This window comes from Girardinichthys multiradiatus, chromosome 7 (assembly GCF_021462225.1).
Source record: "Girardinichthys multiradiatus isolate DD_20200921_A chromosome 7, DD_fGirMul_XY1, whole genome shotgun sequence".
Taxonomy (NCBI): Eukaryota; Metazoa; Chordata; class Actinopteri; order Cyprinodontiformes; family Goodeidae; genus Girardinichthys; species Girardinichthys multiradiatus.
In genome coordinates, this window is record NC_061800.1 from 21,660,871 (window position 1) to 21,797,007 (window position 136,137).

Consider the following 136,137-nt stretch of genomic DNA (forward strand, 5'->3'; position numbering starts at 1 on the left):
AGATAGATAGATAGATAGATAGATAGATAGATAGATAGATAGATAGATAGATAGATAGATAGATAGATAGATAGATAGATGCTTTACTGAGGGATAAACCACCTAAACATGTAGATGCTGAGCCATGCTGAGAAATGTAAAAATGGTTAGCAACAGCTGAGGCCATTTCCAGGCGGGAACCATTGTTATTTACACCTCTTTGTTCCATAATCCACATGTTCGTTACGTCTTGTGATCAACTTAAAGGTCCCAACACAGAATGAGGGAATTGAAGTTGACTCACCAATATTACTCCCCAGACCAGGGTGGGAAGTAGTCAAAAGCCCATTACCACTATGATTGTAAAGGATAATGATACAAAGGACAGTGGCAGCGGCAGATCTGTCTGTGGATGCACACAAAGCGAAGAAACAGCATGATCATCCAGTGTCTGTCTAATCTGAAAAATACATTGAATAATAGAGTGTGATCCAGATGATAGCATCTTAAGGACGGTACACAACAACTTCCCATTACACATTAAATGTATTTGAACTACATGCATGACACAGAGCTCAGAGCTGTGGGTCCCAACACACGTCTTATGTAAAGTGTTCAGCTGAAGGTTGCAAGTTGTAAGCCAAGTTGGGGTTGCTTATTTATTGTTGACCTATGATCTGAAAGGGGCTATAGATGCTATAGGCCAAAAACTGCAAAATAAAAAAGCATAAATGGAGAGTAGTAGAAAGTAGCAGAGTGAGGAGAAGTGGTCAGTATGTTCTCCACCAACCTAAACCTGAAGCAACATCTAAAAGAGATACTTCAGGATGACCTGACACGCACTAACTGGAAGGTTTATCAAAAAGGAAAGTTGAAACCGATTATGTTGGTGCATCATTTTACAATATCAACTTTTAAAATGTCTGTCTCTATCAGAAACTTGGATATTGCAACATTTAATAAAGGACAAATGACTGTAATGATAATATAGATTTCATTTAATTAGGTGGTAATTTGTTCAGATTCATAAGTAAGTATCCAGAACTACCACCTATGTTATAAAGCAATCCTAATATGTTGAGATCGGAAAATAATTTTTTTTTTCCAATTTAAGACCAATTCAACTCAAAAAAGAAAAATATGGTAGTCTGCTGAACCCTGAAACACACAAGCAGCGCACTTATGCTTCAGTCCAGTAGGTGGCGCTAGCACTCGGCGTAAACTGAATAAAAAAGGAGGAAGAAGAACTTCAGCAGGAAGAGTAACAGCAGTCATCAGTGACCACAAAGGGAAGAGACAGGCGTTGTCTTGTGTGTTTACAGGGATGGAGGAGTACACCTCTGGTGATGATGTAAAGCTATGTTTTTATTCTTATACGATCAGGTCTACGGTCCGCCTTTTAAATCCGTATTGGTTAGTTAAACCAGTTAGCTGTTAGCGCAGGTAGTTAGCTGATGGGTGTGGTTGCTCTCAGCATCATTATCTCTTTGTTTACAGGTTGTTTATCAATTGTTATGTGAAAAACCAGCCTCTGTGACAGCTGATCTAACTCGGGGGACATATTTGTGCCGCAAAATGATTTAAGTCAATAAAACAAACAGGCTAAAATTTCATTAAAATGAGAAATCAGCTGATGTTGCACCTACCAGTCAGGCCAAAACAAATGCACACTTCTTAGAAGATAAAAAGGGTTGTTTCACTGCTTTTTTTGGCCTCCTAACCCTCTCAGATAAGGGTTTTAAGGTTAATCTGTGGTTAAATCTTTAAAACCCTCCTTTTCAGTTTGGCAAATTAAGTAAAAATATCATAGATAAGAAAATTGTATCTTAAATTATTTTTTGTTATTACTGTAGAATAAGATTTAGGTTTGAAGAGTTTAGGTAATATATATTTTTAATTTGAGCTGATCTAAGTTGGTGCAGATGCCCGAAAAAGCCCTTTACTACTCTGCTAAATCAGGGGGAATTAAAACAGAAACACATTTTGTTGCATCTGAATTAAACATTTAATGCAAGACACTTATGAAAGTACATTACTGTTTGTCTTTCAGGAACATTTCAGAATCGTTCTTACTATTACTGGTATTTATGCCAAGCAAACATTACCATATTTTCTTTGCAGAGCACATTTACACAAGCAACATTTGTAATGCATTGCTTCAGTACCCAAAAAACATAGATTATATGCTTAATAAAGTACTCAGTATAAACAAGGCCTGAACACTGTTAAAAAAAGATTGTATAAATCTGCAAATATTATTTAAAATTCTTTTTAGTTTTTATGTATTCATTTTTATATAAAGTATATTGTTTATACCTTGTTGCAGTGATGCAGTCCTTGTTGTTGATATGACATTAAACCAATACTACTACCACTCTTCTGAATATGCTGTAAGAGAATATCAGAGACTGCCAAAATAAAATTAGAAAGAGAAAAAAGAGTGGTCAACTGTACTGTAACCGTTGTTGTGCTTTTTCTCCTTTAAAATAATCCTGCAGGGCAACTTCAATACTGATGAGACAAGTGTCTTGGTGAAGGAGGTAAATTACCCCCCCCCCCCTAAATAATGAGTAGTAAACTCCATTCTTTTGGAAAACATGAGAAAAACGTCCTGATTGTTGATTTGTCTCAGTGTATTGAAGGAGTCATCGGTGGAACAGACTATAACCAAAACAAAGTGAACCTATGGACGGCCAACATCGTGGAGCATTCACTGACTCACCTGGTGAAGCAAGGTCGCCCTTTCAAATACATCGGTGAGCCATTATTTACATTATTCACATGTGACGATGTAAAGAGCTTGTATTTAGGGGTGCACTGATCGATCGGCCGAGACTAAAGGAACCTCAATGCTCTAAACATTTAACTTATATTTGTGAGCACTGCCTCCTATGCAGTTAAAACAAGTTTGTATTGTTACATGGGTATTGTTCAATGTTTTTGAATATAATAAGACTGGAACTTTGAAGGTGTATTGTGACCTAATAACACCTGACAGTGTCAGTAAAAAAAATAATAAAATCGGTATCGGCAGGTCAGGCTTTTTAAAGATTAGTAATCAGCCAGAAAACTACAATCAGTGCACCCAAACTTGTATTTGATTGAATATCTGAGGTATAATAGGTATGTGTGTAATACCAGTGTCTGTTTTGATTCAGTAAACTGTACCATCATGCAGAAGAGTGGTGCAGGTCTCCACACAGCCAATTCCTGCTACTGGGACACCACTACAGACGGTAAGAGACAGTAGAGCTGGTCTATGTGGAATTTAATGCCTTAATTCACCTGCTAAGTTGTGTCCAATGTCATCATCAGTGAATGTTTAAAATTTTAGACTAAAACTAATATTCGTATCATGTGAAAATAATTCCAAAGCATTAAACTTAAGTTATTTTAATAGAAAGGTGTGCCATGAGAAAGAATGCTAAATCTGTATGGTTTGTAATTCTGGATCAATCGATCGTGTTCAAACAAACTGCTCTTTTTTTCGATTTTGTTCGATGAATTCATCTCAAACTGTATCATTTGAAACAAAACACATCAAAGGAGGGGATAATTTCCCAGACTGCTTGTAAAGATGCATTGTTTGCAGTTAGACTGGTCAATTCCAGTTGCCAGTTTCTGTAGCCATCTTAGCTGCAGATACTGGATTCTGTCTAAAAGCTAAAATTGACAGAATAACCTTTTCTACTAAATACTACATTAATGAAAAAATATATATTACAAGGCCTCCGTTTAGACCTGGCATCAATATGCTTTCTGTCTGATTCAGATAAAGTTTAATTGTGCTAAGAATGACCATTCAAACCTTGCAGTAAAATCCTTCCTAAGCGACCAGATCTTAGTTACCCGCAATAAACATGTAGCCCTGACACAGAGTGGGTGGTAACTGAGAAACAAACAGGGCATCAACAGGTCAGCAGATGTTTCTTAACATCTTGGAAACTTTCAATCACCTGATTTGTTGTTATTAAGATGTTAAGGTGGTTGAATGTCACTTGAGTAGCATTTCTGTGGAGCTATTTTGACTGAAACACTCGATAATGCAGTTTGAGAGACATAAAGGAGAACATATGTGTGAATTTACAAAGCCTAGCATCAGCACAGAGACAATAAAGATTTGAACCCATTAAAGCATCTGCCAGCTGCTCTACACACCTTTATGACACACTGAGCATTGAGTAATTATATAATTCCTCCAGGTACCGACAGACGCAAGTGGTTTTCTTAACTGATGAATTTATTGAATCCATCTTGGTATAGATTCAAAACACACCGTTAAAACTAAAACACAGACAAGACAATAATTAGCTTGATTAAAATAAAGACAATTAGCAAATAAACTACTTACAGCATAAAAACAGACAAAATACCTCAGTGGCTGAGTACCAAGTAAGAAATTAGGATAAAAACTATTTTCTTCTTGGTTTTGCTTCCTTTCTTAAACCTTTCTGTCCATGCTCTTTTCTTTCTGCGTTCTTTCTCCTCTTCTTCCTGAGATCGCTTTTCTTGACATATCTCTATACAACACACGTCTATTCTGACACCACAGCGCCCTCTAGTGACGCTTCACAAAATTAACTTAAAAATACACAGAAACTTGTAGAAATAGAGATGTGGCAGTTACACTCCCACCAAATCTCACGCTCTTAACTAGTTTACCATTTTTGTTAGATGTCCTCTCGCTAACTAAGAGTCTAACCTTTCTCTCTTTATTATCTGCTCCAGGATAGACATCTGTGACTTTAGCGAACTTCCATTCGTTACGTGGTGCAAGCTCTTCTTGTAGAAGCACTATATCAGTTATCTGCAGATCTCTTCTGTGTGCAGTACACTTCTGTCTTGGTTGCAAGTTGAGTAAATATTCTTTCCTCCAACGGATCCAAAACTCGTTGGCCAAAAATTGTACTCTTCTCCATCTTTTTTGAAGATACAAATCTTCTTTAATGAACTTTCCCGGTGGAGGTTGAACAATGGTTGACTTCATAGTTAGGATGTGGTTAGGTGTCAGCGGTTCGGGGCCTGTAGGATCATTCAAATATTCCACAGAGAGTGGCCTGCTGTTGATAATCGCCATAACTTCGTTCAACAAAGTTCTCAAAGATGTAGTGTCGAGTCTCTTCATTGAATGGTCGAGAACAGCTGAAAGAATACTATGGATTGTCCTTATCTGCCATTCCCACACTCCACCCATGTGGCTAGCTGATGAGGGGTTCATGAGAAATTCACATCTAAGTACTTTCACTTTTTCCTGATCCATATCCTTTAAGAGATTAGGAAACTCTCTCTGGGCACCAACAAAATTGGTTCCTCTGTCACATCTTAGTTGCCGAACATTACCTCTGATAGCAATAAACGCTCGCAAAGCATTGAGGAATGCGTCTGTGCTTTGGTCGTCTACTACTTCAATATGTATGGCTCGTGAACATAAACACATAAGTATGAGCCCATACCTCTTGAGCTCTTTCCGTCCATCTTTGATGAAAATCGGACCAAAACAATCCATGCCTACATAGGTGAAGGGTGGTGTAGGTTCTGTCCGGTCTACTGGTAAATCTCCCATGCTTTGAGACTCTGTTTTCCGTCTGTACTTGCGACACTTGAAGATGTATGATGAAACTGCACGGCTGCTTCCAAGTATCCACCAACCGTTAGCTCGCAGTTCATTCATAGTTATTCCACGACCTTGGTGCTGAACCTTAGGGTGAAAATGTCTTATCAATAAAGTTTAAATATAACTGTCCTTTGGAAGTACTGCTGGATGCTTCACGTGTGGATGTAACACTGCTTGACTCAAGCTCTGAGTACGCCTTCGCCTTCCTCATCTAAAAATGGACTTAGCTTGTACAGTTCATGATTTTTGGTCTTGGAAACTGTTTTCTTTGATTTCAGACTGTTTACTGCTTCAGCAAAAGCTTTCCGTTGAACAAGTTTAATGACGAACGGTTTTGCTTTTCTTCTCTCTTCTAAACCTGTTCCCTTTTCACTCTTCAGTATTTCACCCTTAAATTCCTTGACCTTTTTCCTCAAAACTGCAAGTGCTCTGATCAATCTGGACCATTCCAAGAACTTCTCAAATCTATCAAGAATAGTTAACTCTTCTTTAGCCTCTGTAGTACACAAAGACTTTGCGAAGTTCCGGTTAATTTCCTTTGGTCTCTCCCACCTTGACATCTCTATCAGGTAGGTTCCTTTCCCAGAGAAAGGCTGGTCCTGTGAACCAATCAGAGGACTTTAGTTGTTCTGCTGTTAAATCTCTAGAGGCATAGTCTGCAGGGTTATGTTCTGATGTAACATATGCCCATTGCTCTGGTTGTGTGCTTGATTTTATTCTTTGAATGTGATTAGCTACAAACACTTGAAATTTTCTGGCGTCATTATTAATGTAGCTAAGAACGACGGTTGAGTCTGTCCAGAAGAACTCTTGCATGTCTGGGATTTCAAGCTCTGTTTTGAGTAGATCACTAACTCTAACAGCAACAACTGCTGCTGAAAGCTCAAGTCGAGGGATAGTTGCGACACTAGAAGGTGACTCTTGACTTGGCCATTACTAAACAACAATGGACTTGATCTGTTTGGCTAATGACTCGCAGGTACGTACATGCACCATATCCATTGACGCTGGCGTCTGCAAAGTGATGTAACTCATAGCTTTTGACTTGTCCAAAATCACATGGAACAAAACATCTTTGGACCTGTATGTCAGCTAAACCAGAAAGATCTTTGATCCAAGACTCCCACTGGAATCTTAAATGTTTGGGAAGCTCTTGATCCCAACCGACCTTATTCCGACACATTTGCTGGAGAATCTGCTTGCCTACGAGGACAAACGGTGCAATAAAACCAAGGGGATCATAAATAGAGGCTACAATAGAAAGTACTCCTCTCCTTGTCAATGGGTTTGACTTGACTTGAACTCTGAATTTGAAAGTGTCTGATGTGATGCACCAATCCACTCCCAAAGCTCTTTCAATGCGTGGCAAACTAAGAGACATATCCAGGTCCTTAACTGTGACACGCTCTTCAACTGGAATAGTGGACATAACACCCTCACTATTGGACACAAACTTGTGAAGTCTTAACTTCCCTGTAGAGCACAGCTCTCTTGAGTTTTTGATAAGTTGAATGACTTCACTCTCAGTAGAAACGCTTGCTAAACCATCATCAACATAAACGTCTCTCTGTATGAAGCGTATTGCGTTCTCTGGAAAGCTATCTTCACCTTGGGCCACAAGGTGTCAAACTGAAGTTGGCACCGCCTGGAGAAGACGCTGCTCCAAAAAGATGAACTTTCATTCGGTAGACTGATGGTGTCACTTCCAAGTCTCCCTTGTCCCACCAATGAAACCTTAAATAATCCTGATCTTCCTTTGTGATGTGGAATTGGTGAAACATTTGTTCTATATCACACATGAATGCGACAGAACTTTTACGAAAACGACAAAGAATACCCATCAAAGTATTCGTCAGGTCAGGACCGGTTAACAGATGGTCGTTGAGAGAGGTATCTTGGTATTTGGCAGAGGCATCAAATACAATTCTGATCTTCCCTGGTTTATGTGGGTGATAGACCCCATGGTGTGGAATATACCAGGCAGGGCTGTTGTCTGTTTCTTTGCCAGGGACCTTTCCTGCGTCACCTCTCGAGAATATGTTGTTCATAAAATTTGTGTAGTCAATGTAGTATGTTTTGTCTTTCTTAAGTCTCTTTTTCAGACACTTCAGACGATGAAATGCACATATTTTGTTGTCAGGTAACTTGGGTCTGCCATCTCGAAATGGTAATGGCACCTCTTTCATTTCTCTTGATGTTCCCTTTAAGTTTGGTTAGAAACTTCAAATATTCTAGCAAGATAGGGTTATCATCAACTGCCTTTTCAGAGAAATCTGCCTCTAGCGCCTTGACAATATCTGAAGGAGTAACATCTCTTACCTTTGTTCTGTTCACATAATGGAAACTTTCCTGAAGCATAACAGAAGGCTTGAGTTCTGGAATGACGCTCTTGACGATAATGCGGTGACTGATTCCAATTGCATCTCCGTAGTTCAAACAGGGGTTACTTTGTCCGACGATACTCCAACCAAGATCTATGCGCTGAGCATATGGTTCATCTTCTTTCCATGATACAATCTCCCTTGGAAGTAGAGCTTGTCAGCAGTTGTATCCGATCAGCAATCCTACTTTCCAATCTTGCAAAGGTGCGATTTCTGATTCCAAATGCGACCAAGCTTTGGCTGTTTCGTTAGTTGGAATGTGAGCTTTGTTAGCCGGAATAAACTCTTGTGTATAAGTTGGAGGTAAAGTTATCTTCTTACTCAAGTTAAACCCACATAGTAGACAACTCTAATCTGACAGGTTCTTGGTTTATTCCATGTGAATCTGCAACTTCACTTAGTACAAAGGTAGTGTCACTTTGTGAGTCCAGTAAGGCATATACAAGGACTTCTTTAGGCTTTGCTGAAGATGGCAGCCACACAGGAATGATTGCAGCTGTTTGTGTGTTGTTTTATTTGCTTACAACTCTGTTTGTCGTAGCCGAGGCTATAACTTTCTCTTGAACTTCACTGTTCTGACTTGGTTCAGTATTTGTGTTCGACTTATCTGGTTGTTTATTTCCTTCCTTAGTTTTGACTCAATCTTCATGAAGACAAGTAGGATGCCTTTTGCTGCACTCCTCACAAATGTTGCGGTTGGTACGGTTCTTCGAATAGTGACCTAATTTCAGACAACCAAAACACAACTTTTCTGACTGAATGAACTTAACTCTGTCTGCGACAACTTTCTCCAGAAAACTTCTGCATTTGTGTAGACTGTGTTTGGGCTTTTTACAGAATAAGCATGTTAGTGATATCCTTTCTTGGGAAATTGTCATCAGTGTTTTAGCTCCAATTTGTCTCTGTCTTGTTGGCTTCGGTTTTTCTGCTTTATCAGACTCACCTTGCTTCAGTGACTGCAGTGATGTAACAGGGTTACATGCAATCTTAGCTTCTCTTGTTAGAAATGCAACAAATTGGCTAAAAGTGGGAAACTGACTTGTTTGTTCTTCTATTTCCATGACCTTACGGTTCCAGCTAGCGGTGAGCCAATCTGGAAGCTTGGAAAGAATCTTTCTGTTCTCATTGCAGTCATTAAGAATCTCCAAGGACTTCAGATGAACCCTTGCCGCTTCACAACTACGCAAGAAATCTGCAAAGTCTCGGAGCTCAAAACTGTCCTTTGAGGTCATCTTTGGCCATGCTTGTAACTTATCTCTGTAAGCCTTTGCAAGAATCTTCCATGCTGCAGGATATGTGGATTCTGTTCCTAGCAGGAAGTATCCTTCAAGTACGTTCTTAACTTGTTCACTCACATATCTCCTAAGGTAGAATATCTTCTCCTTATCCAGGATGTTCTTTTGATCAATCAGGGTTTCAAATGAATGTTTCCAGTCGCTGTATCTTATGGGATCCCCACTAAATACTGCAGGCTCAGGAACGGGATTGCGGCTTCGCTTAGTGCACTTGCTAGCACTTTAACAAGAGATGATGTACCATCACTTAACGGTGTGGCCATAGCTTGTGGTTCAACTTGTTCAAGCAGAGATGGGAAACCTACATGTGTATCACCTATAACTTCTGTGTTGATTTTTGTTACATCTACCCTGTGTTCTTCTTTAACAGTTCTTTGGTCAAACACCTGCATTCTCGCTTGTGCTGCTTTAAGATCTTTAACCGTTTCCAAGTGCTGAATCTTTCTTTTCTTTTCTTCTAAAGCTCTCTGCAGCTCTGCATACTCTTCTTCTTGCTGAGCCTTTAACTTAACTTCATCTGCTTCTCGTTGCATCCTCAGTATAACTTCTTCTGCTTCTCTCTCTAAGCGCATTTGTTTGACCAGTGCTTCTCGTTCTACGGCCTTTTTCCTAACCTCTGCTTCAAGTTTAGCAATTTCTTGCTGTTCCCTTTCTTGTTCTTGTAACACTGTAAGAACAGCTTGACTTGCAGCTGCTTCTGCTGCTGCTTCTTGAAGTTTAACAGAGGATCTGCTTGATTGCTCAGACTGTTTCCTACTTGTGTTAAAGATGCTCAACTTGCTGTTTGTTGTCTGAAAGAAGGAGCCTGCATCTGGCCAATCTTGATCCTCTTCCTTTTTCCCATCTAATCTATCGGTCGCTTTCTTGACAATGAGGTTTGAGATCTCCACACACAGGTCTACTCTGCGGCATGTTGCTTGATCTGGTGGTGTAAACTTACGTAATTCTTCATATACCTTTTTAACATCTGCACGAAGACCTGTAACATCACCAATAATGTCCTTAAGTAAGTCTTCACTTAATGTGTCTGAGAGAGGGGTTTCTTGGATGATTTGGCACGTGTTCTCCACTTTTCATAGTTATAGTTAAATCTTTGCTGGAGTCCTTGAACCCTCTCCTCCTGCATTTCTCTTCCTTTCTCTGTGAGCGTTTTCACTCTCTGACTTCTTCTTAGTTGTCTTTGCTCTTGCTGTTCATTAGGAACAGTAGCTTGTTCTTTTTCAGACTGCAACTGAAGGTCTGCACTAACTTCAGGCTCAACGGAGAAGTCACCTGGCTCAGTCATAGTTTTGGCTTGTAACTTAACTTGTCAATAAAGTGAATTACGTCTAATGTAAACTGAAAGTTATCTTCAAACTACAAATAAGGTAAATATCTTATAAAGGGTTGTAATAGAAGTAGAATATAAACTACAATACCTTATTAGCTTAATAAAGAGTAAACTTTAAGAGTAGCTTAGTAGAGTAACTTAAATAACTATTATGTCAACTAAAATATTCCCAAAATATTTCCAAATGTTACTTAATCAGATTTCAAAACATTCTAACAGTATACAGCATTAATTCGACTCTTAGCAAAGTCTAAATATGAAATAAAATAATATTAGTACATAAACGTACAGTATGTGCCTTTAAACTGAAAACTTGGGATTAGCTTGAAGGCAGAAAACAGGTACCTTCTTTATTTACTGTTCAATTAGTCAACCTTTAAACTCGTACCCTTTACTTAGACAAACTCTTAACTTCTGAGTGTCCAAGTTACTTATGGCCTTATCTTAAATGTTGCTCCTCAACCGCATGCCGTCGATCCCATGCGCTCCTGGTTTTCTTTACTAATGAATTTATTGAATCCATCTTGGTATAGATTCAAAACACACCGTGAAAACTAAAACACAGACAAGACAATAATTAGCTTGAGGTATTTTGTCTGTTTTTATGCTTTAAACAGACTTTACAGCATAAAAACAGACAAAATACCTTGTTGGCTGAGTACCAAGTAAGAAATGAGGAAAAAACCTCTTTTCTTCTTGGTTTTGCTTCCTTTCTTAAACCTTTCTGTCCATGCTCTTTTCTTTCTGCGTTCTTTCTCCTCTTCTTCCTGAGATCGCTTTTTCTTGACATATCTCTATACAACACACGTCTATTCTGACACCACAGCGCCCTCTAGTGACGCTTCACAAAATTAACTTAAAAATACACAGAAACTTGTAGAAATAGAGATGTGGCAGTTACAAATTAACTGGGTGAACATGGGACACACTGCTGTAGAGCTCATATTTTTATTACATGACTGACAGCAGATATTCTACAAAATAACGGCCTACGATCTGTTCCAAATACAATCATATTTAATGTCACGCTACAGAGAAAACTCATCCTCATCAGTTTTCTCCAGAGTTGTGACTCACCGTGTTCTTTCACTGAAGAGAATTCAAACCAGTTTATGAAAACTTTCTACCTAACAAAAATATTCCCTGCGGCAGTGCCAGATTTGGAAAACACTGTTTATAAAGTGCATATTTTTAAGCAGATAATAACTCTGCTGCTCTAAATCTAAAATGTTTTCCTCAAAAAACAAAAATGCACCTGACAGACAGCTTGCAAATCTAAAATATATAAGATTGTTTTTGTCCACAGGTCTCTGTCTCCATCTTTATAGAGGAAAACTTCTTCCCACAGTGGAGTTAAGACCTGTTGACTCCCTTGTTTTTGTTTGCCAGGTTTTTGTCCTGGAGAAAAGGACTCCATGATAAATTATGTTTCATACTTGTGTCACCGTTAATGTGACAAACATCAAACAATGTAGCTGAAAACAACCAAATCTCTTTGGGGCAAAGAAAGTATAAATAAAAATAGCTGCAATAACCTGATTACAGAGGTGTGGACACACCTAAACTCATCATTCATCGGAGAACGTTTCGATCCAGTTTCAGCAGTCAATCTTCTTTGGTAGGAGTCTCTCATCAGCCACATCTTGGTAATGTTTGCCCACTTTACTTTGAAAATATCTATCAGATTGTAAGGACATCTCTTGTCCAAAGCCCTCTTCAGGTGGCCTTACAGATTTAGTTCTGGACTTTAGCTGGGACATTTCTAAACTTTAATTCTCTTCTGGTGATGCCATTCTTTTGTTGAATTGGGAGGTTTGCTCGGGCTTGCAGACTCCTGCAGGTTTAGGACCGAAACTGACTGGTTGTCACTATTCAACCACCCTGACAACTAAATCCCCGCTTCACCAGAATAAAATGACCCCAGATCATGATGCTACCTCCCACTGCAATGATGCACGGTGTTTTTGTGCCTAACAAACCTTTTGAGAATGATGTCCCAATAGTTCACGTTTGCTTTCATTAGACCATAACCCATCCTCCAGCAAAGATTTGGGAGATTTTAGTCTGGCCTAAATGTTTTGTTTGGAGGAAAAAGCCTTTTCTTACAACCATACTCCTTATACCAAGCATGTAGAGAATATTGGAGATAAATGTCACATGTGGGACACAATCAGCACTTGTTGGTTGAGCTTTTGGCAGCCTTCCTGTCCAGTTTACATTTCCTTTTCTTATCAGAAATGGGGAAGTGAAAATATTTTGACTGATGCCTTTAAACAATATTATCCTGATCCTTTGTAACCTCCCTGCCTTAGCTAAAGTCCAGAAATGAGCAAATGTCAGGAAAGGCCTACAAGGACAGCCGAACTTTGTTTCTGGTTAATTAGATTCACTATAACTGATGACAGGCGTGAACTTAAGCAGACCAGATGCTAAACTTGACATTTTCCCAGGGATCTGTACTGTAGGGATTCACCGTACACAACTTTAAAATGAACAGCCGGTTGTCTGCAGATAGCTTACAGATATACTGAACAGCTCATTTTGAGCAATTCTGAGGCACACAGAAGAATGTGAACTTACTTATACTGATTAGCCCCTTTGATGTGATTAGGTTACTGAGCCAATTGTACAGTACTTATAGATTAATCAGAATATAGGATTTGCATGTGCTTATCACAGTTTAAAATACCTCACATTCCTTTTTAAAGTCAATATATATTTTTAATTGTTCAGTAAAATCGTTTTCAATGTTATTAATCTTTCCAAATAAATGTATTTTTATAGTTGAAACTTGATAAGATGCATTAAGCAGCTGGTTTATGCATTTTCAGGAAGCTGCACTGTCCGGTGGGAGAACCGCACCATGTACTGTGTGGTCAGTGTGTTCGCTGTGTCGATGTGACAGCGACACCGAGCTGCAGCCGCTCTCCCTCCAAGCGCCGTCAGCTCTGATGCTGTGCTCAAAGTGACACCGGGTCCTGAGACGAAATCCCCCCAGGACAACATTTCTCCCCTCAGACAGTTCTGCATATGTACACTGGTGTCTGTATGGATGAAGGCTATGTTCAGAAAACCAGGCTGGTAGAAGCTTTTGTCAACCGACCTTAATGACAGCCTGAAACACTAATTAGTCCCAATCCTTTTTGCAATACTTGTACTTTGCTCCTATTTATACTTGGCTAATGCTAAATTCCTGCATCATAATACCTCAAAACATTCAGCTCAAAGCTTAGACTCCATTTCCTGATTTAGCACAATGCAGGAAAGCGTGTGAGAAAGTTCATTGTTTTAGTAATTAACTTCTATAAAGTGTTTTCTATTAGTGTATATTGACATTTTAATAATATGTTCTGTACATGTATTTGAGAGGTATTTTCTGATTTTCTGGGTGAATTTCATTGAAAGCAGCTTCAAAACTACGGATGTTCAATAAATAAATGTCATTGTCCGTATTTTATGAGTGTACAGCTTTTTTCTAACTTAAAAAAATACTCGCAGTTTGCATGATTGGCCACTAGATGTCACCACAACACATGAAATAAATTAAAGAATGCAGTTTTCACATATAAATATAGATTTATTTTTAACTAGACGTTTTACTTTTTATGCTTTAATGTGTCAGAATGTTTGTATTTTTTATTTTTTGGTATTAATTGCTGTGTATATGAACAAACAGAAGCATTCTGGCGATTCCTCTGCAAAGACGTTGCAAAAAGGAGTTGGTGCAAAAACAAGCACACTGACATTCCTTCTGTCAATCGTAAAGTTACATTTAAGATTAGAAACAAGTACATATATTTGGTGATTTCGTTCAGTTAAATATAGTCCCTTTTGTGTGTTTTAAATATTCTAAGTGATAAAACATACAAACATAGCATTTCACATCACTATGGCTGCTGCTTGACTGTACAGAAAAAAGACAATCAAATATTTTCTTTTGTAAACATGCAAAATACATACTACGCTTCTTGGTGATGTCTTTGCTTTACAGTATCATGTGGAGTGGTTCTTTATCTGTTACGTGGATCAAACGTCTCATCATCAAGCATGAGCACCTCACAGAAGCACTGCATGATAACATAAAGCTCTTACTGGAGGACTAAAAAAAGCTAATTGTATGCAGCCATAAAACTGGCGAGGATGGGTTCTTCATAATAGCTTTTATATCTCACCTGAGGTTAGACATCTGCATGCATCCATGCCAAAAATGGGTACTAATACAATCAGATTAAATGTATGGGCTCCAGGTGATCCTTATACATACAGCACGTTATGAAGGCTGCAGGAAGGATACTGTTGGCTGAAAATATGGGCGATCATCACCTCTGCGTCATTGCAGTCAGAATGAATCCATTTAAAAGCAGAGACTGATATACGAGATCAGAGGTCTGTAAAACCAACAAAGGGACACGTGGCACTTTAAAGGTTATGAAAAGTCTGCTGAATGGCACATTGGGACAGTTGTGATGCTTTAGACGTTGCAGGACGCACTGTGTCTTACATCCCTGCTGACTCCACCTATGCTGCTGTTTTCCACATTAGGAATGTCATAGATTGTGTCATTAAGCACATCATATGTTGTGTCATTTGGAACGTCGTCTGCGCTGTCGCTGGCTGTGTCGGGGACTTGGTTGTTGGATGGCTCTTGGCGTGAAGATTGCTCCGTTGCTGCCCTTCCCATGGGCGTGTTCTGGGGGGAAGCAGAGGTACACAGGACATGGAGGAAGGAGGAGCAATCCCAAAGGCCCTGTGTCATGCTGGAGGAGAAGAGCCTCCGGCATGGATGGCAGAACTGGTAGAAGACCAGCATGAAGAAGATGGCGATGATGTAGGCAAGCAGCAGCTGCAGCACCAGCAGCGGGGCAAAGATGAACTCGTAGAAGTCCGTTTTGTAGATGTACCACAGCAAGAGCAGCGAGGCGTTCTCCACAAAGCGGACCATGTAGTACACAGCCATGCGATACCGGTTCTGGGACTTGTTGATGAGGTCCGGGTCGCTCAGCTTCACCTGCACGGCCGACCAGCAGAACATGTTGATGCCGGCGTAGAGGAAGGTGAGCATGCAGAGCACGATGGTGGTTCCCACCCTGGTGAGGGTCTTCTCTATGTTCTCGGGGAACGGCGAGTGGCTCTGCCAGAACAGGATCCATGGGTAGAAGAAGAAAACCAAGAAGTTCAGGAAAACCATGGGCAGGACCCAGAGCTGCAGCACGGAGCTGAAAAGAACCAGGACCACCACACGTGTGGCGATCTCGAAGCTTCTCCACAGGAAGATGCAGAGGTAAGCCATTGGTCGGATGTCCACCTCATAGTCATCGTATTTAATCTTAATGGCCAGGATGTTGCAGCGCAGTGCTCCGTACACAATGGACAGAAGCGAGATCACCATCAGTGTGGCTAACAGAAAAAAAAAAAAACCACAAATATAAGGAGACATTATTTAAAGGGCAGGTTCACATTTTTTTTTACTGGACTTCAGACACTTTTCCTCATATTTTCATCACACTATCACTATCAACAGGCCAGGCCTTACAGCGCCTTGTAACAGGAATTATATCCAATGAACTTTTAACATTTTGTCACATTACAACCACAAACAGATGTTTTTTTATTCAGATTTCAAGTGATAGACCAACACACAAGATCCAGTTCAAGCAGTTCCCTTCAGAATTCAAATAATTAGTAAACAGAGTCGACCAGTGTGTAATTCACTCTGTTTTAATCCAGCTGTACTGTGAAGGTTTATTAGTGGAGAAACATTATAAACACCAAGGAACACAACAGACAAGTAGAAAGAGGTGGAGAAGTTAGAAGTAGGGTTAGATTCTAAAACTATATTCCAAGCACTGAAGGTCTCACAGAGCTCTGTTCAATCCATCATCCAGAGAAAATGTTGACACAGAGCAAGACCTAGCATAATATTCTCTGGACAGATTAGTCTAAATTATTTGGACACCAGAACAGAGAACATGTTTGGCATAAACCAATCACAGTATCCCAGAACAAGAACCTGATGCTAACTGTGAAGCCTGGAGGTAGAAGTGCCATGGTTTGGTGATGCTTATTTAGACAAGCTTTTAGTTATATGTTCTGCTAATTTAATCAACTTTTCTTACGGTCTTTGTTTTATATTAAGCCTATTTCTGTATACATTTTATTTGCACTCTGTATAGCACTTTGTGATTTTATCTGTGAAATGTGCTATATGAATGAAGTTTACTTACTAGAAAACACATTTTTGTTCAATGAATGAACCAAGGTTAATTTTTACTGTACTGCGAAATCACTTTATCTTCTGGAGATTAAAAAAAACGAGATTAGAACATTTCTTCTGAAAGAGCGGGTTGTCCTAATTTTTTTACCACTAACAATTATGTATAACTATTTCTTAACGTTAGGTAATTTTAAGAATTAAGACGGATAAAGAATCAAAAAATTGTTACATGTCACTTGTTATTTATTGTAACTTTATAATGTTTTATGATGATTTTATCTCTATATCATACAGCTCATTTCCACATATTGTGGTTCGGATCCCCATTTAGACCAGTCAACTCTTATTTAACATGACAGATTATGATCAAACAAAAATAAATCTGACTGAAGGCCCTGTCACATTTTTTTCTTCATTAGACTATAATGGTAGAACATTACTTTCAAAGGGCTGGCTTGGTAAGCAAATGTTCCCAAGGTGGGTGCTAACTGACACATAGTCGGTACGAAATATCTCAAGAAAGATGGCTCCTTTTTGTACCCCAAAACTACGAAAGATGAAAAGCTGAAGGGGCAAAATGACTTGGAACCTTGTAGAATATCTAAGGAGCAACACGAAAATGCACACAAATGTCTCCACATTGGAACAATTTATACAGCTTCCAAAGAAAATGTGTGCAAAGTAGGTGGGATCTTTCCAAAAACACTTAAAAATCAATTAATTGCAAACTTTAAGCAACATCAGTAGATCACGCAGAAGCAACTTCTGTTATTCTTCTGTTATTTATGTCTAATAAATAAAAAATGCTAAAACAATATTAACGATGGTACATTCTTCTGTGGCGAACCATGTAAAATCATGCGATCCTAAAACATTGCATACATAAATATTCTGAAATTTTCCCTTTTTGAATTAATGGGACTAAGATGTCTTCGAGAACATGAAGATATTTAGTTATAATATAACAGTTTGGGATTAGTTTTTGTTTTTTATTTGAGTTTTTTGTGAGCAAATTTAGTTAATGAGTTTTGTGCATTTTTAAAGTCAGTTTTGCTCTTTTAAAAGAGTTGAATAACAGTTATACAATGACTTGGTGACTTGATGTTCAGAATATTAACTTTCTGGCATGTCTACTTTTTATTCAATAATGATTTTTCTTTTACAGGTTTCAGAGGGAAAAACCAGCTTATTTTCTAAATAAAATTGCCTTTCTAATTGACAAAATCATCATATGCATTAAAGACAAGCCTTGAAAAGTCCCATAAAAGAAAGAATACATTTTGTTTCTTTGAGTTTTGTCAGGCTTTGTATTCCCATAGAATTAAAGTAGAAACTGCATTTTGTCTTTCTATTTTCTGCTTGGATTTCATTGGCTGGCATTAATGTAAATGATAATAGTAGAAGGTAAAAGCTGAACAGAAATAAAAAGCATAACAGCAGAAGAGACAAAGTACCATAAGATCCTACAGTTTACCTCAGTCTGAACAACATGTATTATAGTTTGAATCTGTAAACGCTTTACCTGAGAGGCATTTAGAGACAAAAGCAGGAATTTCAACATCAGTACCAGTGGGTTGTTGCATAAGTCCACTTGGACTCAACATCCAGCTCAGCCCACACTGTAGCACACTTGTGACAGACTAACCATAATCCTCCCCCACATATTTCCAGCACACATCGTCCTCCTCCTCACCTCTCCCAATGGATACCCCCCGCTGCAACACACAGATGTAGAGCTGAAGGGTGAGCTGTGGAGCTGATCCCAGGAAGGCCTGGATCACAGAAGTGCGGGAGAACGCTGCTCGGTGTGTGAACAGTTTCCCCTCTGCCTGCCCCACCTGCCGCTCCACCTCCTCGGACTGACCCTCGTGGGGCATCTGCTTCTTCCTTGTGATGCTGACATAAGGCTCTTCCACTTGGCCCACACTGCCGTAGATGCAGAACGCCTCCAGACACCTGAAAGAGCAGAGAGCAGAGACAAGGAAGAACTGCCGCTGCATCATTCAGTCTGTTGCAAATCATTACTGGCTCTATTTCAGACAAATCAAAACTGCTTGGTTTCTGCCCCGATACATCATGTGACTTGTGACGCCTCTTATAAAAAAGTGGGTTCCTTTAGAAATTATGTTCCTGATATCACCAGACTTTACTACTAAAGTCTGCAGTGAGGTTATAGAAACATCTGCAGGATGATCAGTGTAAAGAGCTCCGTCAGTCAGTGTCCAGGCAAAATAAATGAATACTTATGTCAATTTCTTTTTGTGTTTTATTTTAAATAATTTTGTTAAAAACTCAAACTATTTTCATACTCATATTTGTCGTCATACGTTTTGTCCGGGACTGGGTCCCAAGGGCAGCAGACTCTGTAAACACCCAGAGATACCCAGATGTCGCTCTCCCAAGACACCTCTTCCAGCTCCTCCTGGCGTTCCCAGGCCAGCCGAGAGACATAGTCCCTCCTGCGTGTCCTGGGCCGTCCCCTGGGCTTACTCCCGGTGAGACGTGCCTGGAACACCTCCCGAGGAAGGCGTCCAGGAGGCATTCAATACAGATGCCTAAGCCACCTCAACTAACTCCTCTCAATGTGGAGGAGCAGCGGCTCTACTCTGAGCCCCTCCCGGATGGCCGAGCTCCTCGCCCTATCTCTGATGGAGAGCCCTGCCACCCTACGGAGGAAGCTCATTTCAGCCATTAGTATCTGGGATCTTGTTCTTTTGGTCATAATCCAAAGTTCAAGCCCATAGGTGAGGGTAGGAAACTATTTTTTTCGTTTTACTAAATCTATTTTCATTTTGTCACAATATATTGTGTGCAGAAAATAATCAGTTTAATCGATTTTAGAATAAAGCTGCAACACCACAAAATGTGGAAAAAGTGAAGCTGAGAATCATTTTCAGATGCAATGTACAGTATGAGCAAGTACAAACTACAATTATCCATGACGTAAAGCTTCATTTACTGGCCGAACAGGATTGGTCACAAGATTGAATTAGAAAAGGACTATATAAATTCAAACATTCACACATTCATACACCACTACAGTACATCAGTATTCACCATGGAGTTGCCTGGTCTCCTTAGGATAGACCACAACTCTTTCTGCCTCAGGAATGCAGCCTCCTTTCCAGATGAAGAGGCTTAATGAAATCCAAATGACAAATTGTTAATAAACCGGTAGGTAATTAAGCTGTAAACTCTTTATAGACCATTAATAGACTGGGGCCATGATCATGTTGCCTTATGCTGAAGAGGAAATGCCCCTGAAATGGATGTTTCATATGACAGTGGCCCATAACACACCAGTCAGCAAGTAGCATCTTGGTTCCATACCAATAAGATTAATGTTATGGAGTGGCCTGTCCAGTCTCTGGATATAATAGGAAACCTGTGGAGTTCTGTGTTGGAATACCTGTTAATAGGTGCCACAAGCGGTTTGACTTCATACAACACAGAACTGAAGCAGTTCTGAGAAACAGTTTTATACAATGAATATTAGTTCAGAGATCAATGGGAAACTGAATCTTCAAGCAGTTCATACAGTAAATGTTTGAAAAAAAAAAAAAAAAACATTTTATAAACAGCTTGATATTATTTTTCCTCACTCTTACTTTTGACAACTCACCTTAGATGGAATATATATCATTTTTAGCTTGCATGTATATTTATTTCTGCAGCACTGGGGCCCCGCAGGGTACTGCGATGTCACCATTTCTCTTCACCCTTTACACCGCAAACTTCACCTACAACAAGGACAGTTGTCATCTCCAGAAGTTCTCTGACAACTCAGCCATTGTGGGCTGCGTGTCTGAGGGGAACGACTAGAGTACTGGTCATGGACTGTGTGGACTGGTGTGAGCGCAACCACCTGTGCTTGAACACCAGAAAGAAGGAGGAGATGGTGATAGACCTCAGGAGAAGGACACCACCTCACTCACCAGTGAACATCCAGGGGGAGGATATTGAGTCAGTGGACAGTTTTAAGTACCTGGGTGTTCATCTCAACAATTAACTGGACTGGTCCCGTAACACCAACGCCCTGTACAAGAAGGGCCAGAGTCACCTCCACCTTCTGAGGAGACTGAGGTCCTCTGGAGTGTGCAGGCCTTTGCTCGGGACTTTTTATGACTCTGTGGTAGCCTCTGCCATCATGCACGCTGTCGTCTGCTGGTCCCCAGGCAGCACAGAGCGGGACAGGAAGAGAGTAACAAGCTGGTTAGGAGGGCCAGTTCTGTCCTGGGCTGCCCACTTGACCCTGTGGAGGTCATGGGTAAGAGGAGGATGTTAGCTGAGCTCACATCCATCATGGAGATAACCTCTCACCCACTGCACTGAGATCAATACTTATTACAAATCAATCCAAAATAGTAACATTAGCCAGAGCCAAAGGTTGAAAAAAATGTTGTATGTTGGTATAATAATTAATCAAGTAAGTTATGTTTTTTTTATTATTAATATATTCATTGCAGCTTTTACTCTTATCTTACGTATACTATCAGTGTTGATTTTTTTTTCACCACAACAGTGAAAGGCTGCAGTACTTAGATGCTGCAGAAACTCGTAGCCTGAGGTAATTTTACCACCAGGGTCATTTGCAGCACCATTTATGCGTTTGTCCTTATGGAGGTCAAAAGAGCCATCAGTGTCAGTGAGAGTCAGTATTTTTCCAATTCAATACTAAAGACTCTGAAGAGTAGGGTCGAGTGGCGCTGATCCACAGCCAATTAAACACGACGGCAGGATTTAAGCCAGACATTTGCTGAGAGACCAATTGTTTATCTGTTCAAAAACACTGAGCGGCATGCAAATAAAACACATAACTGAAGTAACTTAAAGCATTCATACCAGAAGAGGGTTTCTGCAGTTTGTATTAAGTAAAAGGTAAAAGTTATACAAAGGTTCTACAAATTCATTTAAAAATTACACACATTTCCAGAATCAACATTACAAGAAATTCTCAGTCCTCTACGTTCATTATAAAATACAAAAGTTCCCAATGACTCTAAGGCAGTTGGTTATAAAGCAGGTGGGTTTTAAACATCCCTGAAATATCAGAAACTGGACTGAAAGAAGGAACAGAAAGAAGAAAGGTACAGGAAGAAAACAACAGAAGGAAGGAGAAATTAAGCAAAAGAAGCAAGGAAGGCAGGTAGGGAACAAGGAAGAAGGGACAAGGAAAAATTGAATAAAAGATGGATACAAGGAAGTAATGAATCAAAGAATGCATTCACGAAGGAAGGAATGAAGAACACAAGAAAGGAAAAAAGTACACAAGTAAAAATGGGAGAAAGAAAGGGCACAGGTAAAGAGGGAAGAAAGGACAAGGAAAGAAAGTAAACAAAGGAAGGAAGGGAAATGCAAGAAAGGAAGAAAGGACACAAAAAGGAAAAACTGAACTGTTGAAGAAACAAAAGACAAAAAGAGGGGGGAGATTAAACTAATAAGAAAGGCACTAAAGCTTGAAAATACAAATATTTTTCAACATCCCTTCCTTGTTCTGTACATATCCAAACCACCAAATACTGAAATCATCTCCTGGACTGCTCAGGAAACCCAGTTCTATATTTAGACAGGCTTATTATAGGACTTAATTTCACCAAACAATCGGCACGTTCTACCCAGGCAGGAGAAACCAATATTGAAAAGCTTTCAGTGAGTGGAACATGTCAATAATGACACACATCAAGGTTAAAAATTCAATAATTGGTTTTTACAACTCTGGAGCAGAAATGTCACTCAGCCATGCCATGTCCAGAATTGATGCTGCTGAGATACAGCAAAATAATGATGTATCAAACCTGCTTGGCATTAACAGTGCATGGTTGTTTAATAAAGATGAGGGTAGTGTAGTCCTGGCCTTGAATGTTACAGCTTAAGTAATATTACTGATGTGATGTTCATCTACAGCTATTGCTAAAAGGTGGAGACACCAGGTTAGCAACAGACTTTCCAATCTAGCAGTGCAAAGGCATGTGCGGTGCATAGTGTCAGTGATTTGGAAAGCCATTTTGGACATTAATTGTATGCTTTCCAGTGCAACCTGGCATCAGATAAAGGCCATTATAATTTAAAACAATTGCTAAAACCCTAAACCTAATCCTCTAGCCATTTGCTAATGATATTTAGCACTTTTCTTTTTTTTTTTTTTACACACATGACACTGTCTGACAGTATCGTGTTTATTATAGGTTTTTAACTGTGTGTGTGGATGTGCATGTGGACCTTCTTTGAAGCTTTGTTTTATTGAGCACGATGATCCTTGGAGAACGGTATCTCGCTTCTGTATATGCTGAAGGTGTATGATAGAAGCGTCGATAAATAAACGGAACTGAATCAAATTCCCTAATGCCTGAACACATTTATTAAATGAATTACTCCCATCACAGACCACATTCACCTAGAGATGATGATAAATTAAAGTACCAGTGGAAACATGAAAAGGCTGGCAATTGTGTAAGTGTGTGACTGATGCACTTTCAATAAAGATTTTATTCCTCGGTTATTGAGAACTGCAACTGTTAGATGTACCATTGCACCAACACACCTGAATCAAAAGTGACTGACTGACTGACCCTTATCAGTATGACATTCAGCTTTGTGGAGTCCTGGTAATGAGTCATTCATTTGATATATCAGATTGCAATTGTCATTGTAACATCAATGTATGAAATATTGCGAAAGAATGTTTGGATGTAATATTTGGTAGGATATAATAATTCATGTTTTCTGAATTCATACACTGTATAACTAGAATATATTTGAATGGTTGAATGGACTCTTTGCTTTAATGCCTTCAACAGGATATGTCTTCAGTTGAAGATATGCTGGAGCTCATGGAGAGGGGTCTAATGGTAAAGAAGAAAAGGTATCTGGTAAATGAGGTAAATCATAATCAATATTGTTGTTATAATGTCCAGCAACAGCTTGGGAGTTAAATATTTTCCTGAAATCGTGCAGCTTCAGTTTAAAGAACAATTACATTGGGTTCTGGTTCCGTTTTTTTTTTTGCCTACATACACACGTGGACAAAATTGTTGGTACCCCCTCGGTTAATGAAAGAAAAACCCACAATGGTCACAGAAATAACTTGAATCTGACAAAGGTAATAATGAATAAAAATTCTATGAAAATGAACAAATGAAAGTCAGACATTGCTTTTCAAACATGCTTCAACAGAATTATTTAAAAAAAATGAACTCATGAAACAGGCCTGGACAAAAATGATGAATCCTTAACTCAATATTTTGTTACACAACCTTTTGACTAATCACTGCAATCAAACGATTCCTATAACTGTCAATGAGACTTCTGCACCTCTCAGCAGGTATTCTGGCCCACTTCTCATGAGCAAACGGCTCCAGTTGTCTCAGGTTTGAAGGTGCCTTTTCCAGACAGCATGTTTCAGCTCCTTCCAAAGATGCTCAGTAGGATTTAGGTCAGGGGTCATAGAAGACCACTTCAGAATAGTCCAGTGTTTTCCTCTTAGCCATTCTTGGGTGTTTTTAGCTGTGTGTTTTGGGTCATTATCCTGTTGCAAGACCCATGACCTGCAACTGAGACCAAGCTTTCTGACACTGGGCAGCACATTTCTCTCTAGAATCCCTTGATAGTCTTGAGATTTCATTATACCTGTACAGATTTAAGACACCCTGTACCAGATGCAGCAAAGCAGCCCCAGAACATAACAGAACCTCCTCCATGTTTCACAGTAGGGACGGTTTTCTTTTCTTCATATGCTTCATTTTTCCGTCTGTGAACATAGAGCTGATGTGCCTTGTCAAAAAGTTTAATTTTTGTCTCATCTGTCTATAGGACATTCTCCCAGAAGCTTTGTGGTTTGTCAACATGTAGTTTGGTAAATTCCAGTCTGGCTTTTTTATGATTTGTTTTCAACAATGGTCTCCTTGGTCGTCTCCCATTAAGTCCACTTTGACTCAAACGTTGGATGGTGCGATCTGACACTGATGTTCCTTGAGCTTGAAGTTAAACTTTAATCTCTTTAGAAGTTTTTCTGGGCTCTTTTGTTACCGTTCATATTATCCGTCTCTTTGTTTTGACATCAATTTTCCTCCTGCGGCGACGTCCAGGGAGGTTGGCTACAGTCCCATGGATCTTACATTTCTGAATAATATGTGCAACTGTAGTCACAGGAACATGAAGCTGCTTGGAGATGGTCTTATAACCTTTACCTTTAACATGCTTGTCTATAATTTTATTTCTAATCTCCTGAGACAATTCTTTCCTATGCTTCCTCTGGTCCATGTTGAGTGTGAAACACACCATGTCACCAAACAGCACAGTGATTACCTGTAGCCCTATATGTTGGACCACTTGTTTGCTGAGTATTGGACTATCTGCACGTTGTTGGACGTCACTGTGCCCCTCCAATGGCATCGGCCATTTTGTACCCAGGACAGCCCGCTCCTACATATCCCATCGAGCATTGCGACTGATATGACTGGGCGTCCCAAGTCTGACGTCACAGGACGCTATATAGGAAGGCGCTCATGTTTGAAAACTTGCCTTCTGCTAGAAACTGGACTGGTGACTGAAGCGCGTCACTTCAAGAGAAGAGCTCTTTGCAGAGTTCATTCATTCTCTCTCGTTGAACAACGAACAATTCATAACTGAGGTTTTTGGACTAAGAAGGCCAGAGATTTCACTTTGCCGATCGAAGACGTGAGTTAAACACGTAACTGAGAACACGGAGTTTCGGAGAGACGAACCGCTACCGTGTTTCATTTCATTTCATGATATGTGCATGTAACCTAGCTTATTGAAACTTTTATGTGTTATGTTGATATCGGGATCCGCCGCGGTCCTAGAGCTGCTTGTGTTTACTATCGCGGGTGCGTTGCAAGACTGGACTGTTAAAACGACCTCATGGTAAAATTCTCCATTTCCCCCTTTGTCTTCAATCTCACTGTGCTAGCTTGCCGCCAAAAGTTAGAATCCTTTGTGCTCAGGAGTTAGGGGGAAGTTTTATGATCAGAAGATCATAAAGGACAGTCGAAGCTGCGCTCCAACCCCCCACCACTCGCCACCACACTACCACTCATATCCTCATTGTCCTTCGTCTGTAGTGCCATAAACTGCTGGTTGACTCAATACATACCCACTACCGTTTGTTTGATTTTTCTTATTTAGATGTGTTACCCCTGTGTTTGTAGAATTTTGCATGTTGAGTAGGTGAAAATTAATAAATATTCACATAGATAAAGAGAGAGCGTTTTGTGTTTCATTGTGTGCAAAAAGTGATGTGTCAGTCAAAATAAGTTTCAAGTTCCACACGTTTCGGCAGAAACGGTCGATTAAACAGTGACATCTCCGGCAATAGTTATTAATTATTACGGAGTATTTAACGGTTGTAATTGTCAGAGGCGTTGAGCCACAATTACAACACCAGAAACATCTCTGGTCTCGATTCATAAATGAGGATTTTTGGTTAAGAAATTGATTTTGTCAAATTATTATTTGTAATTATAATTATTGATCAAGATTAATCAATCAATAATCATAAACCCAACATATGGCGTCCCTTTGACGGGCCTTAAAAAGACAGACATCAAATCACTGTTGCACAGAATGAACAGTTGTGATCTCCGTTAACTAGACCGTTTGTGAATTAGGGGATTTTGATTAGGTTGTGCTCAGTTCTACTGCAAAGGATAACATTAGCTTTCAGAGGTGTTTGTTGTGGATGTAAGGTGAAAGTTGGTTTAACTTGTGGAAAAGTTAAAGTTAATTTCCAGTCGCCAGCCTGCTGCTGCAGCTGTAAAAAGCAGCGCTGATAAGCAGCAGACCTGCCCCAATGTCGGCTGGGCGTAATTACAGTTGTGACCAACATTCTCCCAGTCAGGTAGAGAACAACACATCTGGTGGCCATTTAATAGATTACAGATTGCAGCTGGATTTCCCAAACCGCAGACCTGCACTCAGTACCATCTGGTGGTCACTAGTGCGAATTGCATTTCCTACTTTGATATTTTTTTTAAATCACTCAGTTCATTAACACAGGCAGATAATTCCATCACCTATGATCAAAAGGGCATAACTTAAAGTTGAAAGTTGAAGTTACAGATCATTCATTACCACTTTTGGATAAAATTTAAGCATTTTTGCTGGGTTTTATTGTGTGAAGCATGTTTTGATCTGACTCATAAAACTAACTTAGTTGTCTAACAGGAAGGTAGGTGATTCATATTAGAGAACACTAACATTTATTTGAAGCTAAGAACAGCATTGAATGTTTAGTTTGGTTTTCCCATTTTTAAAATTTTATTTTGAACTTGGTTTCTGGGTTATTTCAAAATTATTTCCCTTCTTCCCCTTTTTTGCGTGTTTGCTTGATTAACCCCATTAAAGCATAGACTTGGATAAGCCACAGTTTGAACGGTCAAACCTTTGTGCCCATTTTAAGCAAACCCATACATTTTAAGCAAACCCATACACCTGGAAGATACAGGTATGAATCAGACAGCGAGCTGAACAGCTTAGCCTGTTGTGTGCAGCTAATTAATTTAGCAATCGTTAATCACTGAATAGCCTAGCCTGTTGAATTGCTGCTAATTTCTTTAGTGGTGGTTCATAAATAAACAGTTTGTGTGCGTGCATTGTGCATTTTGGGCCAAAGATGGAGGGAACATCCCAGACTGCAGCTGGAGATGTGTGTATGGTGGAGGACCCCATAGGAATGCAGGAACAAGAGGTGATTGGGTCATTGATTCTGTTGTCCCCCGAGGAGCATAAAGGCCTCAATGATTATGGCATTGAGCAACGTGAAGCCAGGATTCAGGAGTTGCTCCAAGTCATTAAAAACCCACCAAAGGACAGACGGGTCTTAGATGTGTTAGGACAGCTCACTCTGTTATATCAGCGAAGGTTAATGTTGGAAGTTGACCAGCGCGTTAAACTGCAGTTCGAGCTGAATGATACTTTGCAGACAGTGGATGTCCTTAGAGGTGAAATAACAGAAGTTGGAAATAGATTGGAAGCAATAGAAGGTAGCCATGCCACCCCGCCCCCCCTGGAAGAATGGGGGGACGAACCGAAACCCACCTCACAGGTTGAAACCTTTGGAGGTGAGCCACACCTGCGAAACCCTGAGAGAACCTGCAGGTCAGACCTGGAGGATGTAGAAGCTGCACTCCAGAGATTACCTTTCCAGGCTCATAGGGTTCCCCATACATCCACCGAGGCAAGAACAGGTGTAAGTAGTCAGAATAGGTTCAGTGGTGCGGTGCCCCACCCCACTGCAATCAGCAGCCACGAACGGTACCTAGCTGGGGACCCAGCAGGTGTAAATAGTTCATGGTTCAGATGCGAGCAGCCGTCAAACGTGACTCGCAGTACGGTCCTCTACGATCCCTCACCTCCGCCAAGGCGACAGGAGTGCCGCCCCTGGGATTCAGGGGGTTCCTACCGCCCTCAACCGCTGCCCAGGACCCGAGTCCGGGAAGCACAGGGCCCACAGTTATACCGGGAGCAGCCTCCACTGCCTCCTCCGAGGATGAGGCGTGATGCACTGATACACCCTGAGTGCAGCCGGAGTGAACTCTCCGATGATGACTCAGATGGGCCGGCACCAATCCCTGAGAGTGGATTGCGCACCCGCCAGCTTGAGTCCCTGGCCAAAGACATAGAGCGTTTCGACCCTAATAATGCAGAATCAAGCATTGATGATTACCTTAGGGAAGTTGAACGCTGTCTTCTAGATCTGTATTGCCCATCAGCACGGGAAAAACTGAAGCTCATCTGGAAGACAACATCCAGGAGCGTCCATGTTTTCATGGAGAGCTTGACACCAGCAGTCCGAGACCGTTATTCAACCCTTTGCGAAGCTTTAAGGGAAGAATATTCTGTGTACACGGACCGGGCCTCCGCTACACTTGGTGCTTTCACGATCCAGCAAAAGAAAAGCGAAGCACCCAGGGAGTATTACCGGCGCTTGAGAGCCGTTTACTTCCAAGGACGCAATGCGCCCGGCATTGAGGAGGAACATGCTTTTAAATCCCTGTTCCTCCGCAACCTTCATGAAAGTGTGCGATACGATGTTACTATGTATTGCAGAACCAAGGCCATGAGCATGCAAGAGATCCGCAAATATGCTCAGATGGCGTGGGAAACACGTGCTCGCCCGACTAAGGGATCGGAGAGCGAGGCTAGAGTTTTACAGGTCCAGACTGAAAGAACCAGCCATGCGTTAGAAGGTCAGGAAAGGCCTTCAACCAGAACCCATGCGAAGAACAGGTTCAGGGAACAACGTAGGTTTGGTCAGCTGGACTGGGGGGGTGGTACTGAATACCAACCACAGTCAAAATTGCCGGACCACTTCCGGTCGAACAGACGACCTGACCATCACGTGAAGCCTAAAGGTAAACCTGATGGAAAAGGGTGGAACCGACACGCAGAAGGGATTATGGGGAAAGAGATGGAGGAGGCCTTGCATAAGATGGTGACGGAAGCGGTGCGTCAGGCCACCATGCCCCCACAACCCTTGAAACAGGAAGCCGACCCTCCAGTTAAACCGGACCCAAACTTCCCGTCAGCATGACTAGGCGTGGACCCAGTCTCCACATCCATCAGAGTCTACATGATCGGATGGGGAGACAAACCTGGGAAACTCCAAGAACCCCTTGGTACTTCTCCAGGAGAAACACCACAAACCATTGCTCCAAGGTTCTTAGGTAAACTGAACCATAATGAACATATAGGTTACCTATACTATCTCACCAGTATAGGAGGACAGGTCAAACTGAGGTTCCATTTTAAAACAGGATCAGAGATCAGCCTGATGTTCTCGGTCTCGTTTGAGGAGGTGAGTAGAGCCATGCTCTCCCTCGGTAAACCACTTCAGGCTGAGGTTCGTGATGTAAGTATCACCAGCCGCACCCAAAACCGATCATGCATCACTAATTGGGTGGAGCTGGACATTACACCCGAAGAACCTCTCAGGCCCTCATCAGAGCCGGTCATGTGCACCTCTGAGACACAGCTGCACCCAGCCATCCAGGAAACTCCTGCCCGATGCAGTCATGCATTGCTTGGCTCTTTAAAGAACCCAGGTGTGGACACTTACAACCCCAAAGAGGTGGAAGGTGTACACCTGGAAACCATGTTCATACCAGAAGTGCTACTAGCATTCTGGCTGGGACATTCATCAACCATTAGAGAGCGGTATGACCATTTGTGCCAAAAAGACCCCTTTGTAACTGAGGCACAACACAGCCACACACTCCTTTTAGTAGACGGGCTCCGCCCTCTCCTCAAGACAGCCAGTGTGCAGATTGGCATCAAACAGCTCTCCCATGCTGTGGACATTGTTCCAACAGACCAAAGGGGGGTCACGTTATCCGACGCCCATTACTCTCCTGTAGGGTGCCATAGGAGCTACAAAGCCACACTCCACACCCTCCAGCAGATGGCACACTGGCCTCCAAGGTCTCACGACACCCAGGTCTACATCAAAGGATGTTTAACCTGCCGCCAGTTTCAGCCATCCCAGCCAACCAGTCAACCTCCGCTTCAGCGAAGGGGGGTTACGTTACCTTGGTTCCACCTTCAGACCAACTGGGTTGAATCAGCTCCAAAATTAACAGGAGGTAACAAATTCCTCCTAACTGTGACATGCAGCTTCATTAAGTGGGTTGGATGCTTGTCAGGAAAGGTTGACACCATCATCCCAGCTGCTGCGTTTTTGCTGAACCAGATGAAGTCCTACATCGAACTCTCCTCCCCAAGAACAGAGCTTGTCTCCATGTCCGGGAAAGGAGAGACCAGTGCGTAGGACCCGTTAAATAGGTGCATGTTTCATGAACTCACACTAACATGCACTAATCACTAACAACTTTCTTCAACAGAAACAGTTAAACATATAACTACCTACTAGGACACAGTCTTAAACTGTAAGTTGGCACGATAATTTCCCATAACACTCTGCATGCACAACAGACCTCACAAAAGTGTTTAAGAATGATGTAATGGACACACCCATGCTGCCCGAGATTTCATGCAAAATCTTGTTAAAGGAGGTTGGTTCATCTGTAGACAGTCCCACCCATTGACCTAGTTCTGCTGAACTTAGTAGAGAAATCCTAAGTCCACCTCAGCAGACACCTTGCAACCTCCACAAACACACCTGGCTTATAGCCTAAGTACTGCAATTAATTTATTCTTTTCTCCCTCTTTCCACATCTAGATAGTTTAGAGACAGGAGTCAAATTAAAACCAATCATCATCCGGAAGAGCTAATGGTTTAAGCCTAAACCTGTTTTAACCATTCGTTTTTTTTAGATTACACACCGCATACAGGCAGTTAAGCGTTTACAGGTCAGGATCGATTCCCTCACAATCATTCCCTCACGGTTCATAGCACTGCCCTTGCCAATGACACAGCCAGGGTCCAGTGCCTAGTAGAAGTTGGACGAATAAGCTATGAACCATGATTTTGTTTTCTTTTATATATATACATATATATGTACGGTATCTTTTATTGTCGTTCCATTTGTCTCAGGGTTACCAAAGCTGATGACTAAGGAATGTAATGATGACATGAATGTATTGTCCTGTATTTTTCTCATTGAACAATGTAGAAAGGTATGAGTTTAGTCAGAGTTTAGTCCTGCCCAGGCTAACCTTTATCCTGCCCAGTCGTAGGTTTTGAGGAACACAGAGACAGTTTTGTTTTGTTCTGCTTCGCCACAGATCACTGATTGTTCAGCAAAGGACAGAATGGTCCCAGTAGCTTCAAAGACTGCGATTCATCTCACCCTTTGAACCTAGGGGGGAATGTTGGACCACTTGTTGTTGAATATTGGACTATCTGCACGTTGTTGGACGTCACTGTGCCTCTCCAATGTCATTGGCCATTTTGTATCCAGGACAGCCCGCTCCTACATATCCCATCGAGCATTGCGACTGATATGACTGGGCGTCCCAAGTCTGACGTCACAGGGCGCTATATAGGAGGCGCTCATGTTTGAAAACTTGCCTTCTGCTAGAAACCGGACTAGTGACTGAAGTGCGCCACTTCAAGAGAAGAGCTCTTTGCAGAGTTCATTCATTCTCTCTCGTTGGACAACGAACAATTCATAACTGAGGTTTTTGGACTAAGAAGGCCAGAGATTTCACTTTGCCGATCGAAGACGTGAGTTAAACACGTAACTGAAGACACGGAGTTTCGGAGAGACGAACCGCTACCGTGTTTCATTTCCAAGTCGACTTTGATGGTCAGATCATATTTCTCCTTTTTGTCAAGAAGACCAAAGGACGAAGACTGACCGTTTTCCCTGAAGTTGATTGTGGACGCACAATTAACTTACCCCCACTTTTCCTCGCTCGAATTCCCTCGCTCAGAAAGAAGACGACACCAAGTAAAACCCATTTGTTTTAATTTAATCTTTTATTTCTTTATTAGAAGGCCTGGGCAGGGTCAGAGGTTGTAGAAGCGATCAAAATCGCTGGTTAGGATCTCATGTGTTCTGAATAATATGTGCATGTAACCTTGCTTATTGAAACTTTGATGTGTTATGTTGATATCGGGATCCACCGCAGTCCCAGAGCTGCTTGTGTTTACTATCTGAGAGTCAACGCGGGTGCGTTGCAAGACTGGACTGTTAAAACGACCTCATGGTAAAATTCTCCATTTCCCCCTTTGTCTTCAATCTCACTGTGCTAGCTTGCCGCCAAAAGTTAGAATCCTTTGTGCTCAGGAGTTAGGGGGACGTTTTATGATCAGAAGATCATAAAGGACAATCGAAGCTGCGCTCCAACCCCCCACCAGTCGCCACCACACTACCACTCATATTCTCATTTTCCTTCGTCTGTTTTGCCATAAACTGCTGGTTGATTCAATACATACCCACTACCGTTTGTTTGATTTTTGCTTATTTAGATGTGTTACCCCTGTGTTTGTAGAATTTTGCATGTTGAGTAGGTGAAAATTAATAAATATTCACATAGATAAAGAGAGAGCGTTTTGTGTTTCATTGTGTGCAAAAAGTGATGTCAGTCAAAATAAGGTTCAAGTTCCACACGTTTCGGCAGAAATGGTCGATTAAACAGTGACATCTCCGGCAATAGTTATTAATTATTACGGAGTATTTAACGGTTGTAATTGTCAGAGGCGTTGAGCCACAATTACAACACCAGAAACATCTCTGGTCTCGATTCATAAATGAGGATTTTTGGTTAAGAAATTGATTTTGTCAGATTATGATTTGTAATTATAATTATTGTTCAAGATGAATCAATCAATAATCATAAACCCCAACATATATATAGACTGATTACAAGAATGTAGACACCTGTGATGCTAATTAATGGACACACCTTGATTTAACATGTCTCTTTGGTCACATTATTCTCAGGGGTACCATCATGTTTGTCCAGGCCTGTTTCATGAGTTTATTTTTCAAAATAATTCTGTTGAAGCATGTTTGAAAACCAATGTCTGACTTTCATTTGTTCATTTTAATAAAAATTTTATTCATTATTACCATAGTATTACATTGAAGGATATTACATCCTTATGTCCCTAGTAGATCCTTGAGGTCCTGTTATCAGGCCCTGTTGGCTGTGAATCATACCAGGGTAAAGACAAAAGACTCCCCACTCCTGCGCTTCACATCTGTGGATGAAATGATCTCATTTAAATGCAGCTCAAAACTCATCTCTTTAAAATTGCTTTAATATAATTTCCTTGTGCGTTATATTTGCTTTGTTATATAAGGCAGGTTGAAACTTTAATCTTTAGTGGTGCTAAAGAAAGAGCCTTTGCTGAATTTTACTTACACGCATAAAACATATGATGAAAATGGTGTGTTGGTGGGTAATTTATTTTCTAGTGTAATCACCATTTACAACAAAATAGTAAAACAAATTTTGAAAACAGACTCAGGTTTGGTTTTACAGTGGGTAAACTAGATGTTGCATGATTTAATATCTGTACTGAAAACATGTACTACTACACCTCCAAAAAGATGTGCATGAAGGCAATCTAATGACCTGAATTTGACTATATATTTTGGTCAGGATCATGATTACAGCTGACTGTCGACACAATGTCACAGTCACTTTGCTATATATATTGCAGTTCAGCCTCTATGATAGGTTTGTGAAAGTGATCTGATCCAACTTTTATCCCTTAGTTCACGTTCCATTCTAGCTTTATTTAAATGTGGACTCTGTGCTCCAGAGGGCTTAAAACCAGATTAAATCTGCAGGACAAAGCACCTAATGCAATCCTTGAACTGAAATGATTTTGTCTAACTTCTGCTCAGCTGCACTACCATGATGAACCAACAGACTGGAGTTCACTGTTGCATAAAGTAGCTAAAAAAAAGGAATGAGGATATGTGAGGAAAATAAGTTGGGTAGAAATGATTCACAAAACAGAAAATGTTTTGTGAGTTCAGCACAACAACTGTCGTTTTCACAGCTGCAGTGACAGAAAATGATAAAGATTATTTCAGTGTCGTGTGCGGATAAGACAAGGAAGTGCAGCTTGGCTGTTTGCAGCAGAGTTAGACATTCCCTCTCTGTGCTTGTGCTGTCAGTGATAAGCAGCCTGCAGTGACATGCACTATTCTTAGAACCACGGTTCACCCAGGGAAGATGTAGATGTCTGAACAGTAATCATTCAGGGAACACAGGAGGGAACACAGATCGCTACAGGTCAAAATGGCTGAGGCTGCTGCTGGGAAACAATGTGAGAGCAAAACAGGGTGTCACAGAGTCATAAACAGAACCCGCTTTACTGAGGAATTATCTCACAGTCATTATTCACATGCTGGGTCATAAACTCCACATTTACATCAGTGGTATGGCTGCAAATAGTGTCAATTTCCCTTTTAATAGCGGTTATTTTTCTGTAATTTCATTTAAAAACCTACAACACTCACTTACAGGTTTACAAAACTTAGTTTTAAGATAACACCTCAATTATTTGGAAATACTGAAAACTTACAAACTAATATTTTTCTTCAATCTGTACAGTGCTGCAGCACTTGCTGTTTGAAATGCTCAATACTAGAGCCTGTGTCTTTAAGGCGTTGTCTAGACAAAAACAGATACTTGATAAAATTAACATTTTCTGCCATATCTGCACCTTTGATAAAGAGGAAAGTTTTCTGTGCAGAATATTTCTAGACAGGAGTGAAAAATTTTAAAAGGCATTTTAGGACATGTATATGTTAAAGATCCTACTCTGGGCATCCAAAATATCTCCATCTATTCTCCAATAATAGGCAACCACCTTCATCAGCCATCTTTGCTGAACACAGACCTGACAAATTAGAGATATATGTAGCATAAAAGCATACATTAAAAATACCTTTGCCAGCTTTGAACAATTATCTATAAAATGCGGACTATCAAATAAATACACTTTTTTTACGCTACCTACTATTAGACTTTTTATTTATGAAATGTGTCCATTTTCCAGATATCCCACACAGATAATGGACAAAGTCAATTCTTCTTTTACTGAAATAAGGAAAGAATGGACTAACGATATGGGGGTTCCATTCTCTAATTAAAAAAAGGGAGAAAGCTCTCCATAAAGTGCATACGTCATCCATCTGCTTAAGCATGCGCTAATACAGTTACCGTCTACATTATTCAAATGCGAAACTTGCCAGAATATTTCCAAATATTAACCTACATGCCACAGATGCAACCAGGCTCCAGCTACTACATATCATATGTTATGTTCTTGCTCAAGGCTCGTGGTGTTCTGGAAATTTTTCTTTAAAACGTTCCCCCAGGTATTTAATTATAATATCCAGCCTTCCCCCATAACTGCCATCTTTCGTATTACACCATGCCCAGATAAAATGAATAATCCCCCAATATAGACCTACAACATGTCATCAACTTCTACCTGCTGGCTAGGTGGGTTATTCTTTTTAATTGGAAAGACACAAAACCTAAACTCATAGTCATTGGATAACAGATATGATGCAAAATATAAAACTGGGGAAAAAAAAAAACCAATGTGAATATGCTGCCAGGTCTGAAGCTATAGTTATGCATGCCATTTCTTATGTGCCGTTTGTTTTTTGAAAATCAACAAAGTGTTCAAAAAAAAAAAAAAAGAAGAGAACTTACTCCATCAAGTACAGTTTTTTTTTTTTTTTAGATTATCCTTTATACATATTCAGTTTTGTTTTGTGTACTGCACATGTCTACAATCTATGACAACAATGGCTTCTATTTAACCTGTTCTTTTGCAACTTTGTAATGTTCCTTAATTTATTCCAACATATTCACTATTAAGTGTTCGTTGTAAGAAACACACCATAGATAGGGATCACAAGTCAGGAGTGGATTTGTGTGAGATTCTCACAGTAACATAACCATGAGTAAAAATACCTTGTTTCCATGGTATTTACAAAAAAATCTAAAAGCAAAACAAAATAAAAATGTATCTTACTAAGAATTATGAGTACAGCTTTTCCAGTTTACTGAACACACCGTGATTGTCTAACATCTCAAAACTGGCACTTTTTATAGCTTGAAATAAAAAATACTTTGAACTGTAGTAACATCATAGAAAATTTTAGTTTTGGTATACCCTGATATCAGTAACCAGACGAGTCTTATAGCTAAATTCTGTTGTAATTCAAACACTATACTTCTCAAGTTTTCGCAGATATGTCACATAAATTAACACCAGCAGAATACACTGAAATCCAGGCTTTAATTTTAGATTATGAAGCTACTGTCACAATTTCCTATCTTGTCATGTATGCCGAGTCATCAAAAAACATGTTCTAAATGTGAGCAAATCAAGGCGATTTTGTAGAACATCAGGTCCATTTATGTCAAGTATGTGAGTCTCTTGATCTGCCAACAACTTCAGTAGTGCATGTAGTATTGGAATCAGTGCTGTGGCATTCACAGACGTAGTATGTAACCTTTGCTGTGATGTCACCGTCTTTTTCGAATATATATTTAAGGATGGACTCACTGTCAAAAGTTTGAATTCTCTATGAGCGACCCCAAGCCATCAAATAATTTTCAGTCCAATTACCTAGACAGCAGGTCATGGTGTCAGTTCTACTTTCAGTTTCAAGCATTCAGCATTCTGAGGTGAGTAAATAGTTGTCAATGCAGACAGGGCGTTTGTACAGAGTTGCATGACATTAACTGATGTTATTGAATTTTTAGACATTTCCAAACAATAAATGGCAGTCAGAATTAGTTGCTGAACAAATTGTGTATGGTATGGTGTTATTTACCTAAGGCAGTGTGTTTTCCTGCACCATTAAAGCTCGAGGGAGATAATACTATGTGATGGGTCTGCAAAACATTTACTATCCCAGCTTTGTTTATATTTTGCATTTTTACAAATTAATAAGTTTAACATCTTGGTTAAATCAACTCTGACAAGTTAAGTCTATATTTTTTTATTGTTTATGAACTTACCTTACATACCTGTGCTCCAGGAGCAATGCCTCACTTACTATATTTACAGCTTCCTGTATAGTGCTGATGTCATTTTGTTTGCCTTTATTTTGGTATATCTTATTGTCTACAGTAATGACTACACTCTAAAAGTTGTTTGATTGTTGCTGCTATGAAGTAGCATCAATACTTTGATTGTAATGTTTAGTCTTAACTGTTGTAAGGAATATTCTATGAGAGACAATTTTGTTGGAATACTTTGATAGCAGGGCTGCACGGTGGCGCAGTTGGTAGCACTGTTGCCTTGCAGCAAGAAGGTCCTGGGTTCGATTCCCGGCCTGGGGTCTTTCTGCATGGAGTTTGCATGTTCTCCCCGTGCATGCGTGGTTTCTCACCGGGTACTCCGGCTTCCTCCCACAGTCCAAAGACATGCCTGTTAGGTTAATTGGTCACTCTAAATTAACCTTAGGTGTATGAATGAGTGTGTGCATGGTTATTTGTGTGTTGCCCTGCGATGGACTGGCGATCTGTCCAGGGTGTACCCTGCCTCTCGCCCATAGACTGCTGGAGATAGGCACCAGCTCCCCTGTGACCCACTATGGAATAAGCGGTAGAAAATGACTGACTGACTTTGATAGCATTTAAATGGAAGAATTCAGTTTCTGAGGGGGAGAGAAACAGGTCAGTGCACTTTAGGTCATTTTTGGTTGCTTTAAGTTCAGTTATGTTCTTTTGTCCATATGTCCATGTTAACTTTTTAAGTTAATCTTTGTAAATAAAACCAGTGCTACACTGGACAATAACTGTTTACTGCCCATCTTCAGCCACTTAGCCAGGCTATTCCACAATCAGGTTTGATAAGAAATTGCAGCAGGAGTAGGTCTCATTGACCAAGTAGATTTTTAGCATGCAAAGCATCAGTGCGCTGAAAAAGAACAGATTTCCAAGTATTACATCCATGCAATCTTTTGCTATTTTGATTTTGGACATATCCAACCTTTCAAATTAAGGAAAATATATCCGATAAAAAAAAAATCTACGTTCCTTGTTGTCTGAATGTCCCACCATGCTCTAAATGGTAAAAACAAAATAAGGGATGTGTTGGGAAATAAACACGTAGCAGTAAACTCCCAGAGGAGTCAAGCAACTTTCATACAAAAATAAACAAAGTGAAAATTCACAAAAAACAATGACATTTGGCTTCATATGTCCTCTGACAATTTATGGTAAATTCATTACCAAAGTGTTGTCTTTCTCTGTACTTTTAGACCTTGTGCTAACTTTTCTCCACAGCCTTTTTAAAAACGCAAAAGCTATTTAACAAACTGACAGAGGGCAAAAACAACAACATACTTCTTTACTTTAAACCATTGAAAAGTTATTTTAGTTAAAATAGCATCCAACGATGGAGTTTAAAAAGGCATAAGAAGAGTTGTAAAGCTGGAATACTCATCAAATGAACAGGTTACTTTTCAGACTAACTGCAATAAGAAGTAATCTCTGAAATTGGTACATGTTCGTTTTACTGAAATAATTCAGGCTGTTACAGTGCTTGCAAAAGTGTTCAACTCTTCCACTTTTTGTCACATTACATTACAAACGTTAACGTTTTTATGAGTGACAAAAAGTCCCCCATTAATTGTGAAGTAGAGGGAAAATTATGTACAATTTTAAAATGTTTTTACAAATATAAATCTAAGTGTGGTCTGCATTTGTGTCCAACCCCTTTATTCTGATAACCTTAGATAAAATTCAGACCAATTGTCTTCCGAAGTCACCTAATTATAGAACACGCTTGTTTCAATCTAGCTGTCCCGTGAAGGCCTCAGTGGTGTGTTAGAATATAAGTGAACAAACAGCATGATGAAGGAACACTGCAGACAGGTCAGGGATGAAGATGTGGAGATGTTTAAAGCAGTGGTAGGTTATAAAAACATACCCCAAGCTTGGAACATCTCCCAGAGCTCTGTTCAATCCATCACATGACAATGGAAAGAGTATAGCACAACTGCAAACCTACAAAGACATGGTCATGCACCTAAACGAATAGGCTGTACAAGGACAGCATTAATCAGAGAAACAGCCAGGAGACTCATGATTACTGTGCAGGAGCTGCAGAACTCCACAGCTCAGGGGGAGAATCTACTGACAGGACAACCCTTAATCATACACCCCACAATCTGATCTACGGGGAACAGTGGTAAGAAGAAATCCATGTTTGAAAGAAATTCAAGTCATGTTTAAAGTTTGAAGCAAGGTATGTAGGGGACATAACAGATGTGTTACAGAAACATTTGGAAGAAGGTGCTCGGATCAGAGGAGACAAAAATGTCACTTTGCATGCCAATAAGCATGAGCGAAAGCAACATTTTGATGTGGGGATGGTTTTCAGCAGGGACAGGGAACAGAATAATCCAGGAGAAAATGGTGGTGACTGAGGTGGAGGTTTGTCTTCCAACAGGACAACACTAAACATACAGTAGACAGAGCTATGTGCAATGACTTAGGTCAAACTGTACTCATGTGTTAGCATAGCCCAGCTCTCCACCCAATCTGATGGAGCGTAAGCCATTTATAAAAAAATGAGAGAATTTTTGTAGATATGAAAATCTAGTAGAGGCATCTAATTGCAGCAAAATGTGGTTCTACAATGTATAAACTCATTAGAGGGCTAAATACAAATGCATGAAACACTTCAGAATTTAATTGTAAAAATGAAATAATTTAATACCATATATCTTTTTCTTTGAAAGATTCTGGTAGCACAATGAAAAAAATGTCAAAAGGTCCAAGAGGTATGAGTGCTTTTACAAGCCACAGTAAACGGACACAAAGACAACCTCATAAAAGATGCTCAGATCCAGATTACCAAAACAGATGCAAATTACTTTTGATCTGTTTCTGCAAAATCACTCACTGTTAACTGTCATGTGCTTCATAAATATCAGAGTGGTGAGAAGGTTTTACACCAAAGTGGATCTGTTGCTATTTGCACATTTGACTACAGTGTTGGTGTGGGGGTGTGCACAACAGGGAGGTTTTTTTCTAAGAACAGGATTAGTCTCATGTTCCAGTAAGCAGATGGTCCAGTCAGACCACAAAGGGACAGTACACGCATGTTAGATGACAGACCATGCAGGTTTGGCTTAATGGTTCCTACATCACTGTGGAGCAGTCTTCAGCTTCATGGTGCTGAATTTATGTCTTTTCAGACGTGGACCAGACAATAAATGGCAACAAAATGGGCGATTAGGACTCAGCTGTCTGTCAAATATCATGAATGTGGAACTTATCAATGGCTTTATTGATCAGATTTTTAATTCCAATACTAAATGACACTAACATCCATCACAATGCATCAATATGACAACCCGACAAAAGCCTAGAGAGGATGCCAACATGTGCGCAGAGCATTCCCATCAACAACATCCAAGCTGAAGCAGGTTAGAGACGTTTTAAACACACACACACAAACACACACACACCACATAGGGAGACATGTACCCTTCTGTCAGCATACAGCTGAAGGAAACAACTGCATCTCCAGAGACAAACATGCCAGCTCTGACCTGACAACGGGACCGAGCTGCAGGATGTGCAGCAGCAGGATGAGCGGTCTGTCCCTGCTCAGGTCCCGGTGGATGAAGGTGAGGGTGAGCTGGACGAGCACGGACGGAACCAGCGTGAAGAGCAGCGTGAGCGCCTGCCACATCCGGTCTCCGGCGGAGCTGTACGTGGAGCTGAGGTACAGCGCTGCCGTGGTCTCGGCCGTGAACAGAGACACCGACACAAAGATGGAGCTGGGGAAGCGCATCCTCACTCACTCCACTCCGCCATCTGGGGGGATGCGGCGCACTGCTTCGCCCCGGGTCCTCGCGTCCATAACGGGAACCACCGAGCCGTGCGGACGGCGTTGAGGAACCATAAAGGCTCGCCGCCTCAGCAGCTGTTAATCAGCGAACTGAGGAAGACGTTTCCTCAGCCGAGGGCAGTTCCGAGGAGAGACGGCAGGGGGCGCTGCACTTCTTCAAAGTGCAACGAGGTGGTTGAGCTGATGCACACTGCAGTGATGTACAGGTCCTTCTCAAAATATTAGCATATTGTGATAAAGTTCATTATTTTCCATAATGTCATGATGAAAATTTAACATTCATATATTTTAGATTCATTGCACACTAACTGAAATATTTCAGGTCTTTTATTGTCTTAATACGAATGATTTTGGCATACAGCTCATGAAAACCCAAAATTCCTATCTCACAAAATTAGCATATTTCATCCAAAAGGGTCTCTAAACCAGAAGTTCAAAAGTCCAGTGTCAAGTACCCACAGTCAGTGATGGTCTGGGGTGCCGTGTCAGCTGCTGGTGTTGGTCCACTGTGTTTTATCAAGGGCAGGGTCAATGCAGCTAGCTATCAGGAGATTTTGGAGCACTTCATGCTTCCATCTGCTGAAAACCTTTATGGAGATGAAGATTTCATTTTTCAGCACGACCTGGCACCTGCTCACAGTGCCAAAACCACTGGTAAATGGTTTACTGACCATGGTATCACTGTGCTCAATTGGCCTGCCAACTCTCCTGACCTGAACCCCATAGAGAATCTGTGGGATATTGTGAAGAGAACGTTGAGAGACTCAAGACCCAACACTCTGGATGAGCTAAAGGCCGCTATCGAAGCATCCTGGGCCTCCATAAGATCTCATCAGTGCCACAGGCTGATTGCCTCCATGCCACGCCGCATTGAAGCAGTCATTTCTGCAAAAGGATTCCCAACCAAGTATTGAGTGCATAACTGTACATGATTATTTGAAGGTTGACGTTTTTGTATTAAAAACACTTTTCTTTTATTGGTCGGATGAAATATGCTAATTTTGTGAGATAGGAACTTTGGGTTTTCATGAGCTGTATGCCAAAATCATCCGTATTAAGACAATAAAAGACCTGAAATATTTCAGTTAGTGTGCAATGAATCTAAAATATATGAATGTTAAATTTTCATCATGACATTATGGAAAATAATGAACTTTATCACAATATGCTAATATTTTGAGAAGGACCTGTAGTCTGCTTTTCATCATGAGAATGTAAATATTCATGTAGTTAATTTTAAAAAGTTAAGTTTGTTTATTAGATGCAGTACTCAGAGAGCAATACGTAATTTTAATGATTATAGTTTACAGTTAATAAAAACCTATAATTAAAATTCTCAAAATAATATAATAACACACAACACCAGCAAAAAAGGAGTTATATTACAGATATGTTTACTGAATGCCTACTGAAAAGTGTGTTCACATCAGGGTGTGGAGGCAGGATCAGCCTGTGAAATTGTGCTGGTGATATGGAACTTGGCCCCATTCACACTGCAAGCAAATGTGGCCCAAATCTGATTTTGGGGTCAAGTAACCAGGTCAGACTTTTTAGAACAAATGTGAACACTCAGACCTGGCCCATATTTGATTTTTTTCAAGTCAGATTGGAGCCACCTCTATATGTGGTCCTGAATCTGATTCATATCTAATCTTTTTTAATGTGACTCCAGTGGGAACAACCAAGGCGGGTTTGATGTGACTTTGACGTCACTTTCCTTTGAAATTTGTCACAACTTTACACCAGCAAGAAGTGATAGCAGTTAGCGAGATAGATGAGAGCTGCAACAATACTGGACAGTGAAGGGACAGCAAGATCTTAGACCTTATTAATGGACTGACACCTTTTTTCAAGCCAAATTAGGATTTGGATCGTCTCCGCATCCAAACAGAGGTTTCTGATAAATTGGCAGCAAAAGTTCAGGAAAATGCCAGAATGCCAGGGTTTCATTTATGCTTTATTCATGCATTTCCTCCTCAGCACCTGCTGACACATTAAAGGGCTTCCGTCGGACAGGTACTTTTCAAAAGCAATAACACCTATGTCTTGCGTGTTTGCTTAACCAAAGTGTCAGTTTGGAACCACAAACAGTTCACATTGGAGTCAGATACAGGAAACATTTTAAAAATAATGTGAACGCTGAAGCAAAAAAATCAGATTTCCGAAAACATCAGAATTAAGCATCAGTACCTGCAGTGTGAACTTAGTTGCTTTAATGAGTTCAGCTCATCTGAATTGATGGGTCTGGTTTCTCCCATGATCCATCCATCCATCCATCCATCCATCCATCCATCCATCCATCCATCCATCCATCCATCCATTGTCTTCAGCTTATCCAAAATTGGATTGCAGGAGCAACAAGGAACCCCAGACATCCTTCTTCCCAGCAACATCCTCCAGCTCATTTTGGGGGATCCCAGGCCTGTGTCCAGCCACAAAACACATGTAGACTAGAGAAGCATACTCCCATGACACCTTCACCAATTCCTCAGTTGCTGCTTGATCTAACATCTGAAAGGAGATATTAACTCCTCAATATTCTCCAGACAAGATCATATTATTTATTTTTATTTTTATGAAATTCCAAATACTGTTGCTTACTTGTTGCATGAGGGGTAAAGAAATCTCCACGCTAAAGAAAATAGACAGTAGACATTTAGAAAAGGTATCAGCTGGTGTTTTGTTTGAATGACTGTGAATAAGATGGGAGCATAATACTATTTTACTCCACCTAAAGTTGAGAAAGACAAGAACAAAACAGTGAGCTTGCTTAAAATGACAAATTTTCATATTCAACTTCACTTTTAAAGACACATTTATTTTTTTATTCAATGAACTGTACAGAGACATATTTTGACAATGAGACCCCCTAAGCATTATATGCCTTAGCACATATACAATATGTCATTGTTTTCAAGATTATACAGTAAGTTTTTTCAAAATAAAGCAAATCATCAAATTTCTTTTATTGATTTATTTTCTGATCTGGACACTTAATAATAATCATGACAATAATCGTGTGGATGTTTCATACAGCTTGGACTGCAAACACAAAAATATCCACTCACTCATAAAGCCTATAAATATTTAGCAACAGGCACAGGTAGCATCAGAAATTGCTTTTGTTTACAGGCATTTTTTGTTTGTTTTTTAAAGTTATTTTTTAAACAAAGTGAGCCACATGTTCATACAGAAAATGCTGGCCAAAGCATCTTCTATTTTTATTTTAGACAGTGATCATCTGAAAATGCTGTTTTTGTAAGGCCACATTATAGCAGTTAAAGAAAATACATTGATCATTGACTGTTACGCACATAGTAATTTGCCTTTGTAGTGGCTAGGTGTATAGTACTTTAATGGTATTTGTACGCAAGAAGCAGCCACAAAAATGTTTTATCATTGGCAGAGATGCCATAAAAATAAAAAAATACCAACAGTTGAGACTGATTCTCCTTTTGTTGTTTCTGTTTATATATAGACTTGCATTAGCAGTGCAGCACAGCTACTCGTTAGCTACCGCTCATTCCTTCGGCAATTACAGGTCCTTCTCAAAATATTAGCATATTGTGATAAAGTTCATTATTTTCCATAATGTCATGATGAAAATTTAACATTCATATATTTTAGATTCATTGCACACTAACTGAAATATTTCAGGTCTTTTATTGTCTTAATACAGATGATTTTGGCATACAGCTCATGAAAACCCACAATTCCTATCTCACAAAATTAGCATATCATTAAAACGGTCTCTAAACGAGCTATGAACCTAATCATCTGAATCAACGAGTTAACTCTAAACACCTGCAAAAGATTCCTGAGGCCTTTAAAACTCCCAGCCTGGTTCATCACTCAAAACCCCAATCATGGGTAAGACTGCCGACCTGACTGCTGTCCAGAAGGCCACTATTGACACCCTCAAGCAAGAGGGTAAGACACAAAAAGAAATTTCTGAACGAATAAGCTGTTCCCTGAGTGCTGTATCAAGGCACCTCAGTGGGAAGTCTGTGGGAAGGAAAAAGTGTGGCAGAAAACGCTGCACAACGAGAAGAGGTGACCGGACCCTGAGGAAGATTGTGGAGAAGGGCTGATTCCAGACCTTGGGGGATCTGCGGAAGCAGTGGACTGAGTCTGGAGTAGAGACATCCAGAGCCACCGTGCACAGGCGTGTGCAGGAAATGGGCTACAGGTGCCGCATTCCCCAGATCTGGGCTACAGAGAAGCAGCACTGGACTGTTGCTCAGTGGTCCAAAGTACTTTTTTTGGATGAAAGCAAATTCTGCATGTCATTCGGAAATCAAGGTGCCAGAGTCTGGAGGAAGACTGGGGAGAAGGAAATGCTAAAATGCCAGAAGTCCAGTGTCAAGTACCCACAGTCAGTGATGGTCTGGGGTGCCGTGTCAGCTGCTGGTGTTGGTCCACTGTGTTTTATCAAGGGCAGGGTCAATGCAGCTAGCTATCAGGAGATTTTGGTTCACTTCATGCTTTCATCTGCTGAAAACCTTTATGGAGATGAAGATTTCATTTTTCAGCACGACCTGGCACCTGCTCACAGTGCCAAAACCACTGGTAAATGGTTTACTGACCATGGTATCACTGTGCTCAATTGGCCTGCCAACTCTCCTGACCTGAACCCCATAGAGAATCTGTGGGATATTGTGAAGAGAACGTTGAGAGACTCAAGACCCAACACTCTGGATGAGCTAAAGGCCGCTATCGAAGCATCCTGGGCCTCCATAAGACCTCAGCAGTGCCACAGGCTGATTGCCTCCATGCCACGCCGCATTGAAGCAGTCATTTCTGCAAAAGGATTCCCGACCAAGTATTGAGTGCATAACTGTACATGATTATTTGAAGGTTGACGTTTTTTGTATTAAAAACACTTTTCTTTTATTGGTCGGATGAAATATGCTAATTTTGTGAGATAGGAATTTTGGGTTTTCATGAGCTGTATGCCACAATCATCCGTATTAAGACAATAAAAGACCTGAAATATTTCAGTTAGTGTGCAATGAATCTAAAATATATGAATGTTAAATTTTCATCATGACATTATGGAAAATAATGAACTTTATCACAATATGCTAATATTTTGAGAAGGACCTGTATTTACATGCAGCAAGTGTTTGTAGATTGGTTTCATTCTACGTTTGACATATGCAAATACATTTATTAAGACACTTCGCTGTTATACATTTTTGCTGAACATTAGTGCTAAATTTAACCACAGACCACCCTGAGAAATTTGGCTTCCTTTGCGCATGTTAGCTGCTGTTATTTTAATGCTGAAGCAAACGTGATGAGTTTCTATTATGCTTTGAAGTTATAAGAAATCCAGAGCAGATTTAAAAATAAGTAGCTTAGGTTTAAGTCGCTAATAACACTCATTCACTCTTGCTAAACTGAAACGGATCATGTTCCAGGAGATACAGTGATAAACCCTGGACGGTGTACATCCACACAAAACAAGACCATTCTTTTCTACTGCCACTGACTTCAAATTTGATAATTGTTTAAGCCCTAATTGAAACCAATTCATCTAGTGTAACAATCCCAGCATCTGTCCCGGTTTTACAGTGGTTATCAGTCTATCTCTTTAAGGATTACAGGGTAAAAATTATAACCTCTGTTCAGGGTAGGTAACAGGACTAAGCTGGTTCACACAAAGATGCTGAAGAGAGGGAACTCTGACTGGTCCGGCTGCAGGAGGTCAACCAGGAAACAAATGGTCCCAGAAAGGCCCTCAAACAGACTGTAGATGCTGGTGACCGAGAGAGAGCCTGCCTTAAACTCCTCGGTGAAGATAAACTCTGCAAACCTATGACAGAAAGAGAAAAACAGAAACAGACGAATGATGAAATGAATGAACTGCAAATGATTACTGATGCAGATCATATTGGTTAGTGTACATTTGACTAAGTATGTAATTGTCTTTCAGATTTGCAGCGGCAGGGAAAATAAGTGATGAACATGTGAATGTTTTTCTTTGGAAAAATATTTCAAACGGTCCTACTGATATGGAATTTACACCAGATGTCGGTAAAAAAAGTAATTCACACATAAAGAAATCAACATATATTAGTTCTTAAATTAAGTTATGTGTAAAAAGCAGAATGGTATGGGGAGAAATTAATGACCACATGAACCACATGACATTGACCACAATGTCATCACCATGCTCAACCCCAGTTTCTGCCTGCCATTTGGTCTAGCTCCAAACTCACAAAACGGAGGTGCAAAAAAACAAAGAAAGCAAAGAAAATCAATAGAATCTGTCTGTTTAGAAAGCAATGCGGCTGCCTATCAGTGCAAATACTATCATATACTAGCTGATTTAGTTCTGATTTCCCATTACAGTGTTTTTCCTTACCAAGTTATAACACAAAAAGCATCTCAACATGGGTAAATGCAAAGAGCTCTTTCAAGACCTTTGCAACCTTACTGAAAAGATTGTAATGGCATTGGTTACAGAAAAATTGCTAGACTTCCAGATTTAGTTATAAAAGTCATAATCAAGAACTGGAAATTGTATACTTTCACATCAAACAGTTCAAGATAAGGTGCTCTTTGAAAGATGAGTTAAAGAAATAATCAGAAGAGTTTTCCATCAACCAAGAACCAATAACATAGAGCCTCAGGAAGACCTGGACTTAGCAGGTAACGTTGTTGATTAATATTAATGCACTCAACCCCAATTGCCTCTATGACTCCATTGCGGAAGTAAAAGCATGTTTAATGTCATTTATAATTTGCTGTAGAGTATTTGGACAAGACAAATATTGTGAGAATATAGTCTGATGAGAGCAGAATGGATCTCTTTAGATGTACTTGCACACAGCATGTTTGGACAAACAATGGCAATGCACATTATCCCAAAAATATCAACAGCGAAATTTGAAAGCGGATGCATCATGGTGTGGGGCTGTTATTCAGCATTTCCTACTGGCAGACCTCATGTACTGTAACTGAAAGAAGGATGTATGGAGATTTGTCAGCAAAAAGAATCACAGCCAAAGAATCTCTCAGCTGGTTTCAGGGATAGAAAACAAAGCTGCTAGAATGGCTCAGTCAATCACCAGATGGCATAGAAGAGGCTACCAGATTCTTTAAGATCAGAAGACAGTTTGTATGGAATAATGGGTCAAACCCACACCTGAACAATGAATTCAGTACAGGAAACGTCTTGGAGCTGTCATTACCAAAATGGAGTGGGGGGATGGGGTGAGGTTCTGGTGCCTTTACTCAGCCATCATTGGGCGAGTAAAGGCAGCAGTGACTGTCCACTGTCTCTACATGCTCATCCGGGAGGAGGGAATGCTGCAAATCTCACTGGATGCAATCTGCTGGGTTTCCTTAGATAGAAAAACTTTTTATCCAATTTGAAAAAATAACTAACTTTGACTGCACTGTTCAATGGTTAGGATTAATTGAAATGTATGTACCTGACTGTTGTGAAGTGCCTTGAGACAACATGTGTTGTGAATTGGCGCTATATAAATAAACTGAATTGAATTAGGTGGGGTAGGCCCAGGACAAGTATGCAGATTAGAAATATCTTAATAAATATCTAACTAAGAAAAATGTGTTTTATTCTTAATTCTCCAAAGTACCAGTGACACGGCACTATCTTTAGAGCAAATGGCTCCAACTTGTCAGCACACAAAAACATCACAACTGTAAGACCTTCTAATTAGTTTTCTGTTTTAGCATTCCTTGTTATGCTTTTATTAGCCCAAGACTACAGAATCCATATAGCTTCACATGTGAGATTATATGATGGCACTACTCCTAACCTTAAGCATCAATATGATACAAGTAACTTAAAGTCTTCTATGGCAAGTTTTAAACCACATGTTCATTTTGAGTTTAATACAAAAAACATTTTGATCCTGATATATCAGGAAACAATAACCACTCATTCACAAACCTAATAAATCATCTGATGATTGGCAGGTAAAGTTAGGCATAAATTGTGGTGATAGATGGAGGTTTTAAAGTTGCACAACACCCTCACAAAACCACATACAGGTCCTTCTCAAAATATTAGCATATTGTGATAAAGTTCATTATTTTCCATAATGTAATGATGAAAATTTAACATTCATATATTTTAGATTCATTGCACACTAACTGAAATATTTCAGGTCTTTTATTGTCTTAATACGGATGATTTTGGCATACAGCTCATGAAAACCCAAAATTCCTATCTCATAAAATTAGCATATCATTAAAAGGGTCTCTAAACGAGCTATGAACCTAATCATCTGAATCAACTAGTTAACTCTAAACACCTGCAAAAGATTCCTGAGGCCTTTAAAACTCCCAGCCTGGTTCATCACTCAAAACCCCAATCATGGGTAAGACTGCCGACCTGACTGCTGTCCAGAAGGCCACTATTGACACCCTCAAGCAAGAGGGTAAGACACAGAAAGAAATTTCTGAACGAATAGGCTGTTCCCAGAGTGCTGTATCAAGGCACCTCAGTGGGAAGTCTGTGGGAAGGAAAAGGTGTGGCAGAAAACGCTGCACAACGAGAAGAGGTGACCGGACCCTGAGGGAGATTGTGGAGAAGGGCCGATTCCAGACCTTGGGGGACCTGCGGAAGCAGTGGACTGAGTCTGGAGTAGAAACATCCAGAGCTACCGTGCACAGGCGTGTGCAGGAAATGGGCTACAGGTGCCGCATTCCCCAGGTCAAGCCACTTTTGAACCAGAAACAGCGGCAGAAGCGCCTGACCTGGGCTACAGAGAAGCAGCACTGGACTGTTGCTCAGTGGTCCAAAGTACTTTTTTCGGATGAAAGCAAATTCTGCATGTCATTCGGAAATCAAGGTGCCAGAGTCTGGAGGAAGACTGGGGAGAAGGAAATGCCAAAATGCCAGAAGTCCAGTGTCAAGTACCCACAGTCAGTGATGGTCTGGGGTGCCGTGTCAGCTGCTGGTGTTTGTCCACTGTGTTTTATCAAGGGCAGGGTCAATGCAGCTAGCTATCAGGAGATTTTGGAGCACTTCATGCTTCCATCTGCTGAAAAGCTTTATGGAGATGAAGATTTCATTTTTCAGCACGACCTGGCACCTGCTCACAGTGCCAAAACCACTGGTAAATGGTTTACTGACCATGGTATCACTGTGCTCAATTGGCCTGCCAACTCTCCTGACCTGAACCCCATAGAGAATCTGTGGGATATTGTGAAGAGAACGTTGAGAGACTCAAGACCCAACACTCTGGATGAGCTAAAGGCCGCTATCGAAGCATCCTGGGCCTCCATAAGACCTCAGCAGTGCCACAGGCTGATTGCCTCCATGCCACGCCGCATGGAAGCAATCATTTCTGCAAAAGGATTCCCGACCAAGTATTGAGTGCATAACTGTACATGATTATTTGAAGGTTGACGTTTTTTGTATTAAAAACACTTTTCTTTTATTGGTCGGATGAAATATGCTAATTTTGTGAGATAGGAATTTTGGGTTTTCATGAGCTGTATGCCAAAATCATCCGTATTAAGACAATAAAAGACCTGAAATATTTCAGTTAGTGTGCAATGAATCTAAAATATATGAATGTTAAATTTTAATCATGACATTATGGAAAATATTGAACTTTATCACAATATGCTAATATTTTGAGAAGGACCTGTACTATCATATCAGAAAGCAGAATTGTGGTCTAAAATGTACACAAAGTCAACAGTTGTAGCTTATGCATCATCATTGGCTGTTGTAGCTCAGTTTTAATATGCATGTTCTATTTCCTGTAAATTTGAAATGTAAATGGTGTTTTGTTTAATTTGGTTCATTAAATTGTGGTGTTTGAAAACAATAAACTGAAATAAAATGAAAGTCAGAAAAAAAGTTTATTTATCTTACAGCATGAGCTGATATGTTGAGCAATCAGTCCCTAACATATTGAGGAAATCAATTTTACAGACAGTTTGGGACACGACTCATGAATTTTTGATCATGCAGGCGGTTTATGGCCTATGGACTTCAGAGCAGTGGGAAGAAGGAAAAATGATTGCTTGCCTTTGGGCACGGTAGAGGTATTTCGAATTGCTTGTGAGGCGATAAAGCAGGAGGAAGACATAAGCGCTGCCAGCCACTCCATGACAAATGCCAGGTCCTTTCTTCAGCAGGCCCTTCTGCCAGACAAGCTCCCCACTGCGGATACACGTGTCCAGATACTGTGGCTTCTTATTGATCAGATAGGCTTTCGCGAAAAGATATGCCACACCTGCCGGATGAGATGGAAACATTGTAGTAACTGTGATATGCAGCAGGGAATGTGATAATGTGCTTCAACAACAGTGGTTGTACCTGGGGCACCGTGGCACCAGTGCACCAGCTCATTTTCCCTCTCGATGATAGCTCCCAGTTCTGCCGGCCAGTTGCAGTTCTGCTCCTGACTCATGAGGAAATCCACGCTCTGCCACACCAGGTCCTTCTCCGCCCTGCTGAGCATGTCCTGGTAACTCAGCAGCATCTGCAGCACTGAAGAGAGGCCGTGGGCTGCACCTGACAGGAGGCAGGGCGAGGAGTGGGTCACACATGTAGCAGCCAAACCAGCCATGCAGGCCAGCACCATGCCAGGCACACAAACAGACACAATCCAGAAGGTTACAAGCCCAAAACTTCTTCTTGCCTCTTGTAGCTAACTGACCACTGACCGGTTCAACCTGACAGCAATGAGACAGTTTTGGAGAAAATCTGCAAGCGAATCAAGCACCTTTGGTATCAAAACCAGGAACAATAGTTACCACATACAAATTGACTGACAGTTGTTTCTTATCTGATTTAAAACATTAGGCCAAGCAAAGTATTTTAGCTTCAATAAAAATTAAGTTGTGTCACACTTTATATAATCTCAGCATACACAGACATGCATCCACTTGCAAATGACATGAGACATAAAGGACAAAACATTTTGTAAAATATTTATTTTAAAGTCAAATGGTAAAGGCACACAATTTCAGACGAATTGTTCTTTGAAACATCTTCAGCAGTTTATGTGTATTATTTTGATATTTCAAGTTCCTGTTCATAAGATAGACATACAGTTAAGCCCAGAATTATTCATACCCCCGGACGAAATAGGCTTAACGTCATTCACATTAAAATTGACCATGTTTTTTCTGACTGGAAGCAGTTTTAATGTTTAGGAGTGGCCCAGCAAGAGTCCTGACTTGAGTCTAATAGAGAATCTGTGGAGGGACGTAAAGATTGAGGGATGGCAAGGAGGCCTGCCAACCTCAAAGACTTGGAGCTCATCACCAAAGAGAAATAATTACCAGTGAAAACATGCAAAAGCTAAAAAAAAAAGCATCATTAGAAAGGTTTGAAGGCTGTAATGCCAATGAAGGTTTTTTCCACTGATAATGAGAAAGGGATAAACAATGTTCAACAAGCAATTTGTTAGTAAATTTGTTAGCTATATTATTTGTTTTTCAAAATTGATAATCATTTTCCATTGTTTTATTATTGTTTGAGATGTGCCTGTCTTGTTTCCACAAAACAAAAGCTTATTTAAATTTTGCATTTTTGTGGCTCCAAATGGTCTCAAAAACAGTTTGATTGAGAAATTTGCCACATTTAGCTTTGCAAGTACACTCTTATTACTGTCTTACTTTAATCATTGACCAAAATAAAAGAATTGTTTTTTGTTTTTTCAGATTTGAGCAGCTCCACTATACCTTACTTGTTTTTTTACTTTAGTCCATAGAGTCAGAGTTATGTATGAAAATGTACTGCTTATTTACTGAAAGTAACCCTTTGCCCCTAAACAGATCCTCTGTTTCTGCCACTGGGTTTAAATCAGACAGGGGACAGGTGGAGTTAATTCACGTGAATCCTAAACAGAGATAAACACTGCTGAACACATGCAAGGCAACCATAGCTCTTCTTCTTTCAGATCTGAGACCTAAACGCAGTAAATGATGAGAAAATATTTCAGAGCAGGCATAGTTTGATACATGCAGATCCAGACAAGCGTCTTCATCAAACTAGAACTCTAAGGGAGCCAACCCTTTTCACCCCTTAATCACCCATTGATTTTGAAAACATGCAGAGTTGACCAGCAGGGCTATGCTTACTATGAACTCTGTGCTTGTCTGAAAGTAACTGAGGATCTCCAGCCCTGATGCTTCTCTTCATCCGATGCAGCCAAGAAAAGCACAGTTAGCTTTACACATGTTAACACAACTCTACAGCCAGAGGTAGATACAGTCATGTGTAAAAATTGCGACACCCTATGAAACCCAATGTGTTTTTATTGCACATTTGGATGTTTGATAGCAATTTTAACAATGGCAAAACCTTTTATTCAATAATTTAATTTAAGATAAGCAATGTCTGTTTGCCTGTTTAAAACACACAGATTAGGTTTGGGGTGGTCCTGACTGTTGCAGTGAGAGTGAACACCATGCTGAGATCTAAAACGCTGTCTGAGGCTATCACAGAAAAACTGTAGTTGCTGATAAGTCTGGTGAGGGATTTAAAGAGGTCTCAAAAGACTTTGAAATCAGAGGTTCTGCTTTACAGAAAAAGGTCTTCAGCTAGGGGGACATTCAAAATAACTGCCATGGTGTCCAAGTCTGGCTGTCCATGCAAGTTCACCCCAAACGCAGACTGCAAGATGATAAAATAAATCTCAAAGCACTCTAAAATGTTATCATGGCACTTACAATAGGCTATTGCTACTATTGATATGAAAATGCAGGCCAGTACAATCAGAAAGAGACCAGACATGTTTAACTTTCATGGGAAATATTTGCTCTCTAATGAAGATATATAGGCCAGACTAAAGTTTGCAGAGGATAATTCAGACAAATTTTGTTTGTCTAAAAATGAATTATTTGGACACCAGAACAGAGGACAGTTAAAATAAACGAAACACTGCTTTCCAAATAAAGAATGTCACACCAAACAATGGAGCGTGGGAGTGGCAGCATCATGGTTTGCTGCAGCAGGACCTGGCCAGCTCACCATCATACAGTCCACCATGAACTCTACCGTGTATCAGAAGAAGCTTGAGGAACATGTAAGACCATCTATAAAAAATTAAGGTAATTACTACCCTCTATTATTAATAATAGAGGGAAGGGTGTCCTAACTTTTTTCTCTGCTAGAAATTTTTTTTTATATGTTTTGTATAATAATTAAAAGAAGGTTAATTTTTATGAAAACCTGTAAGTTTCCCATAGATAAATAAATAAGATTAATATCTAAAGATTTCTTGATGAAGAACTGAATATTTAATGGGTGTTCTAACCTTTTCATATGACTGAAAATAAACAGTAGTTCACTTTGAGTTATACCAAGGTTACAATGACAAAGAAGAACTTTTCAAAGTTTTTAAACAACCATTACTTTCTTTATTGTGCTCCTGATCAATAGATCATCTGAAGGTTTTCCAAAGAACTTTAAAAGATTACAAGACCTGACTCCTTGGGTGGAAAACATAAGACTTTTGCACAGGACTGTTCATGAGTGAATTAACTAAGTTAATGTTCTTACCAATGTATTCAGTTCCATAGTATGAATACATCAGCGGGAAAGGCTTTCTCTTCCTCCTGGCGTACTGTTTTCCTGACTCGATGATGGCCTGACAGACAGATTTGATCTGATCTTTGCTCAGTATCTGCAGAATGAAGAACACACAGATGTTATCTGCAACGGAGCCCTCCGTCTTAATAAAGACATCTTTGATCATTTTACAAGATTCATCTGCGGTGAAAAACTGAAATGCATCACAAATGACTTGCTTTATTTCTGCTAGTAAACCACAGAAGGCAATCTGACGTTCTGAGACACAAGAGAGATTAATTTAACAAACTGATGGCAACATTCATCTCGATAAGTTAAATCCGGGAATTGGTCCAGGAGAGAGCTATCATTATTGACTCACAGTTTCCTTGTAAGACCAGAAATCAAAGAGAATAAAAGCGTTTGAGGTCACCTTAGGTAGCAAACTAACAAGAAAGTCAAAGGTATACTATGTCTTGTTGAGTCAGGCTAGAGGGGGAGTAAAAGAGATGACACTGAAGCTCCTGCCAACACAATCACAAATAGAACATTTAAAGAAAGGAAAGCTGTGTAAAAGATGCTTTATCAGAAACAACTGAATATAAACTAGAGAAAAAATCGTGTTATTACCTTTGAAATGAAAGTTTGTGTGCTTAAAATAAAACTAGCTTGTTTTCTTGAAATCATGAGATGATTATGATCCTGAAACAAGTGGCCCTTTTGTTACAACCAGTGTAATTGTTCAGTCCTGAACTAGTTACACTCATAACTGTCTCAGTCTCCGAAATTGAAGTATTTCCCATCTTATTTCATGTTACAAAAACAAAACTACAATGTATTTTGATGGGATTTTCTGTGATAGACCAAGCCAAAATCATGCATTATTGTGAAGCTGAAGGAAAATGACACACGGTTTTAAACATGTTTACACATATAAATCTGAAATGTGTGCCGTGCTTTTTTTTTAACCCCCATTTATTCTGATATCCCATAATAAAATCGATCACAACTGACCTGAGAAGCTACTGAATCAGTTAAATCAGAAGGCCTGAATACCAATGCATTTATTTGTAAACATTGTTGGAACCTTTTGCCTTCCCATCTCTACTTTTTGTTGAAAAATGCATTTTGAAATAAATTCTAGGTATCAAAAAAAGAACAGACATTCGAGAAGAAGATGCTTTGTTATCTCGAGATAACGTCATGAAACTGATTTCCTAAGCATAGATGTTCTTGGGTTTATCAAAAAAGCAGTATTAAAGTCCAAAATGCATCGTTCAACACAACATATCAGACATGCACTCTGTCTTCGGTCCCTTGGTCAAAGCTACATCATGTCTCATCTGATTCCAATAACTAAAGATGGTTTTAGCTAAAATCTGAACTCCAAAATTTGGGACAAATTATGGCCTTTTCTTTTTCTCTTTGTTAACACAATGACTTGTCTCTTGTTGGTATTCTGTTGTTAAACATCAGGGTACCGATGTGAAAATGTAACACAAAAAGGAGCAATTTGTTAGCCTCGAAGCATAATTAATAAAGCCATATTGTGGCTTACTGCTACAATATCAATAGAAAATATAATGTGCTTCCTGAAAAATGTGTCTTTTCTTGTTTTCTGAAAACGTACAACTATGACTTTCGGAAAACAGGAAAAAACACATTTTTCAGCAAGCACATTTCCAATCGGCAAGTTTACATGACACATTTTTAGTCCGATCGGCTGTTTTATTCCGATTACTTATGTCCATATAATCGGTACAATCTGAATATTTTTGTTTTTTGATCCAAATACATTTTAATCCGATCCTGAAATTTTGTGCATGTAAATGTAGCTACTGATGGAGTTTTTCCATTTTGATTATTACTCCATTCATTCTAAGGAGAGTTTTCAATTTTCTTGCAAATTTTTTTGGTTTTTGCTTCTATTTTAAAGCAACTCAGGTCATCTTAGCTGAGCAGTCTATAATTTTCTGCACATGTTTGTATGTTTTCCCACCTCCAAGCAAGTTTTAATAATAGTAGAATGTTTTTTTCTGAGCAATGTCTGTAATAACCCTTTTTAATCAGGTTTTCAGGGAGGAACGCACTGTAACCAGCATGTAAAACATTTGCTGACTTCATCATTAAAGAGGGACCACGAGTTTGATACCTCGCTAATGCCCCTTTTCCATGGCCTCTATTTTGGCCAGCTCCACTCCACTCAGCCCATTTTGTGACCGTTTTCATAACAGGCTTTTCCAGCCCGGTGCCGGGTTTTTTGCTACCTGCTTGGCAGCAGGTCCCACTGGGCCTGAGCAGGGTCAAAATGTGACGTATACACACTGCTGTTCACTGCCTGGCCATTTGCATGGTATGAGTCTGACTAAAATATTTAGCGGCAGAGCGAAATGAGACGGTTTTCGCCAAGGTAGCAGAGAGGGTGACAAGCCACCGAATGTAACCTCATATCACTGCAGTGCTGGAAAAAGCTAAAAACTCAACATCCACTACAAAATTATCAAGAGCGGGTCAAACTGAAAGACGTGGGGGTGGTTCTAAATCATGGACACAATTTATGGCCAATGTCCCACAAGTTATGGACGGCAGGGTGGTCTCAAATCTGCAGCCTCACTATTTTAAGAGGACATGATGTACAACAACGAGTGTATAGAAACACAACAGGCTGGTGAGTAGAGCGAAGTAGAGCATGCAGTGCTGGACCCATAAATGGAAAAGAGGCATAATTGAACCCCATATAGCTGTTATTTTGAACAGCTTCAATAATGATTCTGTTTTTCTAAGGATCTTTCTCTTTAGGTTTTTGTGTTTGTTTACTTTCTCGACTCTGCCAGGTGTTTTCTGTTCATTTCTGGTTTTTTAGATTCCTTCTGGTTAGTTTTGTTGCTCTCTGTGTTCTGGCGTTAGATATGTTTAGTTATGTTCTGATAGATCTGGTTTCCTCTTCTTGTTTATGTTCTTAAGTCTAGTCATTGTTTCCCTGTGTTCTGGTCACCTCCCTGCTCTACGCTCTACAGGTTAATTAGTCATTCTCCCCCCTGTATTATTTAGGTTCCCTGGTCCTCAGCTGTCTCACATTCTCCTGATTAGCTCCTCTTCCAGTTTACAGTCCACTTCCCTCAGTATTTAAGTTCTCTGGTTTTCATTGTTCATTACCGGATTCTCTGCATTTGCTGTCTCAGCTGTTCTTGTCTGTTTACCTAGCAGCGTATGTATGTGTTGATCAACTATTATGAAATCTTGTCGACTCACCATGCGGCTCCCGTCCTCCTGCCTGCATTTTGGTCTTCCTCAAAACAGTTATGCATAATCAGCAACATGCATGCTTTGACTGTTGGGTCTGTTGGTTTTCTATTATTCTACTACACCTTGTAGGAAATGATTTGCCACATAGAAATATAATTTATACCCAAAACAGTAATGGATTTGGTTCATGATGTTGCTTTTAATTTGAACACAACTGTACAAATAATACTGATATTAACAAACCTTTAAGCTGAAAGTGTGTGCTATTAGTAGTCATTCAGCGTGTAATAAGGGATATTATCAAGTTTATTATAGCGATTGCTTGATGAAAAATGTGCCTCACCTCAATGCCCAACTTCTGTTTGAGGACCAAAGCGGCGCACAGGTAGCCCGCCCGCCCCACAAACAGCTCGTCTGAGCCGCACTCCAGGAAATTGATGGGCGCACACACCTCCCACAGGTTCCGAAACTTGGTCAGCGGCTTCACGAAATCGGCCAAGCCGAGGGACTTGTATATCATCGCGGCCACGGCGTAGATGCCCGCCCCGCCGAGCAGAAAGGCGGCTCGCATGTTCTTGTCTGGCTCCGCGTCCGCGTACCTCACCGACACGTCGATGATCTGCTTGGCCGACTTCAGGTAGACGTCCCGCTGCTCGGAGAACAGCGGACACTCGCTGACGTGATACAGCATGTAAGCTACTCCGGCCGGCCCGTCGTACAGCCCTCCGTCGCAGTCGCTGATGTCGATGGGGACCTTTTTTAGGATTCTTTCAATTTTGGCCACTACGGCTGGGACAATGGCCTCGGCCCGCTGGCCCGGCAGCAGCGCGCCTCTGTAGTCGGAGAAGCGGTTGGCGAAGCAGCGGGTGTTCTCCATCACGTCGAGGAGGGGACACCACCACCGGCACGGCGACAGTAAAGAGGTAAATCTGTGCCCTCCGCTCAAGGTATCCAAGGATGAGAGAGGAAAAACACTTTGACTGGTCCAATCGGGTCGCAGCTGATTGGATGGGAGCAGTGACGGATGGATGATGGGACGTGCATCATAAGAGCTGCACCCACCCTGGGGCACACAGGCGGAGGAGCTGGTTTACATAAGGTTATGTTTATTGTTTGTTGAGACGCTAGAATATTCTGTGAGGAAATTAAACATGATTGACTGCAGTTTTATTGACCCCATTTACTCCGATTCCCCTAAATAAAATCCAATCCAGCCAATTCCCGTCAGATTTCCCCCGTTTGCTAAGTAGTGCCAATCTGTGTGTGATTTAATCTATTAAGCTGTTCTGCGAAGATCTGGTGGAGAACATTAACGAACAAACAGCATCAGCATACAAATCAGAAGAATGTGGCACAACAGCAAACCGAGTAAGACATGAGCATTCAACTAAATTGATGCGTCGGGAGTGGAGACCATTAATCAGAGAAGCAGCAAAGAGGCCCGTGGTAACTCTGGAGGAGCTACTGCAATCCACAGCTCAGGTGTGAGAATCTGTTGTAAAAACAACTATTAGTTGTGTACTCCACAAATCTGGCCATTAGAGAAGATGGGCAAGAAGAAATCTGACCTTGACTATAATTTTAGATAACCACATTTTTTTCATTTTAAATATACAGGTTATTGCTGCGTGATGCATTATTAAACAACGAGAAGCAAATACAACAACACATAAAATATATCTGGCATCAACAGCTGTAAACGTACAACAGATCAGTGAAGCCCTTAATATAATGTGTCTGCTGTAGTGGGTTTCACTGGCAGCTGTCGTTGTCCTCCTGTTTTATTGTCTGTTCCCCTTTTCTTCTTTTTGAGACCCTCTGTTGGAGTTTTTCTCCTTCCTTGTGCAGCAGTAGGAGAGTCCTTCAGGTCCATGAAAACCTTTTGTTCTCCATCAGATTCAAAATCATTCACCTCTGCTGCTGTTTCATGGATTAACCCATTTGTTATTTAAATGATCTCTTTTTAGGTTAGTTCTTCTATCGTGGATTTCTACTTACAGCCTTTTTTTTTTTTCTCAGTAGACTTTGTACTTAATTTCACTTCTAAAGCCTGGAAATAAACTGGAACTCGTTCTATGTTAAACCATTTATAAATAATTATTTTGCCAGTTTGAGTATTAGCAGTTTAGGGACTCATTCTCCATTAGGTTTTGAGCTATGCTAATAATTAATTTAATAAATAATTATGACCAGCTGGTGGCGCCAGAGATCTGCAGACTCTGTCCATGGTGCTGAACAAAAAGCTGTTGAGTTTTTGCGACCAAAGAGGCGTAGAAGGTGTTCTCATAGAGTGTGGTGGGTTGCAGCTGTACATAATTATGCCTTTGTTCAATCAGTTGAATCTGAAAGCTAAAATACACGCATTAAAAGCAAGTCAATCTCAAAACAAAAGGAACCACAGATAGATCCAACAGAAACAACAAGTTACTATTTCCAATGTATATCTAAAGTTCTATCAAAACTAAATGCTAACCTCAATTAATCTATTCAGTTCAATATTTATAAAAGCAATTGCTATGTTCAAACTGGATACTTGAATCAGATCTGGTGGACGATATTGTCCACAATTGTAAAGTTTGAGTTTTTTTCTAGTTTAGTTTAGCTTTTTTAGTTTTGATCTGTTCTCATTTAAACAGTCTCTGACGTGAAGGATTTCAAGCTGCAGTGTAAATATTCCCTGAACCACTTGATGAAACACCTAAACTATAAAAAGCATGACAAAACAAAAAACAGGGATGATTCCAGATAAACAAGCAAGTAGAAAACAAGAGTCTATTTTTCGGGGATGAGGTGTGAGAAGGTGAGGAGAAGAATTTTGATAACTTGGATTTTCCCAACAAAGCGCTTTGCTTTCAGAATGCAGATTAACTGTTAGGTCCTAGAGTTTTTAAGAGACAAATGAGAGGCAGGTCGTTCATTGTGCTGTGTTAAAATCAGTATTTATGTGGACTGTATGTATTTGGATTTAAACCTGATGGTCTGATTGGACTGGAGGGTGTTGCCTTGATTTGAATCAAATTCAGATTACATTGGATTCCAATCATATTTGCCAAGGGATTAGACCTGTTCATCTTGTAATTGCATTGTGAAGAGATTTTTTGTGAATTGTTTCTAAATAAATTAACTGTGCTGTAAATAAAATGGAATGGTACTTGTTTTACAATATAACAATTGGACTGAATAGGACTGAAGTTGGCAATAACCTTTTTTGTAAAGTCTTTGAAAGGACTTTTCTACTGAATTTGAACGAAATGGAGAAATTAAATTGGATGAAATGAATTTATTCTGGTCATATTCCTGTTGTGTTTCTGCATTATTGTTGCAGCTGTGACTTCAACCTATGACTTTACATTTGTATCTGGTATCCGGGTCTGTCGCAAAATAAAATTGGTAACAAAAATTAAGTTCAAGTTGTTATAGAACATATACTGTGGCATCTCAGCACCAAAAAATGCTTTTAATTAATTTGGTAGTGAATTAACCTAAATCTCACCCAAGATGTAGCCTGAATCTATGATGATAGTGAAGCTAAAAACGTGGTGTAAAATATGCCAAAATAAGTGCTTTGCTTAATAAATTTGCATGTTGATGACATTACATTTTAAACAGCTTCATGCACTGATGACTACAGCCTTGTTTTGAGTACATTTGTGTCATCTTGTCTGAAAGATTAAAATCAGTTCTTCCAGTTCTTAAATGTATTTTAACCCCAGTGCTGCCATCATAATGTTTATTTCATGTACCATAGATTCTCTACATGTCACATGCACCAGAACATTCAAGATTTCCACAACTTAAGTTTCTGTTTTTCTCTTCAAGCTGTTTGTCTTTGATTAATGTTAAAAGTTTTAAAGATTTAAAGCTATTTTCAAACCACACTCTGTTCGCACACTGTATAATTGTGTCTCTGATTGTTTGGCCTTACTACCTTACTATCAACCTATAACACTAAAAACAATGTTTATTTGTGAATTATTAAATCTGAGAAAAATTTTAAGGTTGCTTTACAGTTCCTTCCAAAGGTATCATACCATCAACATTCTTTAGTGTTGCAATTACAAAAGTTTATGTGTTTTGTTACCAGACAGGAAATGGGCAGAGAGAGAAAGGGGGAAGACAAGGTCGGGAATTGAACCTCAGATGGCTGCATTGAGGACTTTAGCCTCAGTATTTGGTGCGCCCTCTCTAACACTACACTACGCAACAACCCAACTTTTATGTGTTTTGTAGAAATAGCTTAGTGAGATTGTATGGAGTTTTTTCATGCATCAGTTTGTAAGTCTTGCCACATATTCCTGATTGGATATAGGTCAGGACATTTGACCATTCTAATACATGAGTATACTATGTAGCTCTGACTGTATGTTTAGGCTCGTTGTCCTGCAGGAAGCTGAACACTAACACCAGAATTTTCATGCTTCTAACAGGTTTTTCTCCAGGACTGCCCTGCATTCAGCCCTGCCCCTCCACCCATTAACTGTGATGAGCTTCCCTGTCCCTGCTAAACATGCCACACAAAGCGTTTAGCATAGAAGCATATGTTTTGTTTTGGTGTCATCTGACTGGAGCAGATTGTTACATGTCTGCCATGTCCCCCACATGTTGCTGTGGCAAGCATTAATAAGACTCCTTATAGCTTTATTTTTGCTTTATATTTACTTCCAATCCATGAAAATCAGATTTGTGGAGTGTATGATCATTAGTTGTCATGTCATGTCAACAGATTCTCCCACCTGAGCTGTGGATGCCTGCAGCTCCTCCAGATTTAGCCTGTGCCTCTTGACTGCTTCACCTATTAAGGTGAACAGCTATCTTTTGGTCCTAAGAAGTAAATTACACACATATGAAATCTATTTACTAATTAGGTGACACCGGGAGGCAAATGGCTACAATGGATTGTATTTATAGGTTTTAGAGTATAAAATCCTGTCGCATAAAATCCTGATAAAATCCACTAAGGTTGGTGGTTATAAACTGACAAAATGTGAAAAAGTTAAACACTTCTTCAAGACACTGTATCTCACACAATATCCAGTTTGACTTTTATCTCACACAGCTCGGTTCAGCAGTGTACTTGGTTCTTTAAACCCTAGACACACAACATTCAAAATAAATCAGACAACATTTGTTGATATCTTTTACCAACAAACACATATTATTACAGGAGACAGACACCTCAATTAATTATCAGAGCTTTGTCTCTCTGTGCCACTTCCAACATGAATCTATCTGAGCCAAGACTGTGATTGTAGAGACGCTTTGAACATTTTAATATGAAAACAGCTTCTGTTTAAAAAGATAGCGATATAAAAGGAGGGGATGAATGCCATGCTGATATAGAGATGTTGGCAAAGGTCGCTGTGTGAATGCTGAGGTAATTCAAATTTTCAAGGCTAAACGCAATTTCTCTGCTCTAAAAATGTAACTTGAAGCAAAGCAATTTAAATAAAGCTAAGTCTTTCCAGAGTATTTATGAAGCTGCGGGTGAGAGCTGTAGCTTTAATACTGAAAATAATCAGCAGTGGATCACCATCAGTTTCTGAGGCCTGCCCCTGTTTGTGAGTTTAGATAAAAGTCTCCTTAAAGTCTTTCTTTGATGCCGCTCTCCCCTAAGACTCACATCACAGGCAAGTTAGAAAATTGTATTTTTCTTTGAAACCATTTTTTGGCAGTTTTGGGTAAAAGTTCTCAGATTTGGCCAACAGAGAAGAGGGGATATTTAAAATAATTGGAGTCTTGCTCGGAGATGCATGTTTTCATTGGTTTTATCTGCAGTGGGAAAAAAAGGAAGAAAAAAAAACTTCATTTGCATTTATATGAGAAAATGATTTGGCACTCAACTGGTCCCATCTGATGCTGCAGAATATAAAACCTATACATGCCTTCAGTTTGAGATGCACAAGGCTTGAACAATGTGAGTTTAGATGGGAACATGGGAGGAGTGACCGGTTCTGTCCAAAACAAAAATGATGGAAACAGCAAATGAAACATCTTGCTTTAATGGAACATTGGCAAGAAGAAAGATGACCGGTTTGTAGTTTGGAAGAAATCCTGTAGGAGGGTCTGCAAACAAATGGAACGATGTGCTCTAGTCAGAAGAGACCTAAACTGAGAAAAATACTTGATTTGTTAGAAAACAAACAGTGCACCCTGAAAACACCATCGTCACGGTGAAACATGGTGGTGGCTGTATCATGCTGGCGGGTTGCTTTTCTTCAGCAGTGTCAGGGCAGCTGATAAGGAGGTACATAGAGCTAAACATAGAGCAAACAAGGAAGCAATCCTGTTAGAGGCTGCAAAAGACTTGAGACTGGGACATTGGGTCTGTAAAATATTGTCTTGGTGTAGATAAATAGAAATGCATCCCACACTTTCAGATTTTAAAACAATGTTTCCTTTCCCGCTTACTTTATATTTCTGTTCTACTTTGTGTAGGTCTATTGCATAAAATATACTGAGGTATGTGGTTTAATGCAACAAAATGTGAAAAAGTAAAATAGTTTTCAAAGAACTGCATGACACAAAACGAGTTGGTTTATCTGGTCAACATTTCTTGCAACATTCTCATAAGTAATAATTTTTGCAATTTAAATTTTTGAATGGTGTTGGGACCACAGCCATGGTTACAACATGAAAGTCCGGTACGAACTTTTCTGGAACTTCCAAAATAAATCACATTAACCGATTTCCAGCACAGCCAGGAAAAGGGGTAACAGCGGACTTCCTGTGACGTCACTGTTTTGAATAAAACCCTGCTTTCACAAAGCTTCTGTCTCTTCCACACTGGTCCCCCGGTGGATCTGGAAGGAGAGACACAGCGCGCTAATGTCTCTTTGCTGGCAAACAGACATAACTCTTCAAACTGGATCCAAGAGTGTCATACGATCACACGATCATATGCACTAAGTTAAGTAGGAATGAATTGCTGTTTGTGTATCCGGTATTCATTCATGAACGGGGTAATTAAGGTACAAGCGTTGCTTGACGTTCTCTCTGAGGTCTACAGAAGCAAACTATTTTCTAGAGAGTTCCCAGCAGAGACTCTGTCTCTACAACGCCGATTGGAGCAGTTTTCCCGGTCTGAAGGAAGGACAACGGGACCGCATCACCGTGGTTACAGCAGTAACGTGCAGTTTGGCCGGCCGACAGAGCGAGCCGCCCTCCCCACAGCTACGGAGGTTAGCTGCCGCAAACCCTTTGTTCACTGTGGATGTTTTCTTCAAACTTCGTCGCCCTGGACAACCTTTCCTCAGCACAGTTCACCTGAGAGGTTAGGTTTGGGCAGAGAGAGAGAAGTAATTTAGAATGAAATGATCTAAACATTTTTTTGTTTTATGAAGTTTGGTTTTGTTTGTGTTGAAACTCAGCCATCTTAGTACTAGCAGATTATCTGCTCAGCACATGTGCTCAATTTGTTTGTTTGTGTTTGTTTTAAAGTTAAGAAAAACTTTATTTAAAGGGTGATTTTAAACACAGAAGATCAGCCATAACGTGCCGTCCATGCTTATGCATTTTAATGGTATTTTAAAGGTATATGTGTGATTCTGATGATAAGCTATCAGCTTCTTTTGTTAGCTTTAACCGCTAACAGCTAAGAACACGTGCTTACCTGCTAAAGATCATTTACCCAAAAAGGTTGTTGGTTTTCAATCTAGTAAAATATTTCCCTAAACATTATTTTACTAAACCTGATAACTAAGTGAACATCATTAAGCCCAATTTCTTCAGAAAGATTTAGTTTTTTATTCAAGATAATATTTCTTTAAATATTATTTTAATAAATAAAGGCAGTTATTTAAACACCGTTGAGAATTGGTCATCCAGAAGGTTGGTTTTATTCAGCAAATCATTCTTAAAATATTATTTTATTCAAATAATATTTTATCTGATCTTGCATTGTGAAGGGTTGTATAAACGTTTGCTGATTATTGTCTAAGTTCGTTCCAAGACTAACTTAACTTCATTTCCAGATCTTTCAAGATAATCCTTGATTCTCAAACATAAATAACATTGCATGATAATGTTGCATCACTCTTTTGGTCATGATTTCCAATCATCTTTAATCAACTTGTTTATATTGTACATAGCCCATTAGTCTACCCTATTCTTTAATTCTGCTTGGTAATTTAGTTGGATTGTTTTAGCATAGTAAAGGGTTTGATTGAAATATGTTTGACTTTGAGTTGACATATTTTTGTTAATAAATTCTTGTATTTTAAGAAATTGTGTGAATTCATTCCATGTATGTGCAGAGTTTATGCTGTTCAATAATGTGAGAGCTCGTCTCACACCTTTCTATTTTGTCCTAATACCATCGCCTTACTGGGCTGGTATTCACAGGACCACCCTTAACAGACCGAAATATTATTTGATAAAATATTAAAGTATTAATAATAAATAATATATTCATATTCATAATTACAACAATGGAAAAACGTGGACAAGTCCAACTATGTAAATGAGACTGATGTAAAGAGAGTGCTTGCAGACATCAGTAGGCTGCTGCAGCTGGTTGATTGGCAGAAAACACTACCCCAGCAGGAGAGCTGCCAGTCAAAATGTAGAAAACATCATGAAACCCCTTCAAGGTCATTCAAAATGAAAGTTGTGGCAGAACATGCTGACTGTTCCCAGACAGCTGTGTCTGAAATATGGAGCAAGTATAAACAAAATGAAAAGGAAAAAAATAAAGGTAGACCAATAAAGCTGTCAGCACAGAAAGTAGAAAGCAACACAGGTTAAAAGTATGCACAAAAAAAAAAGAAAAATAAATAACAAGAAGCAATAATAAAGGTTCCTCATCAAACTGTGTGTAATCAGATTAGAAAAATGATGTCTAAGAACAGAAAAGACAAATATTTGTCCTAATACAGAGCTAAGCAAAAGAAAACGGGCTAGAGTGGACTAAAGAGAAGCAGTCATGAAGGGTGAATCACTAGAAGAAAGAGAATGAGTCATTGTTCTGCATTTGGTGAAGAGATGCCAGAACATAATGATGAAAGTCTGGAGAAAACAAGACCATCTCAACAGTTGTTGATGAGTTTACATATAAGTTAAAATAACAGAGCAGATGGCCCGATTACCTCAGCAGTAAATGTACAGTTGGCGAGTCTGGACACCTTTCTTTCATCATGAATACACACAGCACCCCGCACATTCAACAATATATGCTCCCAAAGCCTTAAAATAAATACATCTTGTATTGTTGTGGCAACATCTCTCATTGCTCTCATTGAAATTTTCTGAAAGAATATCCTTTAATTTAAGTATATTTATTAAGTAGGAATAAATCCCACAGTAAGAATTTATTGATACCTCTGCTGTTAATACTTTGTACAACCGAACAGCACCTACAGAATAACATCTGCCAAGGTTAGGAGCTCACAGAGTCCTACAGGAGGTCCTCTCTTATGCTATGTTCTCTTCAGCTCACATGGTTTCTATAGGATTTACTTCTGAGAACTATAATAGTCAAGGTTAGGAAATAGTCAAAGTTTGAAGGCCATTTACAAGATACAGTCTTGGTCCCAAGAAAGAACAGTCATGGTGGGCAATTCATTCTACATCGCACATGAATATACAAGCTTGGTATAATAACAACATAGCATGGCCAACAAGTACACTATTTGTGTGCTTTTACTGTATTTTATTTTACTTTACAACAACCTAATTTAGAAAACAGGACATTGGTTCTCGGAAACCATCCATTTGAACAACACAGCTGTTAGTGAAGGCTGGTGGTTTTATTCCAGCACATCTAGTGGCAGAGCAAAGTATTACAAGGACAAACACTGAAAAATAAGCCCCTCATAAATATTTTTTCTCACTTGCCTTTCAGGGCAGAACAGAGAAAAAACAACTTAGAAATATTCCAATCAAGATTTTTTTTTCTCACTTGCCTTTTAGGGCTTCCGTAAGAAACAGGCCCAGACCATGATAGACCCTCCACTTTACTTAACAGTAAGCATCAGGTGCGTTTTTACTCATTCCTCCTTTGTTTTACATTGGTAAAGGCTATTTCTTGATATGTTTCCCAAACCATCATTTTGACCAGTGGATACCATCTAATAATTGTTTCAGGGACTGAGTGGCCCACTCTTTGCAGTCAGTAATTCTGCAATGAAATGTATTTTTTAACACATGATTTTTATAGTTTGGCATCTTCTTAATGATCCACACACTCAGTACACTTATCATGCATGTTGTTGGAGTGTCCAGAGAAATCTCACACAGACTGATAGAATATAGTATGAATACAATTAGAATGCTGTTATATACACAGTGATGGTTTCCCGAAAATTTTATTTCTTTGCATTTTTCTAAAATCTGCTCACAAATTTACAACAGAAGCTTCCATTTCAACACCATGTTTGCTCTGTGTAAATATATTGTCTGAAGCAGAGCTGAAGCTAATCTGAGGCTTCTGAGAGCCTGACTTTGCCAAATCCTCTGGATATCCTCCAAAGTGACAACCTGATCTGATAGAAAGTGACAACAACTAGCAGGCAAAATGTCACGACACCTGTTGGAGAGGAGAACTACATGAAGACACAAATCCAGATAGCATCCTTTAAAATCCTCCATTATGACACTGACTTCGTCATCAGGCATCCACTTCAGCTAATCAAGATATTTAGGTCCATTGAAGATTTTGGTCCGTATGAAATAATCAGCATGCAATGTGAGAAAGAATAAAACGTTTTTCGCATGCATGTTGATGTGTTTTGTAAGATAAACTTGGTGGATGAATCCCTTCATTAATTTTGCAAAGGGTCCTAGAGGGCTAGAGTGTAACCTGGCACTCAGAGCACAAGAGACAATGTACCCTTTAAACAGGTCACTGAACCAGTTACTAAATACAGAAATGATCATGAAAAACACCTTGAATTGTTCAGCACCCAAAATCCCTATTGTATTTAGGGAAAACACTTTAATAGAAGATCTCTCTTTCTTCTCTTTAGCTCAGTTCAATTCAATTCAAAAATACTTTATTAACCCCAAAGGGAAATAAAATGTTGTTATAGCTCATGTTATGCAGGTTTCTTCAAAGAGCCATTGTAGATGCTGTGGGCAGGGAGGATCTCCTGTAGCGGTCCGTCTTACAGCAGATCTGAAGAAGCCTCTGACTGAAGACACTCTCTTGTTGTTGGACAGTCTGATGAAGATGATGATCAGGGTTCTCCATAATGTTCTTCATTTTATGAAGCATCCTTCTTTGCACAATGCCTTCTTTATCAGCTTGTTGAGCTTGTTCAACAAGCTGGCTCTGATGCTGCTTCCCCAGCAGATGATGGCAGAAGAGATCACATTCTCCACAACAGACTTATAGAAGATATGCAGCATCTTGCTGCAAACACTGAAGGTCCTAAGCTTCATCAAGAAGCTCAAAAATGCTTACAGAGGGCTGTTAATATGAGGAAGAAAACCATGTTAAGGCAATATAGAGCTGTTACAAATGTATGTCGCTGTATGTCACTCTTGTCGAATTCAATATTATCATGTTCTTCTAAAATTGGCAAATACTTATGATTTCTATGGAGGAATGTAATCAAAATCATAAATTAAAAAACAATTATATGAACACATAAAGGACAAAGAATGCTTTAATATGCCAGTAATTTCTATTAAAATCCGATGTATATTCTTTTACAATGTAATTTTCACCTTTTATTTATTTCTTGTATTGTATTTTTTTCTCTATTTGTATTATAATGATTATATCACCAGTATTTTCCTTACAGATTGATTTATTAAACTCCACTATATGTCTGTAATTTATTATTGCATTAAATTGTTTGTTTGTATTTAATCATTGTGCAGTTATTTTCAAAATACTGGTACCAACCACATAAATCCCTGTTTTTGGTAGAAATAGTATGGTGGATAATTTTACTAGTTTAAAGTGTAGTAGAGGAATAGAAAATCAACAGTAATATCGTGCATGTTGCTGATTCAGTAAAATGAATCATGAATTGAAAAGAGGCAAGTTGAAAGGTATTAGCATTGCAGAGTTCAGTCAGTGAGCTCTGTGAACAAACAGGTGCCAAACAGCCGCGCCTTTCCGTTCCAAAAACCTGAGTGAAATGGGTCCTTCCTCACATTGTTCAGAAGACAAGCATGAGCAGATTAAAAAGTTGATTGTAAAAAGGAAAATATATAGATATAAGAGCAAAAAATAATAGATTATTCTGCTAGAAGGATCTCAAAACCAGAAATACTTGGAAAAAAAAACCAATTACAATTCAAACGGGACCAAAGAAAAACCATAATGGAAGAAGATGATTAAAAGTATACAGCTTCCTGTGGACACTGCAAAATATAAAAGACACCTATGTGAAGTCAACCTATTGTTCATTTTTAGAATTAAAGAAAGCAAAATTGTTCATTTTGGGTCTAGGGGCTGCAGGCAGTTTGACAGACAACCCTCAAATACTGAATTCGAGCCACAGCACGTTGTGATGCATGGAGAGTATGCATCATGGTATGGGGGTTTTCCTCATTACATTGTGTCTATCACATACCAGGAATTATTGTCATGCTGCCTTAATATGACATTGACCCCAAACACACCAGTCAGGAAGTAGCATCTTGGTTCCACACCAACAAGATTGTCATGGAGTGGCCCATCCAGTCTCCTGATCCAATAGAAAACCTATGGAGTTCTGGGTTGGAATACCGGTTATGAGGTTCCAGAAGTAGTTTGACTTCATACAACAGAGGTGAAGCAGTTCTCAGAAACAGCAGTTATACAACTAAATATTACTTTTATGGGAAGCTGAATGTTTAGGCATTTTACAGTTTACACAGTAAACGTTTGTGAGGAAATGCAGACTATTTTATAACAGTTTGATATTCTTTTCCCTCACTCTTTACTTTTGAAAACTTACTTTAGATGGATAATATATCATTTTCAGCTTGCATGTTTATTTATTTTTGCAACATTTTCTTCTGCCATTTTCTCTGATTTAGTTTCAGTTTTGCTTTGACATAAATGGATGTCTGGGAGCTGGTTGCAAATTTTTCTTTTTATTGTGAAGGAGCTGAAGGCTGCATGACCGTACAGTTGTTAGGTCAGATGCAATCAAAAAGGTCCTGGGTTCAAATCCTGGCCAGGTCCTTCTGCATGCAGTTGGTATGTGTGGGGTTACTCCAGGTACCCTGGCTTCCTCCTACAGGATCCATAAGACACTAAATTATCATTGGGTGTATGTGTGCATGGCCAGTTTTCCTGTATGCCTCTGTGATAGACTAGTGACCTGTCTGAGGTATACCTTGCCTCTCACCCAATGACCGCTGGAGATAGGCACCAGATCCCTATGAGCTTGCCATGATTAAGCAGATATACAAATAGGATGGAGTGTAGCTCTTTATCAAAGAATACGCTGAAACCCCATATTTGGTCTGTCTACATTTAAAAACATGTTTTGTTTAGCAATTGTTCCTTCTGAACTCCTAGATAGTTATTTTTTCGAACTGAATCATATAGGAGGTAGTGAGTTCATTGCATCTGAAGAATTGCATGTAATCTATAATAAAAATTGTTTTCATCGGGATCTGCAAACCTGCATGTTACAAGATGTGCTGCAGAGTCACCAGACACTTTTCATCTATAGTTTGGCTCCCATTTGGCATTTGTCTAACTCAAATCAGCATTCACCCGATGAACCGATGAACTAACATTGCAGCAGGATATAATATTTGCCCTTTTAAAAAGCGCATTTTTAAAAGCTAACAGTATAAAAGCATAAATTCTAGGTAAAAAATTATAATTACTGTCAACAACCCTAATCAAAGGGTTAAACACCTGATGTGCTCATATCGTTAAAGTCTGGTGACCACCTTTATTACCATTTTAACTTGCAAATCAGTTTTAGCCCTTTCAGTCTCTCTGTAGAGAAGAATGTGATTTTCATTTAGCCAGATCTATTCATACATGTCAGAATGTCTTAGCTCTCTCTTCAGCATTCATAATGTGCTCCGTGGACTGACGCACGACCATGTGGGCAGATAGTTTATAAAGCTGCCAGAAAACCACCAGCACTCATCAGTCTGTGTCAGTCCCCTCCAAAACTCCTATGTCCCTGGAGGATCCGTTCAGTTTAACGCTGGAGGACAGCAGAGCTTTGATCCTCAATGTCTCCAAGGTGCTCTGGGACTCCGGCGCGGAGCAGCACCACCAGTACGCAATCTGGCTCCCGGGCATCGGGATCGCTGCCGTATACGGCATCATCATCGTCGTGGGTCTGGTCGGGAATGTCACTCTGATGAGGACGTGCCTGCTGGTGAAGTCCATGCGCACGGTGCCCAACCTGTTCCTGTCCAGCCTGGCTCTGGGGGACCTGCTGCTGTTGGTGACCTGCGCCCCAGTGGACGCCAGCCGGTACCTGGTGGACAAGTGGCTGTTCGGTCGCGTCGGCTGCAAGCTGATCCCCTTTATCCAGCTCACCTCCGTGGGGGTCTCCGTGTTTACGCTGACTGCGCTGTCTGCTGACCGGTAAACCTGCCGCACAGAGGAGCTGCTTCAACCTCTAAATGTTGTTTTTACGAGTTGTTTTGTAGCAATTCTGGAGTTTAAAATGTTTCCCTTTACGGTTGCAGTAATATTTAAAACTGACACATCAAACTAAATATTATCAATGCACCAGATTTGCAGGAGCGCTTGCAGAAAGTTTTGAGGTGGACAGACGAGTAATGTTAGTTTGGTACAAACAAACCCAGAACAATTTTTCAGGATTCATTAGGAATGTATCTGTGGATGAACTTAAAATAATAAAGAAAACCTAGATCCACCTAAGGATTTTTTATACACTATAGTCTGTCTGTAAGTTTATGTTTTCAAATAGCTATATACAATAAATCAGATCATTTGATATGTTAGAACATGTTTTTAGCCCCACAAAGTGTCGTGTGAATGTTTTTAATACACTGCAAGTCTCCTAATGGTTGACTGACTGTAAACATGTGATCCTGGTGTCATTTAATGGCATGGCCAGACATTTAGGATGCTTTGTTGCTCATCTGTGTTGCCATTAGAAAAGCCTGACCAGAAAACACAAAAATTATGTCAAATATGTATCTAAAGCACGTATAAATCTACAAAGCTGACCAAAGTGCTTTACAGGTTAATGAAAAACAAACAGGAAAACACATCAATCAATAAAAAGGCGTCAAAAAAATAAAACAAATATGATAAACTGATTAAAAACAAGCTAAAAAGGTGAAATGTTTAAACTTGTCAGGATCTGTTCTTTCGAATGCATAAATAATATTATGCATATAAGACTGCAGCATAAAATCCGTGCGTGGGGGGGCAATACTGTGAACCCCTAACCCTAACCCTATCCCACATATAATCTCCGATAAACGAGGATCTCACAGAAACCTAATTAAAACAGAGAAAAACCCCGAAAAAATACTGCTAAGATGCTGCACCTTCCCATCACTGTTTTAGAGATTTAGAGGACTAGTTTTGATGCACACTACACTACTCTAAATATGATAAATCTAAATGTTTTGATTTTGTTCAGTGGAGTCATTCTTTGTTGTTGAAGCCAAACCATGTAACAAACATTCTGGCAAATAAAACATGCACATTTGTTACCACGCTTTGCCAGATTACAACCTGCAAAGTGTGATCATATGATCAAAGGGGGATCATGTGAGTTGAATGTAGCATTTTTACATTAATCTCATCTCATCTTATCTCATAATTCATTTAAACCAATTTAATCTGCTTGGTTTTGTCTGTTTTGAATAAATTTTACTGAAGTTGATCTCTGAATTATATCACTCTGTAAACCAGAATATAATTATTAGTGATGACTGTCCAAATTCTCAGCGACTGAATCTTTAGTTTTTGTATTTAACTGAGTTCAGTTCAGCTTCTTTATACAGTGCCAATTCACAATAAATAATCTCCCAGCTCTGGAAGAGGGTAAACAGGCAGACTGAGACAAACTAGACACAAAAGAAACTATAAACATAGGCAGAAAATATACTAACACTGATCATGAGGGTGAACTAAAATACACAAAGAACAGAATACAACAAATGGACTACATCACAGTGTAGATCAAAATAAGGGCCTCTGTAAAATATATGTATCTGCATAGTTTATTCAGTATTTCTTTCTCTGTATAGTGAATAGTTGAAAAAAACCTTCTCAGTACCCATGGCTGCATCTACATCTTACTGTCTGAATTTGTTTTTTACTGTCTGAATTTTTTTTTCTTTGCTGAAGGGAAGAAATTCTTGGATGAATGCTTCCCTTCAGCACCCAGAATTAATGCAAAGAGATTTTAATTCGATTTTTGAGATAACTGAATCACCATTTTTGTCTTCATTAATAAGCTTAACAAACCAAACCTGTGTTTAAAATTTATTACGGGTGTAAAATAATTTATTCTAGGTTTTACCAGTCTATAAATTGTGATTTCCCTTTGGTCTTAATATGAAGTGGTCCCCATGCAAAAAAACAAAAAACAAAAAAAAATTAAATAAAGGAGTTTTAAAGATTATCTTAGTGTTGAATACTCTAATTTAAATATGCAGTAGCCTATTTTACGTTATCAACTACAGATGTTTAAATCACAGGTTATTTGACAAACACTAAAAAACCCTCACATTTTAAACTGATTAATAATCTTACCTCAGACTCCAGCTTCAGTGTCATTAGCCAACTACATTGTTTGGTCATGTTTTTTAACATTAACCAATCCCCACTAACTTGGCCTCACACTATTCTTTACAAAACCAGTTTGTGCCCAAATGATAGATGTTTTTTTTCCAAGTGCTTCTGTCACACCCTGACAGAGTGGCACCCTGGGTGGTGAGCCATATCGCCCATGTGAACAAACACTGACCATAAGCCTGTATTTGTTTAAGCTTGGCTTTATATTGAAGAAGGTACGTTTTACAACTTAACAAAATTAGTCTTTTAACCAGTCTGGAATTGTTGGATTTTGTTTCAGATTTCAAGAGTTTTATTTTGTTTTAAAATATTTAGCAAAGCCTACAAAATATCCATATGTCTTCGACAATATCAAATAAACTCTTATTTCCTTGACCAATGCAATTCTAAATCCATGTTGTGATTATTGTGGAATTCAGATATGTAATAAACTCATGAATATGTTGTGGCAGACAGAGAAAATACAGATGCAGCTTTTAGTGTAGATGAATGTTAACAATGTGTCAGGAGCTTTTATTGTTTTCAGTCTTATTGTTTTACATTTTATGCTTTTTACATGAAAACACCTCAGATATCAAACAGAGCTGGGTAGGTATTTTTGGTTTGGACGTTTAACAGCATTCATGATTAATCCGATGATCTCCACATGCAGCTTAGACGGCCTACTGTTCCCTTTCATTCAAAGCTGGCTTTGATTTTCTCAGTTTTAAAGTGTGCAGAGATGTTGACTTTGAGTTATCTTTCTTCTTCCCAATATCATGCTAATGTTTGGTTATGTTACGGTTAAGTTTAGAAAGACCACTCATACAACCACCGAATTCAATGAAGTTGGGACGTTTTGTAAAATGTAAATAAAAACAGAACCTAGTGATTTGCAAATCCTGTTCAACCTATATGCAATTCAATTAATTGCAAAGACAATATATTAAATGTTCAAGATGATAAACGTTGTTTTTTTGCAAATATTCACTGATTGTGAATTTAAAGCTCGCAGCAAGTTCCAACAAAGCTGGAACAGGGGCATGTTTACCACTGTGTTACATCACCTTTCCTTTTAACGACACTGAATAAGTATTTGTGAATTGAGGAAAATGATTGTTGAAGCTTTGATGGTGGAATCCTTTACCATTCTTGCTTGAGTTGCTTCATGTGCTCAACAGTCTGGGATCTCTGTTGTTGTATTGTGCGTTTCATAATGTGCCACAGATTTTAATGGGAGACAGGTCTGGACTGCAGATAGGCCAGTCTAGTACCCGTACTCGTTTACTACAAAGCCACACTGTTGTAACACGTGCAGAATGTGGCTTGGCTTCCTCTGCTTGAGATCAATAGGGACGTCCTGAAAAAGATGCTGTTTGGATGGCAGCAGATGTTGCTCCAAAACCTGTATGTGCCTTTCAGCATTAAGGGGCCCACAAAAGAAATCAAATAAACATAACACTACTAAAAAATTAACTGAGCAAATAAAGTACACATGACTCAACTTACAAAGCTGACCTAAACACAAAGACACAGGAGGGCAACTTAGTGGTTTGGCCAAACTATTTACACACAATAGTGAAAACATAACTAAAGCACAAACTAACCTAACTAAACCAAAAAAAATCCCCCTTGCTGACAAGCACAAGGTTGGTCCTGCTAAGCTGGCATTGTGCTTCCAAAGTCCTCAACCACTGGCCATGCCCATTTGGCCAGACAGGAAGAAGCCAACTCCCCAAACCAGCAATTACAACCACTAAAGGTTGACGGTAGAATATTTAGTGTCATCCCATCTTGTGTTGGAATGGACTGAGCTCCTGAGACTGACCCATTCATTTACCATTGTTTGTAGAGGCATTCTGCATGCCTTGGTGCTGGATTTTATACCATCTGTGCCAATGGAAGTAATTGGAAAACCTGAATTCAGTCATTAGATTGGTGAGTGAATGCTTTTGGTGTAAGACTATCTTTTAGTCATATAAATTTACTGAAAACCAAAACTAAAATGACAAGTTATTAAATTGTGACTAAAACCAATTTTGTTGTCAAGGGAATATAACTAAAGCTAAACTGAAATGTAATTTCCCTTTTTTGCCATTATCACTTAGTAATTTCCTTTAAAAGTGAGAAGTGATATGCTGCCAGTCTCAGTGTGACCTTTGGCAAACAGAACTGTTATTAGAGCCAAAATCGACGGATCTCCACTTGGGAGAGACAGGAGTGTGGGAACTGCCTGATCAGAATCACAAGCTGCTCTGTGACAGGAGACAGCAACATTTCAACCAGACATGCTGTCTTTTCAGTTTTATTGTAGTGCTTCAGATGCTAAACGCTGACAGGCTCAGGTGGTTTAAATTAATTTTGCTTTTTAGCTTTTTTTTATCGATCACGTTTGTTTTAAATTTTTCTGTTACCAATATAATCCTTAATAGATCTCGATGAGACCATTAAACTTAATTGTTGATTTCACTGATTGCTCATTGACTCTCATTGATTGTTCTCATGGTTTTTAGTTGAAAGGGAAATTTTCAAATGGATTATAGATAAATCTTTATCTCGATGAACAGAAATCTCCAGACATTGTTTGTGTTTTACTTTCTTTTATTTCTCATTGAAAAGGTCAAAAATTTATCTGTTAAACTGATTTGAGAAAAACTGACTGATTGGTTTATATATAATATAGTTAATATAGTTTAACACATCACTACAAGATCTTTCTTGTATCTCAGGTACAAAGCTATCGTCAAACCACTGGACATCAACAGATCAAAGGCCACGCTCAGCATCATTCTGCGTGCCGGGACGATCTGGCTGCTCTCCATCACTCTGGCCATTCCTGAGGCCATCTTCTCCGACATGCACACCTTCACCACCAGCTACACCAACGAGACGTTTGTGACGTGCGCCCCCTACCCCCACGCTGGAGAGCTGCATCCGAAGATCCACTCCACCGCCTCCTTCCTCATCTTCTACATCATCCCGCTGCTGATCATTTCTGTTTACTACTGCTTCATCGCTCGCAGCCTGATCAGAAGCTCAGAAGACATCTCCGCAGAGGGACACCTGCATCTTCAGAAGCAGGTGTGGATCAGGACAGCAAGGGGAGGCTTTAATGAATGGTTCTGTTTATTCACCAAACCAGAAAATACATAGAATAACACAACAAATACAATTAGCTCTTTTATTTCTTGACAACAATAATACATGTCTCTAGTTGATTGGGTTCTATGATTAGGACTTAAGACCAAAAGCAAAACAAAAAGTAAACCTTTAAGTAATAAAAAAATAATTAAAAAAAGCTTCTCAAAAACTGTCGACACAAAGAAACAAACACGCAAAACCCAATATAATACAAACACTGATATATTTGGTCACACATTCCTGTTAAAGTTAAGCTTACTTATACAAGACTTTTGACGGATAAAATCAAAACGCTAATCCCATACTTTTCAAGACTCCACAGGAACCTTCATTTTAAGATTATTCTAATGCAATGAAAGTTAATTTCATTTTATCAGGGTTTCAAATAAATGTGAAGCAACTGATAGACAAGTGCAGATTTGTCCCACTTCTACTGGAAAATAAGGTTGCTCAAACAAAGAAACCAAAAACTTAAAAGACTGAAAACTGAAGTTTAAAAGGAAAGGTACAACCTTCTGCTTGTCTCATATGAACCTCAAGGAAACTCAGATAATTTACTGGTAATACTTTCTGACTAAAATACCCATTTAACTGTGTTACCAGCTTACGATTATTAAATGTGGACTGGTTTTTTACTTGTGATAACAAACATCCTTTTTGTTTCAGTGAGTATTTCCTATGCACAACCAAATAAAATTTAAAATACTTGTAGGGATAATGGTTCATTTTGGCTTACCTACTATGAAGTTCTCAAAAAAAGGATAAAATCATTAAAGTCAGTCTGTCAGAGGTTCTTGGCCCTAGGTTATCTCTGTCGGGGTCTTTCGGTGCTCTGGTTGCGTCCCTCGGTCCAAAAGGGTCACGTTTAAACTGCATTGCACTTGAGAATGGATTATACAAAGAAGTGTTCATCTCTAAAGAGGGATAAAGCAGATTTTCTTCCTTATACTGTTTGTCTGTTTTTAGGCTAATAGACTAAATCTCACCACTTCCTAGCTGTGAATCAAATTGTCCCCATTCGAAAACCTGCAGGACTTCAATAACAACATGCTTTCAGGTTATATACAGTATGAAACATCATCGCAGATCATACCTCTATTTATATCACTTGAACCTTTCCACAAATCTGTCGTGTTTCAAAAACAAAGATTTTTTGGGGATTTTCTGCGACAGAATATCACAAAGTAATGAATATTAGTGAAGTGGAAATAAAAGGATACAAGGTGTTTGAAATGTTTAAATAAAAAACTGGAAGTTTTTCTATTTATTTGTAATTCGGTCCCTGAATTCATACTTTGTAAAACCACCTTTCAGTATAATTACAGCTGTATGTGTTTTGGGGAACGTCTCTGCTTTGTTCAGAATCAGAATCAGAATCAGAAAAGCTTTATTGCCAAGTACGTTTTTGGACATACAAGGAATTTGTTTTGGCGTAGTCGGTGCAATACAATACAAATTAAACAGTATAAACATATCTACAATATAATATAAATATATGTGCACAGTTTTAAGTGAGTGAGAGTAAGTATAGAGCAGTATAAGATGCAAGAGCAATACAACAGTGCAGATGATCATTGTGCAAGTATGGCAGTGCAAGTAAAGCAGGAGTCCAAGCTGAGCGTTAATGTAACGTAATGTAACGCTAATGTAACGCATAGAGTTACATCAAGACACTGAACGTTTTGCCCATTCCTCTTAAGATAGAGCTCAGTTAGATTGGATGGAGAGTATTTGTGAACATTAGAGTTTAAGTCTCGCTACAGATTCTCGGTTGATTTTTCCAACACATAAATATGCTAACATAATTCCAAGGCAAATGCTACCACCGCTATGTTTCGAGATGGAAAAAATATGCACAGGATGAGGTGCAGTGACAGTTTTCTACCTCATAATATTTTGGATGTAGGCTACAAAGTTTTTGGTCTTATCTTTGTTCTGTGTCTCCTAGAAGTGCTGAACAAGAAGGCAGCATTTTGATCTTCATCACAGCATTGATAACCTGATGTTACTTAAATTGTCATGAATTTATAGGGCAACATTTCAAGGAAAGTTTATTTATGTTGGCTTTAAAACCAAGGTTAAATGATGATGCCCTGTCAACCAGGCTCCTGAAGTGATGTAGAACATCATGAAATAAGACTTTTAGTCATACTCCATGATTTGTTTAGGCCTTTTTAAATAAAAATACTAGTTCATCCTTTAACAATGTTGTATCAAGTATAAACGACTTTCCTTTGCTTGATTTTCAGAGGAATAATGGCGCAATTTTCTGTGAAATGTATTCAATTTGACCAATTAAAATAAACTGTACCAATTTTCAGCAGCATGTCAGTTGAGGCTCACTGGTATATCTGCGGGTAGGCAAATATTTGATCACAACCAATTAAAGCTAAAATGGTAACACAATTAGAGAGGACATTTAAGTGTAATTTCTCCTTTCTCCTCCTCTCCTGTCAGATTAAGTCCAGGAAGCGTCTGGCCAAAACCGTGCTGGTGTTTGTTGGCTTGTTTGCACTCTGCTGGCTCCCCAGTCACATCATCTACCTTTACCGCTCCTACCATTATGACCAGGTGGACACGTCCCTGGCTCACTTCATTGCCAGCGTGTGCGCGCGCATCCTGGCCTTCGCCAACTCCTGCGTGAACCCGTTTGCTCTGTACCTGATGAGCAAGAGCTTCAGCAAGCACTTCAGAAACCAGCTGCTGTGCTCCAGCTCTTCCAGACGGCTGTACAACCATAACAGTGCGAACACAAACATGACCTCCGTCTGAAGGAATCCTGTTTCATCCAAACACAACATGTTCTTTGCAAGGACTCTACCTTTGATTCCGTTGGACAGACAGGGGCTTGTAGGTGTATTCATAACCCTTGAACTTTTCCACATATTGTCCCACTACAACCACTAACCACATATATTTTTGTAGAATTTTATGTGAAAGACCAACACAAACTGGTATACAATTACTTTGTGGAACCACCTTTTGCTGCAATTACAGCTGCAAGTCTTTTGGGGTATGTCTCTACCAGCTTTGCACATCCAGTGACTGAAATATTTTTCATTCTTCTTCAAAACAGCTCAAGCTCAGTCAGATCAGACGGAGAGCGTTTGTAAACAGCAGTTTTCAGATCTTGACACAGATTCTCGATTGGGTTTAGGTCTGGACTTTGACTGGGCCATTCTAACACATTAATATGTTTTGTTTTAAACCATTCCATTGTAGATTTGGCTTTATGTTTAGGGTTGTTGTCCTGCTGGAAGGCAAACCTCCGCCCCAGTCTCAAGTCTTTTGCAGACTCCAACAGGTTTTCTTCCAAGATCCCCCTGTATTTGGCTCCAGCCATCTTCCCATCAACTCTGACCACCTTCCCTGTCCCTGCTGAAGAGAAGCACCCCCAGAGCATGATGCTGCCACCACCATATTTGACAGTGGGGATGCTGTGTTCAGAGTGATGTGAAGTGTTAGTTCTCGTTTTGCATCTTGGCAAAAAGTAAAATTTTGGTCTCGTCTGATCAAAGCACCTTCTTCCACATGTTTGCTGTGTCCCCAACATGGCTTCTGGCAAATGGGACTTCTTATTGCTTTCTTTTAACAATGGCTTTCTTCTTGCCATTCTTCCATAAAGACCCCATTTGCGCAGCTGTGGATCTCTGCAGTCCGTCCAGAGTCACCATGGGCCTCTTGGCTGAATCTCTGATCAGTGCTCTCCTTGTCTGGCCTGTAAGTGTAGGGGGACGACCTTGTCCTTGGATGGTTTACAGTTGAGCAATACTCTTTCCATTTCCGGATGATGGATTGAACAGTGAACAGAGACGTTCAAAGCTTGGGAAATCTTTTTATAGCCTAAGCCTGCTTTAAACGTCTCCACAACTTTATCCCTGACCTGTCTGGTGTGTTCCTTGGACTTCATAATGCTGTTTGCTCCCCAATATTCTCTTATCCAACCTCTGAGGCCGTCACAGAGCAGCTGTATTTGTACGGAGATTAGATTAAACACAGGTGGACTCTATTTAGTCATTAGCAATCATCAGGCAACTTCTGAAGTCAATTGGTTGCACTCATAGTAAAGATGGCTGAATACTTTCGCACACTGCACTTTTCAGTTTTTATTTGTAAAAAAAGAAAAGGAACCATATATAATTTTCGTTCCACTTCACAATTGTATACCACTTTGTGTTGGTCTTTCACATAAAATTCAAATAAAATATATTTAATATGTTTGTGGTTTTAATGTGACAATATGTGGAAAAGCTCAAGGGCTATTAATACTTGTAAAAGCCACTGAATTGGCAAATCACTCTTAATTCAGTGGAAAGGAAACGTAATAGTAACGTAAAGCTGATTTTAGGTAAACTACAGTCTATGTTGTGAATGGATCATTGTTGGTGGGTCACCATTCTCTAAATGTTAAACATAAAATTAAAGCCAACACCATAACTTGTGCCACTTGTGGATTCATACAGGATTTAAATCATCTAAACTCCCATGTATTGGTCACATAGTGACAAAACAGACAGACTGTACCTTTATTTTGCATGATTTAATCTGCTGTAGTAATCTTTCAAAAAACTGAAAGTTCATTTTCAGCTCCTGCATTGCCGAAGCTTGGTTGTAAATATTTGACAGGTATTCCAAAAATTTTTATCCAACAAGATCTTTGGCTGCTGTCATTTGACAAGTCCCAAGAACGTCACAATTATCCATCACTCCAAGGGTGATCTTTGCTAAACAGCTCATATTATGGGAATTATAATCATCAAATGATCTATATTTTCAAATGTGGGTGATGAGCATGATGTCATAAAAAAAACAAATCTGTGTTAAAAATAAAAACAGTAAATGTCTTTCTTTGCATCTGAGAGGTTATTATTCAGTATTAAATGTTGTGTATTTAAGAAACTGCGGTTGTACCGTTTTGGACAAATATTGTGAGGAGGTTTATGATGTCTTTGCTGGCTTTGCTTCTGTGGAGTATAAATCCTCTAAGCAATTTGTCATTTCGGCTTTTGGTCCTTTTACAGTTGATGTGAAATAAAAAAAGTCACAAAAATTTCTGACTGTTATGTTTGTTATTTAGACACGATAAACATAAACTTTCAAAATCACACAGGTCTTCCAAAACCATCCATTTAAATTATACATTGATGCAACTGAGTGATACATTTACACCATATGATCAGCCTTATTGAACATATCTTTAACACTCTTACAATTTAATGGTTTATGAGAGTGGGGACAGAATAAAGATGTGAAAATGGTTCAGGAAATCCTCTCAACATTGCGGTTATCTATTTGTGTGTGCCCAATTCTTATTAAAGCAGATCAATTACATCTAAAAACAGATATGTAAATAATTTTAGGTTATAGTTATTAAGTGTGGAAATACATTCTTTCAGTTTTGTGCATGTGTAATAAAATCTCCCCAAGGACAGAGCCTTTTTGTGAACAACTGCAGAAACATGACACTGTAGCACTGTGTGTAGAAAACTACTAGAACTAACCTGGGACATATTGTTATGATTCTGGCACGTCTGCTCTACCCTTTCTCCCTGGCTGCAATCAACAGATTAGATGCACCTGGTGGCTGCTGCTGTGCAGTGCAATCTGTGGCATGCCATACACCTGTGTCTTCCCTGATATATACCGACTCTGACAAGCAGACGGTGCCAGATTTTTGAAAGCCATTCGTGTGAGTAGATATCCAACGTTCCTTCCTGTCTGATCATTGTTCTTGACCTTGCCTTGTCTTTTGGATTTATGCCTCTGCCTGCTCCCTGTCGGACTATTTGGATTTCGGTTGTCGACCTTGTTTCCTGCATCTGGTTTATGCCTCTGCTTGCCCCTTGCCTGACGCCTCTTGTTCCGATCGTTGATCCTGTTTCTGTCCTTGGATTATTGAGCCAGCCTAGCCCTCAGATTATTCAGCCTGGAGTCACTTCTTACCTGTGCTGTGGAGATCACCGCCTGCCGCCCACTGAGGTTTCCCCTCTGGGTTTCAAGTTCCACTCAAGACAAAAGCAGGTTAGTGACTTTTCTGATCCCTGCAAAATCTGGAGAGACTACAAGTCACAAATCCCTCTTTCTGCCTCAGTGATTCCTGGAAGCTGTGAGGAGTGTTACCTGTGTGACGTTTTCCTGTGGCTGAATAAACCTTTTAAGCTTTCAGTACTGTCTGGCTGAATCTTGGGTCCGCCTTTTTCTGATTCATAGCAGAAAAATCTGGCCAAAAATGGACCCATCGCCAGCACAACAGTGGCGTACCCACGTTGATGAGACCCTTTCCTGGTTGGGTTCCGGCATGGAGGAAATAATTTCCACATTACGTTCTGGCAATCTTGTCTTCGAGCCGCCACCGTCACAAAGAAACCACGCCCAAGTAACATGGACAACAGCAGAGGTAAGGGAGCCACGCCTCGCTCCGCCTGAGATGTTCAGGGGAGACTCAGACCAATGTCGAGTTTTTCCAACTCAGTGTGAAATTCATTTTGAGCTTCAGCCGTCATCCTTTCCCACTGAACGTTCCAAGGTGGCGTTTGTTATATCTCTGCTGGCAGGAAAGGCAAAACAGTGGGGAACTGCTGAATGGCACAACAGGTCTGCATCTTGTAATCTTTATGAAACTTTTTCCAAGGAACTCATTTGAGTTTTTGACCCGGTCATTCAAAGTCGTGAGGCCGCAAGAGCATTATTGTCCCTCAAACAGGGTGATCAGCCTATTTCGACCTATATAATTGACTTTCATTTGTTGGCTGCAGAGAGTTGTTGGAATGAGGCAGCACAAATGGATGCCTTCATGAAAGGATTAAACGAAGACATCAAGGATGAGCTAGCGACCCGTGATTATCCTTCTTCCCTAAAACAACTCGAGGATTTGGCTGCTCGCATTGATATTTGGCTGGCAGAGAGAAGGAAGGAGAAGCGCCATGAGGAGGGTCGCTCATCATTAACTCAGCTTTCTGCACACCGGTATGAGAGAAGGAGTCGGTCACCTCTCACTGTGGAAAATGATAATTGTGAGCCCATGCAATTGGGCAGAACCAAGATTACCCCTGAGGAGAAAGATCGTCGGAGAAGATTCAAGCTCTGTTTTTATTGTGGAGAGAAGGGACATTTAGCACTCAGGTGTCCATTAAAAGGACAGGCTCAGCAGAGGAAGGGAGGTCTCTACTGAGCCGAAGTCAACTATCTGCCTCCTCCTTCTTGTTTCCTGCCCATTTTCAAACCTCTTCTTTGTCTCTCCAGGGGGCCGTGTTTATTGATTCAGGAGCAGATACTGAATTCATGGACGAAACATTTGCAAATGTTGGGAGTATGATTATTGATTGAATAATCTTGATCAATAATTATAATTACAAATCATAATCTGACAAAATTAATTTCTTAACCATAAATCCTCATTTACGAATCGAGACCAGAGATGTTTCTGGTGTTGTAATTGTGGCTCAACGCCTCTGACAATTACAACCGTTAAATACTCCGTAATAATTAATAACTATTGCCGGAGATGTCACTGTTTAATCGACCGTTTCTGCCGAAACATGTGGAACTTGAACCTTATTTTGACTGACACATCACTTTTTGCACACAATGAAACACCAAACGCTCTCTCTTTATCTATGTGAATATTTATTAATTTTCACCTACTCAACATGCAATATTCTACAAACACAGGGGTAACACATCTAAATAAGCAAAATCAACAAACGGTAGTGGGTATGTATTGAGTCAACCAGCAGTTTATGGCACTACAGACGAAGGGAGAGGGGGATATGAGTGGTGGCGAGTGGTGGGGGTTGGAGCGCAGCTCCGACTGTCCTTTATGATCTTCTGATCATAAAACTTCCTCCTAACTCCTGACCACAAAGGATTGATAACTTTTGGCGGCAAGCTAGCACAGTGAGATTGAAGACAAAGGTAAAATGGAGAATTTTACCATGAGGTCGTTTTAACAGTCCAGTCTTGCAACGCACCCGCGTTCAGATAGTAAACACAAACAGCTCTGGGAACACGGCGGATCCCGATATTACATAACACATCAAAGTTTCAACAAGCAAGGTTACATGCACATATTATTCAGAACACATGAGATCCTAACCAGCGATTCTGATTGCTTCTACAACCTCTGACCCTGCCCAGGCCTTCTAATAAAGAAATAAAAGATTAAATAAAAAAAAATGGGTTTTACTTGGTGTCTTCTTCTTCCTGAGCGAGGGAATTCGAGCGAGGAAAAGTGGGGGTGAGTTAATTGTGCGTCCACAATCAACTTCAGGGAAAGCGGTCAGTCTTCGTCCTTTGGTCTTCTTGACAAAAAGGAAAAATATGATCTGACCATCAAAGTTGACTTGGAAATTAAACACGGTAGCGGTTCGTCTCTCCAAAACTCCGTGTTCTCAGTTACGTGTTTAACTCACGTCTTCAATCGGCAAAGTGAAATCTCTGGCCTTCTTAGTCCACAGACTTCAGTTATGAATTGTTCGTTGTCCAATGAGAGAGAATGAATGAACTCTGCACAGAATTCTTCTCTTAAAGTGACGCGCTTCAATCACCAGATGATTTCTAGCAGAAGGCAAGTTTTCAAACATGGGCGCCTCCTATATAGCACCCTGTGACGTCAGACTTGGGACGCCCAGTCATATCAGTCGCAATGCTCGATGGGATATGTAGGAGCGGGCTGTCCTGGGTACAAAATGGCCGATGCCATTGGAGGGGCACAGTGACGTCCAACAACGTGCAGATAATCCAATACTCAGCAAACAAGTGGTCCAACACAAATAGGAACGGCATAAAACTTGTTCCGTCACCTGACACAAGAAACGTGCTAGCTTTGGATGGTCAAAGCATGAACAATTCACATCTCAGGACGGAGGAGATTACCTTAACAGTTGGAGGTAATCATCAAGAAAAAGTAACTTTCATGATCATTAATTCACCTGAACTTCCTGTAGTCCTAGGGGCCTCCTGGTTGCAGAAACACAACCCTCACATCGACTGGAAGAAAAAAGAAGTTCTGGGTTGGTCTGAGTCATGTTCTGCTGACTGTCTTTTGTCTGCTGCTACGGAGGTCAGTGTGGAGAATGAGGTTGAGGAGACCTATCCGGATTTATCCAAGGGACCGCAAGAATACCATGATTTAAAGGAGGTTTTTAATAGAATGAAGGCCACAGTTCTGCCACCTCATAGACCTTATGATTGTGCTATCGATTTGCTTCCTGGCACATCACCCCCTAAAGGCAGAACCTATTCATTGTCTGGTCCAGAGCACAGGGCCATGAAGAGTTATGTTGATGAGGCATTAAAGGCAGGGCACATTCAACCCTCTTCCTCTCCTGCAGGTGCTGGTTTCTTTTTTGTTGGGAAGAAGGATGGTTCATTGAGACCATGCATTGATTATCGAGGCCTTAATGAGATAACAGTTAAAAATAGATATCCCTTACCACTCATGAACACAGCTTTTGATCAGATCCAGGGAGCCAAGATATTTTCTAAGCTGGATCTAAGGAATGCATATCATCTGGTCCGAATCAGAGAAAGAGATGAGTGGAAAACGGCTTTCAACATGCCTACGGGCCATTATGAATACAAGGTCATGCCATTTGGACTTACTAACACTCTTGCAGTTTTTCAGTCATTGGTAAATGACGTTCTAAGAGACATGGTGGGTCAATTCGTATTTGTTTATCTTGATGACATACTGATTTATTTTCAAGATCTGGAAACCCACAGAAAACATGTCAGAGCTGTTCTCCTGCGTCTTCTCCAAAACCAGTTGTTCGTCAAGGCAGAGAAATGTGAGTTCCACATAACTACCACTTCCTTTTTGGGCTTCATCATTTCCCCAGATCAAGTGCTTGTCGACCCCTCCAAGGTTAAGGCCGTATTGGAATGGCCTGTTCCAACTGATCGCAAGCAGCTTCAAAGATTTCTAGGCTTCGCAAACGTCTATAGGAGGTTTATCAGAAATTACAGCCTGGTTGCTACTCCCCTAAATGCTCTTACCTCTTCCAAGGTGAAATTTGTGTGGAATAAGGATGCAGATAAGGCCTTCAATAGGTTAAAGGGACTCTTCACGTCAGCTCCAGTGTTACGGTCTCCTGACCCAGAGAGACAGTTTATTGTGGAGGTGGATGACTCAAGCACTGGGGTCGGAGCTGTATTAAGCCAAAGAGGTGAGGATGATCGTGTTCACCCATGTGCCTTCTTTTCAAGGACTCTGTCACAGGCTGAGCGGAATTACGACGTGGGAGACAGAGAGTTATTGGCTGTCAAGTTGGCGTTGACAGAGTGGAGACATTGGCTGGAGGGGACTAAGGAGCCGTTCATGGTGTGGACTGACCATAAGAACTTGGAGTACCTGAAATCAGCAAAACGGCTAAACCCCAGACAGGCTAGGTGGGCTTTGTTTTTTGGTCGTTTTAATTTCTCCCTCTTACAGGCCAGGGAGTAAAAATGGCAAACCTGACGCCCTATCCTGGATTCAAGAGCCTGAAGAATCTCAGTCTGCGGGTGAAGAGGAGTCTATCCTTCCTGAAACCGTCAGGTTGTCTGTTTCCCGAGTGGAGGTGGAAAGGGAGGTCCAGGAAGCCATTAGAGATCTGCCTATCCCACCATCATGTCCACCTGATCGCTGTTTTTTCCCTGAACGCCTTGTGCCTAAGGTACTGGAGTCTTGTCATTGCTCTCGTTTAGTTTGTCATCCAGGAATCAGCAGAACCATTCAGACAGTTCGAACTCAGTTTTGGTGGCCATCGCTGGTCAAGGATGTCAAAGACTTTGTTGCTGAATGCACTCAATGTTGTCGAGCCAAGCCTTCTCGTCGCCCCCCTGCGGGGTTGTTGCACCTTTTGCCAATTCCCCCTCGCCCATGGTCACATATTGCGATGGATTTTGTGACAGGTCTACCGGTTTCTAATGGTCACTCTGTACTACTAACCACAATTGAAAGATTTTCAAAAATGGTTCATCTGGTACCCTTGGAGAAGCTTCCATCTGCTAAGGAGATAGGTGAGATATTGACCCGAGAAGTTTTCAGGCTCCATGAAATCCCAAATGACATTGTTTTCGATAGAGGACCCCAATTTGTGTCACGTTTCTGGAAGGAGTTTTGTTCTTTGTTGGGAATTTCTGCTAGTCTTTCCTCAGGGTTTCATCCTCAGTCTGATGGCCAAACCAAGAGAGCCAACCAAGAAGTAGAAACCAAACTTCGTATCTTATGTGAGTCTGACCCGACCAAGTGGTCTCAAAATTTGCCCTGGGTTGAATACGCCATGAACTCTATGCAATCAAGTGCCACTGGTTTGTCCCCTTTTCATGTTTTTGGTTTCCAGCCACCCATGTTTTCAGTTCAGGAGAGAGAAGCTAATGTTCCGTCCGCCCAAGCGGCTGCCCTAAGGTGCCAAAGAATATGGAGAAAGGCCAGGAGGTCGATGATCAGAATGTCATTGGTTCAGTCAAGAACGGCCAACCGGAGACGGATCCCTGCCCCTAAGTACCAGGTGGGGCAGAAAGTTTGGCTTTCTGCCAAGGACCTCCCATTATGGGTAGAATCCCGGAAATTGGCACCCCGATTTGTTGGACCTTTCCCAATCTCTAAGATCATCAACCTTGTCACTGTACAACTGAGATTACCCAACTCCATGAGGATTCACCCCACGTTCCACATTTCTCAGGTCAAGCCCTTTGTGGAGCCCCGACTTGGGCCCACCTCCGGGCCCCTCCACCCACCCGGGTCATTGATGGTGGTCCAGTGTTCTCGGTCCGGCGCATTCTCAAGTCCAGGCAAAGAGGACGTGGAATGCAATACCTGGTTGACTGGGAGGGCTATGGACCCGAGGAACGGACTTGGATTCCTACGAGGTTCATCATTGATAAGGACCTAATTCGTGAGTTTCATCGTCTCCATCCTGATCAGCCTCGTGGTCCGTCAGGAGCTGGACCTTAGAGGGGGGGGTACTGTTATGATTCTGGCACGTCTGCTCTACCCTGTCTCCCTGGCTGCAATCAGCAGATTAGATGCACCTGGTGGCTGCTGCTGTGCAGTGCAATCTGTGGCATGCCATACACCTGTGTCTTCCCTGATATATACCGACTCTGACAAGCAGACGGTGCCAGATTTTTGAAAGCCATTGTGTGAGTAGATATCCAACGTTCCTTCCTGTCTGATCATTGTTCTTGACCTTGCCTTGTCTTTTGGATTTATGCCTCTGCCTGCTCCCTGTCGGACTATTTGAATTTTGGTTGTCGACCTTGTTTCCTGCATCTGGTTTATGCCTCTGCCTGCCCCTTGCCTGACGCCTCTTGTTCCGATCGTTGACCCTGTTTCTGTCCTTGGATTATTGAGCCAGCCTAGCCCTCGGATTATTCAGCCTGGAGTCACTTCTTACCTGTGCTGTGGAGATCACCGCCTGCCGCCCACTGAGGTTTCCCCTCTGGGTTCCATTCAAGACAAAAGCAGGTTAGTGACTTTTCTGATCCCTGCAAAATCTGGAGAGACTACAAGTCACTAATCCCTCTTTCTGCCTCAGTGATTCCTGGAAGCTGTGAGGAGTGTTACCTGTGTGACATTTTCCTGTGGCTGAATAAACCTTTTAAGCTTTCAGTACTGTGTCTGGCTGAATCTTGGGTCCGCCTTTTTCTGATTCATAGCACATATATTTATATTTGCATTGCATTTAAGGGCTAATTTAATAATAATAAAAAGAGCTAAGACATGATAAAAATCATTGCATAAAGCAATATTTGACTCTTTATGGTAGTGCTGCATTAAACAGTCATGTTTTAGTCAGGATTTAAAAGATCCAACAGTTTCTGCACCTGTCAGGTTTTCAGGGAGTTTGTTCCACAGATGAGAGGCAGAGAAGCTTGTTTTAAGATTTAACCGTGATTCAATTTCTTTAATTACTCAATTTGTAGGAGCACATGTGGCTCAGTGGTAGAGCAGGACCTCCATATGGAGAGGCTACAGTCCTCGACACAGTTGTCCATGGTTTGATTCCCAGCCCTGGGACATTTTTTACAGGTCTTCCCCTTCTTTATGTCCTGTTTGCTGCAAAGCTACTGTTGAATAAAGACCACTGGTGCCACAAAAACCTTTTTAAAAGGTACACAAGGTCTCATCAATTCTGAAGTTCAGCTTTGCTTCTTATGGTCTGAGAGTCACATTCATGTACAGCTTTACAAGCTGAAATGTTCCCTTTAATTAGAAAAGGCTTTAGTCTGATCATTCTGTCTCACAGCTTTGACTTGTTCATAACTCCAACAATGACTCTCCCTTCTTAACATAGGAACTCACTGAGGTTATAATTTTGTTGGTTTCTTTTCTTATGGAAGACAAACACTAAACAAATTACCAGCTTGTCATCTAATTCAGAAAGGTTTTTTTTTTTACTTCCATATTTCCACCATTGGAGACTTTTAATGCTCTGGACGTAAACTATCTCTCCTATGCCCTGACTGACTTTCACAGGTCTGCAGATGATTCTCTTTATCTCCTCCATTATATTGCTGATGTACAGTCCACCATCATGATCATTTGCTTTCTCGATTATATCTTTTAAATTTAATGTAGCAAATGTGGAATCCATTAAATGATTGAATAGAAAATTAGATGGTGTGGACTTTAACTGTGCAACAAAATATGTATATGAATGCTCAGCTAAATTGAGTTTAAATGAAAATTAAACATAGAAGGGTCACCATCACCTCCAAGTTAAAAAAAAAAAAAAACTTCATCTAATTACTCCTCCATGCGGCTCTGCTCCACCAATCAGCGTCAAGTCTGCATTTCTCCCCAGCCAATCATCCTTCAAGGCTCCACTTTAAAAGATCTTCATCCATGGATCCCTCTGCTTTGCAGCTGAACATTGACCCTCCTCTACCCCATCTCCACCATTTGTCCAGATCAACTTGAAGCTACAGGTTTATATTAGGTCATCCATCCCTTGTCTTCTGCATTTTGAGGATGGGTTCTGGGGACTCTCGGACATTTCCAGTTTGGAGTCTCCTCCTAGTGGAACAAGCAAGATTAACACCTAGAGTGGTGCCCAGAAGGTACCCTGAGCAGATGCTTGAACTGATGCCAACAGAATAACAATGTCTGTAAATACTAAACAATGACACCCCCCTCTCTGCAACTATGTGTTGAGATACAGTCCCTGAACAACAATCGATGACAAGTTGTCGACCTTGTTGGAGTCCAACCTGAACTTGGATTTGTACATCATGTTTTATTTATTTGTTACTTATTAAGGTGCTATTCACAGAATTGATCAAAATACAAAATTTTTGCTTTGTAGTAAGATAATTTTTGTTAAATTACCTGATTTTGTCTAATTTGGATTTTAATCTGTATTTCACTTTACTTTTTGAATTTCTTCAAATCACCCCTTTAAAGTGGTTCTCTGTGATGCTAAATTCTGGGTAATTAGCAATGATCACTTTAAAAAAACAGGCTGCTTGTCTAATCTTCTTCCAAACAGAAGCACTTCTGAATAGATTCATCAACTAAAGTGTAAAAACTTTCTTGGGAATAAAAATGAAAAACATTGACTGCATGGAACATCTTCCTGTAGATGACTTCAGGATAACCTCTCTGTGACAGATATATAACACCCTGAAATTGATTTCAGCCAACAGTGAAACACTGGGATTTTTGCTTTAGATGATATTCCAGCAAAGGTTACAGAAACAGACACAGAGAAAAAACATAAAACACGGCAGCGTATATTTCTTTCAGACAGTTCTTCTTAAGGCTGAGGTTTTTCTTTGCAATTTACCTAAAGCCTTGTCAATTCAAATCTGCCCAGACAGCATTTTTCAGGTCTCTGCTGAGGTGACCTTTCAGAGTGGCATTTGGAAATTAATTCCCCTTGAGCAACACTGGCCACCAAACACAGTTCATCCAAATATAGTCCATCCTTCACTTCTTTACAAGCCTTACTCTAGTTTTTGTTTCGGCCTTTCCATTTTTTTTTTAAGGAAGGTAGATGTGAATATTAAACACACATTAAACATCAGTGTGGTACCAGTTTCAATGAGAACAATGCCCAGAGGTGTTCTGAATTTCTTATGCATACAACTGATGAGACAAATAAATAAAGCAGAAGGAATTCAGCTAATTGCATAACAAATTTGACCTTTACTCTTTTTATATCCTAGGATATGTTAAAACTAGAATTATAATTTAACCAATAAGTAGCAAGCCTCTAAATATTATTCAGTGAATAAAGAACCTTCCAAAGGTATTACACCCTTTACCCCTTTGCATATTCATTCATGCTAAATTCCGAAATTATAAGGTTTTTTCTTTTATTTTAGGTGATAGACCAACACAACATGGTGCATAGTGGGGGTGAGAGAATGTTTTACAAAATAATTCTGAAAAACAGCATCTGTTTTAAGCTCACCTCTGTAATTAGATTGTAGATTCACATAGCTGCAAGGTTTTAGGGTATGTCGGTACCAGTTTGCATGTCTAACCATTTTTGTTTGTGAAATAGCTCAAGAACAGTCAGATTGGGCGAGGAGGAATTGTAAGCATCGGTTTTCATGTCTTACCACATATTCTCAGTTGGATTCTAACAAATGAATACAACATGCTTTGATTTAAACTCCTCCATTGTTGCTCTAACTGTAGGTTTAAGGTTGCTGTCCTGCTGGAATGCTGGAAGATGAACTCCTGCCTTAGTCTCAATACTTATGGAGCTGCTAAGACTTTTTCCATGAATGCTCTGTATTTGGCTCCGTTGCTACTTTTTCTTATTTTGAGCCATGGCTTTTTTTTTTGCCTCTCTTCCATAAAGGCCAGATTTGTGGAGTACAGGATTAATACTTCTCCTGTCAAAAGATTCTCCCACCTGAGCTATGGATTTCTGCTGCTCTTCCAGAGTTACTATGGGACTCTTAGCTGCTTCTCTGATTATTGCTCTCCCTTTTTGGCTATATCTTAGTAAGTTTGCCATTCTTTCATACTCAAGCACCATCTTATTTAAAACACCTTCTCAACCTTTCCTGTACTTCAAACACATTCTTCCAACACTGTTTGCGCATTCCCAGGACTCGATCCTGCACCATGGGAGATCGGGGTTTTTCCAGCGCCAACCCTCAACTGTGGAGCAATTTGCCTCCACATCTGAGGACTCCATAGACCCTGACACATTTAAAAACAGGCCTTAAAATCTTCCTTTTTACCCAATGTTTTAATGGCTTCCTTTAAATGCTTTATCTTGACTTTCTTTCTTTTGCATTTAATGACCTCAAGACTTACTTATGTATTTTACCTGCATTTTAAAGAGACATATTGTCCGAGCTACCGCACCCTACTGGCGGTCAGATGCCTCGGAGCTCCTCCAGTACTTGGTCCCCATGAAGCGATCACACACTCTATCTAAAGACTCTACAAGGAATGACTCTCAACCAGTTTCTAACTTTTAGCTCTTTTTAATCTAAATTAAAGCAGAGGAATGATTACAGAGATCAGCGCTGAGGCTCCCGTCTCAGACCGTTGCCGTCTGTTAGAGGATGACGAAGAGCCTCAATAGAAAGAGTTTTTATATCTGGCACTCCGATGCAATGGATGTGCTCTCCCTCAGTGATTATCAGTACACTATGTGTCACCATTGTGGTGTCTATCTGTTAGATTGTGTAGTAGCTGGTGTCCATACTTAATCTAAGTGTGCTGTAGCTTTCTAATCAAACCAGTTATACCGGCTGCTCCACTATCAACCCCAGAGCCCCAGCTTCAGGTCATTTATGACAAACCTTGGGCCATTTATCCTTGTACTGTATGTCTATGAGCATTCTTATCCTATTGTAACAAAAGGGAAACATTAGAACTTATATTTTATTTCACTATGGTATAAATGGAAAAAACAGCTATGAGCATATTAATAAAGGTTATTCCTAACAACCCCCCTGATGAGGTGTCATTTAAAGGCACCTCACTAATTTAGATCAGTTAACCCACTAGGCACTGGGTAGTGGACCGCCTGTAACTGGGTACCCACCCCCCGAAACAATCATTCAACCCTGTATGTGTGTGTTAAATCTATATATGACCAGGGAATCTCCTTCCAGCTGTCACGTGGTTACTCCCCCCACCCCACGGAGGAACGCCATCTCACCGGTAGGCCCCTGGTTGTGTCTAAGCAAACAGTTGATACACCTAATGGAGACAAGTCTTACTCCATCAAACCTGTATGTGTATGATTTAAAGAAAAGAGAGAGAAAGGACAACAGCCTGGAGCACAGCAGAAAATCCTGTCTAACATCATGTGAATCAGTTAATGTAGACCCTAAGTGTTGATTGTCTTCATCCATCTTCTCTGCCCCCTGAGTGACATCCATCCCCAAGCGTCTTTTGGCAGGTTCAGCTACCTGAAAAGGTTAGTCTTAAAATGGAATATAAAATCATATGTTTATACCGGGCAGATTACGCCCAATTGTAGGTAATTATCAACTACTATTATTATCATTAAAGCAGGCCACATAGTGGCTTAATCAAATGGATCTTAGTCAAAAATATTTCATCATTATCAAAAACAATGTACCTGTTTAGCACAATTAGAAAACTTTTTACTTTAAAGCAGCCTCCATTTTTTACTTAACATGCCCTAAAAATCAACCTATGGAGAGGTGAACACATAACTAAAAATAACCTGCGAGGTCCTATTAATACTTTCATTTATGACATGTGCTTAACTAATTTCATTTAATCAATCTGTCATTAACCTATCTGATTTTCTGTACAGCATTCATACCAATAAATCAAATATTCTGATTCCTATAATATCAACATTATTCATTAAGTCACAGAAATCACTGTAAAGGATATTGGGTCAGAGGGCGGCCCCCCTTTTCACTTATGGGTTATCCTCTGTCAATCCAGTGAGCCTGATCACGGCCCCCTCATTCTTACATTCTTGATTTGAGGGGCCCGACCACTTAACTATTTGTATCTGACAGGCGGTTGTCACTCTCGGACCCCCTGAGTCCATGGTTGTAGTTATTCCCCTAAAAGGATGAGAGCCTAAAGGGTGTCATCCTCTTGTATCAGTTTATCTTTGACTATGTGTTGCATCTTATGTGTAATCAACAGTTATGTTGTGTAAGCTGTAGCAGTGAGCGGTGCGGCAGGTAAGCAACAAGGGCAGATATATTTAATTAAGGCAGCAAAGAAATGATTAGAAAAGGCCACAGAATCATACATCCGTAAAAATATCATGCTTTTAAATCCCTCCTTTCCATACAATCATTCAGTTGTTGTCTATATAAAGTGGAACTGCAATGCTTTGGTCTGACCTCCTTGTCATTGTAGCTCCACAGGTTCCTGTTTTACTTCTGTTCTGAGGTGTGTCTGCAAGCAACTCGCTTTGGTACCGTCTCTTTAAATGCTCCTGAGACACTTCACACCTCGTCCCCCTCGATGTCAAAGAACGCTCCACTTTGACCTGTTTGGCCATTTTTGTAATTGATAACAATTATCTAGCGTTGCAAAAACAAGACAAAAATGGCAAAAACAATGCAAAAATGTTAATGTAATAATACTATTGAATACATGCAGCACGGTTCTGTCTTCCAGGAGATAAAAGCGGCACACAGCACTAACATTATCGTTATTTGAAGCTTACTGCTTTGCTGTGTCTGTTGTTACCATAGACAGAAGGAACTGACACCTTAATCAGATGAAGTCTTTCAGCAAATCCTTCTTGCTACTGGCGGAGGTTGCTGAAGGCACTCCTCCTTGAAGTGGGGGAAATAGGAATTTCCCCACTAATGTGGGAACAATTCCATGACAAATAAAATGGGTATAAAATGGGTAAAATGGGTATGAGGTATTCATTCGATTCAAAGAAGAGAAAAAAACGTTTGTTTGATTCAGATTCGCTAGTTTTGGCTCTTATGAGAAATCTGATTTACTCTCATAATTTTATGGCCTGTTTCAAAAGCTCTTCTTGGATTAGCTCTGAGGCACAGAGTCAACCCCTTTTCCAGCAGATATACCAGTTTCTGTCGCTAACTCATACTTCACAATGCTTTCAGTTCATTTTTATAAATGTGAAAGGCTCTGTTTTTTTTCTCCTGCTTTTACTTTTGTGTGAAGTGCTCTAAGGACTACTTCAAACATATTTAAAGGCCAATTTATTCCTGTTATAAATAAGAACGTTTATGCAGCTTTTTAAAAATCTTTTTCACATGTTATTTTTCAATGTATTGTTGTGTTAGTCATTTTTATTTGGCTGTGTTTGCGTTCCTGTTCAAACCCATATTTATAATTGTCATACCACCCTCTCTAGGTATCATGAAGATATGCCACTTTGGGTCAATAACGATCCATTCTTTCTTCATATTTTAGAAGGCATCATATTATATCCAACTAAGCCAGGCTGCCACTGTTTGTTTTTTTAACCATGCAGCTCAGAGACACCTTATATCTGGGACATAAGCACAATTGTACAAAATGTATGTAAATCCTACACAAATTTTGCTGCAACTATCCAATTATGAAGGTACTAAATCATATGTTACACTATGATGACACTCCCCCTTCACTGATAAAGATGAAATGTCATTGACATGGCAGGGGAGTTCAGCCTATTTTCTGGTTAGTACAATTATCAGTTGCAAAGGACTTGATTACAGAGCATTGAACTTTCAGCCCGAGATGGTCAGGCAATAATAAAGCATCGGAAAAAATGTGTCTATGTTTTACATTACAATGCTTACTTAATTATTGCAACAGAGGTACACTATAAGTGAAACACATACGTTATAAACCTCAAAGGACTTGATGATCCACAAAATATGTTATATTTCTTTCCTAATTAAAATTAACACACCTATGACATATGTGACAAGATGATTAACAGCGTGAATGTAGCGCTGGTTTTCAGTGTGCTATCTATTGCAAATTAGGAAATGTAAAATTATATCCACTTTTCAAAAATATTGTTGTAAAGAAAACATAATGGAGAGACATTACACATCTGAAAAAAATTATATTCTGTGAGATTTTAGTGGAATGTCCATACTATGATTTGATATGAAAAAACACATAATTCCAACTGCAAAGCCGATGTACCATGTCATCTTTTTTATTATTATTTGCAATGCATTTTAGGGGCCTGGTTAAAACCTGACTTCACTGGACCCCTGTCTTCTGTTGGTTGTATCTTCTAAACTGATGTGACACTGTTACATGGGTGAAATAATGAGGAAATTAAACAGATTTTTTAGAACATCAAGTTTTGTCATGTCTTTGTGTGTTGTTCCTGTTCTGAATAGTGAGAGTGCATTGGGATCAAATGTGTGGTAGTAACAATATCCTTCTGCATCCAGACTGAGTACAGTACTTTTGTCATGTTACCATCTCGTTGAAGTTTTTTTTTTAGATTTGTGCCCCCTAACAGTCACACATGTATGGCGAGGTGAGTGAAGCGTGTTGTAACATGAAAGTAAGTAATACCATCATGGGGACATTGAGGCATATCTCATTAGCTGTTTCGTCAAATGTGCAGCAGAGAAGCATAGTGTAGGAAGGTGAGTGTAATGGATGGAGTATTATTGGGATTGTATTATCCTTTGTCATTGAAACAAAGGAAATACAGTACAGACCAAAAGTTTGGACCCACCTTCTCATTCAAAGAGTTTTCTTTATTTTCATGACTATGAATATTGTAGCTTCACACTGAAGGCGTTAAAACTATGAATTAACACATGTGGAATTATATACTGAACAAAAAAGTGTGAAACAACTGAAAATATGTCTTATATTCTAGGTTCTTCAAAGTAGCCACCTTTTGCTTTGATTACTGCTCCGCACACTCTTGGCACTCTGTTGATGAGCTTCAAGAGGTCGTCACCTGAAATGGTTTTCCAACAGTCTTGAAGGAGTTCCCAGAGATGCTTAGCACTTGTTGGCCCTTTTGCCTTCACTCTGCGGTCCAGCTCACCCCAAACCATCTTGATTGGGTTCAGGTCCGGTGACTGCGGAGGCCAGGTCATCTGGCGCAGCACCCCATCACTCTCCTTCTTGGTCAAATAGCCCTTACACAGCCTGGAGGTGTGTTTGGGGTCATTGTTCTGTTGAAAAATAAATGATGGTCCAACTAAACGCAAACCAGATGGAATAGCATGCCGCTGCAAGATGCTGTGGTAGCCATGCTGGTTCAGTATGCCTTCAATTTTGAATAAATCCCCAACAGTGTCACCAGCAAAGCACCCCCACACCATCACACCTCCTCCTCCATGCTTCACGGTGGGAACCAGGCATGTAGGGTCCATCCGTTCACCTCTTCTGCGCCGCACAAAGACACGGTGGTTGGAACCAAAGATCTCAAACTCGGACTCATCAGACCAAAGCACAGATTTCCACTGGTCTAATGTCCATTCCTTGTGTTCTTTAGCCCAAACAAGTCTCTTCTTCTTGTTGCCTGTCCTCAGCAGTGGTTTCCTAGCCGCTATTTTACCATGAAGGCCTGATTCACACAGTCTCCTCTTAACAGTTGTTCTAGAGATGTGTCTGCTGCTAGAACTCTGTGTGGCATTGACCTGTTCTCTAATCTGAGCTGCTGTTAACCTGCGATTTCTGAGGCTGGTGACTCGGATGAACTTATCGTCCGCAGCAGAGGTGACTCTTGGTCTTCCTTTCCTGGGGCGGTCCTCATATGAGCCAGTTTCTTTGTAGCGCTTGATGGTTGTTGCGACTGCACTTGGGGACACTTTCAAAGTTTTCCCAATTGTTCGGACTGACTGAGCTTCATTTCTTAAAGTAGTGATGGCCACTTGTTTTTCTTTACTTTGCTGCTTTTTTCTTGCCATAATAAATATTCAAACAGTTTATTCAGTAGGACTATCAGCTGTGTACTGTATCCACCTCCTGCACAACACAACTGATGGTCCCAACCCCATTTATAAGGCTTGAAATCCCACTTATTAAACCTGACAGGACACACCTGTGAAGTGAAAACCATTTCAGGTGACTACCTCTTGAAGCTCATCAACAGAATGCCAAGAGTGTGTGGAGCAGTAATCAAAGCAAAAGGTGGCTACTTTGAAGAACCTAGAATATAAGACATATTTTCAATTGTTTCACACTTTTTTGTTAAGTATATAATTCCACATGAGTTAATTCATAGTTATGATGCCTTCAGTGTGAAGCTACAATATTCATAGTCATGAAAATAAAGAAAACTCTTTGAATGAGAAGGTGGGTCCAAACATTTGGTCTGTAAGAGACAGTAAACAGTTGGAATAAGACAGTTTTTTAAACAAAATGTTTAATTTTCCCTCACATGTAGTTTAGGCAGTGATACTTGATAATGGTCTTTCCTTGGGGCATAATCTTGGCATGAATCAAGTTTTTAAGTTGCCCAAGTTATGAAAATGCAGCACTGCAGACAACACAAGCCTACAAGCCTCACTTCTTCAAAACTCCACAGTTTATTTATTTCCTTTTTTTCCAGCTTGTTCTGTTCAGCCACAACAGACTCTGATTTAAGTGACATTCACACAGCTCCCTGTGGAGTTATAAAGGTTCAGAAAACAGTTAAAGAACAGTACATGCAACTGGATGTGTTCACTTCTGAAAGGTTTTGTAGAGAGTGGGATGTTAAATGGTCAGCTTCACTTAAAGTACAAAAATGCGAAGTCTGACTCATTAGGCAAATTGAACCTGTAAGTACTACTTAAATGTCATGATTTTAAAAGCAATATTGTCCTAAATTATACAAATATGCAGTTGTAGTTTTTGTGAGAATATGTTAATATAAAAAGAAATTTGATGATGGGCCATTTAGTCTTTTAAACAGATGTGTCAATGGTAAAGGAGGAAGTTCTTGATGCTGTGAGGAAGGACGAGGATGGAGGTTCTATGAAGACGAGGTCGCCCAAGACTATGGCAAATGCAGAAAGAACAGAGCTGAGACAGAGACCAGGGACCTTAAATAGGGAGAGGGATCAACATTTAAACTTAGAGCTCCAGAAGATAAAAAAGGCGAGTAGATCATGTCACACACCTTTTCTCTGCAGAGCAAATCGAACCGCACTGTTTGGTGCTGACAGATCAAGAGGAGTCTTCCCGTCAGCATTCCTGCAGGCTCTTTCTGCCCCAAAGTCCAGCAGAAGTTCAACGTTAGCTTCTCCAGCACGAACTGCACCATGCAAAGGACTGTCCTGCCCACATCCAGATCCAACATCTGCACCTGTACGTACACAAACAGAGAAAATTCAATGCCAGAATGAAGGAATAAAAAAACATTTAGAAAAATAGGCAAAAACCACCTGAGTTTTCTGTCTGACAGCCATTGTCTGTGGTGAGAAAGTTAAAACAAGTTATGGAGTAAAAAGATCACCACTAATTAGGGCTATAAAAACTACTTTAAATGATTTCTCGTTATAGCTGACGACTCTGCAAATTAGAGTGACAAGAAAAGCATTGAAATGTATGCTGCTGTGAACTGTGAAGCACAGTTTTGTGTTTCTATGGAAAAGGTGAGAGGGGGGCAGAGCGATTAGACAGCATAACGGCTGAAAATCACCCAGGCAGCAGCGGGAAAAAAAGCCTGAACTGAATCTGCAGTTTAGTTAGACAGCCAGACAGTTGGCTCCTTCGGGGATTAATTCCAATGGGGCTTTCGCAATTTGGCAGCAAACAATCTTTGTCTTGGAAGAAAGGCTAAATTGCACTTAACTTTAACTTGAATCTATAACTACATTTTCTGTGTGTCATTTTTGTCTAATCACAAACTTTAAATCAAAAACTTGTCATCTTTTTTTTCATTTATAACACGTCAAGTTTAAATAAGGAACAACATGTCTCATTTATTCTAAGGAAAAAAAAGCATTTGAATAATGATGGTAACTGAAACTATTTTTACCCCAGCTGCTGAGAAATAAAGGAACAGGGTTTAAGGAAATTTAGTTGCAAACAAAAAAGACATAATAAAATAAAACAGAAAATTGTTTCATGGATTTGGTTTGGATGAAATTTACCTTAAAACGATCTGTGTACCAAACTGATATTGCAGTGTTTGTTTCACATGTTTAAATGTAGATGAGTTTTGCAATAATTAAATTTTTGTAGTGCTGAAACAAAAATGTTCCCTCTATCATAAAAGTTTAGTAACAAAGGTGGCTGCTTAAGTCACCTGAGGCTAGTGGTGACCAAACGTTTTGTACCTTGGGCCACAATTACCAAGTTGAAAGTATTCGGGGGGCCATTTCTTCCCCCTCAACTTAAAGGGCAAAATAATTTAACTGTGATTTCTCTCCTTTTAACGTGCTCAGCAACAGATTAAACATGCAATATTTTAATGAAGTAAGTTAGAAAAGATCGCATTATTGTGGGCCTGAAAAAGAGTCTGTGACGTTTGCTTTAATAAAAGAAAGGTCAAATTAAGCCTATTTGTCATTATGCTGTGCGTACAAACACAGTGCTGTAAAATGAAAGAGCTATTCTCCAGGGTCAGCATAAGAAGTTTAAAACTAATAAGAAATTTAAAAATGTTTTAAAAAGTATAAACAAAAATGCTAACAATCTCAAATGAGTTTATGAGGTAACTAATACAATAAATAGAACTAAAAAACTGCCAGAGATACTTGGGTGTATAGTAGCAGGTATTCAGCAGTGTACAGTTTCCCTAACCTTTGGGGTCGAATGTTTTCTAGACCGGGGTTCCAAGGAGCCATTTTTCCCCCTGTCTAGCTAAATAAAACTCATTTAGAGCCGCTAATGCTACATGACCCTTTGAAAATGACAACGAATAATTTAAATAAAAAAAAATCCATAAATTTTTCTTTCTATTTTTAGGTTTTACAATTAAGAAAAACATAAAACTGGCAGAAAGAAGATGGCTACATAAGATGTTGATGTTTGTGGAAAATTATTTTTTTTTAAAAGCACAGTTTCCCACCGCATGAAAAATACATCTAAAGAAAATATTATTGGTACTTTTCGTGTCACTTTGTTGTGGAAATTCAAAAACTGCTAAAACCTGCAATTATTATATCTACCAACAGTTGGTATAGGGCTATAAGTATAAATTAGTATAGGGCTCTACACCTCTCAGCACCTATTGATATCTGACTTTATTTATTCTAACTTCACAAAATATGCTGATTCAATGTTCATTTAATTTAAAAGTCAAAATAACATGAGGGAGAGGCTTAAAAATCTTTTAAGCCTCCTCTTTTTCCTCCTCTTCACTCAGTTACTTCAGTTACCTGAATGCAGCAGCAGCTTTACACACGCTGCTGCAGGGGCCCTGCAGGCTGCATACAGCGGGGTCCCCACATCTGGCAGCTCCAGATCAATCTGAGCTCCGCAGGACAACAGCAGCTCCAAACACTCTCTGTGACCTGGAGTGTATGAGGCACAGCTTTACAACTCTGTGCTAAAACATATCGCACCTGAACACTCATCGCTTTTCACACCCACACAACTCCTGGACCCCTTTTTTAGCAGCCTGGTGAAGGGGAGAAGACAGCTGGTGAATGGTGTGGATGGAGGCACCGTGCTGTAAGAGGAGTCTGACACATGCAACACTTCCACTGCTGCAGGAGTTAAAGAGAGGCGTGGCGCCATCTGCTGACATTGCTTGAGCCTGACAAGGGAAAGAAAATCTACTTAACAAGGTTACACACGCTTACAGTGGATCATATTTGAATCCAAGTACTTGGACTTTATGAATTTTAAGCTTTGAAAATTATTTGAAGGACAGAGACAATCTTTGGTGTGCATAACTGCTTCTTTCTTTGGCCAAAATAGATAGTAAAATACAGAAAATATCAGCAAACACTTCTAGTTTCATATTTTTCATGTGCAGTTTGACCTTCGTTGTCTTGAAAGGTTGTTTATACATAACATGCTAATGTTGGAGGTGGGCAGTGTGTGTGTGTGTGTGTGTGTTCTTGTACTTGTTGCTGAGTGAGAACCATTTTTTGTATTTTTATCGCAAAGTGAGGACATTTTCCTGGTCCTCACTTTTTTAAATTCCGTTCTTGGGACAGGGGTTAGGTTTAGGACTAGGGTATGAATTGAGTTATTGTCAGGGTTAGGGTTAGGTATTAACTGGTTAGGGTTAGTGTTAGGGTCAGGGTTAAGCACTAAAAATCATGGAAAATGAATGGAAGTCAATGGAAGTAACCGAAAAGTCCTCATAAAGATAGTAAAACACGGATATGTGTGTGTGTGTGTGTGTGTGTGTGTGTGTTCCTGTCTTGGCATCACAGTGAGAACCATTTTCCCGATTTCACCATCAAATTGAGGACCGTTTGTACCAAAGTGAGGACATTTTGCTGGTCCTCACGACCTATTTTGCTAACGGTTAGGTTTAGGACTAAGGTATGAATTGACTTTAGGTTCAGGTTATGGTTAGGCATGAACTGGTAATGGTTAGGTTTAGGGTTATTGTCAGGGTTAGGGCATAGAAAGGGTTGAAAATGACTGAAAATCAATGGGAGTCAACACATGGTCCTCACTACATATAGCAAAACAAGAGTGTGTGTGTGTGTGTGTGTGTGTGTGTGTGTGTGTGTGTGTGTGTGTGTGTGTGTGTGTGTGTGTGTTTGAGAAACAGGTTAGGAAACTGGCCAGTTGCTTCTGTGCACTAACCATGGGCATGAATATCATTAATTTGGAGAATAGATGACTTATTGGAACTGTTCTTGTTTAAGATGGACCAAAAAATGTTTTCCAATTTGAGAAACAATAATTGGGTGCCGAGGTTTGAACTTGCCATGACTTTTCTTTAATTCACACAGGCTCAAAATATACACAAAGACTCAAATATAAGCACACACCCCTTACAAATATTTCTCCCTTTACAGACTGCCGCTTGCTGTAGTCCTCCTTTCTCTATAACCTGTAAAGGGACAACTAACCAGATATATAGAAACTGTTCACATTCATTGTTAAAAGCCCTAAACTAATATGACATGCCTGGCAATGAAGGGTGTTTGCAATCTTGTTGCTGGATCTGTAAACTGAAATCTTTCTGCATCTTTTAGCAGTTTGCAACCACACCTCTGATTTGAGATTTCTAAATGTATACAGGAATGAAGGTAAGAACTATTATGCTCACTTTCAAGTATTCTTACATTTGCACCATTGTCCAAGAGGAATTTGGCACAGGCGTAGACACCCCCGAGACACGCCTCGTGAAGAGGACTCTATGGTGAGAGCGTTCACCTGAAAGCCCTGCAAGACAAAATATTAAATCTGTGGACTTTTAAATCTCAAAAGCAGTCAAAAGAAAAATATGAAACGTCCATTGTTCACCTGGGCGATGAGGCACATGACATGAAGGAGTCTGCCCTGATAGGCTGCCTCGTGCAGGGGAATTCTGTCAGAACATGAATCTGAGACAAAACAAACAAAATAGAAAGTCTTTAAACAAAGAAAACAAAACCAGACAGCAACAAACTGCTCTTCACGTTTGTATAAGGATGTGAAGTCTGTAATTTTCTTGTTCTGAAAAGCTTTTCAATCCTGTACTAGAAAGCTTCCGCCATCCTTTTACTCGGATAAAGACGAATCAAACACAGCTCACATGAAGTGCATTCGAATTCCTAAATAACCGAGAATGAAAAACACTCACCAGCCATCAGCGAGTTACATGAAAGGCCTCTGTAGATGTACAAATGGTTTTGCAAAGGTTGGGACTTCGTGGAAATGGTGGCCATCATGAAAACCATGGCGGACTCCTTCTAGACTCTTCAAGGCAATAAAGACCTGAACTCGGCCTTGCTGTCCCTCTTATCTGGGTCCTTGGTGACCCCCCCCCCCCACATTTCAACTTCCCAAACAATCTCATCCCAGGATATTGGCCAAGTACATACATAACAATAGCTGCTGCAATGGTCCCGATGGCACGCCTTTAGAACAAAAAACTTCAACATGTGCATATGAAGAGAGAGACAGACAGGCCTGATTGCATTTGGCACAATGGAGATGAAGGTAAGGCTAATAGGCAACTCTTACAACACTGTGAAATTTTGGGAGTGAGGGTCAACACCGACTTTCACTTTGTTTCCCAAAAACACATCATCATATAAAGATTTTTAGAATTCTTGGATCTATTTCAGTGAATTGAGAAAATTACATGTTCATGTCTTTGAATTGGCAAAGCAAGTTTAGGCCTCTATATGACCGGATGTACAAATAATCACAGGTTGGGTAGAAAGCTCTGGCTCTATGTTTAGGATTGTTGTCCAGGTGGAAGGTGAACCTCAGGTCTCTTACAGCCTCTATTTTGCTATAGCCATCTTTGCAGTTCGCATCAACTCTGACCAGCTTCCCTCTCCCTGCTAAGGCATCTCCACAGCATCATGCTACCACAATTTATTGTGGGGATGATGTGCTCATGGTGTGCAAAGTCAGTTACCCTCCAGAAGTAGCGTTTTGTTTTTGCAACTAATGAATTTAAGTCTAGTCTCATCTGACCAGAGCAGACCTTCCCCCAAAGGTATGCCGTGTCCCCTACAAGGCCTCAGCATTGCCACTCCTCCACAATTGCCAGAATTGTGAACTCCACGGCTAATAGTTATACAGATTCTACAGCCGGAACTGTGGATCTCTCCAGCTCCTCCAGAGTTACCATGGTCTTCCTCGCCTCACCTTAGATTTTCCAGATGATTGACTGAACAGCCATCTGTAAGGTGTTTAAGGTTTGGGATATTGTAGTCTAACCTAGCCCTGCTTTAAATTTGAGTGACAACCTTTGAGGGGGATTGGGCACTTTAGCTACAAACTGTGAAATAGAGGCTGACATTTTTTCGGGAGTCCCACGGGTCGCGGGATGGGAGACAACATCAGTAAAGATCACGTGATTGGGACGGTACAGGATAAAAAATGAACGGGAGCGGGAGCTAACCAATAGGAGGGAAAATAAACTAGGATCAATTGTCCTTGGAAATGTAAAACTGAGACTTTGTTATAAACTTAAAAAAAAAAAAAACTTGGATCGACGCCGCCATTGTGTAGTTTTTTCCCAAGAATCATATACTATAATGCAAGTCAAACGAACTACATGACCCACAAGCCAACAATGCTGCTGCTCGATGTTCTCCACCTGCGTTTGCTCCCTCCATCCTGAACGCAGGTGGAGAACTGGACGTGGTAAAATTGGATTTGTAACGTAAAGTCAGAAATAAGGACTTATCTATTAAACTTATAGAGCTGACAGGAAAGTCGCAAATATTACCGAACTTCAGGAGAGTTGAATGTAGCGGTGTTAACACGCAGTCTGCTGCTTGTAAAACGTGTTTAGTCGTAATCAAGTTCACCAATGATTAAGGGACACTTGTAATGCAAATTCTGGATTAAATCAGCCCTAATGTCATTGTTCAAAGGAAACAATCACTTAATAAATGAGTAAAATACAACTATGTACATTTTGTTTATTCAACTAAGATAGACATGGTCTGTTTCCTTGTTTGATATTTTATTATTTCTTCATTATTATTCTTTTTACTTTAACTGGCCTTTACTACAGCTAGAAACAGGGACCTAACTGGTCCTTCAAAGAAAGAAATTGCCAAAAGACTAAATGAAGAAAACAAAAATGGAACAGTCACAAGATTTGGAGTCGTTCTGAATGGGAACAGGATGGGAGTGGGAGTCAATTTAGCAGAAGTGGGACGGGACAGGATTTTTTTCGTTATGCTGGCCTGGGATTGGGATGGGACAAGACATATTTCTGTGGGAGCGGGATGGGAGAGAAAATCCACTCCCGTGTCACCCTCTATTGTGAACCTCTATTAACCTTGAAAACACTTTCCATTTAAAAATCATCTGTTTTGATTTACTGCTTCCTCTTTCCTGGGAGATATTTCCTAAATCTCAGAAACAGTTATCTTTGGACGTTCCTTGGGTCCAGAATCTTTAAACTTCAGAAGATAAAACATTAGAAACAGGAGGGGTAAGCATAGTTTTTCCATTTTTTTAAGTACTTTATTACCCAGACCGACTTGTTATTAACCCAAATAATCACTTGGTAAAACTACCATGACATACAGCTTTATATGAAAAGTACATTTTATAAGTCATACCACAAGGTCCATTAGTAACAGGAGATAAGATACTGCAGCTTTTTGGCTGATCTTTGCATATTTAAATACTCTTTCCACTCCCCTTTCTTTCTGTGCAATGAATGGCACTGTGCAAAAGTTTTAAACCTTCAGTTCCTTATACTTTGCGTCCAGGGAACCAGATTTCTGTCTGAAGTTTTTAGAGCAGTCTCGGTCAGTAATTCTCAATGCTTTCTGAAAATCCATCAACAATTTCGTTTGGAGTTTGGCTGCTTTTTTGCGCTTATTTTTAGGTCCAGTACTTTTTCTTGACCCTGAGAGCATATTGGGTGGAATATGGTTAAAAATGAGTGAAGTGGGTGATGTGGAGGAGACAAAATATGGATCAGATAGTCTTAAAAAAAAAGAAAAAATCTAAGAAAAATCTGATCAGACAAAGAAACATTATACTTCAGCTGATCATGGCTAATTTTGAAATAATCTGTCAAGCTTTGGTATCAAAAATGAACAAAATATAAAAATATACCCATGCAAAAAGTCTGGAGAACTTCAAATCAAGACCAGTTTAAAATACATCAAGAACATCTGCCTCCTAAGCAGTAAAGTATAAGAATTGAATGATGACTCAAGACGTTTTGCACAGTACTACATGGGTGTATAAATCAATAAAAAGTGCAAAAACATCTCCAGATAAAACACCTTCACACAAAGTCGATGTTGTTAATAAAATGTAAACACCATTAAGGATTCTCCTGAGCATATTCAGCATTAGGTAGCTATTATAACAATGGTCCAACACTGTGTCAGGAGCTGAAGGAGAGGCGGGGGTCATTTACTGTTCTTTCTTTGTGGCACTTTAGCAACCAGCTTCATGTTTCTGCCTTGTCTGTGTCCAGAGTCCATGTGGACCTGTGGCATCCACAGCCAAGTCCATGTGCTGGTCTGGTACCAACCACCGTAGGAGCAGCAGGAAGAGGAAGTCCAGCACTGCCACAAAGGCGAAGATAGAGCCAGCCACGGGGCCGCAGTGAGACCTGAGTCTCCGTAACCTCTTCTCCAGTGGAAGCACCTCTTCTCCAGCTACTCTGTCATACACCTGGGGGCACAAAAAACACACCGACAATTACTACAAATGTTTATCTAAAATGCGAATGCTCTACATAAATATATGCTCGTACAGAAGTTGAGAAGATAAACACAAGGCATTCGAAATTACATCATCTCCCAAATATATTTGTGGTTAGAAAAAACAGAAGCAGTCATCTGGGGGAAAGTTGTGACTGAACAGGATTTGTTGGTTTAGCAAAGCACGTGTTTTCATGGTAGAAGACTGCATGCTGGCACCCGTCTAACAGCCTGCACAAGATTAACACTTCCAAGAAAAAGAAAAAGAAAGTAATTTGTGTCAGTATGGCACAATTCCTTCAGTATCTTCTTTCTTTGCACAAAATAATATCTGATTGTATTTTAGCCAGAAAAATGTCTCTGTACTCTTTTTTTCCATATTTGTTTTTGTTTTTCACCAATTACATTTTTATGTGCTGTTTCTGCAACAACATATCAAAAATGTATCTGATCAAATATGACGTGTGTTAGAATATAATCTCAGAAGTTGAAGGAATGATTGAGCTCAAATCACTCGTAATCCAATAATACCTTTCCTCACATTTTTATTGTTGACTGTAAATACGGACACGTTTAGCTAAATATCTATTGCTGCTTCCTGATTTATGAAGCTCAACACACATCTGCCTCACTTGGATGTTGTGTTCTCCTGTCTTTCCTACTTTGAAGAGTCTGTAATAGAAGTGAAATAATCATTACAAAAATAATTCAGTTACATTTATTTTATTCGTTGGAGAGAGATTTTTTTGTTCTTAAATTAAAGGTTGGGCTTTTGCTAAATTGTCTGGATGAGATTATGGTACTGCAATAACAAAAGGTTTATTTTAAGGCTTTTTACACATCCTTACTGATGTTACCAAGTTGTAACATGAGCAACAAACAGATATGTGTTCTAAATACAGAGAAATCCCACAGTCATCTGTTCTTTGTGTTTCACTGATATCTTTAGAATATGCTTAGTTTTATCTTCCCAACCTTACCTTTTCAGTCCTCTCTGCCACATTTCTCCAGGTGTAGAGGTTTTTCACACGAGCATGAATGGAGGCAGGTGAGGGCACAGAGCCAGACCTCTGCTTGGATATTACCTTTTCTAAACCAGTACACAACGAGAGCACAGTTGGTTCACATAGCGTGATCAGATCCTCAGGTAACACCTCAGGAATTCCACCCACACGAGTGCTCACCACCTTATGGAAAACAAATGATGTTCAGGATTTAATTAAACCAGAGATATAAATAGTTCAAATGAGTCAGACAAATTCACTGGTAAAATAACTACAACACTGCTGGGATTTCCCTCGTGATACACCCACAGATTGGAAAAGCGGGGCATACAGCCCCCCTTTACTATGACGATACTCAATAAAATCCGGAGGTACCAGTTGCCTTTAAATGTTGCCTAATCGGTGAACAGTTCTCCTGTGTGTAAAGCAATCTCATTATAAATGCTGCTGTTTTGTGGAGGCCTCAGAGTTTAGTTAGAGAACATTTGAGAACAAACACCATCATGAAGACCAAGGAACGGCACAGACAGGTCAGGGATAAAGTTTTGGACAAGTTTAAAGCAGGCTATAAAACCGAACCTCTGGAGACCTCACAGAGCTTTGTTCAATCCATCAACAATGGAACAAGCACGACGCAACTGCAAACCTGCTGAAACATGGCCGTCCACCCAAACTGGGGCTAAATACAAATGTGACTGTTTTCAGAATGTTTTTTATAATAAATAAAAATAAATAACATTTTTATCCCACTTTACAATTAGGTGCTACCTTGTGTTGGTCTAGCACACAGAAACACCAAACAAATACAGTGAAGATTTGGTAGCAATTCCTATAAAGACAGAAAATCCACCAAAAAACAGTAAAAAAGGAGAAGAAGCCTCTTGAAGATCTCAGATAAATCTACATTTTACTGACACTACATCATCTCATTCTCTTTCCTCTAGATTTTCTCTCCAGATAAAAGCAAGATTTGAGCAACATACTTGCTGATGCTCAGCAAAACAGGTTTCAGGGTTCTTGCCGCGTACTTTAACACTTCAAACCCATGATTAGCTGTAAACAAGTCTGCTAATGAAGGCAGCTGTAACCATTACAGTAACATTCTCATTTCTGCATTTTTCCCTCCAGTATGACTAGGTTTCTATGACCGCAAATGGGTTGCTTCCTCTTCCATTTTTCCTTTAATGTGCTATTTTTTAAACCAGGTCTAGAGAGAGCTGTCAGCATTTGCACACGAGCTAAAACCGACTTCTGACGGGAACACATTCATCACCTCTATTTACATCACGCAGTTTCTTTTTGGATATGCACAATTAAACTCAGCCATTTCTGAAATGCTGATGGTTTGAGATATGCATTGATTTATGTTAATATCTTATTAAAGCTATAAGAGATTAAGTTATATACAGCTGTGTTTAAAGTAGTAGCAGTGCTTAAAAAGTCAGTAAAGCAAAAAAATGCTCATAATAGCTTTTATATTCATTCCATGATGGATTATTAGGCTTTAAAAAATAGCAGTCTCTGAATTTTCCTTTACCGACTCAAACATTTACTGCATGACCTAAAAAATGCTCGACAATCTAGCCTTATCTGAATAAATAAACACATTTTTATATGGATACCAAGTGTTTCTGAGATATCCTTACTGTGTGTGCTGAATAAAACCGACCAGCTTTTGAAAGTTGCTGCTCGCTTACTGGTGTACTTCGGACCGTTGTGTTGTTGAAACAACCATTTCGAGTGTTTGTGGGTGTAACAAACCATCTGCCGTCCCCAGACCCCAAATCAACGACCTTGCTTCCACCAGTCCATAAAATGCTGCTCTGTTTCTCTCGAGGCCGATCAGTGTGTTCTTTAGCAAATTGTAACTTCTTCAATTAATGTAGTTTTTATTTTCCAACAGCGGGATCTGCAGGATCTTCTTGGCTATAGCTTGGCTTCACTTATTGTTTCAGTACACGCCAATACCCGTGGACCTACTTTAATAACCCTTGAGCTGCTCAATGGCAGAATCTTGCTATTTTGGCTATTCTTTGGTCCATTTGAATGGTAGTTTTGTTTTTATTGGTGTTTGGCTGGTTTTGGCCTCCATTTTAAAGCACCTGTGATAATTTTTGCTGAGCAGCCATCATTTCTTTTGCACTATATATTGTCACCTCTAGTCAACTTATTAATCAAAGCCCACTATTCTTCAGAACGATATCTCAAGCAACCCATTTTACTCAGATTACTGGGGAGAGATATACTATAACATGCAGGTACGACAGCTGCTGCCTTCCCTCACAGATAAGGCCCGCCTGGTGGATGCTTGTTTTTCAAAGAGACTCTCTGATTAAACTCTACACTGCTTGTATTTTGTTTTTACCATGCACCCTTTCAATAAAGGATTCAGTTAGACAGAATCAGCAGCACCGGGTGATAAGTGTTGAATCTGTCGGTTTTCTATTACTCTACTACACCTGCTAGTAAAAACAATGACTCATCTAATTAGTGGTGGACTGCTGATATTTTGAACATAACTATTTGTTGTTACTCTCCATATTTTGTAAAGTACCGTATTTTCCGCACTATAAGGTGCACTTAAAAACCATTAATTTTCTCAAAAAATGACAGTGCGCCTTGTAATCCGGTGCGCCTTATATATGGATCAATTGGTTAATTGGTTGATCCATACTGGTTGTACACGGCGCTCTGTCAAAATGTTTCAGTACGACTGGTAAACTACAAAGCCGCACCGCTTGCAGCATTACGGCTACCGTAGTCAGGGGTGTCGCCGAAGTAATAGCGGTAAACACCTGTACTGTGCTTACTCCTAGTCCAACACCACTTGTGTGTGTATAACGTTTGAATGTACTGTTGCAGGAATTGCCTGAACTATATGTGATTAGAAGCTCAGTGTGTGGGGTGTATGTTTCGTGTGTGTGTATGGAAGATGTTGACATTACTCCTCCGGACAGAGGTGGCGCTGTGTGCTGCCGTAGCTGAGAATCAAGAGTGAAGGAGTGACGTCGGTATTATTGTGTGTGTGGGGTGGGTAGAGACGGCGACCGGAGCAGCGGTGTATGAGTCTGTAAGCCCTGTGTTTTTACGTGCTGCAAAGTCATTAAAAAGAACCCCGAATCTCGTCAACAACTCAGTGTTTTGATGCTGTTTCTTCATGCTCAACTCAGCAACGTATGAGTGAGGGAGTTAACCCCGAGGAAACTAGTAACTTCGGCCCTGGAGAAAGCGTCTCCCCTGTGTCATCAGACTACGGTCAGGGGACAGAAACAGGAAAGGTTAACAGTACTAACGTTTGATTTAGTGCATCAAACTGTTTCTTTTACGTGTTTACTGAATCAGGGAAAAGTTCCCTTTCACGTTTTAACTAACGTTTGATTTCAACTTCATCTTCATAGACTCCAATGCATTCCTAACGTGCGGTTGGCTCTATTCAATAGAATTCTATGTAGAAGAGACCTTACCATGAGAGTGAATGGAGTTATCAGAACGCTGGTTTGTAGTGTATTAATAAAGTTTGACTGACTGACTTATCTGACTGTTTTGTTGACATTCTCTTTAGCACAGCTCCATCTAGTGGATGCATAACGCAACCCCAGTCAAACGTTTGACTGCAGTAGCTTCTATTCTATGCGCCTTATAATCCGGTGCGCCCTATATACAGGTGCTTCTCAAAAAATTTGCATATTGTGATAAAGTTCATTATTTTCCATAATGTCATGATGAAAATTTTACATTCATATATTTTAGATTCATTGCACACTAACTGAAATATTTCAGGTCTTTCATTGTCTTAATACGGATGATTTTGGCATACAGCTCATGAAAACCCAAAAATCCTATCTCACAAAATTATCATATCATTAAAAGGGTCTCTAAACGAGCTATGAACCTAATCATCTGAATCAACGAGTTAACTCTAAACACCTGCAAAAGATTCCTGAGGCCTTTAAAACTCCCAGCCTGGTTCATCACTCAAAACCCCAATCATGGGTAAGACTGCCGACCTGACTGCTGTCCAGAAGGCCACTATTGACACCCTCAAGCAAGAGGGTAAGACACAGAAAGAAATTTCTGAACAAATAGGCTGTTCCCAGAGTGCTGTATCAAGGCACCTCAGTGGGAAGTCTGTGGGAAGGAAAAAGTGTGGCAGAAAACGCTGCACAACGAGAAGAGGTGACCGGACCCTGAGGAAGATTGTGGAGAAGGGCCGATTCCAGACCTTGGGGGACCTGAAGAAGCAGTGGACTGAGTCTGGAGTAGAAACATCCAGAGCCACCGTGCACAGGCGTGTGCAGGAAATGGGCTACAGGTGCTGCATTCCCCAGACCTGGGCTGTTGCTCAGTGGTCCAAAGTACTTTTTTGGGATGAAAGCAAATTCTGCATGTCATTCGGAAATCAAGGTGCCAGAGTCTGAAGGAAGACTGGGGAGAAGGAAATGCCAAAATGCCAGAAGTCCAGTGTCAAGTACCCACAGTCAGTGATGGTCTGGGTGCCGTGTCAGCTGCTGGTGTTGGTCCACTGTGTTTTATCAAGGGCAGGGTCAATGCAGCTAGCTATCAGGAGATTTTGGAGCACTTCATGCTTCCATCTGCTGAAAAGCTTTATGGAGATGAAGATTTCATTGTTCAGCACGACCTGGCACCTGCTCACAGTGCCAAAACCACTGGTAAATGGTTTACTGACCATGGTATCACTGTGCTAAATTGGCCTGCCAACTCTCCTGACCTGAACCCCATAGAGAATCTGTGGGATATTGTGAAGAGAACGTTGAGAGACTCAAGACCCAACACTCTGGATGAGCTAAAGGCCGCTATCGAAGCATCCTGGGCCTCCATAAGACCTCAGCAGTGCCACAGGCTGATTGCCTCCATGCCACGCCGCATTGAAGCAGTCATTTCTGCAAAAGGATTCCCGACCAAGTATTGAGTGCATAACTGTACATGATTATTTGAAGGTTGATGTTTTTTGTATTAAAAACACTTTTCTTTTATTGGTCGGATGAAATATGCTAATTTTGTGAGATAGGAATTTTGGGTTTTCATGAGCTGTATGCCACAATCATCCGTATTAAGACAATAAAAGACCTGAAATATTTCAGTTAGTGTGCAATGAATCTAAAATATATGAATGTTAAATTTTCATCATTACATTATGGAAAATAATGAACTTTATTACAATATGCTAATATTTTGAGAAGGACCTGTATATGAAAAAAGTTCTAAAATAGGCCATTCATTGAAGGTGCGCCTTATAATCCGGTGCGCCTTATAGTGCGGAAAATACGGTACTCCTAACGTTTAGTGTTTATATATTTAAGTGTTGCTTATACTCGAACCTGACGAGTGAAGAGAAAGAGAAAACCGAAAGGAGAGCATGTCCTTTCATGTGCAAACACAACTTTACTGTAAACAGAGGCACTGAAACTTTCTCAGACAAGTGCAGGGTCAGCTGAACAGAGACGAAACAAGATTTCACTTCCATCAAACGAGGAATTACTTTTTTTTTTAAAAGGAGTCCCTTCTCGTTTGAAAGTAAAACACTTTGTTGTTGTTTACTCTGTTAGTTGCATCTTTAGATGGATATCCTCCTGATTTAATAACCCTGAATGAGCTTTGGGTCAGAGCACACCTGCAGTCCACAGCTGGCTCCCTCCACAATGGCCATGCAGAAGGCTTCGGTCAGCGATGTGTTGAGGAAGATGTGACCCTGGACCAAGACGCCGCGTACATCTTTATGTTCCAGAGCGCCGAGCAGACGTACCCTGCCGGGAAAAACCAACAGAGATTGCAGGCGAATTTCACAGTGAGACCGGATGGCTGCACTAACAGAACAATCACTAAGACGTGCCAAGAATAACTCTACGATTTCCAATTAAAATGTTTATTTTGATGAACTGACAAAAAGCCCCGACAGCAGTCAGCTTATGAAACATTAAATCTGTCACAGTGGCAGGGCAGGTCCAACACTGAGAAAAAGTGTTGCAACTTTAGATTTTTTTTTGTCTATACTAAGTCCTGTTATGATTTCTGGGTTTTTCAGAGACGAGCTAAGTAAACTTGGACAAAATCAGGATTTATAAACATCCAACAGTACCTGTCATGAAGTTGGTATTTTTCTCTCACTTCCTCCAACACAATTCTCTTAGGCCCCTCGCCGCCAATTAAGAAATGTAGATCGGGATGTTTGAGGCAAAGCTCCGGGATTATTCCACCGAGCAGGTCGATTCCTGAACAGAGACAGAGAATGTGAGCTCCTAACAAAGTTACCCAGCTCTTTATTTTAAGAGAATCTCCAAGGCAGCGATACAGTCATATTTAATAAATTAGAATATGTGTTCAGATGAGGTTTGTTTGCCAGCTTAAAAGTATCCTTAGAAAATAACCTTTAAGCAAAGATTAATGTCATTTCTGTAATACAAATTTTTATTTGATTGGTTTGATGTAATTTTCTAATCTTAAATGTCATGATTTCATTAGCTGTAAGCAGAAAATCATCTTAATTAACACAAATAAGGGCATGAAACCATCAGTTTGTGTAAATTTAATCTATACAATGTGTTTCACTTAGTGAATTGAGTTCGTGAAATAAATGAACTGTTCAATAATATTTAAAGTGATTGAATATGACACAGGTTTATATATACACAGTGTATACACAGTGCTCTGCAACAATATTAGGTTCCCGTGAAACTTTTTTCCAAATCTGTCTTGTTATAACCACAGGTTTCGGTGTATCTGATTGGGATTTTAAACGACAGAGCAAAACAATGGTAGAGAATAATTGTGAAGTTGTGAAGTGGAAGGAAAATGATACATGGATGTTCTATCAAAATGTCGACATGACTAGGGCTGAAACAGTTTATTGGATTAATCGATTATTGAAATAATTGTCAACTAATACAGTAATCGATGATGGTTAACTAGAGTATACAGACTCTACATGTAATTTGCTCAAAGAACAAAACAACCCACTTAGAGCAGTAATGAAGCCAAAACGGTCCAATATATATATATATATATATATATATATATATATATATATATATATACACCGAATATATGTTGCATTTAAGATGTTGCATTTAAGATGAAATAGCCACTGTGTGTGTAAATATGATTTATCCAGAACTCCTCAAGTGGCATAGCTTTAGCTTCACCTGGTAGAAATTCTGTACAAAATCTCCTATTAAGCACCTTTTGTTATTCGAATATTAATTGATTTATCGAAAAAATATTAATCAGATAAATCAATTAGCAAAATAATCGTTAGTTGCAGCCCTGGGCATGACTATGCTATGTGTTTATGGCCTGGAACTTGAACCTACAACCCAGTTAGAAGTCTACTGCAGCATTTAACAGGTTTTTGGCCAGGATGTCTCTGTATTCATCTTCATCCATCTTCCCATAATCGCTACCCAGGTTCCATATCCCTGCAGAAGCATTCCCTCAGCATGATTATGCTATTACCGTGTTCCACTGTAGAGGTGGTATGCTTAGGGAAGTTAGTTCTTTGCCACATAAAGTTTTGCATATAGACCAAAAAGTGTCTTACACCCTTATCTGAACACAGCATCTTCTTCCATATGTCTCTGCCCTCTATATTGCTCGTGGCAAAACGCACCACTTCTTACTCATTTCGTCTTGCCTCTCTTCCATAAATGTCAGGTTTGTGTAGGACATGATTTGTCCACCTGAGCCATGTATCTGTGTAGCTCCTCCAGAGTTGCCATAGGCCTCTTAGCTGCTTCTCTGATTAATGCTCTCCTTTTCCTGGCTGGTCCATTCAGGTGGACGGACATATATTGGTAGGTTTGCAGTCATGGCATATCATTTTAATCTTCTGATAATGAATTGAACTCTGTGAGAAGTCCAAACCTTGGGAAACTGTTTATTCTCTTACAAACCCCTGAGGCCTAACAGAGCAGCTCAAAACATTAAGGGGCTTGAACAGTCTTGCGTGCACTTTAGTTGATTTTGGAGCGGATTCAATTTTCCGTCAGAGTACAAGCCAACTGTCAGTTTCAACCGAAACAGGTCAGGTCCCGCACTGTTCAGGAGAAAGTAGGATTTTAAATAGAAGGGGAAAAGTCAGGGAAAGCTTTAAAATGACGGACAGATATATATCTCTCATCTTTATAATCCAGCAAAGACATAATTTTAGCAAAAAAAGGTCCTTTTAAGCCTCATAAGAATGGCTTGATTCAGAAAAATTTTACCTGATTTTGGCATCAGTTTTTTCACCAAGTGCTTGATGGCTGGCCAAGAGAGAAACATCACTTAATATCTCTGGAAACTTTGTATTCCAAAACCAAAACAATCCGAGCCAAGAAGAGTGATGACAGACTGAAGAGTTTGAAAAGGAACACATCATCAAGTTTGTTTTTACAGCTGTCAATCCTAGTTTAGGATTGCACAAGCTGCACTGAATTGACAGTAACTAACTAGGGTTAAGAGTCACATAGTTACATTTCAAGATGACATTGTTCACTTACTTACTTCCCTAACCGTAGACCTGAGGTATATGACAACATCGGATTGTAAGAATTAGAAAGTGTCAATGATCAGCAGAAGTGGCCAGATTATGCAAGGCCAAATCCGTCCAACGCTGCCCAAGGCTCTCGTGCAGAAGCATCAGTTTAATTTAGAGATGCTCCGATCCAGGATTTCTGGCTTCCACTCTTGATATCGTCATTTAAATATCTGCCGACACAGATATTTCCCGGTCCACAACCAAAGTCAGTTATACTGCTGTAATTTGAGCCCATTACATCAAAAGTACTGTTTACATTATAAGTATCAGAATGATCATTTCATGGATACATTTAAGTATTGAGGTGACCCCAATAGTCCTCAAAACGCAACGTTTGTTTCATAAAAGCTTCTGCTGTTGACACTGCGGCTTTAATGGGGTGTAAAATGCTAGTCAGTGTGTGTGTTTTACATGCCTGAACAAGAGAAGTCAGACACATTACAGCTTAATAACATTTTTATTATTTATGTCTGCAATGTGTTTGGCTGTAAGCATAAAGCAGTTATAAGATGAGCTGCAGCAACACACCACTGTGTGAGCCTGGACTGGAGTCTGGGTTGATGGATGGATAAGAGGGCTATCCGATCCAAGATGTCAGTATTGTCCGGTACTAATACTGGATCGAGTCAGTTTCTGGTTTTATATCCCATCTTTTCATCCAGCTTAGTAAACTAGATTTTATGTAGCATAAGGACACAATGCTTTAGTTTTGGTGTTGTTCTTTACATTCCAAAATAAAGTCAATATGTTGAGTAAGGCAAAATCCCTTCAGATTATTTGGGCAAAATTATTTAATATATGTTTTGCTTTCAGAGTTGTTTCTACAAAGATAAATTCTAAAAATAATTCAGATTTTAGTGTAAAATAATAATCTAGACTTTACATTTTGCCCAGTCCTATCTATGGTTTCCTTCTTTGGTGCTGCTGGGATGAATAATGAATTGAATAATGTCAGGGCTCAAGAATGGTGTGGTTTAGAGTAGAGATGACTGAAATTATAAGAATCTTTAATGCCTAAATAGAATTATTAATAAATTGTAAAATGCATAACTATGATTAATTTAAGACAACTCATTTGGGGGGTTAAAGCCTTAAATCACAAACCAAACTACTCAAATCAATGCTCTAAGATTTCTTTACATCTTACATCTGGACTTTTAGGTTCTTCTTTTGGAGAATCCTTCATGTTATTCTCTCTGGATCACCTCTGACCTCTCCCAGATCCAGTTCTTTCACACCGCCTCTGCATCATAACATTATGTTTACAGTAGTTAGGTTTCATGATGCCTGCACAAGTCAAGGCATCAAGACCCTGAGGCGGCAATACCAGCCTAGAGTATAATGTGTTACACCGGAATATCTGACGCGGTGCCACAGAGATCTTGAAAGCGTTCCAGACCATTGAGAGAAAGATCAGAAACTCTCTGGAGGCGGAGCGGACACGTTGGGACTTTTCCATGTTTTCTACTCGATTATCTGTCAATGTCAACATTATTTACATTCATTGTAGTGTAACACAGACCAGCACAGCCACCCACACACTGCAAAACAAAGAGGACCTGGTACTAAAACTAGCTTATCCGGTGCCAGCATCTGATTCTTTTATGTCTTTTTCTACCTCTTATTTTTACAGCTGCAAACTAAAGAAATTAACTTCAAAGCCAAAGTACTTCAACAATAAAGGAGTAGATGACAATAACTTGGACAAAGTTATTGCTATGAGAAATAAAATGAGTTTGTATTGAGGCTTTATCTGTTACTTTCTGACTGACTTGACGTGAGTTTGGTTCCTCTTCTGTCGGACAATGCTGCTAAAACTAGCAGGGAAAGCAGAAACAGGCCAATGCAGACATTTTTTGGACCCCACCCCCAGTATCACTGTACCTTTGCGGTAGACAAGACGGCTGATGACAACAATTGTAATCCGGTCGGGTGGACGCTGTGAGGGATCCGGGGTGAAGTCGGTGGGGTCGACGGCGTTGGGAATAACGGAAACGATCTCAGGGTTGAGTGTAGCCCGCAGAACCGTGTTCTCCTTGCTGGTGTACGAGACGCACACGATGTGGTTGGTGTCGCACAGCGACACCGTCAGCAGCTTGTTGGTCAGCACGGAGCTGACGTCGGCGAAGCCGAACAGCGAGTGGTCCGTGAACACCTGCAAAAGAAAAAGGCTGTTTAGGTTTATAACAGAGATGCGAGGATAAGAGTTTTTTGGCTGATTCCTGCAACGCGACGACCCGCTAATACCAATTTGAGCACATTCTGATTTCTCCTTGAAAACTGCAATTATCAGGGATCAAACATTCCTCCCAAGCCTTCCTGTTATAATTAATAATGCATTAATATTATTAATATTAGTAGAGGAGGTGACATTTCATCTTGGGGTAGAGAAAGGTTTTATTGTACTTTAAAACAAAGAAAATGATTATAGAGACTTTAAATGTTTCAGCAACCTATATTAGTTATTAGCATTAGTTAGTGCAAACAGCAGTCTCTCTGTGTATTCCTTAGGGAATGTAGACCATTAACTCAGAGAGTACCACATCTAACTTGTCCAGAGTCACTATTTACTGCAGTGAGCTCAGATCAATTCGATGAAAGTCCACCAAGACGGGTACAAATTGACCTCTTATGGCAGAGGGCTCCTTCTCGCACCTCAAATAAGTTAGGTACCAAAAAAACCAAAACTGCAAAAGTGTGAAAGGGCAGGAAGTAAGCAACTGAGCCGCTCCTGAAGCCTAGCTCTTTGTTGTAGCAGCCTGAAGGAATAGATGATGTGCCTCCATGGTATACAGAGTAGAATTATCTATACAGTTTTTCTTTAAATAGCTTCTTACATGTTTTGTGCTTCTTTGGTCATCATTTTTAAACACCTTGCTGATACAAAAATAGCCAAGTATGTCTCTTCTTCCCTTAGTAAAAACTTCTAAGAATGTCTTTCAAAGCGAAGTGCTGAGGTACAGTGTTCACCGACTGGTCAGAATCAGCTGAAAATTGTCCTAATCCAGTCAGTAGCCTATTAGTTTTTAACAATAAATCATGTGCAGCTGATTAACCTAATTAAATCCGGGATGTCGGACCACGTACCGTGTTCAGGCCCATCGTCTTGGCGTGGAACAGTGCATCGTGGGCCATGGCAGAGAAGGAGCTGTGTGCGTGCACCACGGTGATGCGCTCCCTGACAAACACACAGCGCAGCAGTGGGAGACTGTGAAAGCAGGTGGTGGCTGTGGACTGGTTGTACATCACCTGCAGGGGCAGATAGTAGACCTTCAGTCCATTGGTCAGGTACCTGACACCCTTCCTCCTGCCATAGGCATGCGTGACGATTACCACCTTGTGTCCCTTTTCAATCAAACACTGAGACAGCTGGTAAATGTGACTTTCTACCCCTCCCATATTTGGATAGAAGAAGTCAGACACCATGCAGATGTTGTGTTTCTGGCTGTGGACCTTGGGGGTTTCTCCAGAGTCACTCTGAGATGAGGGGTTATGTACAGCCCCAACTTTCCTTCTCTGGCCCATTTTCCAGTCCTGTTGCAGGTCTGAACTCAGCCAGTCCTGAAACAGTAAGATAAAAGATAAGTTAAAGAATCAGCCTGAGATACCCAATAGAAATCAGTCATTCTAAAGGAAGATTTACAAGACATACCTGACAGTTAAAGGATACATAAGATACACTTTAAGTATACATAACAGTACACACATAAAAACTAAAAAGATAGAACAATTGTGCAACTAGAATTCCAACTAAAAGATGACATACTCCAAGCCAGTTTGACTTCAATCAAAAAGGGAAAGTTTTAAACCTAGACTTAAAAGTAGACAGGGTCTCTGCCTCAAAGACTAAAGCTGGGAGCTGGTTCCACAGGAGAGGAGCCTGATAACTAAAGGATCTGCCTCCCATTCTACTTCTAGAGACTCTAGGAACCACCAGTAAATCTGCAGTCTGAGAACGAAGTGCTCTGTTAGGAACATATGGACCAATCAGATCTCTGATGTATGATGGAGCTAGATCATTAAGGGCTTTATATGTGAGGAGGAGAATTTCAAATTTTATTCTGGATTTAACAGGGAGCCAATTCATATGCATTCAGTACTTGGTCAGGGCTCCTTGAATTACTGCATCAGTGCAACATGTTAAAGACCATCTGCTGCCTAATCGTCATGTCTGTAATCTATCTCATGATTGTTTGGGCCACACCACAACATTTCAGTATAAATAATTAATTTTTATTTGTCATTTGTAATATACAAATTATCTAAGAAACTCAAGTTTGAGTTTTTAATACCTGCCTGTCAAAATCATCAACACTAACAGCAATAAATACGAGTTTCAGTTTTTGAATTGAATGATGTTATTCTATTTTATTCAGATCTAACTGCAGAATGTACATCAGATTAGCCTCGCGCTGTCATAAAAAAGTAGGGAAAATGCAACAGCAGCAACGTTACATTTAGTTATACACTGGGCCTTTCAAATGAGCCATAAATAACCAAGCCTTCTATTTCAGAAAAGATTATCATCCTGTCCTGAATAAATCTGAATTCACACCATCATTCTTCTTCTAATATTCATAAAGTATAACCTCAGTTTACCTAAATTCAAGCTAACATCTTTATAATTCATATTCAAAAGTATTTATTTCTTTGTTTCCTGATAAAGTATATTTTATTATTGATTACCAAGATTTTTGATAAAAAGGCAATTTTTGCAGCAATATTTACATCTTCTAGTAATGACAAAGAATGCAATTCCAGCTGTGGATTATAAATATTGCATTAATGTTTTCATGTATCAGTAACTTTGCTAATATCAGGGTTCTAAAAACTCTGAGTTTTTTTTTTTTATATACTGCTCATTTTATTTTCATCGTAACAAAAGGAATTTCCTCTTGAGGATTAATAAAGTACTTCTGATCTGATTCTCAAACATTTTTCATATCAGACTTCTCAGTCCATTTATTTTGGCTAATTTTGAGAAGAAAAATGCAAAATGTCAGTATGGATAGAAAGATGATATGAAGATATTCTTTCTATCCACAGATTAGACTTGGATGGATGGATGGATGGACAGAGATAGATGAATGAATGAATGATGGGCAGACTGATAAAAGGACAGACCAATGGATGCCTGGATGGATATCATCTTCCAAACTTTTCCAGATATTCCAGCATACTTGATATAGTGGCATGTATTGTTGGTGTGTCTGGGCAAAAAGCTACGATGAGACCAGTTTACATTTCAACAGCTTCACTCACTTTATTTTAGATATTAAATATGTTTGATACCTGTGACATGTAATTGTAAGCTGCTTTTATATCCCAGTACCTGTCAAATCTTCAAACTGCATCCTTCTTCTCCCTATTGTCGCTAATGGGGGGGAACAAAAAGCTTATTTTTAAAGAGGGCTCTCCTCTCTCTCGATTTGTCTACCAATTTAACTATAGTGACCCCACATCGTTACCAAAATATAATACTAAAATGTGTGACAGCAAATCTAAGGAAATAAACCTGTCTAATTCCCTCTGTCTGATTCATTGACATTATTATCGATCTTTTTTTCACCTCTCGGCAATAAAACACGAAACTTCCATGATCCTAACTGCCTTACCGTAGTCAGTCTTGTCCCAACCTGTTAAAACGCAGACATCTGGGGTTCTGCTTTGGTTTCATTTTTTAATCGCTGGCTCCATGCTAATCAGTTAGCCACCGGCGCCACTTCCTGGTGATTAGCGAAGTCACGTCAGTCACAGACGACGTCATTACGCACACACAGTGGAAAAACAGCCCGGCGTGTGCCAAGTTCAGAATATGAAGTGAAGTTTTAGTAAATAACATCAGTTTCGATGTGCTGCAGGCGTTGAGGAGGGGTTTGTTGTAGGTGTAAAACTGAGAATTGTCATTTACATGAGATCAGAAATCTCAACAACACAGAATGTAAAATTAACAGAGTTTAGACAGTCTAAAAATGACCACATCTGGTTAAAATGTTCAGAAACCTCTCTAGTGTTGACGCTCTCATCAAAATCACATTAAACATTACTATAGCTGCCATTTACATCTACTGTTTTTGTCAAACTAACAAGAGAAACGTTCATTTTCTATCATTTTCAGAGGTGTGTTTGTCCTTGGACTGCTTTGGAGGTGGGTCCCAAGAACTTCCGGATAAGTTTGGTTGGTTTAGAAAATTGTGTGTTTTTGCTCTGTTAAATGGGAGTTTGGTTTGTGACATTTTCTTTAGTAGTTATTGATTCTGGGAGTAAGAATTTGTCCAAGCCTTTCAACTGAGGGCATGGACATTAAATTTAATTGTGCATATTCACTAGTCTTCCACCTCTTATTTTTGTGTGAAAACTGGCACGTTTCTTGTCCTGTACTTTTGGCGATAAATCAAATTAAACTCTATTGTTCCCATTTGAAATTATATTATCTTTATAACAATTCCACAATTTCAAAATTTTGCATATACAAAAACAAGCTCCAGTTACTTTTGTTAAGATATGATGTGACAAACAAAAATGTATCAAATAATTGTGAAGAGGAAGAAAAATGATGTGGATGATATTTTTTACAAATAGAAATTGATAAAGGATGTTGTGCATTTGTTATCAGCCACCCTGACTTAATATATTGTGGAGCAACATCTAACTGAAATTACAGTTTAATGTCCTAAACAGCTTTGCTTATCAAGAGTCTGACATTTCTGCTCAGCCTTCTTTAAAAAGTAGCTCAAGCTCAGACAGATTAGACAGAGTCCCTCTGACCAGTCATTTTAAAGTCTTAACATTGATGATCAACTGCATATTAATGAAAATAAATATGATATTTTCTGAAGTTTAAACCTAAAGGCGACATATAAATAGATCATAAATGTGGCCCCCAAATAGAACCTTTACATGTAAGGGGCCTTTAGAAGACACTGATTATCCAGGGTTCACTGAGAAACTCAGACAGATAAGACCTGAACCACTGATGCCATAGTGTTCCAGTTGAGAGATTAGGATGCTGTGGTCAACGGTGTCACGTTTTGAAAGGACCTAAAATTTGGAAGGACAGACAAGTCAAGGTTAAAGTTTTGAGGTACAGGCTGGAACAACATCTGAATTGAGACTGCTGTTAAAAATCATTGAAATGTTTGACAACCTTACAAGTCTTCCTAGAAAAAGTTTTGAAGGTTGTAACCCATGTGTAGGATTTGTGTGTGCGTAGTGGCCCTTGTTGTGCTAACTCAAGCCTCAGTTTACTCCTTGTGAAGCTTCTCCAAATTCTTGAATGAAATTTGCTTGACAATCCTCCCAAGGCTGAGGTCATCCGGTTGCTGCTGCAATCTTTCCTGACACACATTTTTCTTCCATTCAACTCTACATGATTATGCTTTAACCTTATTTTTTAAATAATCAAATTTTCTGAGTCACTGAATTTAGGGTTCATATTTTTGTAAGCCATAATCATGTCATTATTTGTAGGTTTTTGAGTTCTTTATGGATCTTGCTCATGATTTTTTATGTTTTCCAGGTGGCACTTTAGTTTACTCCATTAGGTTTTGTTTCTTACTTGTTCTTTTGTTCTCCCTTGTGTTTTGTGTGGCTCAGTCACGTTTCCTGTTACCACTCCCTGCCAGAGTCAGTTTATAATCACCTTCATGTGGTCCATCAGTTCATGCCAATCAGTGTTTCTTGCCAAGCCTGTTTATGTTTGCTTCTGTTACCTCCTATTCAACTTTCTACTCACTGTTTCCTGGCTGTCTGCATTCTGGGGTCCAGTCCAAGAACCTTCTGTGACAAATCATGAAACTTACAGGAAATAAAGGCTTGAAATATTTGCTCTGGAATTAATCTTTATAATATATTTCTATTTAGAGTTTCTATTTCTGAAATGAGTGTATATAATTTTTTTATGACATTCTATTTTGAACTTTACGTGTAGATGCAGCTCCTCCAGAGTGGCAGTGGTGGCTTCTCTGATTAATTCTCTACCTGTCCAGCCTGTCAGTTTAGATGGACGGCCATGTCTTGCTGGGGTTGCAGTCATGCCATATTCTTTCCAGTTTTGGATGACAGGTGGAACAGTGTTTTCTCAGACATCCAAAGCTAGGGATATATTTTTTAGATTTTTACCCAACATACGATACTCAGGATTTAGACCAACAAGATTAATATGCTTCTCATCGGGTCAGAGCACCTTCTTTCACAGACTTTTCCAGAACTTTCTCCCTGACCTGTCTGCTGTGTTCCTTGGTCTTCATGATGTTGTTTATTCTCTAATATTATCTAACAAACCTGTGAGGTATTCACAGAATAGTTGTATTTAATAATGAGAATAAATCACAAACAGATTGACTTTATTTACTATTTAGGTGATTTATGATGGCAAATGCTTGTGCTGGATTATATTTAAGGGCGTCAGATCAAAGAGGGCTGAATACAAATATGTGTATCATTATCCCAACAGGAGAGATCTGTGAAACCTCTTGGTAGCAGAATAAAGGCAGCAAAAATAATTTTTCTATTAACATTTATTGAAAAATATGCTTATATTTACACTTTATACATCAGTGTTTCAAATCCAGACATAAAAATAAAATGTAGGGTAAATTGTCTGACCAAATCTTATGGGTAAGGACATTTCTGTGTTGCTAGCACCTGCTCAAGGAGAGCTGAGCATAGTCACATTTTATCTACATAAGTCTTGAATAGGACCATTTCCTCAGCTTTATTGACCTATTTGAACAGTATTTCCAGTATGGTGTGATAGCTGGACATTGACAGAAGGAAGTCATTATGAAGGAGTCATTATGGGCTTTTCCTTTTAGGACTTTGCTGAGCCTCAATGTTTTCTTCACATTTTTTGCTATTTCTATTGAAATATAACAACCTTCCATGGTTGGATTCAACAGTTTGTCTTGGATGATCCTGATGGAGTCAACAAACAAACATTTCATTCTATTATTTTCTCAGTGCAGTGTTATGGAGTCCAGCTCCCATTGTTCAACATCTTCTCTAAAAGTAGAAAAAATCTAAATGTTTTTCTTTGGCAGCAAGGATTAATTGAAGGCATCAAACCTCTTGAATCATCCCTTTAAGTACTTGTTACCCTGTATGCGTATATGTAGACAGAAATACAGCCACAGTAAAATAAGTAATATATCTGGCTGAAACTGAAACTGATTTGTTTTGCATTTCTTCTGATTATCTACATTTTCGTTTCAATAACTGGACTTCATTTGTACATATGGCTATTACTATACCATATGTTTAATGCTGTAAAACCTAAAGAACTATTTGAGTGTTTTTTACAGTTTTATTAATTTTCCTCAGATTGTTCCTAGAAGCATCTGTTACAATGTCAAAAACAATCAAGTGTTGTGCCACCCAAAGGACCCTGAGAAATGAGGCGTTTCGCAGCAGGATGCTGGCAGAGGGCTTGTTGCATCCTCTGTGTAGATAGTTGTGTCGGCAGTCTTTTGACTGAGCTTGTTCAGACACATCCTGATAAAGTGAGATCAAATTGTAATCTGGGTAATCTGGAGGCCCTGAGGAGAGAAACTGACCTTTGTGCCTCTTGATCCATTTATACACTGTAGAAGAGTGCAAACTCCAACTTGAGATGGCTACAAGCCTTCAGGGGCTCTGTTGTCTTCAGAGAAAGTGACTAGACTGGAGTTTTAGTTTAAAATAACATTTAACTGAATGCAGGGGAACCAAAGCTTCCCATCAGAACCAGGCATTATGTTCAGGTTTTTATTGGGAGTCACCTTCTCTGTTAGTGGTTTTATAGTTATTAGCAGGTCAGAGATAATCGGTATCAGATTAGGTTTGTAATGATTTAGGGGGTTGTCTAATTAAATCAGAACAGAAAGATTATAAACACCTGCCATGAAGTAATAAGAAACATCACATTACATGTGTTGGTTTGCAGGATGGGACGTGTTGTTTGACACAGGTTTGATGACACAACTGTATTAGAACCTAGCGTGTTGTTTTCAATTCAATTCAGTTCAATTCAATTTATTGCAAAAATACTTTATTCATTCCAAAGGGAAATAAATGTTGCAGGTTTCTTCAAAGACCCATTGTAGATGCTGATTGTTGTGGGCAGGAAGGATCTCCTGTAGCGTCTGTCTTTCAGCAGATCTGAAGAAGCCTCTGACTGAAGACACTCTGTTGTTGTGCAACAGTCTCATGAAGAGGATGCTCAGGGTTCTCCATAATGTTCTTCATTTATGAGGGTCATTTCTTTTTCCTCTTTGCACAATGATCTCCAGAGGTTCCAGGAGGTATACTCCTGGTTCACCTCCATCATTGGTAGATTTCTTCTTTGTTTGCTGTTGAAAGAATGGAGAAATATTTTGTACTCTCTGTCAAAAACAGCTTTCAGCAGTTAACAGTGGAACCAATTTAAACTTTCCATCACTGCTGCCAAGAGTTGAGCAACTCTGGAATAACTGGCAGCAGAACGACAACGTGTACAACACGGTTTATTTCACAATTCAAAGTCCATTATGGTTCTTTCCTATGGTTCTGATTGCTTTTGAATGGCCTGAAATGGTCCTTTCCCACAAATCAGGTTATTTCTGAAGTGACTGAAACATCCCCTGTTATTATTATAATTTATCTACATTAGTACATAAAATGCTTGGATGGTGTCCAACCACTGCCTTGCTTTTATTCGTTGTCAAAGGCTCTTAACTTTTTCTGCACCTGCTAAATGTGTCGAGCATTATAAGGACATATAGAAAAACTGCTTCTCAAATGTTTGTAGATTTGGAACAATCGTTCGTTATGAGTGCAATCATGCTAGTAATTAAGGTGTTTTGGTGTGTCTGTTTAAAAATTTAGTGTTCAGTTTTTTTAAATTCCTCATACCAATCGATCAACCACATTTTGAAGCAGCTTTTAAAAAGAAATACAGAAATTTAATAACAAAATGATCATTCTGAGCAAACTAAGGGTGCAAGAGCTCTTATGTAAATATGGTAAGAGTTGTTTAAATTGGCATTCTGCAACACTCACCATAAAACTGTCAAAATGCAGCCGAAGAGCAGAAGAACTGCAGTTATTGCGATGATTGGAAAATACACCTGGGTGCGGGCTCCAGTGGAGGGGCTTGGATCCTGAACTTGGCTGCTGGTGGAGTCTGGGTGGTTAAGGACAGTATAACCAAAGGATTTGAGTGTCTTTTGGATGAGATGTCAATGTTTATACCTTCAGATACGTTATTAGATCTTTAAAGTAATATTATGTGAAATGTGTTATGACTAGTGGTTATATGGGTTCAGTGTTAGAATACATTTTTATCTGGCAAAAGCAATAAAGCACATAAGTTTTAACTTTTGTTGAAACAGTTCATCATGAAAACTAACCTGAGGGTAGTGAGGTCATGTTGACCTCTGCAAAGAGAAGAGAAAAGCTGTTAAAAACGTCATAATGTAGGTGTTGGATACACTAATGTTAAAGATGCATCTTAAAGTTAAAAGACTAAGTCTCATTGTCACAGTTTCATGTTTTACAAAATAGTTTAAATAGTGTGCTGAAAACTGTTATATGACTCGGGTGAAGAAAGTTGTTAATAAACAAATGTAAATAATTTTTAGAGGAAAAATATTAACTTACTTAAATGCACAATATTTCTTGTGTATATTTTGCTGGTAAAAAGACACACATAAGTGCCAGTGTCTTCCTCAGTGATGCTGGTCAGACGTATGGAGCAGTTGTCAATGTTGACGTTTTTAAATGTCTCAATAGGGCGTGTGCAGTTGTTATCTCCACCGCTGTTTAGGTAGCAAAACCCTTTTTTCATTGTAATTTGCCACTTAAATCCTCTTGTCCGATTAAGTCCCTTGCAGTCACATCGTAGAAGCAGATCTTGATGTAGGTAGCCTGTGACAGTATCCTTTGTATCATCTAGAACAGATAAGAGGAACAAGGATAATTAGTCATGTTCTGCAATGCAAACATTTTAACAGACCTCTGAAAATGTTTTAATAAGATAAAAATTATTAAACACTAGCTTTAAAATTCCCCATATTTGTAGAAAAATCAATGTCACCAAGTAAGAGGATCAATTTCAGAACATCAGTAACAAACTCTGGGGACAGCTGAAACCATTTTTGTCTCTTTTAAGTGACAGATACACACATCACTGCCTTTTTTATATGCATGTTTATCCTGTTTTTAGCAACCAGGTATTGGGTTATTCTGGGCATCTCTCAAAAGTGTTTTGGTTGCAAATGGAAATGAATTTTTTGTATGTTGTGTCAACACATTCTGAATCTTTTAAAGAAACATATTCAATTAAAGTTTTTTACTTAGCAGTGTTTACGTATTTGGTTTATTAGACTTAATATACCTAGATTCAATGTTTCTCATTTTTAATTGAAAAATAAACACAGTTACTATTGTGTAAAAACAGGTATTTTTCTCTCAGTAAAACCTAGAAGGAAACCTGAATGTAAAAACATAATTTTTCCTATAAATCTAAGCATATAAGGAGAGCGGTGGGCAAACAAATGATATCTTTATATTATAATTTTAATAAATACATTTTCATATTTTTTAAAATTGAAAATCAAAAGGAAAGTCCTCCCTTAGTAAGATGATGTTCATTGTGTTCAGATATACAACAAGTAAACCTTTAGCTTAAATGAGCCATGTAGAGACATTTACTGCAAATGTGTAAATCAGAAAATTTTAATTCTAATGTTATTACCTAAAACACTTTTCTGTCTGGGAATTTGTAAAATGTTGAAAAGTTCAACAGAAAAAGAGAGAGAAAAAAACTAAGATTAGAGCTCAAACAAACAACACACATCTACAAAACGCTCTCCTGGCGTGGCCTCAAACGCTCTCCCTGGTTTCAATGCGATGTTTGAGTGAAATTATGAGAATTTGCTGCATCTTTAACAACAAAGTGGTGTTCACTGTAGATCTACCAGGCCAGAGGAAATATGCCATGTTTAACATTTTACACATGATAATTAGTACTGTGCAAAACTCTTGAGTCAATTTCAAGTCACCCTCATAAATAAAAACATCAATTCTTATCAACATACAGTTTAAGACAAAAACTGACCTTGTGTTGCTTGTTGGATGATTCCTGCGAACAGAAAGAAAGGGAACAGTTTGAGTGGTCACATTGAAAGTGTTTGATTCATTCATCTTGAGTAATTTAACTATCCTTTCCATAAAGGAACATCACTAAAAGCTATTCTTGCTGTCAGAGATTTTTTTTACAACACAAATAAACTTTTTGCAAAATTAAGCAATGTTGGACTGTGTTGGGACTTGCTTATGGATCAGAAGACAAAAGCTGTTAAATATATAGACATTTAAAAGTAATAATCAGAGTGAATGCTTAACTACTCATACTCTTTGTCTTCTGCTTCATCCGGGACTGGGCCGCGGGGGCAGCAGACTCAGCAGAGACGCCCAGACGTCCCTCTCCCCAGACACCTCCTCCAGCACCTCCGGGGGGGAGCCCAAGGCGTTCCCAGGCCAGCCGAGAGACATAGTCCCTCCAGGGTGTCCTGGGCCGTCCCCTGGGCCTCCTTCTGGTGGGACGTGCCTGAAACACCTCCCGAGGAAGGCGTCCAGGAGGCATCCGGTATAGATGCCCGAGCCACCTCAACTGGCTCCTCTCGATGCGGAGGAGCAGCGGCTCTACTCCGAGCCCCTCCCGGATGGCCGAGCTCCTCACCCTATCTCTAATGGAGTGCCCCGCCACCCTACAGAGGAAGCTCATTTCAGCCGCTTGTATCCGGGATCTCGTTCTTTCGGTCATGACCCAAAGTTCATGGCCATAGGTGAGGGTAGGAACGTAGACCGACCGGTAAATCGAGAGCTTCGCTTTTCGGCTCAGCTCTCTCTTCACCACAACGGACCGGCACAGCGTCCCCATTACTGTGGCAGCTGCACCGATCCGTCTGTCAATCTCCCGCTCCATTCTTCCCTCACTTGTGAACAAGACCCCGAGATACTTAAACTCCTCCACTTGAGACAGGAACTCCCCTCCAACCCAAAGAGGACAAGCACCCCTTTTCCGGTCGAGTACCATGGCCTCGGACTTGGAGGATCTGATCTTCATCCCAGTCGCTTTTCACTCGGCTGCGAACCGCCCCAGTGCATGCTATAGGTCTTGGCTAGAGGGGGCAGGCAGGACCACGTCATCTGCAAAAAGAAGAGACAAAATCCACTGGTCCCCAAACCAGACCCCCTCCAGCCCTTGGCTGTGCCTAGAAATCCTGTCCATAAAAGTTATGAACAGGACCGGTGACAAAGGGCAGTCTTGTCGGAGTCCAATATGCACGGTAACAGGTCCGGCTTAGTGCCGGCAATGCAGACCAAACTCCGTATTCCTGCAGCAACCCCCACAGGGCACCACGAGGGACACAGTTGAATGCCTTCTCCAGGTCCACAAAACACATGTGGACCGGTTGGGCAAACTCCCATGAACCCTCAAGTACCCTGTAGAGGGTATAGAGCTGGTCCAGTGTTCCACGGCCAGGACAAAAACCACACTGCTCCTCCTGCAGCCGAGGTTCAACTATAGGCCGGACTCTCCTCTCCAATACCCTGACGTAGGCCCTATCAGGGAGGCTGAGGAGTGTGATCCCCCTGTAGTTGGAACACACCCTCCAGTCAGCCTTCTTATAAAGGGGGACCACCACCCCAGTCTGCCATTCCAGAGGCAGTGTCATCAACCCCCACCCAATGTTAAAGAAGGGTGTCAACCCTGACAGCCCCACAACATCCAGAGACTTGAGGTACTCCGGGTCAGGGCTTAACTATTTGACACTTTTTTGCATCAACACCGAGGAAACATTTGCAAAAAGAAATTTGACATCATGCATGTGATTCATTAAGTCTTCTTAAGACATACAACTTAGTGTCCCTTGAGGCCCTGCTATCTCTTCTATTCTAAAGTTAGACTGCACATCAAGAACATAAAGGATTTGCACACTGCAGTGTATTTTGAACTTTTCCAAGGTAAAATCCTGAGGCTTTTAAAGAACTGACCTTTGTGTTGAATTAAAAGTTGCTGAATCCCAAATTTTAAAATAAACAACATTCTTACATGTCTCTTTTAAACATGACAACACTGTTTTATCAGAAAAAACATTTGACCTAATTTCAGCGTACCCATCAACAATTGGAAAAATGTTAAAAGTGTTAATTTTGCTTCATAGAAGTTGGAGGTCAAGATAAAGATGCAGAAGTTGCTATTTGATGTAAAACACTGTGGACACATATTAAGCAATAACAAACTGTGAAAGAAGCATTTCAGCAAAAGTCTTGCATACCGTTAAATGCATGTTAACAAAGGCTGCTTTGCATGTAAATAAATATTTTTTTCTTCAATGTGAATCAGCAAATAAATACTTTTTTCTTTTTCAATATGATTTAGTAAATAAATACCACTCTATAAAGGGATCTAAGAATAAATGTCCTATGCAAAACAACTGATTTTATAACTTACCTGAGACTATTGCCAGTATCAGTACCACACAAAGGTGTTGCATTTTTCCTTCTTATGGTTTCCTCTGAATTTCTCGGTCTGGTTATCTGTGTTAATTTTTGTCTTTGAGAGTCCTTCTGGTCCGAGTGAGCGTCAGATCTCAATAGAGGTTACATATCCCAATCCAGGGAAAATCCAAGCATGTGTCTTTTAAGTAGGTGAAAGTGAAAATAAAAAGAAATCACCGAACATTGTGTTAAACCTGATATGAACTTGGCAACAATAAATGAATTGCAATATTCCTCCTCCCACTGATCCTTCCTCCATAATGGCAGAAGAGAGGAGCCTAAAAGCTGCAGCTCCTATTATAAGAGCTGCTCCAGCATCAAGATCTCTAACCTTAGATTTTTCAGAATTGGTTTTAGAGCTTAGATAACGAGTGACATGTACAAATAAAGCCTCAAAATGTGATAGTTTACATTAGTTGGGTCTGCTGCTGATTAGCTTTTATGCTGCACACAAGTAGTAATAAATATGTACAGGTTTGATTTGGAACTTGGGCTTTTATTTTGAAAGTAAGGCCTGGGTATGCCTAAACCCAGCGCCATATAGAAAGAGAGTTACGACACTCCCATTAACTTCTATAGAAAGAATGGAATGTGGAAGTCACATGGGTCATGGAGCTGCTAATAGTTCCAAATACCAGCAGCTCCAGCATTGGACGTAGTTCATTCTTGGTGTTTTAGAAGGATGTTTTTACAGTAAGTTGATAAAATACATTATTTTGCTATTGTGAAGCTTTAGTTGACTGTTCTGTATCGCAGTTTAGCAATTATATTTTATATAGGTTTAGTTTATTAAGCATGTTAACTCGCTTGTTGTATTTTAACTGCAGTAGCTCATTGCAAACATGGCGGGTTTAGACGGGTCTATCTCATTGTGTCTGATTCAGCATTTTAAAATGTCCATTACAGCTTACATTCTTAACGTTGATAATTTTCTAATTTTTATTGTAATTCCAGCTACTGAACTAGCACATCTTGGTAAAATACTGTGATATTGGCATGGTTAATTTAGTTAAAGTTATAGATTGTTTGTCAACGATGGCCGCATAAATGGGGACATTATCATTAAACATGATTGTGAAGATGAGTAATTTTTTATTATTCTTTTCCAGGTAAACCACACGAGAATGGCTTAAATCAACTGCTGAACCTTGTTGCATACAAAGCACCACAAAGTAACAAGATCTAATTTTTCTGTCCTTAAAAATAATAGGAGCTGAATCAAGATGTTTGAATAAAATTATTTTAAGACCTTCACAAAGTTGGTATTTACAGCAGGACTGTTACTTAACATTTGTTTTATGTTATTAGTTTTGCATTTGCTAGTCATGGGTGAAGTTGTAGTAGATATTAGAATATATCTCAAGACAAAACAAGAAATTAAGAATTATTACTGGAACATATCAGCATCAATACACAGAACAGTAACAAAAAATACTCTTAAACAATCAAAGGTAACAGTGTTGTATTGTTGTTGATTTGGAGTGCTGGAGCTGACTGGTTGTTGGGGAGGCTGTCAAAAAACAGAGAGAGAAAAAAAAAACACATTTACTTTTCTTCATATTTACTGGAAGACATTTACTTTTTTGCCTTCCAGCATGACCTTCCAGCTATGACAGTGATTGATTCTGAGTCCTCTAAAATGTTCCTGTATTGTTTTCAGGGAGGTCAGCAGATGTGGTGACTGACTTCAAAGGGAGCTGCTGACAATGATGCCAAGGAGGATGAACCCTCATTTGGACTGTGGCACATTTCTACCTTGTCCAGATTTGATCAGATACAGTTTATTGGTGCAGACCTACAGGGGTTGGACAATGAAACTGAAACACCTGTCATTTTAGTGTGGGAGGTTTCATGGCTAAATTGGACCAGCCTGGTAGCCAGTCTTCATTGATTGCACATTACACCAGTAAGAGCAGAGTGTGAAGGTTCAATTATCAGGGTAAGAGCACAGTTTTGCTCACAATATTGAAATGCACACAACATTATGGGTGACATACCAGAGTTCAAAAGAGGACAAATTGTTGGTGCACGTCTTGCTGGCGCATCTGTGACCAAGACAGCAAGTCTTTGTGATTTATCAAGAACCACGGTATCCAGGGTAATGTCAGCATACCACCAAGAAGGACGAACCACATCCAACAGGATTAACTGTGGACGCAAGAGGAAGCTGTCTGAAAGGGATGTTCGGGTGCTAACCCGGATTGTATCCAAAAAACATAAAACCACGGCTGCCCAAATCACGGCAGAATTAAATGTGCACCTCAACTCTC

At 39.7% G+C, this 136,137-nt stretch overlaps 7 protein-coding genes and 1 long non-coding RNA gene across 9 annotated transcripts; 3 read left to right on the forward strand and 5 right to left on the reverse strand.

Moving 5' to 3' along the window:
• The first annotated feature begins 1,201 nt into the window (after positions 1–1,201).
• On the forward strand, positions 1,202–14,051 carry LOC124871323 (dynein light chain Tctex-type 1-like). Of its 2 annotated transcripts, none has more exons than XM_047370573.1 (5): positions 1,202–1,330; positions 2,478–2,519; positions 2,612–2,735; positions 3,138–3,215; positions 13,431–14,051. In XM_047370573.1, exons 1-5 carry the CDS (start codon positions 1,304–1,306, stop codon positions 13,499–13,501), a joined length of 342 nt encoding a protein of 113 aa, XP_047226529.1. In that variant the 5' UTR covers positions 1,202–1,303; the 3' UTR covers positions 13,502–14,051. The 2 variants fall into 2 exon arrangements, with proteins under 2 accessions (XP_047226529.1, XP_047226528.1); XM_047370572.1 differs by lacking the exon at positions 1,202–1,330 and adding an exon at positions 2,313–2,369.
• Positions 14,052–14,155: 104 nt separating this feature from the next.
• Positions 14,156–41,222, reverse strand: xk (X-linked Kx blood group (McLeod syndrome)). The gene is made up of 3 exons (XM_047370561.1): positions 40,786–41,222; positions 18,507–18,769; positions 14,156–15,996 (listed from the first exon to the last, which is right to left on the reverse strand). Exons 1-3 carry the CDS (start codon positions 41,028–41,030, stop codon positions 15,071–15,073), a joined length of 1,434 nt encoding a protein of 477 aa, XP_047226517.1. The 5' UTR covers positions 41,031–41,222; the 3' UTR covers positions 14,156–15,070.
• A 4,860-nt stretch (positions 41,223–46,082) lies between these two features.
• Positions 46,083–61,577, reverse strand: LOC124871318 (lanC-like protein 3). The gene is made up of 5 exons (XM_047370566.1): positions 58,193–61,577; positions 54,595–54,718; positions 51,400–51,597; positions 51,109–51,316; positions 46,083–46,905 (listed from the first exon to the last, which is right to left on the reverse strand). Exons 1-5 carry the CDS (start codon positions 58,724–58,726, stop codon positions 46,746–46,748), a joined length of 1,224 nt encoding a protein of 407 aa, XP_047226522.1. The 5' UTR covers positions 58,727–61,577; the 3' UTR covers positions 46,083–46,745.
• Positions 61,578–71,728: 10,151 nt separating this feature from the next.
• LOC124871319 (gastrin-releasing peptide receptor-like) lies at positions 71,729–80,671 on the forward strand. The gene is made up of 3 exons (XM_047370567.1): positions 71,729–72,343; positions 77,248–77,599; positions 80,117–80,671. The coding sequence occupies exons 1-3, from the start codon at positions 71,925–71,927 to the stop codon at positions 80,429–80,431; spliced, it is 1,086 nt and encodes a 361-aa protein (XP_047226523.1). The 5' UTR covers positions 71,729–71,924; the 3' UTR covers positions 80,432–80,671.
• A 19,617-nt stretch (positions 80,672–100,288) lies between these two features.
• asb11 (ankyrin repeat and SOCS box containing 11) lies at positions 100,289–105,346 on the reverse strand. Its single transcript, XM_047370694.1, is given in 8 exon segments — positions 100,289–100,591; positions 100,669–100,854; positions 102,875–103,009; positions 103,089–103,254; positions 104,750–104,822; positions 104,824–104,849; positions 104,931–105,010; positions 105,250–105,346. Coding segments are annotated over 8 exon segments (888 nt in total). The 3' UTR covers positions 100,289–100,466.
• A 2,235-nt stretch (positions 105,347–107,581) lies between these two features.
• Positions 107,582–124,093, reverse strand: piga (phosphatidylinositol glycan anchor biosynthesis, class A). Its single transcript, XM_047369550.1, has 7 exons — positions 123,958–124,093; positions 121,430–121,903; positions 120,227–120,497; positions 115,907–116,039; positions 115,442–115,574; positions 109,786–109,992; positions 107,582–108,776 (listed from the first exon to the last, which is right to left on the reverse strand). Exons 2-7 carry the CDS (start codon positions 121,865–121,867, stop codon positions 108,537–108,539), a joined length of 1,422 nt encoding a protein of 473 aa, XP_047225506.1. The 5' UTR covers positions 121,868–121,903; positions 123,958–124,093; the 3' UTR covers positions 107,582–108,536.
• A 4,399-nt stretch (positions 124,094–128,492) lies between these two features.
• On the reverse strand, positions 128,493–134,126 carry LOC124871713. The gene is made up of 6 exons (XM_047371188.1): positions 133,821–134,126; positions 131,418–131,441; positions 129,959–130,249; positions 129,709–129,735; positions 129,359–129,482; positions 128,493–128,670 (listed from the first exon to the last, which is right to left on the reverse strand). The coding sequence occupies exons 1-6, from the start codon at positions 133,861–133,863 to the stop codon at positions 128,541–128,543; spliced, it is 639 nt and encodes a 212-aa protein (XP_047227144.1). The 5' UTR covers positions 133,864–134,126; the 3' UTR covers positions 128,493–128,540.
• Positions 134,127–134,458: 332 nt separating this feature from the next.
• Positions 134,459–135,785, forward strand: LOC124871918. The gene is made up of 3 exons (XR_007039160.1): positions 134,459–134,560; positions 134,977–135,039; positions 135,528–135,785. It is a non-coding gene; the product is annotated as an uncharacterized LOC124871918 (long non-coding RNA).
• Positions 135,786–136,137: the final 352 nt, after the last annotated feature.

Excerpts from the sequence above, each read along its gene's own strand:
- LOC124871323 (XM_047370572.1), top strand. The coding sequence starts at position 2,328 with ATGACATTAAACCAATACTACTACCACTCTTCTGAATATGCT. Across the intron at positions 2,370-2,477 it reads ACCACTCTTCTGAATATGCT|GGCAACTTCAATACTGATGA; the intron begins GTAAGAGAATAT and ends ATAATCCTGCAG. Across the intron at positions 2,736-3,137 it reads TCGCCCTTTCAAATACATCG|TAAACTGTACCATCATGCAG; the intron begins GTGAGCCATTAT and ends GTTTTGATTCAG.
- xk (XM_047370561.1), bottom strand. The coding sequence starts at position 41,030 with ATGCGCTTCCCCAGCTCCATCTTTGTGTCGGTGTCTCTGTTCACGGCC. Across the intron at positions 18,770-40,785 it reads CAGCTCGGTCCCGTTGTCAG|GTGTCTGGAGGCGTTCTGCA; the intron begins GTCAGAGCTGGC and ends CTGCTCTTTCAG. Across the intron at positions 15,997-18,506 it reads GGGGGTATCCATTGGGAGAG|CCACACTGATGGTGATCTCG; the intron begins GTGAGGAGGAGG and ends TTTTTCTGTTAG.
- LOC124871318 (XM_047370566.1), bottom strand. The coding sequence starts at position 58,726 with ATGGAGAACACCCGCTGCTTCGCCAACCGCTTCTCCGACTACAGAGGC. Across the intron at positions 51,317-51,399 it reads CTGGTGCCACGGTGCCCCAG|GTGTGGCATATCTTTTCGCG; the intron begins GTACAACCACTG and ends CTCATCCGGCAG. Across the intron at positions 46,906-51,108 it reads TACCTCTACCGTGCCCAAAG|GTTTGCAGAGTTTATCTTCA; the intron begins GCAAGCAATCAT and ends TTTCTGTCATAG.
- LOC124871319 (XM_047370567.1), top strand. The coding sequence starts at position 71,925 with ATGTCCCTGGAGGATCCGTTCAGTTTAACGCTGGAGGACAGCAGAGCT. Across the intron at positions 72,344-77,247 it reads ACTGCGCTGTCTGCTGACCG|GTACAAAGCTATCGTCAAAC; the intron begins GTAAACCTGCCG and ends CTTGTATCTCAG. Across the intron at positions 77,600-80,116 it reads ACCTGCATCTTCAGAAGCAG|ATTAAGTCCAGGAAGCGTCT; the intron begins GTGTGGATCAGG and ends CTCTCCTGTCAG.
- piga (XM_047369550.1), bottom strand. The coding sequence starts at position 121,867 with ATGGGCCAGAGAAGGAAAGTTGGGGCTGTACATAACCCCTCATCTCAG. Across the intron at positions 120,498-121,429 it reads AGACGATGGGCCTGAACACG|GTGTTCACGGACCACTCGCT; the intron begins GTACGTGGTCCG and ends TTTCTTTTGCAG. Across the intron at positions 108,777-109,785 it reads TGGCAGAGAGGACTGAAAAG|GTGTATGACAGAGTAGCTGG; the intron begins GTAAGGTTGGGA and ends TTGTGCCCCCAG.
- LOC124871713 (XM_047371188.1), bottom strand. The coding sequence starts at position 133,863 with ATGCAACACCTTTGTGTGGTACTGATACTGGCAATAGTCTCAG. Across the intron at positions 131,442-133,820 it reads GATACTGGCAATAGTCTCAG|GAATCATCCAACAAGCAACA; the intron begins GTAAGTTATAAA and ends TTCTGTTCGCAG. Across the intron at positions 129,736-129,958 it reads AAGAAATATTGTGCATTTAA|AGGTCAACATGACCTCACTA; the intron begins GTAAGTTAATAT and ends TTCTCTTTGCAG.